This window comes from Hydractinia symbiolongicarpus, chromosome 15 (genome assembly GCF_029227915.1).
Source record: "Hydractinia symbiolongicarpus strain clone_291-10 chromosome 15, HSymV2.1, whole genome shotgun sequence".
In the NCBI taxonomy this organism is placed as follows: Eukaryota; Metazoa; Cnidaria; class Hydrozoa; order Anthoathecata; family Hydractiniidae; genus Hydractinia; species Hydractinia symbiolongicarpus.
This window is the reverse complement of record NC_079889.1, coordinates 8,948,991-9,071,226: the sequence shown is the minus strand read 5'-3', so window position 1 is coordinate 9,071,226 and position 122,236 is coordinate 8,948,991. Positions and strand designations below refer to the sequence as shown.

The window sequence follows — 122,236 nt, the reverse complement described above, 5'->3', positions numbered from 1 at the left end:
AACTACTTTATTTTCGACAAAAATTGGCGCAGTTATTAAAAAAAGCAATGTGTGAAAATCAGTGTGTTATTCCCTCTAGCTTTCCCTATCGTACATTGAACAATCAAATTGGTTTAATTTCAGTTTGTTCGAGCGAACACGTTGTTGTAGTTTGCTCTGGTTATCTACCAATATATAAGTGTTGATATCGGCAATTTGTGTTTCATTCTTTTTTTTTTTAAAAAAAAAAAAAAAAAAAAAACTAACTGAGTAATGAGATAATCAGTTGTGTGTGTGTGTGTAAAAATCAGTGTGTTATGTGTGAAAATCAGTGTGTTATTCCCTCTGGCTTTCCCCATCATACATTGAACAATCAAATTGGTTAAGTCTAAGTTTGTTTAAGCGAACATGTTGTTGTAGTTTGCTCTGGTTATCTACCAATATATAACTGTTGATATTGGCAATTTGTGTTTCGTTCTTTTTTTAAAAAACTAACTGAATAATAAGATCATCAGTTGATTTCTACCGTCATTGGAGTTTTGGGCCCCGTCCTAGCACGGACTAATCAATAACTCCTCGTGATAGTGGGCCATACCTTTGTTTATGTATTCTCATCAGTTAGTAAGAACAATTTTCTTTTTTTAACTTACCGTTCTCATTGTCGTGCAACTGAAACAAATTCAAAGGATCGTTTTGATTCATGATGCGTATGTATATTTTGCGTATGTATGTCTTGCTACAACACCTACTCGAGTGAGAAGAGGTCAATTTTAAGACATGTGCAGCCATATATAGTTGAAGGGCCGTTTAAACGGGCCGTTGTCGACTGTTGTTCGTCTTTTTCAAAAAAGCGCAATGTGAGTATTAGTTGTTGCCATAGCGATATGGGTTATGATTAAGAGACCGGTTGCAGCTTTGTACTCAGGTCTCTTTTATAAGTAAAACACAATTTAAGATTTTAGTACGGCTAATTTCAGAGTTGGACACGGCTAAAGGTGTCCATGCGTTGCGTTTTGTTAAAAATTTGTGTCAACAGGCCGTTCTACAGTATATTTTTTGTTTGATATTTTAAGGCACAATGGTGGTACATAATGTTTATGCAGCTAAATGTTTATAATAACGTTATAACATAATATAAAGCTGGACGTTTTGTGTTTAACTCCATTTGCTTCACTTTAGAAGCCCAACAAACCCCCCATTATGGATTTTTTTCCCCACAAGCAAAACATTAGCGCCCATTCCTCCGGCCTATGAATTTGGCTAATGCTGAAAATGATGGTCTCATCAAAATTTTGATTTTTTGTCAACTAAATGCCGTTTAAGACCATAAACGTTTCAATCGCAAGACTTTCAACCATAAATGATAGGCTGTATTTTTTGTTAGCAATTTCTTTTAAAATGTGAGTTTATTATGACACGTTTCGTTTTTTTTGCGTTTGTTGTAAGATATAATGTCACTTGTGTGCTTTATCTTCAGAGCTTCATGCACCAAACCTCTTCGAATGTTTGGCATGATAACACAACAAATTAGCAGCTTGTCATCAAATATTTTAGTAGCGAGCGAAAATTCTTAGAGCCCCCAGGGTTTCTTGTTAGATTTATCACCACAGCATGCTTGTAAATTTTCAGTTCAACTTCGGTTCAGAAAGTGCTGATTTGGCGGCGTCATTCCGACAGTCCTTTGTTAGTTTTTTAACTCCCCAACGTGCATTTCGGCTTGAAGCAACGGTTTGATTAAACCTATCAGTTCAACATTGAATTTAGAGAAAACAAATAGTTTCCTTACTGCATTGAGTCATAGCCAACTCGACATCTTTAGTACCATAATTGAATTTGTTCGTAGCATTTAGACATGCACATCTAATTATGGGGTGGAACAGACAAAAAGTAATTGTATGGGTATAGTTTTAAACAGTCTGTTTCTCGAAAAACTATTTCGAAAGTAATTCTGGCCAAGCTCCCGAAAAATAACGTACTTTTTCACCAGTACAATTTGTGTTTGATGAGAAGAAGATGACAGAGTTATATCTTGTCTTGACAAAAAGGAAGTTACGTAGTCATTGAAGATTTAAGATTTAACCATATTAGGTCCATGTTATATAGCTATAATACTTACTGAGTTTCAATACTTATCTTAGACGAGGTGTCTAAGGTAAATGTTGACTACCCCAAAAAATCTCTATGAAATCCTTATAATAGGAAAAACGTAATAACTCTTGTTAGGATTATCCTGAAAACTTGAAACTGACAATACAACTTTGTTTCATCAAGTAGAAACCTTCTGCATGTCATGGACACTCAAACGGTCCAAAAAATTTGGTAAATTTATATTGCATTTGTTGTTTGTGGTTTTTCGTGCAAGTTTAGCATTTTTTTTGAGCGCAGAGACAAAAATTATTCTTTACTTTCTTTAACAGGAAATAGACAAAAACAAGATAACTTGTCGGGTTGTTCACGTAAACATTAAAAAACATAAATAAAATCATAAATATTACATCATATCTGAATCAACGCAGGGTCCCTAAGGACAAGAAGAAAACATTAGTCATTCTAACTTCTTCAACCCTTTACAAAATTCTGTCCTTTTTTAGCTAAACACTTCATCATTTTATGTCATCTTGTAAAAAACTCTGCTTTGAGCATTTTTTTGAGAAATACGCAACCGCTTTTTGCGGGTTGTTGAATGAATGTTCCTTGTTGACATTTGGTTTGCCGTGTTACACAAATATAAATGCTGTTTTTCCTATTTATACTGCGCTTTCTTGGTATATAGCGTTAAAAGAAATTGATTAGTAAGGAAAAGAGTTTGCGTTTGAAAACTGTTTTTGTCAGAAATATTATGAAGCTATTTTCTAGAATGCAATAGTGTCTTTCCTAAACAATTTGAAGAGTGCTAGCCCAAGTTTTTCTCCATTTCTTAAACTGGAATATATTAACAAAGGTTTCATTGTGACATGGCAATTACTCCACATCTCGCAAGCTCCCAGTTCAAACAGATTGCTTTGGCATTCTCAGAAAAAAGTCTTCCAAAGGGCTCTTAGCTTTGGTTAAGGGTCCTTTGAATTGATAGATAATGAATACCTCTGAAACAGATCTCCCGCAATATAAACAATATAAACAAGATGTTGACAATAAGACGAAAAAGCGTCGAAAACAAAGTTGACAAGGATAGTATCCATGCTTACAGGGTTCTAGGAATGTTGGTGACTCGTTGATCGCTATTATTTAGAAAATTTCCCCAAAACAGTTAAGGCGTGACCGCGAGGGCAATGTGCGGGATGTTCCGAATTGAAAAGCATTAATGACTTCTACTGGTACTGTCTATGTAGTAGGACTCGATCACCATGCCCTTCCAGATATCATACACCGCACGTGATGAAGATATTTCTTCTTGGTTGCTATCATATCTAGCATATAATAATATTTCTTCAAAAAAAAAAAACTTTTAACCAATTACAATATTCGGTGTTAATTCTCAGGAAATCTCATAACTTGAAAGAATTTAAAATAACTGTCTGGTTTTTAATACCTAAAAGAGTGTTTGAATTCAGTATTTTATATTCGCCACATGTTTTTCGTTTTACGTGAAAGATCAAAAATATATTTCGCAGCTAATTCCCGCCGAGTCCGCCTTTCACAATTCCCTCCTAAGAAAAAAAGATAGACTTTTGAAAAAAAATTTTAATTTGTCCATTAGTTAATTTTTTTCTTTTATTATTGTTTAGAACAGCCCCTATCATAACAACCATCCTCAAAATTTCCAAACAACATTGGAAGAGTAATATCGATTTACCTCTTCATGTACTATCGATGCTCAAAAACTGAATAAGTAAAAAAAAAAAACATCCAAAAATGCCTAACAATTGAAAAAAAAAACAACAACAGTATTTCCGTAAATATTGCAATCAGGTTTTTATGAATGAATAGTAGTTCTCGTTTGTATGTAAATGATCTAAACTATTAATCTTTCCAATATTTTTGATTACGCCTGCTGGTCTAAAAGGATATCATTACTACCTCTTGACCGATTTCGCAACAAGCCTACAGGTTCAATTTGAAGTTTAGGATGCGTTCAGCTTGCTTTTGGGCAAATTTTTTTAAAATCCCTATTTTATTGTAAAAACTGAAAGATATAGATAAGAAAACATTATCCTGAAAATTTTATTAAAAAGTGAAGATCAGATAGAAAACTCTAAACCTTAATTTTTCACCGGCTGTAGAGACGCCATTGCAATTACGGATAGTCATAACTCGTCCTGGACTTTGATATAAATCAAGACAATGTATATGTTAATTTTTATTGAAGATATTATTTCGGTTTGTCTGTTCAGTGTTCATGTTACTGTGGAAAGTTTATCATTTCTTGAACATAATAGTTTAGTAGGCCTACTAAACTATCATGTTCAAGAAATGATAAACTTTCCACAGTAACATGTTAATTTTTCTAGATAAGATTGATTACGCGCCTGTAAAAGAAATAATGTACATTGACATATGACTATGACAATTGACTGTACAGTGTAAATTTTATACAGTACTATACAAATTCTACAGTGGTCTATAGACATAGCCCATATAAAATCTTTTAATAAATTTCCTGGCAAAACTCACACAACAAGACCACAACAAAACGCAAGTTCACAAAATGCCCACTATTTGCATGGCTATGAAGAAAAGGCCTCATTTAATTGATGGCAAATTGATATGGTATGAAAAATAACTTGATCGCTAGACAATTGTGTAGTAGACACTGAGAGAAAAATAAAAATGTGCCGTATATAAAAGAATAACGCAAAATCGGATATGAATCATAGTACTAGGATTTGTGTACTTTACCAATAAAGTAAAATCTCCGTACAAAGAAATTTTAATTAATTCAAAGAGAAAAAGTATTATTGTACGGTTAGTACTTTTACAATATTAATATTCCGAACGGATCAAAGCATTTCTGTGATTATTACTCCATTTTATAGGTTATAACAAGACCAAAGAAGATACAATTTGTCGACGCAAGCATTGACCATGTTGAGTTGTCAGGTGATGTTGTATTGGATGCCTGTGTTGTTGGAGTAGATACAGGTTGTGTTGGGGGTGGGGTCTAGTGTCAACCCAGAATTGTCAACATCCATACTGGGGTCATAAGTAACAGATGATTCGATTTTCGCAAATCAAAATATTAAATTAGGTTTTTAAACTTCTTCAGGAATATTGGTCCATGTACCATTAGATAACTGTGTCATTAACTTTACTAAAAAAAAAATAAATATATAATATGAGCTTAAATTCAAGCCCTTGCTTCTTACTTTTCACTTTATTCCGACTAAAAAAATTGCAACCTTCAGTTAACCAAAAAAGAGTAGTTTATCTTTAATACATTACTAATTTGGAACATAAATGGCGAAAATATCGAAATGTTCACCATTATAAAAGTACAATAAATAACTGACTTACCCATCACCTGCATTAATCTTTTCAAACTCAAGTAATTCCAGTTTTCCCACCTCAGATCTGTATTCCCTCGCAAATAGAATAAATCTACTAACGTATTCAATCCATTTTTCATTTGATACGTTGTTGGTACTTTGACGTCCCTGCTTTATCACCTGAATTTATCCCCTTTTCTGCCGTTATTTTCGTCACAAGTGGCTGTGCCAGTGCCACAAAAAGCCAGTTTCTAAGAAGGTCAAAAAGCTATGACTTATTCATCAGTACAGGATGCACACATATTACAGGAAGTTAATTGGCATTGCAATGTTGCTAATTATTTAACTCTAGATTGTTTACAATATTGGATACATATTTTAAGATTTCTGCCTGCCTTTTTTGCTGCAAAAAACAGGAGAAAATGAGATAAATAGCAAGCCAGATTATTAAGAAGCCAGAAGGTAAACAAAAAACTCGGGTAGGTAGAAACTTCTTTGATATTCTATTAACCCTATTCGGTCCGGGTTTTTTTGAACATACTATGGCCGGGGGGGGGGGGGGGGGGCACTCAATAACATTTCATAGGATTGTTCAAATTGAATCAAACTTGGCACACTTATAGTACGTCATAAAAGGAACAAAATGGCGCCAATAAACTTTTGCTTGCGTCTGCACAATTTCCGTGACGTCATCAGAAGCTTGAAAATTGTTAAAAATGCCACTATCTGCTTAAAATATAATTACTTTTGTTCTGGAGCGATTTTTTACATTCTGTTTGAAGTTTCTGAAAGCTAAATAAAAGTTTTTTAACATATCTTTCGGTTTTTTCATGGATCGGATAAAAAATTGCCAAAAATTGCCCGAAAATCCGTTTTTTTCCGATTTTCGGGTGAAATCCGACAAAATCGGGAAATCGGATTAGTCACGTGTTCAAATTATTACAAATGATTCTTCTTGATGAAACAAAGTTGTGTTGCAAGTTTCAAGTTCTAAGGATAATCCTAACAGGAGTTATTATATTTTCCCCATTATAAGGATTTCATAGAGATTTTTAGGGGTAGTTTCGAGTAATGGCCAATATCAAAGCCTCTGAAAGGCATGGGACCTAAAAAATTACATGCAGGTGTCTAATAGATAAATGTTGAAACTCAGTAAGTATCATAGCCATATAGCAAAGCAATCAGGAGTTATTAAAAAAAAACCGTCAGGGGGGGGGCGGAATCCGCCCCCCCCCCCCCGGACCGAATAGGGTTAAAATTAAATGAAATCTTGTCAATCACGAAATTAACTGGTTTTGAAAAATCAAAATCGTTGCGAAAAGTTACTCAACATAATAAAATTGCGATAAGATTAACCAACGCAAAGGTGTAACTAGTAATTATTTTAATATTTGGAGATATTTGTAATTTCACAGATAATTCATTGTGGAAAACACACTATAAGTTGTCAAACGTGAAATAAAAGGCTGACTACGAAATAAAAATAATAAGTTCAAACTTCTTCCGCATTTGATAAAGCATTACATATTGAAAAAAGTGAAGTGAATGTTGTTAGGGAATTCTCTTAACACACAGGAAGATACACATCACTTACTTTATGTTCACATTCAACTTTACTAAATCTTGCTTTACTTCATATTCTTCACCAGAATTAACCGTGATAGATGAAAATATTCCATAAATAAATACATATCAAATGAGACTCCAGCATTGTTCATAGACGTAATGGTTGCGGTCAGCAATCCTGCATCACACGTGAAATATGAAAGTAATGAAAGTGCCTTACGAATATGTAAGAATATGTCTAGAAAGTTATAACTATCTGTAGTGAAATATAAATAATGTCAAAAATTTTACTTCAACTTACATGCCTTTGTTTTATAAAAAGGTTTCAACCCTATTTGGTCCTGGGTTTTCGAACATATTATGACCGAGGGTAGGGGGTGGCCAATAACTTTTCAGAGGCTTGTGTAGATTGAATTAAACTTGGCACACTTATAGTACTTCAAAAAAAGAACAAAATGGCAGCTATAAGTTTTTGCTAGCACTTTTTCTGTGACGTCATTGAAAGCTTGAAATTTGTCCAAAACACCGCTATCTACTTAAAATTCAATTACTTTAGTTTCAGAAATATAAAATATTTTCCAGTTTTTTACATATATTTTAGTTCTAGTGCGAGTTTTTATTACCCGAAAGTCCTGATTTTCAGGTAAAATCCGAAAAAATCGAGAAACAGGATTAATCACTTGTCCACAAAAGACAGAAGAATTCTTCTTGATCAAACAAAGCTATGTTGTAAGTTTCAAGTCCTAAGGATATTCTTAACAACAGTTATTATATTTTTCTCAACTATAAGGATTTTATAGAGATTTTTAGGGGTAGTTTTGAGTAATAGCCTTTTTCTAAGTCTGTGAGAAGTAGGGGACCAAAACATTTGGCTAGCATGCATCTAATAGATAAATGTTGCATCTCAGTATCATAGCCATGCGGCATAGATAAAGTTACAAAAGAAAAACCGTTAAGGGGGCGGGGCGGAATTCTCCCCCCCCCCCCCCTGGACCGAATGGGATTAATATACTAAACTTCCCACTGTTTTTTTCAATTGGACTTTTTGCTCATTTCTTGCATTTAATACGAAAATATGGTTACTCATAAGTTTACAATTGAGCGAATACTTCTTTTTTTATCCTCATAGGTTCCTCCAGCTTAGTTCAGTCGTGTAGGCCAGTGAGAAGTGTTTCGGGGTGCCTTTACCTTACTCTTTAACATTTCATAGTCGAGTGCTTATCTCTATGAGTGCATTCAATTGACTAGTTTTGTTCCCACGCGTCTTATCTCTGTTGTCTACACAGGTTAATGTTTATTTCAAATTTATACTGGACTGGCGTGTGTATTCAATATTCTAGTGCAGCCCAACGTTTGGTATTTTTTGTTCACAACTTTAACATTGACTCCTTAAACAGGGCGCAGTCGCTCTATTAACTAATTATTATCTGATTGTTGGAGGTGCTATTTATCTATCAATAACAATTTCCCTTATATTCACGCGATTTAGTTTTCTTTAGTTATGAAGAAATACGTTCTTCTCCTGGCCTCATTAACTTGGCTACATACCACAAAATCTGGTATAACATAATCAGTTTAGAATGGCGGACAAAATAAATCGAAAACAGATTTATTACGGGTAACCTAGTTGGCTATAATAACACCGACTGATAACCCTTGGCTCGGTAGATTTCATTCTATTGTGGGTGAATATCACTACTTGAGCAGAACGGGTTTTAGAAACAAGGCCTCTGCGTCTCACGAAACTCCTGTTTGATTGGTTACTCCACAGATACAACATTCTTTTTCCACTTATAAAAGTTAATTGGACAAGTATGTTGTTATTGCTGTTGTTATTATAGGAGAAAACAGAACTCTTATCTAATGCACAACTTAACTGGGTTGATGAGTTGATGAGTTTAAAATTTTTTGCTGGAATGGCATATTGTTGGTTTTCATAAGAAAAAAATTAGGCACCAAATTCAAAATACTAAATTCAAATACGCTTAACTACGGAATTAAAGAGGGAAACATCACTGATAATAGAAAAATTATTTTTTACATGCGACGGAGAAGAGCATCTTTAATTATATCGGTTTCAGATAGGGTACTTTTGTACGGTAAGGCCGTAGCAGTACTCATAACAACCGTTTTTTAGCATCTTATCAACTACTTTAACTGTGCCTATACCAGAGTTCTCAACTTTTTTTGTTCCATCCTTTTTCAAATCTCTTCCAACCTCTAACAACATGCAAAATACAAAAAAAGATATTTTAAACGTGTTTTTCTGTTATTAAAAGGCCATTTTGGTCCACTTGCGTAACTTGCAAGAAAGGCGACTTTTGGGAGATAAGAATCTACGAAACCCTTTCGGCCAGCGCCATCGTCTGAATTTTTAATTTTTCGAGTATCATGTCACCGTGGCAAAAAATCAAAATAAATAGACCTTTTTACCGATGCCCTACTTTAAAAATTACAAATTCGCAATGCACTATGGGAAACTCAGGCCATGTAAAATTAGCACAAACCTTAAACAAAGATAGTACAGGTTGCTTCTTTGTTGGTCGAAGGGGGTCGGTAAAACCACGCAAGAAATCTTTAAGCTGCAAATAACAAATACGATTTATTTTTATTAACTTTGTTGCGACCGGTGAATTCCCGTAGATTTTCTATGGACTAACTATACACATTTGATTGGAATTCAGGTATTATTCTTACCTGTCATAAAAGAAATTGAAAGAACATCGAGTAGGTTATCCGTAGCAGAGTGGAGAAATACAGCGGAGAAACAAAAACCTGTTTCTTTTTACAACATTTATTGTGTGATGGGCCAAGTAGACAGGGTATTATAACGTTCTAGTCTTTTTAGACTACCGAAATGCACGTTTCCATGTAACAACTGCACTTCAAACATGAAGGAATACGATTTTTTGTGCAAACATGCGCAGTGAAGTGAAATTAACGCTAGCTCAACCTCCCACAAAATTAAGCCAGACAACCAGTTTTTCCTTCACAAAATTAAGTGAGACAACCAGTTTTTCCTCTACAAACAACGAGTTTTTCCTCCACAAAATTAAGCGAGACAACCAGTTTTCCTCCACAAAATTAAGTGAGACAACCAACTTTTCCTCCACAAAATTAAGTGAGACAACCAGTTTTCCTCCACAAAAATTAAGTGAGACAACCAACTTTTCCTCCACAAAATTAAGTGAGACAACCAGTTTTTTCTCCACAAAATTAAGTGAGACAACCAACTTTTCCTCCACAAAATTAAGTGAGACAACCAGTTTTTCCTCCACAAAATTAAGTGAGACAACCAGTTTTTCCTCTACAAACAACCAGTTTTTCCTCTACAAAATTAAGTGAGACAACGAGTTTTTCTCCACAAAATTAAGTGAGACAACCAGTTTTTCCTCCACATAATTAAGTGAGACAACCAGTTTTTCCTCTACGAAATTGATTAAGTTATACAAAAGTCCCTCCTCCCTTCTTCAGTCAATGCTATAATACATAAGAACTTGTAAAACAGTCATGCCAAGGGCCTAGCTAGCCAAAACACTGAAGACGGGGGAGGGTGGTTTGTCTTACTAATTATGTGGAGGTTTGTAGATGCAAAAACCTGTTTCTGAACTACTTTGCAAAATTTTAGTTCGTTTGAACCGTTTCTCAGTGCATAGTTTCATTTTTAATCATATCGACCAACAAAAATTGAAATGAATGTGTATTTCTCATTTATTTCATGACCTCTCCCGGGTGTGATTTGCAGTCCTTATAACACCTACCATAATGCATCAGTTTGGTTTAATCCCCTTGTTATTAGTATTCTTATTAAACACCAACTAAAAAATACCTGTACGGAAGGAAACCTCAGGAAAACAAACATGGCTTTAAAAATTGTGGTGAAAAACGTAACAAGTATCAAAACAGACCTGACAAATCAGAGAATATTTCAAACACATCTGTTTCATCACCGATTCATGGTTGTTTATGCTTCACCAAGACTAATGTGTAGTAATTTTCAAATTAATTTACAACTAACATTAATTGCTGCCTTGGAGAATTATAATGAACTAAGCTGCCATTATAGCGGTTACTCAAAACATGTTTATCATGGAGATTTAAATTTAATTAAAAGCTATATGCAAGTGTCTGAACAAAATAAATTTAACATGTTGCATGTTCATTTTATTTTGCATGTTGATAAATGAAGAAGTGCAGTAATATTATGGTTCAATATTTTTTTTCCATACGCATTTACAAAAAGGTTACATCTTCATACAAAATACAATGAAGAAGACGTTTTAGATCTAAAAATTCTTAAAAAGTTCACAAAAAAGGAGATGAGTAAACCAAATATATTTATTTTTAATTTCTAGAATAACATGTTTCAAAACAGGGAAAAGCAATATTTTTGTATAATGAATTTATTTTGTATCACAGGTAAAAGACAATTCTTAAATTTTACCATATCATTAGATCCCCTAAAAATCGTGCAAAAAAACTGTAAAGGTTCGTTTGAAAATAACCATCCTCGGTCTAGCATTAAAATATAACTTTTTCATCAAAACAACAACAAAACACTGCTTATTGTTGATTCAAAATTTTTCAGTAAACATATTATCGTGCATGGAGGATTTCGTGCAGTGTAGTAACATATTGCAAAGTTTTCATTAAATTGTAAGATAGAATAAATATGCTGCTGCTGAAGCGAACAAGACGTGATATCTGGATGAAACTGGTGACCATGCTGAATTTACAGTGCCGTTTGTTTTCATCGTTGTTGTAGTTGTTGTTGTTGTTGTTGTTGTTGGTGTTGTTGGTGTTGTTGATGCTGTTGATGATTCCATTGTTGTCGATGATGTTGCTTGACCATCTATGCCGTCATTTAACGCCAAAATAATAACTAGTAGAGCTAGCACAATTGCTTTCATCTTGAATGAAGTTTGCTGTTGTTGTTGTTGTTGTCTAGAAATAACAAGTTAATGAATGATAATAATTTTTTCAGACGTCTTTTATTTTTAGAGTACTGTTTCTAAGCAAAGCATTGAAAGAAATAATATTCTTACCTTAAATTGAAAAACAAGTTAAAAGAAATCTTGACTTGATTTCGTCTAGCTGTAAACACGTCTAACCGTTTGTGTCGATTCCGTTCTGAACAACACTCCCTTCTCTGACACGTCTAACACTTTCATAGGCTGACACTAACTTTTTAATTTTCAATAGATTACTATTGAAATAACAACAAGGGCGGCAACCAAAGAATAGAATTCATCTATGTTATCTTTCACTGCATTTGAAGTATATAATGCTGATAACGTATGAATAAATTAGAGTGGTTCACAAGCTCCTTCTCAGACTCTTTTTAAAACTTCTGAAACATGGAGCAATCTTAAGAAATTACGTCTTAACAGCTTCTGTTGTCAATGGAATCACCATAGGCACTAGGTGGGGAAAATCTCAACTAATAACTATCGTGTCACTACCAAAAATAGTAATTCTAATCAAGTAACAGTCATTGAATGTTTAGCTTTAGAGAAACATATAAAAGGTGGCTTCTTCTGCAAAGAATAAGACAATGCCTCAAAGGTAATTTTATAATTTACAGGATTTTCTATGGTTTTTATGCTTCCCCTTTTAAACGTATAATTCTGTCATTGTTTGAAATATTGCAATGCAAAGGGAACGAAGCTTTTGTGTGTGAGCCTGGACTTATTAGTGGAAATTACCTGAAAGTTCTAAAGACTAATGTTCCCTACTCATCCCTTTCTTAAACCTTTGTGTCATAACGCAAACTTGTTACAGAAGGCAACAAGCGAATCTTAGAGTTTGTTAACTTGTCTTAAGTTGCAAAAATAGACTTTTTGCAACTTACCGTCGGTGGGGTGTATTGTTTAGTTGAGGCTAATTGGCAATTTTGAGAAGTGACGAAATATAATACCCGCTCTACCACTTACAATATACGCGCTCTTTTTATTCAGATGATGAAATGGCGACAGAATGTTCGCTTGGATGTACTCTAGTTGCTGCTACCGACCATATTTTTATAATTCTATATTCCAGTTCGGTTGAAATTCCTCGATAAGTTGTCATTGAATGAGCCATATCAGTTTCGATAAGATTGTATTTTACATAAAAGCCTCAGCTTTTGAGCTTATTTTCTTTTTGTTAGCATGCTTATCTTTGTGATGCGTCATTTGGAAAAAAAACTCGATAAAACGAAAAAGAGTTTAAATTACAAGGTCTTTCAACAACCTCGTCCCCAAATCTTATAATTGGAAGTAATGGTCCGCTCTTGGCAGTCACGTGGCGAATCTGATCGTGTTTAATCCGACGGGTGATTTTTTGGCGAGTTATATCGAGTAGAAAGTGAATATTTTGACGTGTTGTATTTTGTTTTGGTTTTTGTGTCAAAAGATTTTTAAAATGCAAGAAATCTAGACGTTTCCGCAGGATTTTCAATAAAAGGTAGCGACAAAACACAAACATAAAAAGTTTTCTGTTTGCAGCATAAATTCCATTGTGATTAAGCCAAGCCAATTAAAAGAGATTTAAGAAATAAGTGAATTAACGTTGTAATGTTTTCTACGTGACGCATAAAACATGACAACGTGCCAAAAATCTACAATGCATAAAACCATCAATTTTTAACTTTAACTGTACTATTTTTTTTTTCTTAGCAATTATGGAAATTTGCTGCAACTTGTTGAAATAATGCCGCCATTCAGCTATTGATATCAACATCAATAAAATCTTTTTTGACGTCGATATCAGGTCTTCCGATCAATTAAAGGTGGAGGTGCGATGTGTTTGCTTGGACGTGCTTCCCACTGTTCTTATTCAATGCGAACGTTGATCGTAGTTTCATTTGCTCTTTCCGACTTGTGAGTGCTTTTTAGACACACCTTCTATAATATTGCTTTCACACGAACTTATTTTGGTTTTATCACCGATTACACCGTTGCAGGTTGGTTATCATGTTCGGTTAACGCTGGGCACTCGTACATCATCTAACAATGATTTTTAGTATTGTGTTATTCGCGTTTTTGTATTTGCTCCAGCTTCACCAACATACTTCTTACACGACACCCGAAGTGTTGATTAAAAAGGTAGCATAGATTTTTTTCTTGGACAAGGAATATCAGCCAATTTGCCTGATTTGTAGGTAGTTTTAACAATGACTTTTCTGAACGCATTTCGTGTTTTTTACTTATCCCCGATATCCATGGTAGTGAAGCATTTGAATATTGTTCGCCATCATTATTTTCTTTAGCATGTTCAAAATTGTTGTTTGGAGGTGGTCCTAGTCGTAACAAGATATTCTTAAGGAACTTGAACACGGTGGATAAGTTTTGAGGCAAACATAACGAGTAAGCTTGAGAGATAAAACCTTTAAGCACTCCCTCTTTGATTTTAGGTTGAACACACGCATCAGGTTATTTGTACATTTCTGATAGATCTATTATAAATACTTTGCTTGTATGCTTCACCATCGTTTGTTATTGTCAGGTTAGGAAAGCTCAGTTCTTTCTTATCATAGTAATACTTAGAAATTAGTTGTATTCTCGACTTTTGTACATTCCAGGAACGCGTAAAAATTTGTTTCAACGTTAGCAAAATGAATTTTAGCATCATCAACATATTTTCTGAACGTAATCAGAACTACTAATGGATTTGTATGATGAATTGCAACTCGTTCGATGTACTGGAGAAGAGCTGCAGTTAACATCAATTATATGGCCCCAATTTCATGTGAAGTAGCAAATTTGAGACAGAGATTAATTAGTGCTGTAATATCAGAAAGCCATAACCTGATTCTTTTTTGCATGTGTAATCTGCTGTTAAGATCTTCGTGATTACAGCAATAGGCCTTTTGATTAAAACAGACAGATACAGATTGATAACATTGAAGGAAACTTAGATCTTGTTTAGATGAGGGTTCCAATTCTGGACATTGTCAAATGAGGAAGAATTTCTTACCCAAACCTCGTTCTTATTCAATGTCGATCGTATTGATGCTGACAAAAAACGTTTTGTGTTTCCGTATGATGGTAACGCTTTGTTTAAAACAACTATCTCATAGAAAAACCCTTTTGCGGTTTATTATTTTTCACTCTAGGTAAATAACATTAGTAAGGTATAAATTTCGACACATTTGATGGGTAAATTTTCCTTTTTTTATAACATTTTCAGATTATTGTCTGAAATTTTATCACTATGATTTTTTCGGATTACGATCGGTAACTTTCCTGTGTCCTATTTGTTCCTTGATTCATTTTAAGGTGGATTTCCACTTAAAAACCGATTGGAACGGGTTGGAACGGATTTCCACTTAAAAACGGATTGGAACGGGTGTTGAAACAGACAATTGTTATTTCTGGAATCTGATTGGTTAATAAGATTTTCTGTTTCGTTCCGTCCCGATCCAAACTCAAAGATAAATCATAGCATCACTTAAGTACGTTTCTTGTTCCGTTCCAATCCGTTTTGTTTTTAGGTGGAAATCCACCTTTAACACATCACAGCGTCTCAACTGTTTTTCAACAGTGTAAATAACAACATTTTCTTTTGATTCCAATTTTTATCGCGACAGCTTGTTCTGTTGTTAGGTTGTCTAAAATCATTTTGTAACAACTGTATCACACACAAAGCAACTTTGTGTAATTTTCGCCTAACATCGAGCAAACGATGCACGATATTGTCAAATCATTGTTTTAAACACATATTATCTACCGAAATGGGTATAATATTTACTGTTTAAAAATAATTTAAATATATTTGTAGCTAACTCCAGGGGTCTTGTAATAACAGTTATGAAAAATCATCGAAAATTCGAGGAAGAGTTTGGCTGTATATATAATAGTAGAGCGAATACCATGAAGAATACCAACTTGGTTATCATGGATAATTGCCGGACGTCCGTCCGTCCGTCCGTCCGTCCGTCCGGCAATTATCCATGATAACATTGGAATGTGCACATTTTCCTAGCACATAAAACTAGAATAAGAAATGATGCCCAAAACAATGAAACCGAAAATGATTTTTTTTTTCTAATCCAAATGCAGGTTTGAATACGACCACATGTTCAGTTATAGGACACAAGTTTAAGAATCTACAAAGAAGATAAGCACATAAATGAATTGTTTGTGTAAAAAAAATTTGACATAAGCCATTTTAAAATTATGTGCAGGACTACAAGTCATCTATTGGCTATTCAATTTATCTTTAACTACATTTTTTGTTTTTTAAGAAAAGCACTTTATAATAAATTGAGTAGTCGCCTTCCTAAAAATTAACAAACTTCTAAGTTGTAAAAATGAAAAATATTTTTTGTTAAAAACTTTTTTCACACATACCGTCCAGCAATCAATTGCATTCGAATTGCATTCAGGTATTATAACCTATCATAATAAAAAAATGGGCGAATATCGCGTAGGTCGCTGACAAATTCGAACTACTTTGAATGGAATAAAACTTGACATACTATACTATACTATACTATACTATACTATACTATACTATACTATACTATACTATACTATACTATACTATACTATACTATACTATACTATACTATACTATACTATACTATACTATACTATACTATACTATACTATACTATACTATACTATACTATACTATACTATACTATACTATACTATACTATACTATACTATACTATACTATACTATACTATACTATACTATACTATACTATACTATACTATACTATACTATACTATACTATACTATACTATACTATAATATACTATACTATACTATACTATGCTATACTATATTATACTATATTATACTATACTATACTATACTATACTACACTATACTATACTATACTATACTATACTATACTATACTATACTATACTATACTATAGTACGTTATCGATGAAATAAAGTGGAAACTATAATTTTTTTGTTTATATCAGCACGTTTCTGTGACAAATTTGAATCAGAAATTTGTCCAAAATACAACTATCTGCTTATAATTCAATTACTTAAGTTCTAGAACGTGTGTTGGCATTCTGTTTAAAGTTTCTGATAGAAACGTTATGTAATATATTTTCCGCTTTTCAACATAATCCGAGTGAAAAATAAAATCTGTAAACACCGGAAAATCGGGTTAATCACGTGCCTAAACTTTACGAAACCATTTGCCTTGATGAAATAAAGTTTTTTTATGACTTGCAAGTTTTAACGATAATCACAACGAAATTTATTATATTTTTCTGATTATAAGGATTTCGTAAATTTTAGGAATAGTTTCGAGTAATGGCCAATATTTTCACTAGGCGGTATGCGAATTTTATCAGCAACAACGGGACAGCTCGAAAGTCTGAAAGTTTGTTCTTGTTTTTTTATTTTTTTTACTACCAAGTACATCAATGATATTACGTTTGATAAGTGAGAATGAAATTTAACAGCCATAAATTTCTTCAATATCTCCGGACAAAAAAAGCGTTCCACCAAGTAGCGCACGAGGGTTTCTAGAATAACCATTCTCATATTCAGATCTCTTACCCCTTATCGAAACCAAAATTCAACTTCAAATTTACTAATTTATATGAAATTTTTAGCTTGACCTATTTAAAATATCGCTTGTATGGAATTTTGTTGATTTGTTAGAAATAAGAAAAGAACACTGCATCTCTTCGTTTTATTTCTAGATTAAAAAGAAGATCTCGAAATTATTTTCGTGTAATATGGTATTTTTTATTTAAAAATATTAGCTTTATATTTGGTTCTGTTCTAATTTAGTTACTTTAGTTGGCTTATATTAATTTTAATAGAATTTCTAATTAAACAAAGTTGTTGTTATGTGTTTTAAGCAGCACGAACCTTTGACCTTGAAAATTGTGACATTCTGTTATACAGGTTCACACCTAGCTGGACCAATTGGAATAATATGTCTTTCTTTAGACGATTGCCATGATTTCTACAAAAAAGCCACCTGTAAAAATTCAGAAAATTCCAGTAGTGAAATTTAATGTTTTTAACTAATATATATATTTAACTTTTGCCTTGTATGTAATTTTAAAAATCTAGTTAATTAAAAAAAGTATAAATTTTGAATTTTTATATATCAGGTACGATGGCTCTGAGGGGTCACACTTCTGTAAAGTATTTTTTTACTTCTGTTAACTTTTTTTTCACTTCTGCAATTTTTTTTTCATTTCTGCAATTTTTTTTTTCACTTCTGTAATTTTTTTTTCACTTCTGCAATTTTTTTTTTCACTTCTGTAATTTTTTTTCTCACTTCTGCAATTTTTTTTTTCACTTCTGCAAAAAATTTTTTCCCTTCTGCAATTTTTTTTTTTACTTCTGCAATTTTCTTTTTTCACTTTTGCATTTTTTTTAATTTTCTAACTCACTTTTGGCGTTATTAATCAGTTGTCTAGTATCTCCTTATTCACTACACCGTCATGGAAAGCGTGAAGGATGCTATTAAGGTTTATTTCAATCAAGGACTGACATACCTGGAGATACTAGAATTCCTTCGTATACATCATAACTATAAAATTAGTTTATCGACATTAAAAAGATGGTTTCGTCTTTATGGTATGAGAAAAAGGCCCTTGGCAAGTATTAGAAATCAACACACAGATGTGATGCAGGCTGTGAAGGAGCAACTGGATGGTAGTGGAGCTGAGCTGGGCTATCGTCGCATTCATAGATGTTTAACGTCAAAAGACATAATCTGCAGACGAGATGATGTTAGGCTAGCAATAAGGTATTTTGATCCACAGGGAGTAAATAGGAGAAAGAGACGGCGCCTTCGTCGAAGAGCATACCGAGCTCGAGGCCCAAATTATGTCTGGCACATTGATGGCCACGATAAGCTTAAGCCGTATGGTTTTAGCATTCATGGATGTATTGACGGCTTTTCACGCAAAATAATTTGGCTTAAAGTAGGGACCACTAATAAACTGCCTGAAGTTATCGCTGGATACTATTTAGATGCCGTTTTAAATTTGAAAGGACTTCCTTTGACAATTAAAGCAGATGATGGAACTGAACATGCACTCATCGAGCCCGTTCACGTTTACTTGAGATCACTCTCAGGCGCAAACGCTGAGGAATCTTTCAGTATAACAACATCGCCACAGAACCAGAGAATTGAGTCATTTTGGGCCATGTTACAACGGGATCGTATTGGGTGGTGGCGGCATTTTTTCCGGGATTTAGCTGACTCAGACACGCTTTTTACTTCCGATCCAGTTATATTGGACTGTATTCGATATTGTTTTATGCCAATGATTCGAAGTGATTTAAATTCAATTGTTGAGGAATGGAACTCACATTTAATCTCAAAAAGCAATAATGGTGGACCAAGTGGTCGTCCCGATTCTATGTTTTTCCTTCCTCATTTGTTTGACGCAGAGGATTGTTTACAAAACGTGCATCCCCAGGAAGTTAATGAATTCCAATCGGTCACTGAAAATGAGCATTGTGATTTCTCGTACGAGTTTCAGGAGTTTGCAGAGCATTTTATGAATCGCGATGGTATCGCTCAACCACAAAATCCAGAGGAGGCACTACATTTGTATTTTTATCTTATTGAAAAGATTGATGAATTCTCATAATACACTTGAACAAAATATAAACATTTGTTGTTTTCTTATTGCTTTTTTTCCTTAAAAAGTTCATACAATAAGTAATTTTTCTAGTAAACCAAAACAAATGTGAGTCATATATATACAACAAACACTGCAATCGTAAAAACAAATAGATCTTAACAAAATAACAAATCCTTTTTTGGCAACATAACTATACTCTCGTACCCATTTTTGTACTGATATTAGGACATAAAACAAATAGTAAACCGTAGTAAAGCTTAGTGAGTAATATATAAAGAAAAAAGGATGTCTACAGACCACAAAAAAAGTTAAAAATAAAACATAAGCATGTAAATAAACTGATTGGTATTTTCCTAATTACAAAAAATGTCACCATGGTCAGTTAAGCAGAAGTTTTAGTAAATGATCATATATTACCAAACATAACAAAGAAATATGAACTCAGTCATACAATGTCTATTTCCCATGTTGATTTTTTCAATATACTTGTAAATTCCTCTCTAAGCTCACAAAAATTGTTGTAAGTTGATGGTAATTCCAACATAGGCCCACATGTATGTGCTATTGGCCTTCTGGAGAATTCAGTTACATCTTTTTTAAACATTATGTGCAGTGAATTGACTATTATCAGTTCTGAACCAGTAAAAAATTGCAATAGTCGCTTTAACTCCATATTTTCCAGTCCCCGTACAAATCTTTTAAAATACTGAAGTGCATCTCTTTCACTCTCGTTAGCAGGGTTCGAAACAATTAATGCCAAAAGCATTTTTGCCGTTGGTTCTACCTTTTCATACAAGGCAACAAGAGATTCCGGAGTTGATAGGTGTGTTAGTAGAGGGGCGAAATTAGTTCTCCAGCATGTTGCCATTATATGAGGTTTCTGGTATAGTTCTTGTCTTGCAATCACCACTTCCTTAACATTACTAGAAGTTACCAATGTACGACACTTAAACTGATCAAGAATGTCCATAAATTCTTCTGAGGTAAAAATATCAGATTTTTTAGAAGCAAGTGCTTCTTGAACAACTGTTCGTTCCATTTGAGATAAATACCTTAAAAACCCATCTATTAGATCATCAGGATTATTCACTTCCCCATACAAGCAGTAATGCATAAATGAACGACTGATAACTATTGGAAAGTATCCAGTGTCAATAAAACCTTTGACAAGAATTTTACCAATAGCCTCCCATTCTGATACATAGAGGTCATGTCTAACAAAGGGAACACGCTCATCAGCACCAACTAAATAGCTATCTGCAACGTCTTTCCAAAACATTGAATATACATCTCTTGATACACCTGATCCTACACCATTTTCTGAGAGCCCATGGGAATCAATAACAGTGTAAGTGATCTTCTCATTCACCTTGATCTAGTAAATAATATAAATTTTACTTAATATCATTGGAAGTATACAAAACTTTTGGTGCCAAGAAAATTTGACGGTTTGGACCAAAATCTGTCACTTAAATTCCCGTCATAATTAATATACAAACAGTAAAATTACCTCATCTTGGAAAGCTTTAATCAAGTCTTTTCTTATATTGTGTCTGTTAACTTTTACTTCTTTTTCTGCAGTTAAACATTCAGGTACATCTGTGGTAAATAGATTTAATCTGATCTGCCTTAATTCGGCAACTGATGGCAAATCAGGAATAGGATTTCCTTCAAATGAACTATTTGGCATTTCGTTGTCAAAACAATCGTTTAGTTCTGTAGCTGTTGTCAAGTTCAGTTCTAATGCAGTCTTTTCCTTGTCCTTTTCAAGACTTTCCAAGTACTTTTGATTTTGTAAGCAGATGAAGCATTCACTTCCAGTGTAGGTACAGTGGCAGGTATGGCACAATTTTCGTTTGGGTGTACTTTCAACATTCATTGACTCATTAAATTCATTAAAATTGTTGAAAACTGCAGGTAAATTGTCCTCACTTAAATCTACATATGTTGACCTTAAGACAAAGAATGTTTTAGAAATAACAAGGCCTTTTCTCTTAAGGTATTCCCACATGTCTTCATCTTCATCAATATTTTGACCTGTGATTGCTACAAGATCAATTGTGCATTCAGCAACGTTTTCTGAAAAATTGTTACAGTTGTTATCATCAAAGTAAAAGTTTTTAGCTAGTTCCTTTATTTCTTGGAATGATATAGGAGTTTCTTGTTCCACGTCAACGAATCTTGGGCCTCCTCCATCTTTTAGCCTTACCACTTTGAATTCGTTAATTAGGTTATCATATCTCTCATACTTAAGTTGTAACTTTTTGTACTTTTTGGAGGGTCGACTAGAATATTGTGAACTTCCACTTTCAGATGACTTTGCTCGAATTTTGGATAACAGTTGTCCTAGTCTTTGTTCTGTTTTTCGTGGACCCTTGTCTTTTTTGTCTTCTTTTCTTTCATTATTTGTATTTTCTGAATCCATAAATGATTTGATTTCTGTTCTAATGGTATTCTTTAAAATATTGTCCATTGATTTACACTAAAAATAAAAAATAATACAGTTTGCCCAAGGCACCAATTTTAGTACAGTTAAACGTTGCTTATGTTCACATTTTTATAAAAAGCCATCCCATTAGGTCCACACAAATAGCTAGCTAGCGTCTATATAACCTTTAACCTACCAAAAAATAACAAGCAACAAAAGATATTATAAAAAAAAATATTTTGACCAAAACATTGAGCCAGTTAACACACAGCCAGTTAAAAAAAGTTGAGAACAAAACTATCAACTATATGGGTATTCCTTTGAAGAGGAGCGAAAAAGTTAAATATCTTGGGGTAACATTTGATCAAAAAATGCAATGGGAAAAGCACATTAATGACATAAATAGAAAAATACTAATTAAATATTCTAAAATTAGAACCATTGCATCCTGTTTAACACCTCACACAAAAAACCTTTTAATTAATGCACTTGTCATGCCATATTTCAACTACTGCTCCTCGGCATGGGCTTGTGCCACCCAAGGTAGATTGGGAAAACTAGAAAAACGATTAAAATGTGTCCGTACCTTTCTTGGGAAAGAGAGGGAATATTCAATGAATAATTTACTCATCAAAAACGATGCCATATTAGTTTTCAAAGCCATGAATCACATTGCTCCTGATTACATGCGCTCAAAATTCCTTTTGACAAAAAACTGTCATAATCATCAAACAAGAGGAGCTTCAAAAAACAGGTTCACACTTCCCTTGGTCAACACGGAATTTGGCAAAAAAGCCTTCCCATTTAGAGCTGCAAAAGTGTGGATTAATTGCTATGGTTCTGAAGCAACAACACGAAAGCAAACAACAACAATGACAGATAATGTTAGAAGTATATTTCTCTTGTTTCATGTCATAACTACACTTGAGTTTGGGGAAAGGGGGGGGATGTCAGGTTTGGTATCAGGGGGGCCCAAACCAGATGCGTGTGTTTCCATCCTTACCCTTAGTAAGACGTATCTCGTGGAAACGTCTGCGTATCTCGTGGAAACGCTAACTCAGCAACTCGCTTGGAAATTGCCTATATCTGAGCGACTCACTTGGAAATCGCCTACACCTCAGCAACTCGCTTGGAAATTGCCTACATCTGAGCGACTCACTTGGAAATCGCCTACACCTCAGCAACTCGCTTGGAAATTGCCTACCTCTCCGCGACTCACTTGGAAATCGCCTACACCTCAGCAACTCGCTTGGAAATTGCCTACATCTCCGCGACTCACTTGGAAATCGCCTACATCTCCGCGACTCACTTGGAAATCGCCTACACCTCAGCAACTCGCTTGGAAATTGCCTACTACCTGCTATGGCGTATCTCGTGGAAACGCACCTCATTTGTTAGGGAAACAAACGCATCTTCATCCCATTTGGCTGACGAAGGAAGCCCGACATCCCCACCAGCGCGGGTCAACAGTGCTTCTACCTCTGGACAAAAAACTTGGCAATCGCAAGTAGCCAAATTTGGATCACCAAGAAAACCTTGAGGCAAGAGCACTGGTGTAAGCGAGCGCGCGTCTTTGATGCCAATTGATCCCTCCATCTTGCGTTTTAGATCGTTGCGTGTTGTAGTTCGTAGTATCGTTGCGTGTTATAGTTCGTTGTAGAAGACCCTCTGGGGCTACATCAATTGGTATCGTATGCACTCGTCATGTGTCGGATGATGGTCCAGTTATCGAGTTAACATAAGGTTGTGGTTGATTATAGAATTAGTTAATATGGTGACGGTTGTGGACATTGATGCCAGTACATGAAGTGATTGATGTACATAAAAGAAAAAGAAAAAAAATATATAATAACAGGGTGGGTGGGTGGGCAAACCAAACTATTAGCAAAATGTGATGATGGAAACTAGTTGACTTTAGCTGTTCCCAATTTATAGGTAGGCAAGGCAATCTTAGGGGCCTGGATCTACAACAGTATTGGTTAGTTACCTTGAGGGCCCCTAATGTTCATGCCTTGTGACCACCCTTTTCACTAGTCTACCATTCTAGATTTGAAATAACATTGAGTTTCTAAAGTATATCCTTCAATGATGCTAGTAGCCATCTTTGTTGACACTTGAATACTGAATGCAATCAAAGCCAAGCCTCTCAACAAGGTATAAGTACTTACTTCAGGAACCGCAATTAACATGTGGTGAACTGTTGGTCCACCACCATTTAATTGCTATGGTTCTGAAGCAACAACACGAAAGCAAACAACAACAATGACAGATAATGTTAGAAGTATATTTCTCTTGTTTCATGTCATAACTACACTTGAGTTTGGGGAAAGGGGGGGGATGTCAGGTTTGGTATCAGGGGGGCCCAAACCAGATGCGTGTGTTTCCATCCTTACCCTTAGTAAGACGTATCTCGTGGAAACGTCTGCGTATCTCGTGGAAACGCTAACTCAGCAACTCGCTTGGAAATTGCCTATATCTGAGCGACTCACTTGGAAATCGCCTACACCTCAGCAACTCGCTTGGAAATTGCCTACATCTGAGCGACTCACTTGGAAATCGCCTACACCTCAGCAACTCGCTTGGAAATTGCCTACCTCTCCGCGACTCACTTGGAAATCGCCTACACCTCAGCAACTCGCTTGGAAATTGCCTACATCTCCGCGACTCACTTGGAAATCGCCTACATCTCCGCGACTCACTTGGAAATCGCCTACACCTCAGCAACTCGCTTGGAAATTGCCTACTACCTGCTATGGCGTATCTCGTGGAAACGCACCTCATTTGTTAGGGAAACAAACGCATCTTCATCCCATTTGGCTGACGAAGGAAGCCCGACATCCCCAATTTACCCCAAACTGGATTTTTTAAAGGAGACAATTTTGCAATCCATCATGTTATTAGCTAACTTTCAAAATCTGATAATACACAACTTTAAATTGACAAATAATAACTACAATTGCTGTCAATAATACAAAATCAATGAATAAGGATTGTACTTTAATTTAGAGTTATAGCAGTAATAGCACTATCAATTGTTAGTGGCAAGAATAAACTGAGGATAATTTGGCGGAATCGGGTGAGGATGCTAGGCTGAAGAGAAGATATTGTCTCAAGCTCACGTGCGCGTTCCCAATAAATTCGCTCTTCTCCACTACATCCGGAGCTATTCTCCTAGTAGTGTTCGCTCTTCTCCACTACATCCGGAGCTGTTTTCTGGCTTAACTAATCTCTCAATCACATCCGGAGCTCCTCTCCTGTGATTCCATTTCCTCTATCATACCTCACAAGAACCTACTCTTTATGAGCTCTAGCTTCTTTTGCATTTCACACCTGTTATTAACCTCTTGGTGCACCACCTCTGACTGTCAGCGCCGCATCCCTCTGCTGTTATTTCCCCAGTCATCTGTCCTGCTCGCGTGGTGCACCGTCGTTCATCTCCTCGCACCTGTACTTAATTCACCATACTCTTCCAGGGGTACACGCACATCTCTACACTTTGTGGCTGCCCAGGGCAGCCCAGCACTCCCAATTCCCCAAATGAAAATTCATTATCTATCAGGCAATATTTTTGACGAGAACTACGACGAGATAATTCAACATGCCATAACAGGCTTAACAAATAGACATGAAAAAAAAACTACATGCAAGTGCCTATAAATTAGCCTTTTACAATTCGGGTAATAAAATCCCCATTTGATAACACGAACAATGGGCCAGCCTTAGCCCTTTCCTAAATGGAGCTGTTTTGGATGCCTTGATGTTAAATGTAAATAGCAGTTCTGAAAATAGAAGCCTGACCTTATTTATTAATCACTCTAGGGCAAATGTATAATGGCTAATATGGAAGATTTCTTCATAAAACATCAGAAACTTTTTTCATGTGGATTACTTTTACATTAACAAAATTAAAAATTTGAAGATAAACTTTTGGGATTTTGTCATTCATTAGTTTTCAAATTTCTCCCTAGAAATTTTAAAAGTTTTAACGAATAGCGGCGATAGAAATGCTTTTTTAGATCGTGTTTTAAAGTTTAAAATCGAAAAGAGGCAATAGAATTTTTTAAACGAAAAGCAGCATTTAATAGTTGTGAACAATGCTTCTCGAATGTTTCTTAGATGAAACGCGCTTAAATCAACAATACATTCCCGCGCAATGTATTATAAAACTTCGCGAAAGATTTTTATTATTTGCTCCAATATTTCTTCACGAGCGCATTGTTTTTTAACACGCAAATATAAACTCGCAAAACGCGTAAGGGATTTAATTATAACAAAAGACAAACGACTGCCGTCCTCCACGCAAAGGTGTAATATTAGCGTGTACGCGGTAGATTACATTCAGACTGTACACAGTACTTAATCACTCTACAATGACACTTATTTAAATGCCTAATATAAAGGGAATACAATCGGAATCATAACCGTATTTATATGCCCAACCATTCTAAATTAAGGGCACTGACAATAAAAGCATTTCCAGATTTCCAAATTGCACAAAAGATATAGCCTGATCGAACAATTTTGAGTAGCATTCAAAATACAGCTATGTGAAATGTTTATAAAATTGATCCTAAAGACTGGACACATATTGCAAAAAAAAATATTAAAAAATCCAACTTAAAGTGAGGTAGGATCGCCTAAGTAGAAATTGCCAATACTCTCTGGTTTCACGGTAGTTTAACTACATTTTGCCGCTTTTTGCCGATTGTTGGCGCGATTCCTTGTTTTCTGCCGTAAAATAGTCGACTTCGGCGGCAGCCGAAGTGTGGCCTTTTGACCCTCTTAAACAAACAAATAATTTTGACAACAAGAAGAATCGCGCCGAAGTGTGGACTTTTGGACTCTTGTAAAACAAACAATATGTGACGTCAAGAAGAATCCCGCCGAAGTTGTCGAAATTTACAGTAAAGAAAGATTGAAATTAATTTACTCTACCTATTGTTATTGCCTCCCGGTAGCCGGTCGGTTGGATAGGGTAGGATTCAACATGTCTAAAGGCTAAGAAAGTTTGTATTGACTTGCAGCAAGTAAATGGAAGGCTTGAATATATGATTGCGGAATGAAATTGAGCAATGTTGCTAAGAAGAAACATGACTGGAAAACATTTATGCTCTGTGTTGCCTGGGATTGCAGAAGAAAGCAGTTTGGCAAAATAAACAGACTTTTTTGAGTTAACAAAATTATAGCAGGAACTTTATAATGAAAACGTTTTCAGGTACATCTGTTTACTTTTAATTCCATTGATTCTTGAGCTTTCTATTGCTGTGCTAGCAAGTTTGAGCATGAAACTGTTTATAGTTTCACTTTCAACAACTCTAAAAAGGCCTGTCTCAAACTCAGAGTTCTTGTGTTGTCTTGGGGTACCCACAAGTAACAAGACATTTGATAACAATACAATAAATCGAATAGCTGCATAACAACTTGTATGTTTGCTTTGTAGATTCAAAGCTCCTGGCAATAAACACTTTTTAAACGATTTCTTAAAATGCCACAAGGCCACAGACGAGAACACTAGTCGTGACTAGTTTTGGGAGAATGACTTCGACAAGACTTGATGATGATTGGTTTAAAAGCTCTAATCTTATATCGAGATAATTCCTGGGAACGATGTTAATTATAAAAATTAGGAAAAAAGCATGGTTTTAATTAATGGGTGAAATGACGAAAGTTTTTCACATTTCACTAAAGAAGTTATGCTGACAGGCATGGAAAATGTTTGTGGTTCTACCAACATAACGAAATGACTTAGCATATATACATATACAGCGCTATCCTGATTGACACAAAATGTGTAAATGTAGTTAACGATATCTGTTTTTAAATGATTTGTTTTGTTAAAATTTTTTAAGTAGTTAGTGTTTATCGCATAGCAGCTAGGTATTTCCAAGTTTGATTCAACATTTTAGAGTCTTAGCCAATAAGGGCTACATATTTTTGACTGAATGTTGTGCTAAATCAGTGGTCATTCACTTGTTGTGGTAGGTTGTGTTGTTTTTAATTAGCTATTGCTGCGTAAAAACCAAATTTTATATAGCGGCCTTTACTTGTGCAAAATCATGATATAATTTTGCTATTTTTATTTTATTTATCTGTTGTTGTTTATGGTGTACTATGATCTAATAATACAAATAAAGCCTATTTACAATGCAGTTTGTTTTGTTGTTGTTGCTTATTTCTCTATATTTCTCCTTTTCCATGTGACTAAATGTTTCAAATAGATTAAATATCAAAATTTTTATTAGTAATAGATACCGTTTAGCATGTCTTTTACAGAATATAGTTTCTCCAAATTTATAGCCTGAATATTGCCCCCAAAGCAATTATATTCACCAATAACTTACGAAAACAAGCCTGCAAATATTATTTTGGATGTGGAAAAAAGAAGTTTTTCTGGCTAGCTAAGTATAGTCTATTATAAGATTAAAAAGGGAAAACACGAGGCCAAATTTTCACGCAGATACAATTTACTATATACAGGTTGGAGCAGGATCGTATCATGATCGTCTATTGCGGTGAATGACCATAAACAACACTATGCATAACATAACGAGTTATCATAATGGCAACCTGGCTACAAGGTTGGCATTACTTGTATAAAAGCCATAATGGCTCTAGGGTGGTTAAAAAGTGACAGTTTCTGGGCTCCTAACCTGATATAATATATAAAATGAAACAAACCGACCTGGCTACATGCAATATCTGTCCTGAAGAAATATCTGAAGGTTTCTCCTGATACCAGAGGTACATGATCCAAAATTTGCTACAGTCATTGGTTGTCATTGGATGCACTACCATTATAGTAATTGAAGCCAAAAGATGGAGTTGATGATATTAGTAGGTTGCAGTGATAGATGCTTCCCGAAAACGTGGAGCTAGCTTAAAATTATTTCAGTTAAGCAAAATGTGATGATCAAACCAAACTATTAGCAAAATGTGATGATGGAAACTAGTTGACTTTAGCTGTTCCCAATTTATAGGTAGGCAAGGCAATCTTAGGGGCCTGGATCTACAACAGTATTGGTTAGTTACCTTGAGGGCCCCTAATGTTCATGCCTTGTGACCACCCTTTTCACTAGTCTACCATTCTAGATTTGAAATAACATTGAGTTTCTAAAGTATATCCTTCAATGATGCTAGTAGCCATCTTTGTTGACACTTGAATACTGAATGCAATCAAAGCCAAGCCTCTCAACAAGGTATAAGTACTTACTTCAGGAACCGCAATTAACATGTGGTGAACTGTTGGTCCACCACCATATAATCTCCCAGACCAAGTGACCTGTGATGGAAGTCTGCTTTCGTTTAAGACTTCAATCTCTAATGTATTTGGCAAATTCTAATGGAGATCACTTTTTAATTTTTTTAATTTTTGTTTTTTATTCTTTTTCTTTTCAATTTTCACAGATTATAAATGTTACTATGTTTGATTGAGCTGAGGCAGTCTAAGGTTTATCATTTTTTGTTTCTTTTTTGTTCTAGTGGCCCCCAGTGGAAACAATCCACTAACTATAGGTTTTTGTGATTTTCTGGGCTAGCCACTTTAAATATTTATTATTATTATTATTATTATTATTGAGGACTGAAGTAAACTTTATTTTAATAACTACAATTTCTTCGGGCTGGGGCCTAGCTAACATATTGCACCAAAATATTTGCATTTTACGATCTGTTTATATCCGCCATATTTAAATAAAGTTCCTTCCTAAAAGTTTTTTTAAAAAATGTGCAGAAGTAAAATTGCAGAAGTATTTTAAAAAAAGGTGCGCAGAAGTATTTTCAAAAAAAAGTGCAGAAGTATTTTCAAAAAAAAGTGCAGAAGTATTTTCAAAAAAAGTGCAGAAGTAAAAAAAAGTTATGACAGAAGTGTGACCCCTCAGAGCCATCGTAATCAGGTAATAAACATAAAAATACAATGCCAGCCAGCTAGCTCGTTTTTTATGGCACATATATGTAACTCGCCGTTTTTGATGATTAATGTATTCTCGATGTTTTGCGCACCGTTGAGTTGTGAGAGAGAAGATTAAGCAAGACGAATATGTAAATTGCGTCACAACGCAAAAAATCCTAGGGGGCCCTGTGAACTAAAAGAGTAGTATTGTATTTATCGTTTAACAAGGTTAAAACAATTAAAATCATATGTTTTTTTTTTGCCATTTGTTTTACCTGGCCTGATGTGTCATCACATTATTTGCGACCATATTTCACTCTGATATATTCTTTCTCAATTCCCCTTTTTAAGTAGAAAAGAAACAACTGATAAAGTTAAACACACTTTTCGTATTACACGCAGAATTCGTGTGGAGAAGTGAGACTGCGCGTATTTTTTGGACTGACTAAAAACTTGTTAAAAAACAAAACGATGCAGAAATCGACTTTGCAATCGTCACTTATTATTATACAACCCAACTATGTTAAAGGCTATTTTCCACTATAAAAAATTTTCCGAGGAACGAAACGGACAGAAACAAAACAGAACAGAAAATTTTCTTTAAGTATTTTCCACTTCAAAATATTGCGCACATTTCAACACAGAAAGTAAACACACTTTGCGCAATTCTCACGAAATAAAATAATCTGATTGGCTAAAAAATTTTCTACCTGTCGTTTCCGTACCCAACGGAAAGAAAAAGTTGAACTCGATTCTACATTGCTCGGAACGGAACGGACAAGAAAATTTTCCGTTCACGTGATGTAAACAATTTTAGTACGCATGCTCAGAAGCTTTTCTGTTCCTTTCCATTCTGTTCCGCGGAAAAATTTTCTTGAAGTGGAAAACAGCCTTAAGAATGAACAAACGCCATGTCAAACATGGACTCCTATCTACCTTGAAGGTATCTTTTTTATCGGATTGAAAAAAAATACATTTTGCGGATGATTGTTTGTAAAATTTTTCGCGGTTAATAAATTTCGGGAATTTATGTTAGGAAATATTTGTGAAAGAAAAGCCTTCACACAACAAGTAAACCTTTAATGACCCTTTGTTATGATTTCGTCGTCAGTGTTACATTTTCTTTGTGAGTACCGACACAAAATTGTACAATTATTAATTTTCGCGCATGAAATCTTGAATATTTCGCAGGAACCAAATTTCGCGTATTTGGTGAAAATAATCATACGGCCGGAAAGATTTGTGCAATTGAAAAACAAGTAACAATCTATGGGACACATATAAGAGCGTTATCCCGCTGCTAGTTTTTTTCCCCCACTTAAGATAAACTTCTTTTTTTTTTACTAAGAAATATAAGACTTTTGTATACATTTGCGTCAGTTATGTTTGTGTGCATTCCTTGCGTTTTCGTGGCGGGTATGTGTTTAGAGGCTAAATTTGATGTTGTAAATTTTTTGTGAAAACACTTGATTAATCGAGATCGCCTGAACCTTCTCTGCTATTACTAAATTGATAAATTGCTGCGAAGACTTATTTTCGCGAGATCCAAGAATATGCATTTCGCGAAGATTAATTTTTGCGAATCTGTCATTCTGAGATATTGCGAATCTGTCATGCCAAGATATTGCGAATCTGCCATGCCGAGAAATTTCGCAGAGTTCATTTTTTCGCGAGTGAACCATTTTAATAATTTTGCGGAGAATTATTTTCACGATTATAGTATTTCTCACAATTTTATTTCATTTTAGGCCTTATTGAGATAAAGGTAGCGTTTAACTGAGCTGAGAAGAAAATTTACCAAGAATATGGAAAAATTTAGAAAAATTAATCAATTTGTCCGTATTCACGCTGTTCAAAACGATGAGGGGTCACTTTTATTTCTTCGATCTTTCCGCTCCGTTTTTGACGCTCCTTATTATTCCAAGTAAAGCAAAGACAGAAAAAGCGAAGAGCTATAGTGAAAGAGCTATAGTGAAACTGTGAAAAGTTTATGAATTAGGTGATATAAAAATGGCCGTTATAGTATATTAACAAAACAACCTGGGGCCGAATCTTATTATTTGCATAATTTTCTGATTATAATAACGTCACAATCAATTGAAGTTCTGATACTTTGTTTAACAAGCATTCTAATATTAAAAGATGTCCGACTTGATAAGGAAAAGAAAAATAAGTCTTAAAACTAACCACTAGCTTTCTGTTTCTAATAATAAACAACCAAAACACACAAAAATGCAACGAAACAAAATATATATCTGACAAAAATAGTTCGCTATATAAACACAATTATAAATTACTCGACAGACTATGCAACTCTAAAGACGGGCGCAAATACCAGTTGTCTCATTAAAGAGGTTTAAACAAAACTTTTAAGCACTAGCATTTCTTCCCATCGCAACCAAACGGTTTTACTTCGTTGTATTGAACAAATAATTATAATTCTCCTGCTTCGAACTTTTCATTTGGTCTCGCATTTCAACTAAAGCCACAGCAGATAACAGTCGACGGTCATTTTCTTCAGAAATCGGGAATGATTTACTGGAACTCTTGTCTAGTGTTTTATTGTTTTCATGGTTTCCTATATTTTCGATAGGCTTCAAAACATTCTCAGATTTTACACTGTTGCTACACTGTTTTTGCAGCCACGCTTTTACCTGTTCGCTATGAGTGTTTTCAGAATCGGTCACACTTGATAAAACTCCGTTTAATGGCGACATGATTTTATTTAAAATCCTTTGCAATGGATACTCTGGATGATTTGGACACTTACGATTGGCATGTGTAAAGGAGATATTACACAATGGAAATGTACATTGAAAAGGTTTTTCACCAGTATGGAGTCTTACATGTGTTTTTAACTGCCCGCTTTGCTTGAACTTCCGTTTGCAGCCTGGGAAGTCGCATGCGTAAGGCTTGACATCGCTGTGGGTCAATCGATGCGTATCAAGCGACTTCTTGCGTGGAAAACTACGACTACATTCCGGACACTTGTAGCGGTATGGGTTTTCAATTGATTTCTGCTTTAGCATATGAATTGAGTCAGCACTTGGACGCCCTCTATTTTTGATCAGCGATGGAGGTTTTACTAAAAATAACAAGCGTTTATATAAGTACAGTACAAACATTCGGAAAAGTAGAGAGCTAAGAATATAAGTTAATGTATTAGATAGGGTGTTGCATTTAAATCATAGTAGCAATCTTCGACAAACTTTTGAATTTTTTCTCGATCTGCAACAATTTACTTAAAAGTCTAAAGTCTTAAGTTCAGCTTAATAGAATATTAATTACGCAGTTTTTATTTTATTTTTCTAACAATAATGGTAATAATAATTTTTTGGTCCAAGATAAATTCTTCGAAAAACTTAAACTTTTCGCTCGTGGAAAAGAAATCGAAGACTAGGTTTTCAAGTTCTATAGCTTTTATTGACTCTTAACGTAGCATAGATAGATACAAATATTGCCTGTCTAAAAAAATAATTTACAAGGGTCTTGGATGCACTTTCTACCGATTCCACCTTTCTTCAGCAACTGTTGCCTCAGCTCTTAAAAAATCACTAACTCGAACTATTATCTGATTTTTGACATAACAGGAGAGTTTTTTAACTGGAATCATTTTCCTTAGTCCCTTAATTTCGACTTACAGTGAATTGTAGAAATTTAGATTTGTTTTTATTTAACTTTATTTTTATTAAAAACATGTCAATTTTAAAAAAACAGGCGAAAGGTCAAGAGATTTTTAAGTTCTTGGGTATACAATGCATGTAAAAGTTTTAGTTATTATCACGGAAAAATATTGATTAAGCAACGTCGCCTCTGACTATCAACTTTATGATCATGCCATTAAAGTTAAAATCTAACATTTTCTTTCAGTTTTTTTCAGGTGGCACTACAATTTAAGATTTTCATATAGTTTAAAATGTCTAAAAGATCGATTTTTTTACTGCAGTTTTTTTACAGAAATGTTTCAAATCACACCCTGCTACTGTTTTTACACTAATGTCCACCATTTAAATTTTAATTTGCACCTATGGGTTGAAAGATAAACCTAACGAAATCTGGAGGTTTCATTTCAGAGGAATAAATGCTCTTGTGAATATTTCACAAAAATTCAGAAAAATTTATGACAAAAGGACAATATTGTTCTTAATGATAAATGTGCACCTAGATCCTTTTAATATAAACTGACAGACTAAACTTACACACACTACAAACAGCTATTTGTTATTATATATATACAGCAAAAAAAAATAAGTAAAAAACACAAATTGATAAAAATAAAACAACAACAAAGTTTTTATGAGAAAGCATTATGAGAAAGAAGAAACTATGTCAAAGTTTTTTAATTTTTTTATATTAAAACAGGATAGTAATAAAATGGTAAAAAAGACTTTTGTTACATTTTAATTGTGGAATGACCAGATGCTTGTTATTGCCTGAAAAAGTCTTCCCCTAAAGCGTGTAGGATTGTAAAACATTTGTAACAACACAGACAGAATTAAAAACAAAAGTCCCTTTTTGTGGTTTTTCAACCTGCAACATTGCAGCCTCATTTCCATAACTAGTATGACTGATTATCAGGAACTATAAGTATCTGTGGATCAGTTATTTTTGAAGAATACTTGATTTGCAAGGAGGCCTTATATTGATTATAGTCAAGAGCTGGATAAAAGTTAAAAAGCATATAATTATGCGTAGATTTGAAGTAGATTTACTTTGTTTAACGAAAGGCAAATATTAGTTTTTTGGAAAATAAAGCCACATTTAGCAAAAAAACAACTGCAAAATGCCAATATATGTTTTTTTATCACTAATTATAATAAAATTATTTTTAAGTGTCAGTAGCAGCTTTATAATGATATGTTTGCATAGAAACTTGTTTAAAAAGTAGCCAAAAAACTGGAAATATTCTATGAGAAAAAAACAAAATCAAAACTGTGTATTTTGTGTTCCAAATTTAGATGTTCCAAAAATTTTTTGTGTGTACTGTAATAATCTTTGCATATTAGTGCACAAAATACAATGCATAAATAACTGGCGAAACCTTTGAGCAAACATGGACAAAATACATTCCTGTTGCCACTGTGTGAATAAAGTATGTATATAAAGATTGCACTAATACACCTCTTCAAAGTTTTTAAGTTGTTCGCTTATTTTTTATATTAAGAAAGGCAGTAAACATTGAATTTATTAGACTATTAAGCATGGGTAGTTGAATTTATTGTTTTTTATATCTATACTAGTCGATAAAGCCCGTGGAGAAATCAACTAGTGCAGATTAAAAACGAAAAAGAACGTCATTTAAATTTTGATAACGTCAGCAACCAATCCATAAAAAAAATAATAGAGAACCTTGTTTTCACGTTGGCTCTATTATGTAGAGCTTAAACTGCTGTTCAAAAAAGTGTATATGATCATGTGCTTTTAATGAGCGGTTAATGATATATAAGGTTTAAAAGTTTTGCTGACGTCAGCGATTGCTGGCAAAACCCGCCTATTTTTAGAAATTTGTATACCTGTTGCCTTCATCGTATAGATCTTGAAATGCTGATCAAGAAAATGTATAGGATCATGTACTTTTGACAAACAGTTGCAGAGATATTGAGGTTAAAACTTTTTTGATGACGCCATCAACCCGTTCATTCCGAAACGGATATGGGGACCCAGGTTTGGGTAACTTACCCAAATTAGTTCTAGGTGGTCCCTAGTTACCCACGCGGTGAAAAATCATTGACGCCACCACCTCGTTTCCAAGTTATTTGTCCTCAAAACTTTAGGAGCACTGTAATGGCTTCATTAATTTAATATAGGATATTGACATTAGCGTAGTCTTATTGAAGTCGCGCCATAACGGCAGAAAAATTAAAATACATATTAGACATGCATGTTTCGGCAGCATCAAAGGTAAATAAACACACCCAATTTGCCTGTTATGGACAGACACAGTCTCTGTATTATTACAGAGATATGTAAAAATACTCTTTTACATGCAAAACACTTTATTAACACTGAAACAGCAAAAGAAATGCAGTCCAGAACCAAAAATTGATCAAACATGCAATTGCACTGACGGTTCTGAACTCACTCTAAATCACTACTACTACCAGTCATAAACTTCATATTGTGGTATCACTCACTAAACATGTGACAGATAGTTGGAGCATTCTCAGGAGTGGCATATTTGGATTTATCAGTAAAAATTATACATATTATGAAAATAGGAAATAGGAAATTTTGAAAATATACCAAACAGGACTTATTAGAGTTTGACCGTAATATTCAACTGCAGTGAAACATTTTCACTGTACTTGATTTGCGTGTTCATTTCTTCAAAAACATCAAATGTTTGGCTACTAATAAGGGCAGTTGTGTGTAGTGTATAAACTTGAAAATTTGCATGTTTCTATAAATTTCAATGCTGAATTTAAATAACACAGTCATTTTTGTTAAAAATGATAGGAAAATGTTAACCTAGATTTGAGAATAGAGATTCTTTACACTATTAATAAAGTAAGTACATGTGCATTAAAGGACAAGGCTTGCTCTTTGTGGTTTTATGTTTTTTATCAATTTCTGCCATGTCTCAACAGAGAGTCAAGAAAAGAAATTAGTAGCATCACCTTGACACTAATTTTGGAGAAAAATAAACAATGTGGTGATTCACATTGTTTACTTTCCTACACATTATATGCATAGAAATACTTACTATCCTTTGTCTTGATTTCTGCAAATTGTAGGTTATTTGAACAGCTCAGTGATGATATAGAGGAAGCAATTTTGTGGGGAGTAGAAGCTATATTCGAATCAACAGAGAAGTCTATTTTTGAACGAGAAAATGTCAATGGGTTTCCATTTCCAAACTTCAAATTCAGTCCAAACAAGGGAGGAAAAGCAAAAGGGGACGGGTGTATGAAATGTTCTTTTTTCGTCATTGAAAACGTTGGCAGCGGTGCAAAACTTAAAGGTGGTAAAACCAATGTTTTCGGAGCATTATGAAAAGTGGTAGAGCATGTCACGGTTCTTGTTTCACTCATCTTGGTATTTTCTTCTTTTTGTGAAACCCACAAAGCCAAAAAACCTTCATGTATTGAAAACGCGATGTCGCGCCGTTGCAAAATTTTCAAAATATTTAAAGGGACATAAAAACAAAGGCCCTTTAAACTTTGGCGCCCACTGACTAGTTAGCCTTGTATCACCTCATCACAATTTTATGGAGAGATGTTGTTTCTCCGAGATGTTTTCGTATGATTTGAAGGTCGATATTGCAGCGATTTCGTATTCTCCATTATCCTGCATACAATCCATTTTTTGCCAAGTTAAATTTCATCCGCGAGTTAGAGTGTTCAATATGCCAATGATGGTAGCTCAGAGCTGCGCGGCTCACGCTTACCGACAAGAGAAATTTGTTACTTTACTGTACTGTCTAACGCTGCAAGCTTGCACCGCAACACTCCCCTAACTTATTGTTGTTAGCTTTCTCGTTGATAAATAGCTAGCTAGCTAGCTATATTTACCATGCCCATTATCAGAAAGCTGCGAACAGCTTTAGCTATATATATGCTAAGGCAGCGTTTTTAGCAACATGAAATTAGCTACATTTCTAAAAGGTGAAATGAAAGTTTCATTTTTGTCTCTTGGCGGGTCTTATCTTATGTTTACATGATTTTGGATGAAATGACACTCTTATTGCTCATTTCAGTGTTGATTTCATTTTAGTCTAAAAGACTAAAATGTAATTTTGTATGCTTAGCTAACAGAAGGAAATCCTCTTAAGCTGTTTAGCTTAATTTGGAGATCTCCTAAATAAGCTGTATCATACAGCTTAATTGGTAACATGCATCTAAATTAAGAGGTAGAAAACGATTTCTCGAAAAATGTAAATTTTAGCAGAATCACTGCTCCAGCGCTTTCAATGTCAGTTTGACCACTATATTATAAAAGAAGAACAGTATTTCCAGCACCCATGGTTCATTGTTAGTGATAGTCTATTTAAGCTGTACTGCATCCTAGTTATAGGATACATCCTACTTAAGCGGATATTCAAACGCAAATTTAGCGGATCTCCGGGGTGCTACGAAAAAACTAATGTATTGGAGATGTTTATATGCACGCAAATAATGGATTTATCCAGTTAGATAGATGCTAAAGTTCAGTTAAATGTGTGTATTGACGATAAAAGTTTTGTACATCTTAACTAAGCTGTAAAATGCCTAATTAGACTGTATCATACATCCTGATTAAGCTGGTATCTAAATTAAACCGTACAGCTTAAAAGGATTTCACTGACTGGCTAAACAGTAGCTAAACACCAATGTATCAGAAATGAAGCATGCCTATAACTAAAGCTTTTGTGTATGTGCAGTTCACACAACTGTGTTAGGCCACCATTATAAAATGTTTGGACTTCACAAATATTTTCAGATCGTAATTTTAAACGAGGCACGCAAGCTCTTATTAAATATAAGTGTATGGACCCGTCGACAAACATTTTTCGTCTCCTGTAACGGGAAATTGGACGTTAAATAGAACTTTGGCCCCCTCTTGTCTCCGCTATTGTTTTGTTATATATACTTGGTCTCCAAATTCAATGGAAATAAGTATGTACATGTTCATCAATACCCAATATTGATTGCTCGAACTTTACGCAACAATCTTCGTGGAGAGTTATAAGAACACAAGATCCAATTTTACAACAACCAATTCTCGATTATGGTGGATTTTAACTGTGTAAACATTTTCTAATTTGTTGAATTTTTTTCATTCTCCTTAAAAGAATAAAGGTGAAAAAGTGAAATCAAATGACCTCAACTCTATCTGTGACACCAGCCTTCTGGCATTTGCATAGCAGAAAAAAAGATGCTAGGACTTTGTGAAAAGGCCTTTTCCCCTGTGGATTTCTTTTCATGCAAACATCAGTTCCGAAGTTTTAAATTTTTATTAAATATGGAGACGTTCTGATTTATTTTAATTCTTTTAAACTTTTAACAATGCCCTTTGTGACTAAATGGACTGACATTACATTTGGTGCATTTATATGCATGCATTGTTTTACAACTCCTTTGTTTTATGGTCAGGTTGCTTCTCAAAAAGGGCTAAAATCCCATAGCATATTTTTAACATTGCTGCGCTAATCTAAATAGTCTATTTCTTGCCTTAGGCCCATCCGAAGATGTTTAACGTATAATTTTTAGTCTCGCAAAGCAAGCTATATAAATTTGTGTAATAGATTGGTGAAATTGGAAAAGTGTGACTTTGTCTCACTTTTATGTGTTTATTTTAATGTGAGATCTACTAGAATTATTTCCAAAGCCTATTTTATGATTAAAATGGTTGAAGTATATGCTCACTTGCTTATTGTCTCACAGGATTTTTTCAGAAGTGCTTTGCGTTTCTTGTTTAAGCTTCTACGCAGTAAGGAGGATTAAACCAAATTATATACATTCTTTTTTTTTTTTTTCTGTTATAATTTTTTTTCATGTAGGTTACATAATTTTTTGGAGTAACCTAAGTTTGTGGCACTTGTTTGTAGTAAGGTGTAAATTGTAGATTGGTAAAATACTTAATATAAGAGGGTAGTGAAAGAAACACAAATACTTCTTTGTCAAAAGAAGTCTGGAGAACAAAGAACAATAATGAAACACTGAAAATTTGATAAAAAATAATGAAAAAATGTTTCCTGTGTAAACCAAATTTAGAAAACTGTAAGCTCTGCATAAACGAAAAATCAATCTTAACCAAAAAACATGTAGACATCAATTCCTGTGGGTTAATTTTGACACAAAAGACTGATGTGAAATAAAGTCATATTTGCAGGGTTTTTGAGATCATCTTAAAACAACTTGAAGGATAACTTTAATTTTTTTCTTAGTAATTCTCTCCCCGCCAGTGATAAGAGAAGATGTTTAAATGTTTCAACTATATGTTGCCTCAAATCCGGCATAGATATGTAAAACTCCCTCTTTTAGTTTAAATACAGTAGAAGATGGATGATGAAGCAGAGGTGTATAAAATGTGGCGCATTCGCAAAACTGTTATGCAGGTAAGCATTGTTGTTAAAGACTTTATATAATTTTAAACTTCTGTTTAAGTTGATTTCGTATTAAAGAGTTTAAAAAGTTGTCTATATGATCTTTTTATTTTTTTGTAAAATCTTTATTGGTTTCCGAGATATAAGCCTTAAAAGTTTAGGTAATTAGTCATTGCAAAACCAGATTTTTCAATGAAAAGACCTTTAGGGCATGTGCTTAACAGCCCAAATTTATATGATTGCTGGCATTCTATATTTAAAAAACAGGACGGTTTGTGTTGTGTTTTGTACAGGGAATTCCATGAGAAAAACTAGTACACATGTACTACCAATTACACATGTAAATTCATTTTTTAAAACTTGTGTGTGCAATTTCAAGGGCTACAAATTCTCCATGGTTTTGATTCTATTGTAACAGGCCTGTCAATAAGAAAAAAGTATCTGCGCGATAATCATGCAACTGAAGCTTAGATAATTTTGTTTGTGCAAGCGATCCCAAATTACAAAAATCAGAAAAAAAATTAAATTGATAAAATTTTGTTGCCCCTTCACGCCACACAAGGGTTGCTGTTTTGGTCATTAATTAAACTGTGTAATTACTTCTGGAAAAAACAAAATATGTAATTTTATTTTCAGAAAGTTGAACTTATATTGACAACGCTAACGCTAATCAAATCATGAAAAATCATTACTTAAAATAATATTCTATTATCGTCAAAAATTTAACCACCATACCAGCACTTCAAATAACCTGACAATTGTAAGATGGTTACTTTCATAAACCTGGCCATTAAACTTCCCTAAAAAAAGAAATGATCACAAATTTTAGAGAAAGTAATTATTTTTTGTTCAAATGTGAAAAAAAAATCAACAACCTGTACATCCTAGCTAATCCACAGACTCCTGACCCAGGTAAAGAATTAGGTGGACTAAGATGGCATAAACATAATCACTTCATAGTTGGTAACCTAGCCATGCGATTCTACACTGGTGCAGTTGTGAAGAATCGCATGGCTAGGTTACCATGGCTGGTGAGACACAAATAAAATAAGTCTGCATAATTGCACTTACAAACGGAACACCCAATAAACATATCTAAAATTATTTTTTGATCTCGAAACTAGAATATGTTCATGTTATTAGAAAAATAAATTCAGAGTATCAAGTTCGAAAACCAAAATTGTTCAGCCAAACTTTTTTTAAAAATAGGAAAGCATTTAATGGCTTAGATATTATCCCATTTCTTAGAATTGTGCATCCACAGGGGAAGAGGAAATTGTTTGTTCCATAGACCTTGAGAAAAAAGAATACAGCCTGTAACATTTTGCATGTAATTTTCTTTTCTAGATGTGTCATGATCGTGGATATCTTGTCACTCAAGATGAATTGGATCAAACTTTAGAACAATTTATTGAACAATTTGGTGATAGGCCAAGGTTAAAGGATAATTTTGTTGTTTTATTACGCACACTTGTGTTTTTATTCCCCTGTTATTTTTCTGACAGCCCAAACAATTATAATGTATGTAATATATATTATATATGTAAGGATCATCAATTTATCGGAAGACTTGTTATGTACTCTTACAGGATTGGTAAAAAAGTACTTGGTTATTTTTATGTGAGACGGCTGTTTTTTCCATACATTAAAAAAAATACCTACCCTTTTCACAAAACTCATTTATGTCAACGAATGCTAGCCTTTTTGTGTGTGTATAAAATGTATAATTTAATTTTTCAAGTGGCTAGAGTTAAAAATTCTTTCGCATATTTTTCAGATTTTTGTGAAAATACTAGAAAAGACCATTTTCTCTTGCTTTGCTCAACTCAAGAATCTAAGAAAATGTTGCCTGAAATACTAAGGCTAGGAGTTTTGAAAGTAGAAATCGTCAGCTTTATTAAAAAGGATCTGTATGTTATTGATTTTCTTTACACCCCTGAAATGGTATTTCGTCTCTAATAATTCATTTTTCTCAAAATGTCATCTGGACCTGATTAGATATAGCTACTGTTTTATTATCTTTTAATGTTAAGTTTTCTTTTTTATTCTAGTGATGGCAGACCAAGTCGTGGCGACATATCTGTTTTAGTTGCACATAATGATGATCCCACAGGTGAGGTTGTAAACTTTACAAGTAACTGAAGATATTATTTCCTTTTGTCTGTTCAGCATTTATATTGTTGTTTCCTTGTTGTTTTTGTTGAATCTTCTTTTTATTTTATCATCTATTAGTTGGATGACTTTCTGACTGTACCGATTTTGCGATTACTGCATCCTTCACATACCCAATTTCTTGTTTCCTGTCCTTCTTGTCACTGATCCATGATAATTACAGCAATTAACTATAATTAACAGCTTCCCCCGATTGGTTAATTCTATAAATATCGATCCTCTGCAATTATTTAAATAGATTTTCAACATCAGTTAACTTTGCTTGATGATGGGAGAATGATCTCCCGAAACGTCAGCTCCCAAAATATCATATTCCAGGAATAAAGTTTTAAGAATATTAATAGTATTAATATATTAATAGTAATTGAAATGATTTTACGTAACCAAAATTAATAGTGTGATACAGGCCATACCGACCTAGTCCCAGCCAGGGATCCTAGCTTGAACTTAGAGTCCCTTTAAACCTTAGAACTCGTCCCAAGCTCTAAGCTTTTCTTAATGCTGGAGACGAGTTTGCCGAACTTCCATCAGCGTGCATAATAGCGGATTTCAGCAGTAGGACAGGACTTGGTGACAGCCAGTGGTGCAACATTTGCGCAACGAAAGTCAGAAGATTGTCAGAATACGTATATATTTTTGCAGTGAAAAAAAATAAAATGGCTTTCGTTATCAGTTCAAACTGTTACCCTACTTATACATCGTCAACCAATCGTTATCCTAATGGCTAAATGGGGGCAACAGAAAATCGTCCTCCGTTAACCTAGGTAAATCCAGATTGTAACTAAAACTTACAGAAGAATTACTCTTATTTTCTCTCCCAATTTCATAGATTTATTTACTTTTGAAGCTCTTATTGCTACAAAGATAACTTGAAAGAGAATGGACGTCTTTTAAGCTGCCACAAAGACTAACTGCAGAAGACAAAAATTTTTGCGAAAACAAAATTCAAAAACATTGTTCGTTTGTGTATAAGTTGGTATTTTGCATGTTTAGCAGTTCATAGATTCCTAATTTGTTTGAAATTCAATTTTTTTTTATTTAATCAGCTGTCTGTTGTTTTGTTTTAGAATTTTTTTTAAGTGGATAGAGCTGTGGTCATTATAACAGGACTGTGGTTGTCTGTTAATGTGACATTTCAAATAATACTGTTTTTATTTTTTATTTTAGACCAAATGTTTATTTTTTTCCCAGAAGAAGAAAAAGTAGGAATCAAAACCATAAAACAGTAAGATAGTGTATTTTTTTGCTATGTACAGCAGAAGCTTTATTAGGTATTGTACTCACCTATATTTTTTTGATTAGGTATTGTCTTCACCTTTTAACTTATATCTTTCTGGTTAGGTATTGTACTCACGCTTCACCATATATCTTTCTGATTAGGTATTGTACTCGTATGCAAGAAGAAAGCATCAATCGTGCAATCATAGTTGTGCAACAAGGAATGACACCTTCAGCCAAACAGGTATCTGTTCAAAGTTATTGTTATCGCTTTACTCAACACCTTTTCTTCCAAATTTTTGGACCTGTCTAATTCTGCGATGAAAGAGTGTCAATTGACTTTTTAATATTTTTAGTTTTTCTTTTGTCCTTCCTACGCATAATGGGCTCAATACTATGATCTGGATCTAAAATGTTTAACTTCGCGAGAGAGGAAAGAAAAAATAATTCCATGTCTCATTTTAGGCTTTAGTTGACATGGCTCCAAAATATATTTTGGAACAGTTTCTTGAAAATGAATTGTTGGTCAATGTGACGGAGCATGAGGTAAGCGAGACATTATTTAAACGAGGCATCACGAGAACAAGTCCTGCTTAAAAAGTGTGCTGACACTTTCTCTCGGTTCGACTCAATCTAGCTTAGGGATTCATAAATTTTTTTTGACATTTGCTGAACGGAAGTAGTTATAAAGTTAATTCGTTCGTTTAGTTAGTACCAGAACACGTCGTGTTGACACCCGAAGAGAAGGCCGAGCTTTTGGACAGATACAAACTGAAAGATCATCAACTTCCCCGAATACAACAAGGAGACACCATAGCACGATACTATGGTTTAAAACGAGGACAGGTGCGTATCTTCGTAAGGGTTTTGATATTTGATCGTAGATGCAGGATGATCACTCGACATGTGAAACTCATAAGGAGTTAATTACATGCTTGTTTTATAAGCAAGTGGAAATTTTAAATCAAGCGGGAATATGCGTATGCGAAAAACGGAAATAGTGAAGGTAATTAAGTCTCACCTAAGAAAAAAAACTATCAGAATTGGTCCCTAAGGGTTAGCCGGAATATGCTCATAAGTGTTGTGCTTACAAAAGGATATGTAGTAGAAGAAGATAAAAAAAATCTACAATTTAGTTGCGATATTTTTTTATCGAATGAACAAAAAGTATTTTTGTTCGATAATCGAAGTAATCGATATCAGGAGGATCGTAAATATTCGTTTTCGATAGTACTTTTTTACAATGTGGTAAATTAGTGACCTGTGTTTAAAAGCCTTATCTTGTAATGACTGGTTATTTTAGGCAGAACCTGCAAAAGTTTTAATTGACCTCAGCCATTCATAAACCGTGGGATTCGAGTTCGTATCTGAACATAGCCTAAATATGGAAACTGCTTCGGTTCAATTCCTCCCTTCATGGTCAAAAGTAAAATCTGCCTATATTTTGGAATCCTGTCCTCTCTGCGATCAATTTTCGGTGCCCTTAACATCCCAAGTATTAACATCCCAACATGACGCACTTTTTTTTTTGTCTTAGGTTATCAAAATTATTCGACCCAGTGTGACTGCAGGCCGTTACGTGACATATCGGATTGTTCAATAAACTTATCGTGCAACGCATTGAATGTATCGTATCATAGTTGTGTCGTTTTCTGAAAGAATTGTGACAATAGGAAGGTAAAATATGTATAAATGGACGTATTATAACGAAGCTGAGAGCTATAAAAGACATTCGTAGAACGGTTAATAAACTAGCACATTGTATAAAGTATATTTTTATCCAGAGTAAACAACATACAACAGACATATTTTTATACAATATAGCTGAAGTAGGCTTGTACACCGCAGTTATGATCTTTTGACAGAAAAGTGTCTTGTTTAATGCCTACAATCATGGACTAAACGTGTTGAGACACTAATTGTCTACTTATGGCAGATGTAACTCCCAAAAACCCAGCATTTTTACTGTCTAAAAGATTCCTAACAACTATGCCCTCATTTCACCCATTCTCTCCCTCCTGGGAGCTTCTTCTCGGCTCTTCCACGTTAAGATACACGGAGAGGGGAGTTTGCTACGTGGTTACTTGTGTGGAGAAGCTGTGGCGTGTGTTAAATTGCAAGATTTAAAAATTGTCTCGATAACTTTGTTTAGGATTGTACAAAAGGGGGGATTTAACAGAGATCCAACTTTCATGTAAAAATACCTTATTTTTCTACTGGATAAATTTTTTCGTATAAACGAATAAATTAAACGTCGTACGGCATGTAGCCTAAATAACACTTTAAAGACGTCATTTTGTTAAAACGTCGAACAACTTACCGCGAATGGTGAATAAAAAAACAAGATTGTTAATTAAAAATGTTACATTCGCAGACTTCCGTTCTTTCTGTTAATTTTCAATATGTATATTTTTTATTGGGGCACAATTTTCGTTGTTCCAAAAAACTTAGTGGAAATTTTAATTTTGCGCTGATATATAAATATACGACTAAGTTGCAACTCAGAGTTCGTACCGCAAAAACAAAGTTAAAAAGTATGTTGTGTGTAATATAACCACATCAGTAACACAACCACAGGCGACAAAGCTATCACACATTTAAAAAATTCCAGGAAGTTACGAAATACATTTTACAAAAAGAAAACAAGAATTATTGATATTTAAAAGTACACGAGTTTTAAGATTGAAATGGCTTATCAAGGATAGCCTCTTCAATTTCTATTGGTACTACACTATTAACAACCCCTTCGAAGGGAGTATTGTATTTAAAGTAAGCTACGAATTTTGTGCAAGAACAGCGATTGCTCAACTAGACAGCCACCTAAGATATCAATCATATGCTAGACGCTAAGGAGAAAGGATAGATTCACACTTTTTATAGTCTCTGATATGACTAGGTCGAGGATTGAACCCAAGACCTTCCCAACTAGAAGCTGTACGCTCTACCAAAAGGCCACCAGCCGGGTCATGGTTTCTTCTTACTTAAATTTACGTTTCTTAGATGCTTGAAATTTATGTCGACAATTTCGCCAAGCCCGATATCAAGATAATTGACGGGGAAACTATAGTTTTTGAAGTAAAACCCTGAACAGGATTACATAGTCTAGCTCCGCTTAAATAGTGACTAGTGGAAAATTTTGCATTTTGTACAACCTCGCTCCGACGGCATTTTGCCTTCTTGATGAATTGGGAGACTTTAATTTTATCAATTTGTGAGACTCGCAAATTTTATCAATTTAGAAGTCTTTGAATGACTGATTAACATTTTACTTAACCTCTCATATCAAGAGAACATATGCTAGTTGGGGACTAAATTCATTCTCATCAGAATTCTTTGTTTGCAACAATTTACAGCACAGTTGTGGCAAATAATGTTTTTTTATAAGCATAACGCCTATATAAGACTTAGAAGCATATTTAGGCCCAGTTAGGGGAATTTTTTTGGGGTATGCCAAGTATTTTTTCTAGCTTGTATTGTGAATCCTTGTGCGTGTTTTCTTCTATGGATTTAAATTAACACATCTACACTACATAATATAAACTTTGGCCTTGTGTAATATTAGAAGTTTTTATCCAATTGCGCATGCGCAAACGAAAAAACCCGTAAGCTTTTTTAGCGCTAAAGCGGGAATGCAGTTGAATGGAAACGAACCTTATGTTCTGATACAACATCTTGACGGGAATGAAAAAACAAAACGGATGTATTTTTTTTTCAGTTTTACCCAAATTTGTAACTTTAATATAACTAAGTATTAATTGCAAAACATAAATCTAGAAATAAAAAAACCCAAGCTGAAACACGAGTTAGCTATTACTTGCATCGGCGTACAGTAAATATTTAGTTTCCTTATTAAGAAGGTTTTGTCAAATAATTCTTCACCACAAAACAAAACCTCTACTACACTCCTCCCATTTCACCAACCACTCGAGGACTAATTTTAACCCAAAGTAATAACACACCACCTTAGATGATTTGTCTGATTTTTTTAAAGTGAAATTACGAATAAATTTAACGTAAACCCGATCAACGTAAGGTTCACTGTCGTTCATACAACAAATCTTAAACCCAAGGTATTTTAGGCTTTTGATATTGCGACAAACTTAAATAGCCCAGGGTACGAGGTTGAGGAGGTTTAAAACTGTTGTGCTAATAGAATCTCTGTAAAGCCCGAAAGCTGGAAAACATTTTGGAACAATTATACCAACCCTAATTCAGGATTATACCTTTTTTTTGTTCTCTAACAACCTGGATGGTTTGCAAGACAGATAAGCTTGTAGCAAAAATAACGAGCTTGTGGGCAACACTGCATTTTCACCTCTGACACCTCTGATTAACATACAGGTTTCACTACACCGACCAAATTCTAGTCAAATATTTTCCAAACTTTTTTACTTGAAACTTTCTAAAACTTTCTAAAAAATGTACAAGACAAGCGTAAAAGTATTGTTGTTTCTTGTTAGCGTGCACAAAAAGAAAATAATGCTCCTTAAATTGTTTTTGGAGGAAAAAGAACAAAAAATATTGTTTTGACTACAACTCTGTTGTTGCTATTTTAAACAAATTATATAATATAAATTATATTATATAATTTAGTGTTTTTTTTTCTGTTTATTTTCTTGTTTGTTTTTGTTATTTCTTTTTGTCTAGGGCAATCGCATATTTCGAACATGATTTAAAGTATATATCAAACTTCCAGAAGGCGGACAGTTTTTGCACCAATGGTATCCAATAATTAGAGAAATTGTACAAGAAAAATCAAGAACTAACCAAATGCGTGTCTGACCACACAACAATCGTTGCTTATTTAGAAAAATTCCGAGGTTGACAAGGGGAAAGAATTTTTTTCAAAATTCCCCTTTAGAATGTTCAGTTAATTAATATCCTGAATGACTTAAAAGAAGAACTAGAAGGCAAAACAACATGGCACTCTCTAAGAACACCTGAACAAAACTAAGTCAAAACATTTCAAAGCGGTTCATAAAAATTCAGGAACAGTCAAGCGTGTTTTCACCGGATATTCTCGACTCAAAGCGTATAATCTTTTAAAGAATATTTGTTAAGGTTATGTTTAAAAAAGTCATTATCCAAATTGATCTACTTTGTCCTCATTCTGCATTATACGCATATAATGGCGTTAAAACCTTAGACTGAGCTCATTCCAGCACGATGGTACAACGTTTCGACCGCCACACAACTTTATCATTGTTTAAAAAGACTAAGTTATTATGCCAAAACAATTGCAACCTACACACGTTAAGGACCTGCTTCACTACTGTATTACTTTTACCGATACTTGCATGGCAAACGAACAAAATAATGTAAAGGACCCCCCGCACACGCCCTTGAAGGTATTCGGTGCTCTAAAACATACGTGTTTACAATTTCTGGTTTTTAATACTCATTTATTCACACATTTGGGATAGATCTTTTCGCATCAACAACTTCCCCATATTATAACTTTTATCTTCAATTTACGTATATGTGACATGTTTAATCTAGACAACCTTTTTTCCCGACGCTAATGTTAATAATGACATTGTAAGGAACACTCGATATATATGAAGAATTTACAGCGCATAAATCTAGGAAAAGTTTATCGCTTAAAAGTAGAAACTTTAGAAATGACAAAATCGTAATATCGTTATAGTTTAGTAAGAAAACCTTGACTCGTTGTTTTCCTTTCAATTACCAAACCTCCGCGGGGGAGATTACCTATATACCTATACCGGGGGAGATAAGCAAAGAAATGTTTCTAAAAACGTAAATATAAACAAAGTTAGGCAAACATTTCAAAATACAACTTCAATCTTTGCCTAAACATGTCTTCATCTATTTAGAACAATCACCAATCTTGAATTGGTTTATTTATTTAAGCGGTTTCGTGAAATGTTTACACAACACATTGTGTGCATATCTCAAATTATACTTGCTCAGATGAAAAGTCCCTGTATCAAGTTTCTTTTTATTCACATCTTTTAGCTGTCCTAATTAAAATTCTATCCCAAGTTTCTTTTTATCAAAAAGTTGAGTCATCTGAACAATATCCTAGCATTAAATAAAATACCGTTACCCCGATTAAGTAAATACTGTTATCCCGATTAAACATAAAGCAACCGCCTTCCAAGTCAGTTAGTTCGGCCTTGGGATTATTTTTAAGTAACATTTGACGTTAAATATGCTTATTGTTGTTGTTGAGAATATGTATTGAATATATATCCAAGAAATTATCCTCAAGCACGCCTTTCTCACACCTTTTTCCATAAGGAATAATAATCCTAGAATATAAGACTTTAATAAGTAATAATAAATAACGCAATGGTATTTAAAGTAAGAGATGCTTTAAATTCGACATGCTTTTTACTTATTAATACTGTTGCCAGGAGACTCTACGGCGGATACTCGATATAGCGCTATGTAGCGTGTATTGCTTTCATTACCAGACAAATCCTGCTCCAGAAAACACACGACCTTCTCGATCAAAACACAGGCGCAATTTTGACTTCATAATGGAAATAACATGAATAAATGCAAATCTTCTACCGGGGCTACCGTTTTGTACTTGCATAAACAAGAGTATATAATTCCCACGTTCCAAGTCATACGTGTTTAATAAGGAAGTGAAAACACGTGATAAGTTAGACAACAATACTGGACATATAAATGGAAACCAGAAAAACCAACTAAAATATAAACAGAATTATTTACGTAATCTCGACCGCCTTTCTTTGACTGTAATTTTTAAGAATTTTACGTCGCCTTACCGTCTTTAATTTTTCATAATAACAAAATTTAATTTAAAAGGCTGTCAGAAAACGTCGTGTTTTTGGCCAATCAACATCTTCTATTATGCGTGCTTCTCATTGACTCCCTTATAAAGGATTCTGAATTAATTTGTCAGATGAACCACGGTATAACAAAATAACCAGGGTTTGAAAAAAAATCCAAGGTAGCAATGCACATAGCTATAAACCAATCTGAGGCTGAGAAAGCAGCCTGATTGTGACTGAACAACCTTGATATGACAGAACATTCTAAGTTTGAGAAAAAAAACTTTAATATGACAATATTTCGATGGTGAAACAGCCTGGGTATGACTAGATACTGCTGTTAGATCAATCTAAACAAAATGTTACGTCACTTAACTATGCTCGTCGCGAAATGGAAAATCAAATATCAACTTGTGCAAATAAGAAACTTGATTTATAATTGTAACTGTGAGGGTGAGACTGTGCGGAGAGAACTGCCTGCATTCAATTTAGAATAAAAGTGAAGCTATTTGGAATAAAAGCGAGAAGAAAAATATGTTCTCTTTGATTGATTTGAAATAAAAGTAAAGTTATTTGAAATAAGGCTTTCAGTTTGTAAAAATTATTAATTGCAGATTTTATAGAACAAAATTAGGGATCATTTTACTTTTTCGATTCTCCAACGAAAGCGCTAATGGCATTTAATCCTTTTGAAGCACAAAGTTTGATTAACAATATAAACAATAAAACTAAGGATATTTGTCCTCCAAGACCGCATGAAGCGGAAAGCTTGCGCATGCACAGTACATATGTGTTACACGTGTTTTTAAAAACATTTGTAGCATAAAAGGGCGGGAAACTTTTGTTGTTCTTCGGAATTTCATAGAAACAAACTGCGATGACCGGACCAGCTATCTGTGGAAAAATCTACAGAATTTGGAACAGCAATTTTCGCTTCTGGCAGAGATTCGCATTGTAAGTAAGGCGTGATTGTGTGAAGACTTCAGATACACGTCATTCAGAGTGTACCACCTTGCAAAGTGCTACGGTGGATTGCGGTACAGCCAAGAACATTTCCTTTCTTCTTTGGCCGCTGCGGATTCACTCGCCAGCCGTGTTACAGCTAGTAAATGACTTAATATGGTCTAAAAACACTGTATTTAAATTTTGATTGTGCACAATTGACAGCTTGAAAATACCTTATTGACTTTTTATATCAATTTTTTTCAACAATTTTTTATTTTTACATGTGAATCAGAAATCATGTTGGTGCAAGACTTTTAAGTACTTTTCACCTTAAGCCTCCCTGTCATTAACGCGGTCACGAGCTACAAAAATCACAACAACACACGTTGCATAAATTGAAACATTATCTTTTCAAAACAAACCCAACATCCTCCCTCCTGGGTGTTTTTAAGAGGTATTTTATTAGACTTTTCGCACGAAGCGTGAGAAATCATCTACGGTGTTTGGTGAAATAATCCATTGGTGAAATATATTCCTGTACACGTTCGGTTTAATGATGCTGTTTTATCTCATGCGCATTGTTTTAATTGGTTGCTCAGAACAAAAGAAAACTGTAAATACACGGATCTGATTGGCTAGTGTTATTTAGATACGGCTTAACAATTGTTAATGCATTAAAAAGCATTTTTTTTAATATATTTTTTGCGCCAGCCATGTGACATTGGTTTCAAATTCCACGCTTTTCTTCATTCTTCTTGCAGCAACTCTCGAGGGCTACACACCTTTTTTTGTTAAAGCCTCGAATCGTTTGCAAAAGCTGCAAATTAAGCACACAACTGGCGCGAGATTTGCATCCTTTCTTTTGTTCAGGTATGCTTTTTATTTACTTGTGGGCTGCATGATTTAATTCCGTGGCGAATGAAAGGTTATTAAAGATAAGCTGATAAATTGTGTAGCGCGTTAAATGGGATAGATACAGAGAACAAGAATATCTGGCTATTTACTGTCTTGTGGTGAAAGTGACTACCTTGTTTAACCCGGATAAACAAACAAGTAAATAAAAATAGACATACAAATTTATTTTCCTAAACAATCTTGTCGGCTGATTTATAGAAACATCTATTTTATTTAATTATTTATTTTTCTCTTTATTTAAACCAATCCTCAAACCTTTTCTGTAATAAGTTTTTACATTTTTGGTGACAGATGACTCAGCAAAAACAACTGCAATTATTATGATAAGAGTAAATTTTTAAAATGACTCAGCAAAAAATTTCTAAAAAATTGGGACAAAAATATTCAAGGCTTTTATATGTTAGACAAAATCTACTGCAATAATGTATGCGTGTTAAACTGTTCAAAATGTACTATAAAATTAGTAATCATAGAAGACCATCAAGAAGAATTAGTTACATAAAGGACTCCCTTTATGTAACCAATTCTTTAAAAAAAGTTTAACAAGGTTTCCGTGATTTGTGTGACATTACATAATTTATATTCATTAACATTAATTAACATAATTAGCATTAATTTGACATCGGTAAAAGGTACACAGAATCGAAGAGGTGGATGTTTCAATGAATTCTCAACTCTTCTATCTGTAAACATTCCTGCAGCCTCAATCAAATTTCTTTGTAAGAGGTTTACTCTTTTTACTTTAAAAAAAACTTTTTCTATGAAGGAGAGTGGATTTAATATAAGATCTTCTCCATTATGTCAACATGTCTGTTTATATTCTAAACAGGCGAAATAAAGATTGTGGTTGACGCCAGCTCAATAGCTTAGTCTCAAAACTTCTACAGTTTTGGCATGGTGCACCATTTTTACAGGCATAATCAGGTATGATCAGACAAGAAAAAAGTTTTTGGCATCGATTTGGGGATAACAAGCTTGATTTTGCCAACATTTTCTTTCCTCTTTAATAGTTTTTATAAAACACATCCCAGTTGAAATATAAAAAAACATTCTTAATCAAAGTTTTATCTTTTTGGCATTCCAATTTAAGGCTAAACAATACACTGTCCTTCTTTTCATAACAGTTTAGTTTTATTCTCTAATTCAGAAAAACAGATTTGTCGTGTAAGAAAAGTAAAAGGCGCCCTTGGTTCAACACGTGCCGCTCTCAAGACATTATTGTAGCCACCAATAGATGTTTATACTTGAGTTTCAAGATATCTGTGATGATTCTTCAATATTATTACATTCATGTTAAGTGCGCGTCGATACATTGTGAGGAGCGCACAACCTGTAAATAGTCTTAGGCGAAACTTATACTCCATTCATTAAATTCATCCTTAAATATTTGTGCTCAATACAACCTAATGTAAATTCTATTAAATCTTATTCGGCTAAGCAGTAAACAGTGATAATAAATATTGCACTCAATGCAGTCTTTCTTACGAAATTTACGCTCATTTGGGGGGCCTCCAAGTATAACTGGATTGGAAAGCAAAATGAATTATAGGGTTACAGTAAAAGAAAAATCTCATTATGTAAATGAGGAAACGAAGCAAGAAAACCAGTGCAAGTAATCTACCATTTTTAAAAATTTCGCGCCTAAAATTCCTTTTTTTATTTATACAGCGCCCTACATGACACCCGCTGTCGTGTGTGTGCAAATTTAAAAGCAGGGGGTTTTGTAATCGAAAACGTCATTATAATCGTACCTTACATTGTAGTAATAACACCCGTCCAAGCAAATTGCATTACTTCATGTAAACAGGCGGCAAGGATGCACGAAATGTCGGTGCGAGGAATTCTCAACAGGCTAAGGACTAGTAATCTCAATTAGTAGTCTCTTGGGACGAATTTTAAAGAAAAAATGTTTGTTGATTTCATTCACCAAAAAAGTAAACATACTTCGGACGCCAGACCTAGAAAAATAAATTAATAAACAATGCATCAAGCTTACTCTTCTCGTCACACTGAAAGATAAACATAGGCCAGCTTAACGTTAGAATAAAAAGTACAAAAGCTAAACCAATATAACAAAAACAACAACAACATAGACTGAACAATAATTTAATTGTTTTGAAAAAGTTGCAAAAAAGGGGGATATAAAACTGGAAGTCCGGTTAGGTCACTAACTTTCACCTAAATTGTTTCAGTCAAAAAAAGTCTATAAGGGGTAACAGTAACTCAGTGTTCCCGCCACAAAGTTTTATTCCATGCATACAGAGAAAAGTCAATTATCTCAAATTGAAATAAAAGAAAATAAAACAGTCTCAATTTTCAGTTCATTCATTAGAAAATATTGCAAAACTTCACACATTGCGAAATCTAACTTTTACTTTTTTTTTTCAACTAAGAGCAGACATTTTTACCAACTTTGTTCCCAGGAAATGACTAACTTACCCACTGGTAATCTTTCTACCGTTAAAAAGGGAAAGACTGGTAAATACATTGCTTTGCGTCTTGTGTGGGAACAAATATTGCATCACAAATATGTTGTTGCTGATGGAAGTATCTTTGCGTTGTCAGACAGATAGACAGTGTAGAAGCTGTGGATGAAGTGCTCACAGTTACCGATGAATCAAGGATAAGAAAAATAAAGTAAAGTAGCTAAAAGAAACTTTATTTGATTAAAATATATTAGATTTAAAAAATTCTTTTCTGAAGTTAAAATTAAACACGGGAAAGAATTTTACTTTTCGGGCGTCCCAATTAAAACATTTTTTCATTTCATAGAGCAACATTCCACTGAAGCATTATAACGTACAGTTCAGTATTTCTATTATTTCTTTCGCTTCAGTTGACTTTGGTATGTAAGTCATTTAAATCTCTTATTGACAATCGATTTCGCAAACTTATTATGCAAGTCATCCACCAATTTTGTTTTTATTTATTTCCATGACAACCATCTCAGAAGTCGAAAAAGAGATTTGAAACAACACGGACTTTGGAATTGTCCATCATCTTGACAGCTCTTTAATTTTTTTATTTGTTTTGTTTTTGAAGATATTGAATTTCATGTGCGATCTTCAAGGTGCGATGTATAGTTTACAGTTATAACCTTTGCAAACAAAGTGAAAATCGTTTCGCAAAATTTAACAAAAAATAAATTTAGCAATATGCTTTCCCAACACAACAAATATTGCGTAATTAATAAAAATTAGGTTTTACATTATATTATATCAAATTATAGCTTCCAGTTTCGAATTTTATACTGGCTATTCGTAGAACCAACAACAGCACAATTAACGCTGGGTATTTTGTTTTAAAAGATAACAGTTTGTTTATAGCTCATTTTAATATCGTATGAATCATTTTATTTGTTCTTTTCACTCTGTTTGCTCCTCTCTCAACTAATTTTTCAACCCTTCTTCGCGCTCAGTCTCAACACCGCACCGCAATACAAAATGGTAGCCCAATGCTTCGGATTGGTGTATTTTATACAACCGCACCAATTTGATCCTTTTTTAGCTTTTATGCATGGCTTTCCCAGTGTTGAAAGCCTTATAAAACCTAGGGACGAGATTGGGACCACATCATTTTTTTTAATTGTAACAAATTTTATTTCATCCTTGATGTCGTGACAATGACACTTCCACAAGTCTTTTTTATTTCGTCACCAGGTAGGCGACGATCTAACATAAACTGAATGAGACAGTTCATTCAACACAAAACTTGAATCCTCTTACGAAAGGATGCTTATGTGTTTTACGTAAATAAACCTTATTTATAAAAAATATAATACAATAATTTGAATGCGTCAAGTATGGTTAAGTATTTTGAAATGATCCATTAGTTTTTTCTGTTATGTGATTTTCTGTCCTCAGGCTTGTAATACCCAAGTGCTTCTTAGCAGTGCTTGTTTTTTTCATTTCAATTATTTCTTTCATAACATCACCAAGTATTGGTTTCATTACGAGTTTTTCTCTCTAAATTTACAGAAAAAAAGGAATTGATAAATAAAACCAAATATGCCGTTAAAAATTAATTTCGTGCTTGATTTTCTTTGCATTCTACAGCTTTTTCCATAAGAATCTATTTTATAAGAACTTTCAGGCTAAAATTTAATTGAAAATAAAGAACAACATGTGCACCAAGTCTAAATCCTTTCATAGATTGTGAAAGTCTAGAATTATTACAATACCATTTAGCGCGCGCATGGAGTGTAAATAGTAATCTCGCGAGTAGAATTCGCCTTAGACTTCAAGAAGACGTCCAAGGCATAGAAAGCCAACTGCAACATGTTCGTTGTCCACTTTGTTTTAGAGCGAATTACTCACAACAAGTTTATTATGTTTTGTTACGTCAGTATTTTTCCTTTTGTTTTTAGACAAAAAAGGATTGAAATCAACCAGCAGTTTGTTGATGAAATAATCGAATTGATGATCGAAATTTGGTTATAAACAAAGAAAGAATAAGAGACACACCCTGAATTAAAGTAGGGGCGGTGTTTCGCAACATGGTACACCCAAAATTGGGCCATTGTAAATTATGTATATATTTAGTTTTAGTTTTCTTAGTAGGTAAGTTTTTTTTCATTTTAATTCTTTAAATACGTCAATACAAAACTTGATTTCATAAACTAGGTATCAGAAGAATTGTTCAAGTTTGTTACAAAAGAAACACACAAAAACTGTGCATTTCTGTAGTTATTTGCTTGTGCTATTATCTTTGTAAGGCGGAGCTTATGAATATCTCATCTCCACGCGTCTTGTGTCTTTCATAATTCAAGGATATGATACGAATCACGAATGGCAGAAAAAATTATGGCTTTTGCATAAAGAGAAATTAGTAGTATATAAGCCTATCTTTTTTCTTCTCTCAGTGTGATTTTTTTCAGTTCTTGGACAAACAGAACTTTTAAGTTTCACATTACGAAAAATGTGTGGACCTTGCCCTGGCTCAAGGGCCCTAAAAGAACTTGCCTGCCATCGTTGATAATTTTTTTCCTTTCTAATTATTTTTTGAGAGAAACGAATAACTAAATTCTAAGTCGTTAAATTTTGACACTACTTGTAACTACACAAAATATGTTTTGCGGGCATAGATTTTGCAAAACAGTTGACTTTACTTTATTTAACTTGCTAAGTTGTTGGTTTTGCATGTTTACATTGCGGTTTGCCTAAACAACCTATTTCTTATAAGGCGAACACTGATTCGAATATTTCTGGCCGTAACAAAGAGTCATTTTATTTTTCAAAAAACTTAGAAAGGGGTATGTGGACGAAGTTGTTAGTCCCTTTTGGCCTCATGTAAAAGCATCCTTAATTTTGAAAACAAATACACGCGGTTTTGCCGCTCAAGCAGAAATTGTATCAAGATTTAAAATAACAAGTTTCTAAATTAAAAAAACCTGAAGTTAAACAGTTTTTGTGGGAAAGTTAATCCGCGAATCTCAGCTGATTGAAATCGGCACTTGTCCGTCTTGACTCAAAGGTTCAGGGATTTAGCTAAAAAGACTGTTCGATTATGTATCAATAGCTAACTAGCTATAAATAGCTAGCTAGCTAACTAGCTATAAATTATGAAATAGCGTAAAATAAAACCAAGAAATATTTTTTTCTAGGAAATTTATTATCTCAAGATTGTGATTTTGAGAAAGACACTTGTAAATGGACGCAAAGTAAAACAGATAAATTTGATTGGAGTAGACAAACTGGTAGTACTGGTAGCTCTGGCACTGGTCCAAAAAGAGACCACACTTCAACTGTTAAAACTTTACCAGGTATATACATTATAGGTTATGATATTGATTTTTTTTATGTTTGTGCAATCATTGCCTCTATCCGCCAAGGGAAACAATCACATTATATTGACATGAGTAATCAAAAACAGGGTTTTTAGTGTTGATGCTTTATATTGTTGGACAATGAGTTTGTTTTGGTTTTGTATAATACTATAATATTGCACGCAGCTATATTCATACAAAGTAGGAAATTTGCCATAAATTACATTTCTTTGCCAAGAAATTTATTTCCTGTTTTTTTTTATCAAAAAACCCAAAAGATTTGAGAATATTTTTTTAGTTTATTTTTAAAAGTACTCAAAGGAATGATGCATTGAAAAGTAACAGAAATGCTAAAATTAATGTGTTTTCCATTGTGTACCACTAACAGGGTGCCATTATGACAAATACTGTGTTTGCAGAATCCTGCAATCTACTATTTCAGTAAAACTAGGTAGCACTAAAGCACTCTTGGACGATCGCCCCTAAGTGTAAAATGTTTAATCATACGGTCATATCTTGCGCTACCTCGAACATCATCAATTGAAAAATAGAAAGTATACCCAACTGGCACAAGACGTCTTTAAGACTTCTTAAGATGTCTTTTTTAAAACTTCTGTTAGAAAACGCTATTAAAATGTCTTTAATGCATCTTCTTAAGAACGTCTTACAGAAGACATCTTTTAAACGTCTCTTGAAAGTAAATAAATTCGAATCTTGTAGTATACGCATTTTAGATGTCTTTTAAAAGATCTTTAAAAGACGCTTTTTAAAAGACATCTAAAAGTTATCTAAAACATATCTTTTAAAAGACGTCTTTCTCTTTTTGCTTTAATGCATCTAAAATGCGTCTTTGAAAAGACGTCTTCTCCTATTTCTTAAAGTGGTCTAAAATGCGTCTTTCAAAAGACGTTCGTTTTTTATATGAAAAATTCGATTTAAAAAGATGGGGTTGTTCGCAAACTTAGTTAGCATGTTAATTTTTTTCGGAAATCAATTTTTCACGAAGTTAAAAGTAGTAACCGTCACTTTTAATTATTTTTAAATACTAATGTATTTTGGCGAGCCTTCATAATACGTTTTCATTTCAATATGTCGTAATTTTGTTTTCCTGCACCCCCTGGTGAATATTTTTTGACAATTGATTATTGGAACATTCACAAATCTTTTGAAATGCATCTTTAAAAACACCTCTTTTAGACTCTTAAAAAGATGCATTATAGACGGACAAGTCAGCACCAAAAAAGACGTCCTTTAGAAATGTGGAAGATGTTTGAAGGACATCTTTTAGAGCTCTTTGTGCTGACTGGGTAGTAGATAGCTAAACAGAAAGTAAAAAAAGTCAGGTGACTAAAAGAACTTGAATGACAGACAAATTATACATAAAAATTATATTTTGCTGCATCTTAAAACCTACTTTTGTAATAATAATCAGGTTGTCATATCGTCAAGTGGTTTTAGAGATGTTTAAACAGGTTGACTGTTAGGCATACATTTTTTAAAATTTAATTTTATTTTTTGTGCTTATTGTTACTGTATGCATCATAAAAAAGCTATAATGAAGAGGTTAACTGATGAACGTTTGATCTTCTCTTTTAGTACCAACTACAGGCGGCTCTGCGAAAGGTGCACCATGTTATTTTCCATTCTTATACAATAAAAAGAATTATACAAGGTGCATTCCTTATGGACTTCAATCATGGTGTTCCACCACAAAGGATTATGCAAAGGATAGAAAATGGGGTTACTGTACTTCAGTTGGTATGTATTATAGTGTTTAAATATTCTTAATTCGTCATTAAAGTTGATTTTTTACTTTAAGTTTAGTTGTGTGTAAACTCAGCTATGTCAGACAGGAAAAAAAATTATCTTATTAAAAGAATTTTTATTTAAAAATATCTTCTCTTCTTTTAATGCACAAAAATAAAATCATAATTTCTTTGTAACTGGGGACAATGCTGTTGTTTTTCTTTCTTCTGACTCGTTTATTGGATATTTTTTTTCTGCTTGATTTTAAAAATAAATAAAAATTGCATAAACCATGATTTGCCTTTAGGTTTTACAAACAAAAGACCAAAAAATTTATATTTTTTTATAAGAAACACAATGTTTCTTTACATCAGGCTGAGCTCTTAGATACTTTTAGCTGCTAACTCGCAAAATATTAAAAAAACTGAAAAAGTAAATTGATAAAGTTGACAGTAATCTCTGTGAAAGAAATTTTAAAGGTGTGTAACGTCAGTCTGACTCTATAAATTTTCAAAAAAATATCTTTTAAATTTAAGAAACTTTGAGGCTGAACCTTAAAATTACGTTTCTTGTAAAAAAATGTTTTTTAATTTATTTATGCATACCAGTAAATTTATCAAAACTAAAAAACAGACAGACAATAGCTTCAGGGAATAAATTTTTGTGGGGAATTTTTTTCGCAAGTTTTGGTCAATTCCGAAAACTAATTCTTGGGAGGAGTAATGCGCTCAAAGTTCTATGCTCACATAAATTTTTAGCCTAAAAGTATACTGAATTTTGAAATGAAACCCACAATCTTGGGAAGATAATATTACATATACCAATATATCTCACAGTTGTTTATAATAAAAATTAGTTAAATTGAGCAGAAACTGTTTATATATAAGTATGTGTATATACAAAAATTATTATCATATATATAGACTTTTGGCAAGCTTTGAGAGCGATTTCCTTATGGCAAAGCTTGCAAAAAAACTATATAGGTGATAATAATTTAATTAATAATAATCAGCTGAAATTTGAATTGCTAAAATAATTACAATATGATTAACAGTTTTTCACTATCACTATTTGTGCATATAAACATTCATAAATATATAATATGTTTCCCTACAATGTAGCCATTTTTAGCTCTGTTATCTGTCAATATGTGCTACCTCGAAAGTGTTAACTAAATTCTTTGGTAGAGTGAGATACAAATCCACGCACTTCAAACTTTCTTCTAGAAAAACTGTCACTTAGAACTGAAACTGTTAATTTGAAAGATAGCACATATGCGTAAATAATAGAAGTTCAACTCAGACCTTCAGCAATTTATCAACAACATTATTTCTATATATAATGCATAAATCTTTCCTTTTTAGGTTATTACATGTTCATTGAGGCAAGCTCACCACGTCGTCAAGGTGACAATGCTATGCTTATATCTCCAGCAATTTCCAACGGACCTAAATGTTTTCATTTCTGGTACCACATGTATGGACCTCATATTGATACATTAAACATCTACACTCTTTCCAACTCAAATATGAGTGCAGCTTTATGGCGAAAAAAAGGAACACAAGGAAACAAATGGTTTTTAAGCAATGTGACAGTTGGTGGCTCAGGAAGTTTTCAGGCAAGTTCTGTCTTTTGTCTTAAGAATAATTGTTCTAAGGAATTCTTTTATGTAAACATACATTTATATTGCAGAGGCCTTCCTGTCATACCCTTTTTGATATCTTAGTTTTTTGTAAAATCAAAATAAAATAATAAAATATAATTTTAATCAAATTTTTTCTTTAGATCGTAGTAGAAGCAATACGTGGGAAAGATTACAAAGGTGATATCTCTGTGGACGATTTCAAAGTTACAGATGGATCATGTGATAGCAGTACTGGAGGGGGTGGCAATTCAACAGGTATACTGAACTTGTTTTTTGGCAATGTTTTACTTATTACACTTGGTAATCTCATTGCTGGTGGGAACAAGACTAAATTTTAATAATTTTACTTCCACTCAATTTATTAAACCCCCATATTAAAAAAAATCATACTCCATCTAACCCTTTCATTAGATTCCCCCTATTAATCACGAATAAATTGAATTTTTAATGCATTTAGAGAACTAAAGAAATGTGTATTCTTTATTAAATTTTTCAAAAAATTGTATGAGACAAACATATACTAGAGATAAATAACAAAGGCTGTTCAATACTAAAGAGGAAACATTACAACAAAAAATTAACAGTTGAAAAATCTTTCTGACTAACAAACAAGTCAAAAACATTACGTATACATTAAAAGTTAAAACTGCCTGATTAAAAAGCTTTACCCTCCCCCATTTTAAATATTGCCACCTCTGAATGAAAAATCACCTACCTCAAAATATTAATACTCTCTCCAACTTTTGAATTGAAGGAAATTACCATCCCACCCCCTCAATAAACACCCCCCTACAAAGGTTACCAAGAGCACAAGTAGTATGTATGTACATGACATCCTAATAGCATGGTTAATGTTGAATGTCTTGTACAGCCAACTGTGTTCCAATTCTTATTTTAAAACTTATCTGCCCATATTAATATGATTATTCTAATTGTTACAGAATGTGTATTCAAAATTTCAGCATTTTAAAAGCCTTTTATAATTTCAAGAAAAATGCCTGTTTTTTTTATTATTATAAATTTTTATGGCTAAGACAAAAATTATGGAGCTTCATTGCTTTAAAACTTTTAAATTGTATCTGGAAGATGTCTGACATTCTTACTGTATTAAGTTACAGGGATGAAAATCAAACAAAATACAGTGCTATTTGTGATCATTTATAACTTTTAAAATGCAAAAGGATGCAAAGGTTTTCTAAATTTTCTTTATCAGGAAATTAGGCTTCCTAAAGTCTGTATTATTTTACACTTATTCTTTAAAGGAACATGTACATTTGAGAAAGATAAATGTGGATTTCAAGACGATACAAGTGGTCAATTCATGTGGAAAAGGCATCGTGGAAGAACATCTAGCTCTGGAACTGGTCCGTCAACTGATCATACTTTACAGACTAGTTTAGGTAAACTTTTTTTCTCACTTGATTGACAGTAAATAAATGTTCAGCCTAAAATAGTGCCATGAAGGTTTGCAATGAGTTGGCAATTTTTCTAAAAACGATTGCACTTCCACATTTTTTAATAGGAGAAACCTTATTTTTGAATTCAAGTGCTAGGTAAGGGTAAAGGACTTTTTTAGCCTTCAACTTTTTATTGTTGCAAAGCTGGCATGATAAACTTTACTCTGACCTTTAAGATCGTTTTTGTAAGTTCTAAACTTAATAACCCCTTTGTGGAAGACTGTTGCTAGTCCAACTAGGAAGTTTTCTAACTGAAGGAGAAGTGTCCAGGAGAGGGATATGAAGCCTGAAGGTTGATAAAGCTTGTGGCTTAAAATTTTTCCTAGTTTGAGGCCTAGATCTCTAGCAACTGGGTTACGCATAAAAATGTACCCTCTGATTGCATAGTTTAGCAGGGGTTTAAAAAAGAAACTAAAATTTTTTTTATATATTGTCAAAAATGTCAGCTTAAAGAAAAAATCACACAATGTCTTAATTTGTTTAATAAAGCTGACATTTTTGACAATAGATTTATATATATATATAAAAAAAAAATAATTTTAGAATTTTTTGGGGTGTTGAACTTATAAAAACATCTAAAACGTCAAATTCTTTACAAAGTTTTTTTTCTCAGTACAAGCTAGTACTGTCACACAAAAAGAATGATATTGATATAAATGTGGAAAGTAAATGCTTCTGTGTCAGAAATAAATCTTTTTTATATGTTAGCGAAAACTTCAAAATCAACAAATGAAACGATTAAACGGTCTTCGTAAAGAAAAATTTGATCTTTGAAACTATTTTTAATACATTGTCACTTTATTGTTTATGATTTTATTTTCCCAAACAGTTTAAAAAATATCGAATTATATCTATAATAAAGAGAGGAAATTCATTATTTTTTATGCTATATTGTCTTTTTATCTGAAATGAAAAACAAAATAATTTTTTTTACAGTAACCGAGGCAGTTGTGATAACGAAAGCAACAATTTCTAGTTTATCTCAGTCTTTATAGTTAAAGTTTAAGTCTTGCCTTTTTCATGAAGCAGTAAGATAAAGGTTTGTGCGATAGGAATCAATAGGGTATTACATAAATAATTGTAATGTTGAAAATTATTTGTTCTCACGTTAATCTTGATGTTTTTGCCTAAAATAGAAGACCAAAAGTGTTTTACCCTTCATTTAGGATATTATATGTATGTTGAAGCGTCAGGAAGACAGGTGGGAAACAAGGGGCGACTCTCAAAAACATATAATAATTTGCAAGCTGGTGGGAGCTGTTTGGAGTTTTATTACCACATGTTTGGTTTTCATCAAGGAACGTTAAATGTTTTCATAAATCCAAAGGTAGCTGCATCCTCTAAACCTTCATTTTCAAAAGCTGGACAACAAGGAAATTTATGGGTCAAGGGACAAGTCTCAATTAATACTACAACAGCGGTGGTAAGTTTCTAAGATTTGATTTCTAAGTCTTGTATAGACTATTTTAGTGTATTTTAGCATACAGGTTATAGACAAGAAAAAAAATGGAAATGAAAATACCAATTAATTAATTGAGTCATGACAATGATTAAGTTCAAAAAATCATTTAATAGTTAAGACAATTTGTTTATAAAAAATGATTAAAAACCGAAATTTTTTATAGATTTAAATAAATTTCTTCTTCTTTAAAGAAAAAAGATAACATTTTCTAAAAGCATCATATATCTCCAGTCACTTTGTGCCTAGTGGAATAATTCACACCATTCTAAAAACTTTTAATGTTTTAGTTGATCCCTAATTTGAAGGTTTTTACTTGTACTAATGGCAAACTTTTTGTTTGTGATTGTGTCTTAGTTAACAAGGCTGTAGTTAACAATTTGTCATCTTACACCTATACGTTTGAGCCTGTGGGATCCTGTGTTGTTAAGTCTGTCTTCTTTAGGTTGTGTTTGAAGGCATTACTTCATACGGTTATCAAGGAGATATGGCTATTGACGATATTACAATTCTACCTGGAATTTGTGCTAGTCCAGGTACAATTTATCAAACTGAACTATACGCTGCCCAAATACAATCAGAATTTTTGCAAATTTCGAATATTTTGTTATATTTATACGTTTTAGGACATTACAGAACGAGTTTTGTTTAAATCATATTTGAGTAATTATTTATCTTCTTATAGGTCAATGTAACTTTGAGAAAGGTTTGTGCACATGGTATAACTTGCCTATATCCTCTAATAAAGACAACTTCGATTGGATTCTGGGTTCAGGCAGTACATCCAGTAGCTTTACAGGACCAACCACTGACAGTACAGGAAATGCTAAAGGTAATTGTTATTTGGCTTATGAATTAATAGCTGCAGAATATAAATATAACAGTAAAATTATCTACTCCACTTGATATTGCTAAAAGTTTTTCATTGTTGTCTTTGTGTGCATTGCAGCCATGATGTTATTTGCTCTGTTCTCTACTATTTATAAATTGACATGTTTTTTTTTTTGATGATTACATGTTAACCTACCATACAATGAAAACATCAATTTCAATTTAGGCCAATACTTGTTTTTGGAGGCATCCAGTCCAAGAAAAACTGGAGATAAAACACGTTTGGTTAGCGAACTTTTCAATCAAACCTCAAGCAATGGTCAATGTTTCATTTTCTTCTATCACATGTATGGTAGCTCAATTGGTTCATTAAACATTTATGTTAATGCTAGTGGAGGTGAAAAGCTTGTTTGGACATTAAAAGGAGAAAAAGGAAATAGATGGCTTAATGGGCAAGTGAATGTTGGTTTAGTCAGAGGTTCATACAAGGTTGGTTACTGGCAATGTGCATAGTATTTTGTTTAAATAATTTTTGACTTAGAACACAAACACAGAATAAGTTTTACCCAAATTAAGATTTCAAACCACAATAAAAGTGCATCATATTTACATAGGATATTTTTATACGGTGTTGTGCAAACTGCACATGCGCAATAGCTTTTTTGCGACAATAGTTCATTTTTGTGTAAATCATAATTAACATCAACATTAACAGTAAAATGGAATTTATTTTGACCAAAATAAAATCAAAAATTAATTTCATTTTTTCAGAAACCATGTTACCATTTCAAAAAACTGCATTAGCGAGCAAAATAAAATTTTATTTGTCTCAGAAACTCTCATGTAGATTTTGTCCATGTGATATTTTGTTATGGCTTATTGTTTGTCTTAAAAAAGTAGACCTTTTTATTATTTCTTCGACTCATATACCATTGATAAAATTGTAGCCATTTATTTTTTCTCTTTATGCTAGGTCATAGTTGAAGGTGTAAGAGGGAATGGGTACACCGGTGATATTGCTCTTGATACATTCTCCTTCAAACCTGGAAGTTGCGTCATCGTACCATCTGATGCATCACCAAATTCTGTCCAAACAACTGCACTTCCTGCAACATCAGCTAGACCTACAAAACCAGTAACTCGTAAGTATACTGTATTAAATAACTAACATGCAAAATTTTATTCTGCAAATCAAAATTGTATTTCCTTGCTTTCTGAATGACATGCATATAACCTGAAAACTTCTTGTGATACGCTAGGAGTCAAAAAATTAACTGCTGCAAGAGAATGTAACAAAAGTCACATTGGCACCTATAATTTTGATTTTAAATTTGATTTTGCTTTATTTATTCAATCATTAATTTACAAATGTGTTCATTTACTTATTCACTTACTCATTGATTCATTGATTTATTGATTCATTCATTGATTGATTGATTCATTCATTCATTCATTCTTTTTTTCATTCATTTTGTTTGTCTATTCGTTAATTTCACCAGTTCTTTATTTTTATTTCCTTTCTATGTAGCTGTATTTGATTGTAACTTTGAAGCTGGATTGTGTAATGGTTGGTTACAGGATGTCAAAACAGACCAACTGAATTGGACCCTGGCTAAGGGTGCTACAGCATCCTCTGGTACTGGGCCAGCAATTGACCACACACTAGGAACAAGTATGGTTATTTTTTTTTTATAAAAAGTCATTTTTTGTTTCTGTGTTTTTTCATTTACAAGTTAAGTATTGACAGGTAAATGTTAGTGTATGCACCTGAAACATTAGGAATATTTTTTCATAATGTCATAACCTTGACTTATATGTATCCCAAGTGCATTTCCACCTTGGTCTTCCTGGAAAGCTTTTTCTCCATGGTAATATTTCCTCTCTGAAGCTAAAGATATAAATCTTCACCCCCTTAGATGCCAATCCTTGGATACTCAAAAAATTTTCGTTGTGTAGTCTAATGTACCTTTTTTCTTAAAAAAAAGAAATTGTCCATAATGGGTTTACATGTAAGCAAAATGTGTTATATAATAAAAATCATCTCAAACGATTATTTTGAAAGAAAGTACAGTATATTTATTTAATTTACTCAGCAATGGGAATGTTCACTCACTAAATTAATTTTGCTCCTTGTGAGAACATTATGATATCTGCCTAAAAATTTCCAAACATCCTTAAAAAAAGTAAAATTTGAAAGATCTTTTAAAAATTTTATATATTTTGTTTTACATTGCAGCATTTGTATATATCCTGTGTACTTTTTTATCAATGTCTATAAGTACTATAGAATTGCTACATATATCTCGCAGTTTCAACTACAATCATTTTTTTTGCAGAATATGGACAATATGTCTACCTAGAAGTTTCTTATAAACGACCAAATCAAGTTGCCCGATTAATTAGTGCCATAATACCAGCTACAGGAGATACTGGTGGCAAATGTTTAACATTTTGGTATCACATGTATGGGCCAGATGTCAACACTTTGAATGTTTATGTCTTACTTGGAGGTCATACAGGGAAACCACTGTGGTCGCGTTCAGGCACACAAGGAAATAAATGGATAAAAGGACAAGTAACATTAATCGGACGACAACGATTTCAGGTAGAAAATGCATTTGTTTTGTTTATTGTTCTTTTTTTGTATTGTATTGATGTTTAATTTTTGTAAACTGGCTGTGTGTGGTATTGATAAGATTTTTGGATGGATATCTAAAGAAGGTTAGAAGGGAATGAATCTTTACAAGTCAAGAATTATTTTATTATTCTCACTTAGTTAGTACATAATTTTTTATGAAGCATGTTTTACATTGCATTTAACATTTAGTTGCTTGAAATTGTGATGCAAACAAAACAAAACTAAATTTAAAGCAACAGCAACATATTGTGAAAACTATATTTATCTCTTGAATTATCTAAGTTATAGTTGTGATAAATAATATATTAGACTAGCTGAATTCCCGTGGAAGAATCCACTGAATCTCTCATTAAACCGATGTAATGGATCCCAAACAAAGACATACAACACAGTAATTTGAATTTTCAAAACTTACATTTCAACCTAGACCCCGGGCTCTTTGTCTCTTTTATAACGGGATGGCAAAAAGAGAAGAAAGCCCTGGGATCGAGGCTGCTCACAATCTGCATTATTCTATCTTCATAACCTGCTGAAACAAAACTTCCAATAATATAAGCATGTGAAACAACAACAACGAAAAAATTATGAAATATAAAGGGAAAATGTCCAAAAAAATCAAAGGTGTCTAATAACCGTTACATAAAAAGCGAAATACACTTAAACTATATACTTGCTTTGCCATTTTATAAGCACCCGAGGAAAAAAAGTATACCAAACATTAAAAGAAATCCAACACGTAACTCATACAAAATCAGTTATTCAGTCTATTGCATACTGCAACCTTTCCAAGTTATACTCAAAATATAAGAAATTAATAGTTGAAAACACATAAAAGAGAATATAAAAACTTGAATCATTTTGTATGAAGAAAAAAGAACAGTTTGTTTTAACAGACCCAAAGTTATAATCAAAAAAATCACGCATAAAATCAAAGAAGATAACAATGCAGCGTTTTCGAATTTAGAATCGAATATATTTCAAACGATTGTAATGTAACAGATGTAAAGATTTTTTTAAGTTTAGGTTTTAGGTTTATCACACGATAGTGTTAAGAACAGTAACAAAGGAAAATTTACTTTTTACAGTGTATGTAAAATTTTCTGTAAGATATACACGCTGTTTTTAAAAGAATAGCGTGTTTTAGTTTCAGCCTCGATGTTCTTAATTATTTGACAAATGCTATCCGCATTATTCCCAATATGTTCTTAGCATGACTATGGCCTGAAAATATATAATGCCTTAATAAAATAAAGCATACTATAAGTTACCATAGCTAGCTAATGGCAATTTCTACTACATCTAAGGGCCCATTGCTTGGACACAAAAAAGTTCTGTTCGTTTGACATACAATAAAAAAAGTAAACTTCTAATCAATTCATACAAATTTTTTCATATTTAAAACAAAGTATCAAGCTTAGACATATTCTTAGGAGATTCTAAACTTCTGACCCATTTTTCAGAGTATATTCTTACAAAGTAAGTGCTTAAAGAAAATATTTTCCGGCTTAAGACACAACAACAAACTTAATATTTAAGGAAAAATTTGGCTCTTAAAAGAAACTGCTAAAAAATCTAAAAATTCAATTCTCTCTCAAATAATTTAGACAACACACCTGTTTTTATTTCGCTTTCTCAGTAGGTCGCAAGCTAGCTAGGCTGAATAAAACTCCAATCAGTTTTTTACTTTGACTACTAAATTTCGCTTCATTCCAAAGAGAATGAATTGAAAATGTATAGCTACAATTACCTGATGCATTTCCAACCAGTCCTCTTTGTGACGTTTTATCATCGTACGTTTTTCTTTGTTTAAAAAAATATTTTTGCCAACAACATATTAAATTTAATCGACAAAAACAGTTTGTTTTTTTGCATTTTAGATTCGAATTACAGTCATATTCTAAAGGGATACAACCTCAGTCCCAGAACACAAAAATTCTGGGACTTGAAAACTTGAAAAACCTTCTTTGCTTCGGTTTTCTTTTTTTAGTTGATAAACAACTTGTTTCCATGAGATACGGCGCACACATGGTAAACCGGGGGGTAAAATTATATTATTTCAACCGTAACGACCGAGAACAGTTTTACTCACACAAGGGAATTAATATATAAAATAACAGCCTAGGCACATTCTGGCTACTATATTATAAAACAGTTATATTAAATAAGAATTACACTTACAAAATTGCAATTGAAATTACACATTGAGTATTTTGATTATTTTAGGCAGTGTTTGAAGCCACTGTAGGAAAATCTTATCAAGGTGATATTGCTCTTGATGATATTTCAGTGAGCACGAAAAAATGTTTACAACCTACTACAACATGTACATTTGAAAACAACCAGTGTGGTTACATTGATGATAGATCTTCGGATGTGCAATTCCAATGGACATGGCAATCTAGAGCAACTTCTTCATCTCGTATGATATTTGTTTTTACTTATTCATTTTATAGTAAATAATAGTCTTCTCTCCTTTGCTATTATCAAACGACTAACATTTTTTTGTATTGTAAATTCTTTTATTTCTGTGTCGGAACTCATGTTTACAATGTATTTACATTGTGGGTGCTGTTTCTGTTGATTTGAGCATGATTCTCAGTTGATATTACTGTATTTTAGCACAGTCCAACGACCCTGTATGACGAGTCAGACTATATCTGTTTTGTAGTTTTGCAGTCAAATCTCTTATTGCAGCTACTTTGTCCTTACAGCTCAACTATGCTTTCAGTAAAAACTTAATTTTTACCATTTCCACACTCTTAGCACATGTAGGGGCTTTTAAATTATGTCTTGCAAGGGGTTATAAAACAGAATAATCTTTTATATACAAATTCTGGTAGAATCTCTAAGGTTCAGCACCTAATTTTTAATGCAGTGTTTTTTTTAAAATTTTTTCTTCAAGTGTACATCATGAAAAACTCGTAACTTCGCCTTCCGTTTTTTTCAGGGCTACGTGATACAAGGTTAAGTAATGATAAAGTTTTGCCTTTAGCATGAACGTAATTTTTGTTCAATCATTTGTACCAAAAAACATAAAAAAATCAGTTGTTTAGATTCTCTAACCAAAACTTAAATGTAAATATTACTAATTATTAAATGAATAATTTTGTTAAAAAAATGTTGTCATTAATTTTGCTTAGAAACTGGTCCAACTAATGATCACACACTACAATCTGGTAATGGCTTTTACATGTTTACTGAAGCAAGTAACAAAAAAAATGGCGACAAAGCTCGTATTCTTAGCCCTGTCAATGCTGCAACCCAAGGCCAATGTTTACAATTTTGGTATCACATGTATGGTGCTGATATGGGTACTCTGTCAGTATTTTTAAAAGTGAGAAATGTGCTACAAAAAATACCTATTTGGTCTGAGTCTGGAGACAAAGGGAATGTGTGGAAAATAGCAACAAAGACAATTTCATCCACAGACACTTTTCAGGTAGAATTATTTACATGTAATTTAAATACCATTCTCATGCTTGTTTGAAACATTTTTTCCCAAAATAGGAGACAACTCTAATCAAACCAAACTTTCGTATTATTATATTTCCTTCCACACTATTTTTATAAAGTACATGATTTTCTATGGCTTTATACTGACTATTGGTAACAAAAAGTATTTTGCCACAAAACATTCCTCCTATATTTCTTTTCGTTAAAAAAGGTATGGTGTTAAAATCTATGTTTCTTTATTACTGGGAAAAATGCAATCTTTTTACTTTAGATTGCATTTGAAGGCAAAATTGGTTCAGGGTTTCGAAGTGACATAGCTATAGATGATATCAAACTATCAAATGGACCTTGTGCAGCACCAGGTATAGCAAATATATTTATTTGTGATAGCACTGTTTGTACAGGCTAGAGTTTGCATGGAGGTTAGTCTTAAATTCTGATGCTTACAAGTAATTAGTGAATATTTTTTCATTACCAACTGACAGATCTTAAAATAATAGGTTATTATAAAAACCTCTCACAAATGGTAGATGTTAAAATTTTCCCATGTTCATATAAAAGTGACTTGATGCGTATTAACGTAAACGTAACATTTGAATTTAGGAATGGCAAGTTACGATTTAGGAATGACAACTTGTGATACACCCTCTGTTCTGATAACGTTGTTAAAGCTCATAGATATAATCCCAAAATTGTGATTATATCTATGTCTATTTTCTAAAAATGCACCTATATTGGCTAATATCCCCCCCCGCACACAAAAAAGACTTACAAAAATAGAATTCACAAATGTGCCAACTATGACACCTTAACCTAGAACAACTTTTTCGGTGAAAAAAAATCCTTTTTAAAAAGTACGCTTTAATTACAATTTAAAATTTTTGCTTGTAATAGAACCAGTTGTCTTTATGATGTCATTGTCATTAAGTACATGATATTATAGAAATTATTAGATTACTTACTGTTAACGTTTTTGTAGCGTTTTCAACAGCTTTTCTAGTCCCGTTTACAATCTAAACATTGTGGTACAATCAAAGTAATAAGTCATTAATGTAATTATATTGTAAGAAAAACAAAGATAAAGAAATAAAAATATATAGAAAAATTGCTTTGCATTTATTGTTTTAATCACCAAACAAGCCAGGACGCTTTCTTGATATATTCATTTCCCCAACATGAAATTATTTTTTTAATTGTTATTGTATTTCTTACTTACTTATCGATTTACTTTTGCGGTTTATTTTTTTAGGATTTTGTGACTTTGAAAACGGTATGTGCTCCTACAGAAATGTTAAAAGTGACACATTTGATTGGATAGTTGGAAGTGCTGGTACGCCATCATCCTTTACTGGTCCAAAGTTTGATCATACTCTTGGCAACTCTAATGGTAAGTGAAAATTCAGCATGAATAGGTAATAATGAATAGGCCTGAAATTTAAAACTAACTTGCTATTAAGTAGTAAAAAAGTAAGTGGTATTAGGCAGAATTTTAATGAATCTTTAAAACCATTAAAAAGAGATTAGAATCAACACAGTACAAGACAAGATTGACCTATTAAAAGTGTTGTGAGTTAGTCATGAAAAGGCAAAGTAATGTTCCTGCTTTGAAACAAAACAAGAGGGAAAACCAAGTTGACTCCTGTTTCGTGTTTTTTCTTTTAGGTTCATATGTGTACTTAGAGGTATCTAGTCCAATCAAACAAGGTGATACAGCCATTTTAATGAGTCAACAATTTAATTCAGTTGGCGGAAAGCCACGATGCTTAAACTTTTGGTATCACATGTTTGGCGCTGACATCGGAACCCTACAAGTTGTTTACAAAGTATTTTCAGGGTCCCAACCAGAGACTTTAATCTGGAATTTGACTGGTCAACAACACAACTCTGAAACATCCCCATGGAAACCAGGTCGTGTTCCAATCAGCATGGATGCTGATCATGTGGTAAGCTAAGTTTTGTTGTCGAGAACTGTTTGGCATTTCCTTCAAAGCCAGTTACCTGTTAATTCCAACATAAGTCGACAGAAAGGAAAAGGCTGATTTATCCACATTCTTGTTTCATGTTTTCTAGCTCAGTGTGTGCTTGCTTCTTTTTTCTTTTTGATTTAATATCACTGCTATTAAGATTTTTTCTTGATTAACTGTTTGCATTAACCTTTTCTATGTACTTAGATTACTGTTGTGTTTTGTTGTGTTTAATACAACTTGATATATTTTATAGATAATGTTTAAAGGAATTGCCGGAAAAAGTTACAAGGGAGATATAGCCATTGATGATATTCAATATACAAACTTAGCCTGCTCAATTCAACCACCAGAGGCTGATCCGAATGGCAAGGGAACACCAAAACCAACTACTCCTTTGCCACAAACACGTCCAACAACTATTGGTATTTAATTAAATTTTACATTGACCCTAAAGTTAGTTGTGCATGATGTTTTTTGTATCCACCTTTTAGCCAGCTAAGTCTGAATTGACCTCAAAGAAAAGCTTTTTTGGAAAATAATGTGCTCTTTACTTTGATTGAACCTCATCTCTTCCTACCATATTTTCACACATTAAACACAGGAAATTTTATTAGATTTTAATCTTTGGTTAATGGAAAATTTGTGTTGCACGTTCCCCTCGCATATTGATTTATCAAGATCTGAAGTCTCACACTGTATTTGTTTTAGCACCCTCAACACTAGGCTGCAATTTTGAAAAAGATTGGTGCTCTCTTCAACAAGATTCAAGTGATGTATTTAACTGGACACGAAAGCAAGGTTTTACAGATTCTGTAGGAACAGGTCCTTCTGGAGATCACACATTTGGAAGAGGTATGCATAGTTTTATTTTTTATTGTTTCACACGACATTATGTAATCAATTTCTTTATAATTGTTTTATAGTGCAAGCATGTTTTTGTAACCAAGATTGAGTACCACTATTTTTTCTCTGCTTGTACTTGCAGCAGTTTCAAGATGCTATTGTCTTTAGAATCAGTAGGTAATTCTTTAAAAATTGACATGATCTAATGGGTATTTAGGAGCTGTCCAGAGACAAGGTCCTGGTTCGATTAAACATTCTGGTGGTAAATGCATTCATGTTTTAAATGGTGCCTTTAAAAAACCAAAAGAAATGCAACCTCTTGTTGTTTATAATGGATGTGGACAAGATCGCCTTGAGTTTGTTCTTCAACCTGATGGTTCATTTAAGATGACAATGTGGAAGATGTGCATTGCAGTCGTTGGTGGACAGTCAGCAACATCGGGTGCAAAGGTGACAAATTTATTTTTATTATTTATTCTTACTTTCAAGTGCTAAATTGTCGTATATTTTCACTGTGCTAACTGTGTTTTAACTTCAAATAATTTAAATCATAGAATTTTGTGTGATGTTCAAAAATAACGTAATCGAATTCTGACATAAAACCTTTTTGACTAAAAATACGCTTTTTCCTAAGATTGGTCTATCATCATCGTGCAACGAAAAGTGGACTATGCTAGCTAACGGTGCATTTCAGCATCAACCTACAAAAATGTGCATCTCACCTTATCTTGGTAGTTACAATCCACCGAATAATCAATATCTTGTTGTTTACAAAGAATGCTCAAAGAAATCTAAACAGTTTGTGTTTGTTCCAAGTATGTAACATTGACTTTAATGTTGTCATGTATTGAAGACATATATTTTGTATTGTTTATCTCATTTTAAGATGTATTTATAAGGCGTCGCTTAATCTCAAATTCGACTTTTTTTTATGATGTTACGTGTTGATGAGACAATTCATCATAGATAATTCAGTTTTTACAAAATTCATATTTCGTAAAAAGCTTTTCATTGAATTTCGTTTTTTAGTCAAATTGTTTTCTTTTAAAGGATAGAAACAAGACAGTACGTGTAATACACTGTATACAAATGCATTATGAAATTTACCTTACTCTCACAGACACAGTCTAAATGAAACTTGTGACAGGAAAACGACCATTAAAATTATCCAGACTAATTTGTTTAAGAACTATTTTCTTTTGACTTCATCCAAGTGGTGATATTTACATCCCTCAATCCATTCATCTAATATATTGAAACAAAGCTAAACGCTAATTAGTAATTTGTTGATTCGTTTCTTTCAGCAATGGGATGGTATGCTTTTATTGAAACATCAAAGCCACGAAAACAAAATGACACAGCACGCCTTTTATCTCCTCCCACTTCAACTGGTCAATGCTTGAATTTCTGGTATCACATGTATGGAGCCCACGTAAACAAATTAAATGTTTATGTCAAAAATCCAAATGGACCATTAGGTACTCCTATTTGGTCGAAGTATGGTTCACATGGAGACCAGTGGAGAGCAGCTCATGTTTATATGAATTACAAAGGCTCATATCAGGTATGGTTTGCCAATTGCATTTAGTTGGGTGAAGTAAAGTTCTTAATGCGAAGTTTTTACCAGAAAAGAATTTATGGAACTAAACATATAGGTTTTATTTTTACATTTTATGACAATCAGGTATGATGTTCATGTGAACTTTCCGAGTTTAAACAAGGCAACTATTTTAATTTCTCTACATATTGCTCTTTTGTGTTTGTATCATGGTTGTATTTCACCTTTTCTGTATTGCAGTACGTAATTGAAGCTATTCGAGGTAATGGATATCAAGGAGATATTTCTATTGATGATATTCAAGTCACAAAGGGAGCTTGCCAAGGACCATGTAAGTACAGTAAAGTTTTTGTTGCAATGGGGTGATTAGTAATTGTGCCATTGTTAGTGGAGTTGACTAATAGAGGCCTGTGATTATTAATATTTTGTTGAATAAATTGCTATGCATGCAAACACGTTTATTTATTTTAAAATTTTAAAATGCATACTGAGCTGACAAATTAATAAGCCAAAAAAATGTTTCGTTGATGTAACATTTCTTCATGCATCGACTTAACACCTACAGGCTAATTCTTGGTTTTTGTATGTGTTTTGTTTTTATATTTTTATTTTATATTATATATTTTTTTATATTTTTAGTGGAATGTTCATTCGAAGAAACAAACCCAATTATGTGCGGTTGGACGAACGCGAAAGATGATCAATTTGATTGGAGCATTGGTCAGGGTAAAACTTCATCTGTGAATACAGGTCCATCTACTGATCACACATACAATGATGATAAAGGTATGTTTACCTGACTGATACGAAGACTTTTTCAGTATAGAGATGCTGATGATTTGATTGGTTTTTTGCTTGTTTTACGAGTGCTGTGTAAGGCGGTATGCAAAGCCATTATCAAAAGGGTATCATAATGATGTTAATAAAGAAACAAAAGAAGTAGACAAAGAAACAAATAAGCAAACAAGCGAGTAAATATTTGTAACAAATAAAATTCAAAATTAGCTAACCCTAAAACAGCTTTTCTTTACAATTCACATAAGAGATACATTGAACCAATCATTTTTAAATTTTACTAGCATTTAATTAAATTATTACTAAGTATAACCATAGTGTCCACAGATGCCTAGAAATGCCTATGTCCTTCTAAGTGAGCAAATAGCATTAAAATTAATGCATTGATGTTCTATAGTGAACGAAGTTATCAATATTAAAACAGTGCTCTTAGTTTTGATTGTACTGTAGGAATTTTTTAGTAAAAAATGATTGAATCCTGTAAAGAACGAGTAAGATAAATTATATTTTCAGGAAAGTATGTCTTCATTGAGACCTCAGGAAGATTTAAACCTAAGTCCATTGCACGACTTGTATCACCCAACTACCCAGGAAATTCGAAATCAAATGGCCAATGCTTTCAGTTTTGGTACCATATGTATGGGTCTTCAATTGGTGAACTGAATCTTTACGTGCAAAAGGCTGGACAAACAAAAGGTAGACCAAGTTGGACAAGAAAGACAAATCAAGGTAACAAATGGACAATTGGTCAAATCGCTATCTCCAGTCAGTCCTCCTATAAGGTACGTGCATTTCATAATCAGACAAGTTTGATGTGAAACAAGAGATTCTGAATTACAACATTCAATCATTATTGTTGGAGGTTGTGTCAGTGTTAGCAGTATTTTATTGCTGAAACGGATGAACTCAATTCAAATACTTGAAATAACATAGTCTTTTTCTTTTAGTTAATATTTGAAGCAATGCGTGGAACCAGCTATACTGGTGATATAGCTTTAGATGATTTTAAAATGTTTGATGGGCCATGTAATAGAGCAGGTAATCCACTATTTTTTATTGTGCTTTAAAGCTCTATTTGCTTGTGTATAGGTGTGTCACATGCAATATCGTCCTATGTAAACACAAAATCTGTGGATTATGTAAGAAGGGATCACAATGTTATTATAAATCCTGTCTTAAGAATTTGGTTTCATTTCAATATATCATTTGCTTTTGCAGCTACTTGTGATTTTGAAAATGATAAATGCACATGGAAAAACACCTTAAATGAAGATACATTTGATTGGATAATCAGACAAGGCAACACACCATCAAGGGGAACTGGACCATTAACAGATCATTCAAAAGGAAATGGAGATGGTAATATTTTTGTTTTGTATATGCGTAGTTGTCGTAAGTGAGTACTGATTGTTTGTGATTACCAGTCCTTTTCCAGTAAATTTCAAAATATTTTTTGACGGACAATATTTTAGTGCTAATTTTCCTATGTATTTGTAACAAGGATATAAGTTCTTTTTTGCTGGTAATGCATGAATTCTATAATCTAAAAAGAAAGATTTAATAATTTTTTTTGATAATTATCAGTATATATCACGTACGTGTTACTAAATGTAATTTATAATCTTATTATTTATGAAATAACTTGAGATGTAAAGCAGAATTATTTGGTGCTTAAATATTTTTGCATGGAAAAAATCCAAAACATAAAACTATAAGAAACACTAATCTTGCAGTAATAACATCTTTAAACCTCATTGTAGATATTCAGTATCATTCACATATAGTTGTCCATGTAGCTGCTACTTAATTTATTACTATGCTAACATCCCATAGTTTTTTTGTAGGAAAATACATCTTTATAGAAGCATCTAGTCCTCGTAAAAAAGGCGATGTAGCTCGCTTGGTTTCTGAACAAATTGGAAAGCATTATGTCTCATTTATTCCCTACTGCTTGCGATTTTGGTATAACATGAAAGGTGCAAGCATTGGTACATTAAATCTTTACATCAAAACCGGTCCCGGAAAGGCGCAAGAGAATTTAGTATGGTCGTTATCCGGTAATCAAGGCAGTGGATGGCGTTTTGCATCTGCACCAATGTATAGCAAATTGGATTATCAGGTCAGTAAGTCTTTTAGGATTTAGGAGGCTTTGATTTAATGTAATGCAAATGTGCTAATTAAGTGATCATTACTTTGAAACTGTTTGTAATGAAATGTAAGCATTGGCTGAAGAAATATCTTAAAATTCTATTTAATGCATGTGAATAATATGAAAGTAATGTCAATAGAGAGGTTTTGGTAACATGAAGTAAAAACAAAAGAAGTTACTCTAGTTCTTTTTAATAACAGTGCTTAGGTAATCTTAGTAAAAAGATATAATTAATACCTATATTTTGTTCAAAATGGTAACCTTGTTACTGCTTTGTGCTGAGGATGCAAAAATAGCGATGTTTGGGATATGTACAACGATCGAAAACCTAAAAAAAACCATAAACCTTTTTTACAGACTAATGGTGATTTTTATGAAGCATTTTTAAGTTGTGTTTTGAATTTTGCTTGCTCACACCTTGGAGATTCTTTTTTCAATTTTTGTATAAATATGTTATCATCAATTAACAGATGGTGTTTGAAGCAATTCATGGTGGTGGAAGCACAGGCGATATTGCATTGGATGATATTGTCTATTCCATCCGTAGATGTCCAGTCCAACCAAAGAATGCTGACCCAAAATTTAAAACAACACCCAAGCCTACATTACCTCCTACAACAGCAGGTATATAAATCTGTTCTTATTTATTACTTGTTTTAATAAAATAGCATTTTAACTAACTTAAAAATCACTGGTTGTTGTAGATTAGGTTTGAGACGCACCAATGTATGTATCACTTTCAAATAACAAGGCCTAACAACTGGTTATTTGGCATCATATTTTTTCGTCTTCTAATTTTCTAATTGTTAAAATAGCATATATTCTGCGTGAGCGATAGGTGTTTTTTGTTAGTACTGTTTTCTTACTACTGTTAAGTAATATTGCATTGCAAGAGAAGTTTCCCACTTTGACATATATTGTTTTAATGGTTTTTAAATGCAGTTAAGAAATCAATTTTAGTTGTCACGTTAACGAATTTTACACTTCATCTTCTATGTGTCCACTCCAAGAATGTCAATGTGATATTATGGGCGAAACTATTTTCCTGTAATGACTGCATAAACGGTTTATAAGCTATTTTTTCAATGTACCAAATGTTTATCTTCGTTTTCATTATAGCACCAACAGTTTATTCATGCAACTATGAACAAAAAACGTTATGTCAGTGGGTACAAGACGGCACTGATAACTTCAATTGGACAGTACAACAAGGCCATACATCATCAAGTGGTACTGGACCAAGTGCAGATCATACAATTAAAAATAGTAAGTTTATCTTCGTAGTTTCATGTAGGTAAAGAATTTGGGATCAATTGAAACATTGAAACAACATATAACTAGACTTTTAGATCATATTGGCTAATTGATTTCAAATAATCACCCTCATAGTTTAACATACTTTGATTTTACCTATATCCATCTTTTATTTAACTTATTAAAAAAAATTTGGAATATGGAGAATCTTGCTCACAGACATTACATATGATGTAATTAAATTTATTACAGTACCAGTGCCCAATTATCACATCGACTTAAAATCACTAAATTGCATGGATGATGTACTTTCTTCAGGAATTAAATTTTTCTGTTGACTAGAAAATTAGAGGGCACTTTAAAGAAAGAAAGTATCAGATATTGCTAAAGAAAAAGATTTTATAAAACGTAAATAACAATAAAGAAATAAATAAATTAGTGTTTCAATCTTATTTGTCATTAAACTTATCTTGCATTGTCCTAATAACATGTCTCATGGTTCGTTAAAAGCACTGTCTGTGTGTCTGAATGGAAAAATATAAGACAAATAAATTTTCAGCATAACTGAATTTTTGCATCTAGAGTGGACTAAATTGTGTAAAACATGCAAAAACAGTAAAATCTGCAAAATTTATTCCTACAAAATCTAGTGGCTTTAAAGTAACATGAACAAAAAAGACACGCTTTTACATAAAAAACGTTCCAAGTAATCTAAAAGACGAATATAATGTCTTTTGCTTAAAAAGTGTCACAAATTTTATTATTTTTTAACATTGCAAAGCAATGAACAATTCTTTTTATGTTTCTATTTCTACTAAGCATTTCTCTTAAGTGTAAAAATAGCAGGAAAAGGATTTTTTATTTACAATTGGCTTATTTAAAAAATATTACAACATTCATACCATTAAATCAATTCAGGTACAGGATCATATTTGTTTATGGAAGCTTCCTACCCAAGAAAGAATGGAGATAAAGCGAGAATCTTGAGTCCGGTTATCCACTCCGACAGAAGTGCTGGTCATCCCCATTGTTTAAAATTTTGGTTCCACATGTATGGTCCTCACATCAAAGCACTGAATGTTTACACTAAAAGTGGGGGAACATTGACCAAAGTATGGACCAGAGTAGGGGACAATGGTAATTTCTGGAGATTTGCACAAGTTGACTTAACATCGAATCTTGATTACCAGGTAATAGTGTTACCGCTTTTGTTACCCCATTTTTCTTTTCCACATGTTTATTATTTTGTGAGGATGTGTAATCTGCTGTGACAAATCTAGATAATTGTTTTGTTTCTTAAAGGCTGTCATTGAAGGTGTTCGTGGTGTTGACTACAAGGGAGACATTTCAATCGACGATGTTGAAATTGTTGACGATGCTTGTCCTCTCTCAGGTATGTCGTTTTCGCAACAATTGATCTACAGTTTTAACATACAGTGAAGGATTTGCTGAGATAAAAATAATACTTAAGAGACTCAACCTAATTTTCAAGTTTGAATAATTTGACGAGGATTTTAGGCATAATCTGATCATAAAAGGCTTTTTTTTGCGATTTGAAGCATACCTCATTTACCAAAGGCACAAAAACTAGTATTTCATTTTTTTTCAATTTAAGAAACCATAGATTGTGAAATACTTCACAAACTATTTCATCTATTGGAGGAGGGGAGGGGGGGGGGGGGCAAAAAACATAATCAAAAAGTATTATATTTCAGTTCATCAATTTCATTATATTCTGTTTTAGCTTCATGTGATTTTGAACATGGCTTTTGTGGTTTTACCGCTGATCCCAACGCTGATTTTAATTGGTTAAGAAACAAAGGTTCAACTGCTAGTGTTGGTACAGGACCTCCATTTGATCACACGCTTCAAACAAATCAAGGTAAATATAACTAAAATGAAGATTTTATTTTATTTGAGAAGTTTAAAAAACACTAAGTAACACTCAGGGTGAGAAAGTAGTCTAAATCTGATATATTTTATTAAAGCGTGTGAAGTTCTGTTTTGCCTTAATCAGCCGTCACCATTTTTATAGGCTACTATGCTTATACTGAAGCTTCTGGACGGCGCAAAAATGGTGACAAGGCTCGCTTAGTTACCAAAGTCATTGCTGATTCTAATCCGAAATGTCTTGAGTTTTGGTATCATATGAAAGGTTGGCACATTGGTCAACTGAATGTCTATGTTAAGGTGAGTTATAAAAATAATGTTTCATTTGTATTTGCTTTGTACAATTCAAAAAGGTATACAAAAGTAGAAAAAACAAATAAATATGACAATTATCCATAAAAGAAAGGTAAACCTACTCGTTTATTGTTGGTATTCTTTCCAATTCAAACATCAGCTATATGATAAAATCTTAAGAGATTTAAAAAAGTGGCTGTCGAATCAAAGGATTACATTGCAGAGAGATTATGATTGTCACAAGTTATTTTTGTAAGAATTTGATGCGTGTGATTGTAAAATAATTTTTAGCCCTGATTACTAGACAAATTTTATAACAATATCTTCTAGACACCAACAAATGCAGGAAGCTTGGTCTGGATGAGAAAAGGGAACCATGGAAATCAATGGAAAATTGCACACACCAACATTCGTCCTCGGCCTGGACGTCAAATTGTCTTTGAAGGAGTACGAGGGTTAAGTTTTTCAGGTGACATTGCGATTGATGATATTGTGTTGTTGGAAGGATACTGTCCCCCACCAGGTATTTTAATTTAATCATATTATATAAATTATTTTGTTTCTTTACGTCCTTGTAAAGTTTATTTGTTTACTTTTTCCATTCATGTTTCCTTGCTTTATGATTAATCAAAATTCGATTTTCTTTTTAAAAGATTTAATACAATGGTTAACGTCTGTTCCACAATTTTCCATAAAAATGTACAAGTTATGTAGGAAAAACACGAAAAAAATTTTAACAAATAAATCAAGCATCTTTCCCAATTTGCAAATGTAGACAAAATAAAATATAATAACGTGATCCTTATACATGTATAGAGTGAAAGACATTGATATGGTAATACTATTTATTTTTAGGTGATTGTAGCTTTGAAGGTGGTATGTGTTCTTGGCGCAATGTGAAATCTTCATCACTGGATCAATTTGATTGGATCATGGGTAGTGGCAGTACACCAAGTATCTTTACTGGGCCGTCAAAAGATCACACCACTGGAACTAATGCAGGTAGAATAAGGAGTATTTTAATGTTAAGCTAATTAAATATTTTTCTTTGCAAATTTTTAAAGGATTATATGTTTCAGTCACGTGAGATTTACAAGGTTTAACAGGCCTGTTAAACAATGTCAAAATAGAGCAGGATATTTTAAGGTTTCTGTGTATCATAGGTGTGACGCAAAAATAATCGCATGATTATTTTAAATATTTACTGCGCTCACAACTGCATAGGGTTTAATTCATTATTAAAATTGTGTGCAGTTGACTCCTTTACACTGTTTCATCAATTCCATTTCCATTATAATTGTTGTCAAATTGCTCTTCCATGGTTATTATGTTTGAAAAAATAATGAACTTATTTGTAATAATTCCCATGAAATTTATGATTTTAGGTAAATATATGTATATCGAAGCTTCAACTCCTAATCAAGGCGACACTGCTTGGTTGGTTTCTGAAGACTTTTATCCTACCTTGGGTAGGTGTGTACAATTCTGGGCTCATATGTATGGTGGAGATATTGGAACATTGAATGTTTACATACTCGGACAAAATGGCACTACAACAAAAACGAAGATTTGGACTTTATCTGGAGCTCAGGGAAATACATGGTTAAATGGTCAAGCTCCCATCACATCAATTTCTAGTTACCAGGTAATTTTTTTATGAGGATTTCTTTATCACAAACTTGTAATGAAATGAAAAATTTAATCAAGATACAGAGAGAGAGAGAGCAAGATAGAGTAGGGATATACATATAAAAAATCTTTCCAGATCAGGAAATATTACCCATAGAGAATGTGTATTGTAGTAGTGTATTGTAAAGCCATTCTAGTCTCTGTTTTTGGAATGTTTGGTAATTTCTATTTATATGAATGAATTATGGATTTCATGATCTTCCCATGGTATATGTATATGTTGTGATCTTGTGTGTATATTATCAGAATAAATTGTGAATTATTTTAAGAAAATCATGTTTTCCATTTCCATTCGTCAGATTTACTTGAATTCAAATAGCTGTATTCCTGCCTAAGTTAAATTTAAATGCATTCAGTCACCACTGTATTTTTATATCTTGTTATTTTTTTTGTTAGATTGTGTTTGAAGCTGTACGTGGAGGTGGAAGTATTGGTGACATTGCTATTGATGATATAACTTTCACTAATTTCCTTTGTGCTAATCTTCCCACTGGTTCTGTACCCCCGCCCCAACCAACAACTCCATTACCAACGTTAGCACCTACCACAAAAGCACCAACACCAGGTTTGTTGTGTTTTTTATTTATTTATTTATTTATTTTGTGTACTTATATGTACAGAATGCATTTCTTGTAGAATGTAGTTTGGTAATAGCTATGTGAGTTGTATGATTTTACAATATCCCCAATAAAGAATAGTCCATGGGAACTATTAATCTATCTGTATATAATTTTTATATATATATAATTTACAAGAAAGGGAGAAATAAATAGAATAAAAGACATCCTGTTTTCATTTTCAGCAAGAGTTGAAAAAAAGGTTAACAGTTAGCGACTGTTGTGAATTATTTAAATTTGTTTGATCATATCTCCTTTTCTAATAATAATTGCATGCTTCCGCGACCTTTAATGCAAATTTAGGCGTTATACGATGTACTAAGTATAATATCTGGTTACTATGTCATTATTATTTTTCTCTCTCTTTTCATAGCACCAACTTACTATACCTGCAATTTCACTTATGATAAATGCACATGGCAGGATGACAAAACAGCAAATTTTACTTGGACTAGAAAGCAAGGTCACACTTCCTCTTCTGGTACAGGTCCTGGTGGCGATCACACAACAGGAACAAGTAAGTTCACAATATAATATTCTCTACTTTCTTAAGATTCTACATAGACTTTTAATGACAATAATTAATGACAATAAGAAGAACGTAAAGTGTACAACAAGTATTAGATGGAAGATATAGAAATATTCTTCACTTTTGTGAAAAGTGGGTCTGCCTCCAAATGTACTGAAAACATAATAACACCCTGTCTTTATTCGATAGATAGCAAATGTGGATTATATACCAGTTTTAGATATTATTTAAATGGAAGATGTAAAGTCCTTAGATTAGTAACATATGAACTGAGAAATATTAACAGAATATGGAGATTAGTGATGTTACACACCTTAAAGTTAAAATAGGATTTTGAGGATAGAATTAAGTTTGCAATAATGGACATCAAATGTGCTAGTCGGCAATGCTATCTGAAATATTGAGCTGTGTTTTTTATTGATGGCAGTTTTCGTCATTGTAATCCTAACGATATGACAATCAAGCTAAAATATTACCACATTCTTATGTACATATTTAATTTGATATTTTTATTAGGTGGTTGGTACATCTTTATTGAAACATCATATCCACGTAAACAAAACGAAACTGCTCGCCTTATCAGTGCCGATGTTCCGGCCACCGGTCAAGCATGCTTCCAGTTTTGGTATCATATGTATGGTGATCATATTGAAAACTTAACAATCTACCAAAAGATTGGCACCAAAATGACACCACTTTGGCGCAAGTCAGGAACTCAAGGTATCAGATGGCATCATGGAACTGTGGATATTTCATCCGCTTCAAAATTTCAGGTACAAACTATTCTATAGTGCAATACCAACATTCATGCAACTGCTGGTGCACGTTTTGAGTTATGTTACTACATTTGTCATTAGTTTAAGCTTCTTAACTGGAAATTGGAAAACTATTTTATTTGATCAATAATTTAACTCTATTTGTCAACAATGTTTAACCGCATAAAAACCTGTATTTTTTAATGTTTTTCTTTATAAGTTTTTTAAAAGGATATTAGTAAAATTATTGCTGAACCACATAAAAATATTTGTGGTTTTGAATGTTAGTTAAAAATTTTCACTCTCTTGTTCGTATATTTGGACAAGTATTTACTACTGAGTATTTACTAGATTTTACACCATCTTGAATTTGTCAACGAAAATAACACTCCCCGTTTAGAAAGTGTCCAAAAAATGAATTAATCAAGTAACCAAATAAGTAATTGAAAAAGAGCTAACAGTTTTTGGTTTTACTTCATTACCACTGCTCAAATTTTATTTCATTAAACTGTTTTATACTATAACCACGTTGGCCTTGCCATACCATGATCTAAATATATCACATTTGTGTCCACAGGTTGTCATTGAAGGTATTGCTGGAACAGGTTACCGTGGTGACATTGCTGTTGATGATTTGAACTTAAACAATGGCGCATGCCCCCCTTCAGGTATGTTTTTGTTAATAAAATGAAGATTGTAGTATGTTTTTTCAACTTCCCTTTTTTTAAACATAGTATGTTAATACAATTATTTTTGCATACAATGCTTGGAATCACTCAGGGGCTTTTCGTTTCTATTCAATTAGCAAATCTGGACAATTAAGATCTTTATATGTTTATAGGTTTTTGCAGTGTACCTGTTCCATCTGTGACATATCTAAGGAGAATTTCAGTATTCAGTATTTACTGTTTCAGACTTTCGGAATTTCACATTTTGATTGGAATATTGACATACATTTAAATTTAGATTTTAGTTGCTATGTTTCTTGTTGTTTCTTTACAGCCTCTTGCACCTTTGAAGATCCGAAACTTTGCGGTTGGTCTAACATGCCTGGAGATAATTTTGATTGGACGAGAGACAATGCAGGCACATCATCTTCAGGCACTGGACCACCATTTGACCATACATACCAAACTGCCGCTGGTATGATTGTGTAAAAATGAAAAGCTTTTATTACTTTTTGTGATCATATGTCAGTGTTTTTTAGAACTGCTATTTCTTATTATTGTCAGTCACAAATTTAAAGAGTGCGTTAAAGCCCTTTTAGACAGTGAACTATTCGATAAATTAGCAACTTGTACAGAATTATCATGCTGCAAAGTTTTACTTTTAAATAAAATGTACAAAAATAAATGAAGCTTTGATGTAACAAACTCAACAGATAAGGAATAATTTTTTGAATAACTTATAGTGTATTTGAACGAAAATTAAAGTATTACAATATTTTCTGTTACCATATTTAGTTACTTTGCGCGAATGATTTATCGACTTAAAGGAGCATCACAGTTAGCAAAATAATAACTCTTTCTTTAATCTGATGTTCTCAAAAAAATTTTGTCCAGGTTTCTACATGTATATTGAAGCGTCTAATCCTCGATCAAAGGGACATAAAGCATGGCTAAAATCAGCTGAATACACACCATCACTTGGTCGTTGCTTGTCGTTTTGGTATCATATGTACGGCACTCACATTCATACTTTAAATGTCTTGCTGTACCAAAATGGTTCTAGGTCCGCACCAATATGGAGTTTGTCTGGTAATCAAGGCTATTACTGGAGACCATCAAGAGTGACGTTTAGGAGTTCTGTTAGACACAGTGTTAGTATTTTAAATTTTGGCTTTAAACTTCCATTTAATTTTGATATTTTAAGATTAGTATTTCACCCATCTTGTATTCCAATTTGAAGTTGGGTGTAGCAATTACATTAACACCATAAATTTAAAATTTAGGATGTTGATGTGTTTTAGAATGTGTCAGTTCTTAAAAAAAATTGTCACCGATCATGTAAATCTATTTGATCGTGCAAATCTAATTTCCTAAAATTTATCGTCCATACCGAAGTGTTGTTAAAGAGAGTAATATGGTGATGAAAATGTGACATTAAAACAGAACTTCGATATTGACTGCATGTTGCAATGCATTTTACAAAATGCTGCCAAACTTAAATATTATTTAGTATTGATTTTACCAAGTCTCTTCTTGTCTGAATCGTTGTAGTTGTATTTCATTATATCATTTTTAGATCATCTTCGAAGGTAGAACTGGTGCTTCATACCGAGGGGACATTGCCATCGACGATGTTATGATAACCGAAGGACCATGTCCAGATGCAGGAAATTGTGACTTTGAGCGGGACGGTTGCGGTTACACAAACATTCCATATGGCGACCAATTTGATTGGCAGCTAGGTAGTGGAACTACATCCAGCGTAACGACCGGACCAACTACTGATCATTCACTTGGAACAAAATTTGGTATGTTTGTAATGAAAAATAAATCTATGGTTACATTTTAGGAATGTTTTTTTTTTGTGATAATAAATTACTGGAGCTACAAGTGATATCAATAAAAGCAAGGGAGGCGCTAAAATTTCAAGTCCACTCTGGCATGTTTTTTTTGTCTTTAAGTATGTTGGAAGAATATGCTGTCGGTTTATTCTGATAACCTCTTAATACAAACTTTTATAGGTCGTTATTTATTTATTGAATCATCTGCTCCACGATTAGCACACGAAACTGCAATTATCCGCAGTGAAACTATTCCATCTTCTGGTGATGGAAAGTGTGTGCAATTCTGGTATCATATGTATGGCGATCATATTGGCAGTCTTGAAGTAAATATGCGTGTAGGATTTGGGTTGTCAGAAACGATTGTGTGGAAGTTGTCAGGAAATCAAGGCAACAAATGGATACAAGCACAAGCGCCTTTGTTAAGTAGAGGACAAAACCTGGAGGTACAGATAAATTTTCATCATTTTCTATATGTGTGGTATATTTTATCTTGTTGATTTTGCAGCTGTGTTAAGTGATTCTTTTCTCCTTACAGATAAGATTTGAAGGTATACGTGGAACAGGCTACAAAGGCGATATCGCAATTGACGATATCATAGTTGTTGATTATACAAGATCGTGCCCAGTCAAGCCAGCTGTAGCTCAACCTTGGGGATGTAACTTTGAACTTGATTTCTGCAGATGGAGACAATCGAGGACAGATAACTTCGACTGGAAGAGAAATCGTGGACATACTGGCTCCACAGGAACTGGACCAGGTGTTGATCATACCACAAATACAAGTGAGTTTTGTAAATTTAAGTTTAATTCTGCATAGTTAGGAAAAGTATTATCAAATATTCTGGTTTAAAAAAGAGGTAATAGGGTGATTGCGTTCTCTGTTAGGGTAGGAAATGTGAACAAGCAGTTTTATTACTTGCATGAATTTGTTGTACTGCAACGTTGCCAATTGCGAGTAATATTGATACGTCGTGGCAGGATTTTGTGATTTAATAGTCTATGCAAATATTTGATGTAAAACTAATAGCAAAAAACTTTGTAGTATTTAAAAATTAAAATCTTCAGTAAAAACTAATCAAGAAGTTAAGAGGACCATGAACCAGTTAACGAGACCTATTTGAAAGGTGTTACCCCAGAGTTTTTTACCATCTGGTCCAAGATATCTCCAAGTTAAGCAGTATATACCAAATTCCTTCTTTGAATTATTTGTTTTGCTTTTTTTTATAGCTAAAGGTTACTATGCTTATATAGAAGCATCCTGGCCACGTAAAGTAAATGATACAGCTGCTATTTATAGTCCAGTTATTCCAGGAACTTCAGTAAAACAAACGTACTGTGTATGGTTTGCTTATCACATGTATGGACCTCATGTCGACACATTAAGAGTGTACACAGTAAGTCAGGGTCAAAAGAAACCAACTCTTTGGCAAAGGAAAGGTTCTACAGGTCCACAATGGAGACATGCAGAAGTACAAGTAACAGTTTTGGGTAACACACAGGTATAAATGTATATTTTGTTTTTCCTTGTTCTTAGTATTTATTTTGCAGATAGACTTTCGTTAACATTATGGCTACAAAAAATGTTTTGAACCCTGAATTTTATTTTAATTAGGTTGTTATTGAAGCTGTTCGTGGCACAGACTACAAAGGAGATATTGCTATAGATGATTTAGATATTTGGTATGGTGACTGCTTCTCATCAGGTAAGACTTATAAGAACATCATAATACTTTAAAGTTAAAGTATTTGATGGCTACATGTTTCTGATTTACTCAAGGTTATTTAGCTGTGACAGAACGAAACCAGTATAGCTATCATTTTTACGTGTAATAGGAGATATTGTCAATGATGTTGCATGGATTTAATGTTCATGTGTATAGTGAAAAACAGAACTGCAATTAAGAATACGTGTAACATGAATTCAATTTCTTTCTCGTTTTCAGGTGTGTGCACTTTTGAAGGTGCTGACATTTGCCGTTGGTATGTTGACACTTCGAAACAACTAAAATGGCAGCGTGGTAGTAGCTCAACACCTAGTACCAAAACTGGACCATCATCTGATCACACATATGGAACAGCTCAGGGTTTGTTCCATTGCTGTTTGCTACATTAAGTTAAAAAGGCACTACGACAAATATATTTATCTCCGTTTTGTTTAGGTCACTATATGTACATAGAGACATCAGTTGCTGCTCCAAACTCCAAAGCTTACATGTACAGTCCATGGTATTACAACACTGCTCAGAAATGTATTCAATTCTTCTACCATATGTATGGTAACCAGATCGGTAGCTTGGACATATACATGCAGTATTCAGGAAGTCGCTACTACTACAGAGTGTTTTCACGAAGCGGAAATCAAAACAACACATGGCATATGGGGCAACTAAGTGTTACGAGAAAGGGATACTTCAGGGTATGTTACTTTTGTATATATTTGCAGTTTAAGACAATTATCAGCTATTTAATGTATTTGCTTCTACCATTTTTCCATCTGCAAGAAAATAGATTTAGGTTCATTGATAGGGTTATAAAGAGTTTTTTAAATGTATTACGACCTAGAATTGAATTGTCCAATGTGTATGGCCTTATTAGTTATGGGGAAGTAGTATCTCCTTATAACATAGGAGCGTTGTTTTTGCATTCCCGTTTACTCTTCCAGATGGTTGTTAGAGGAACAAAAGGTCAAGGGTATCAGGGCGACATTGCAGTAGATGATTTCAGAATTCGGGAAGGTTCATGTCCTGCACTTGGTGACTGCGACTTTGAACACATTGATTTCTGCTCATGGACTCAGGAAAAATCGGACAAATTTGATTGGATTATTGGATCAGGTGCAACAACGAGTGTCTTCACTGGACCACAAGTTGATCACACAACTCAGACAAGTGGAGGTAAAAAAATGCTGTAATAAACTTATATACATTTGTAAATAAATCCATTCTTTTGTGAGGTATCCACTGGGTAAACTACTTCAGCTAAAATTAAAATGGTTACCTTGCAGTCACGATTTATCACAGACTATATATAACATCCTTTGCATATGTAAAGATTTGATTATTTGAATAAACATACTTTCAAACTTTGTTATTATTTTCTAGGTTACTATGGATTCATCGAAACATCATCTCCACGCCAACCTGGTGACAAAGCTGCTTTCAAAAGTGTCATATTCTCACCTACAACTGGAAGTGGCCGATGCATGAGTTTCTGGTATCACATGTATGGAGCGTCCATTGGAACACTGAATGTTTATTACAGGAGCTTGAAAGACGGAAAAACTACTAAAACAGAGCTCATTTGGCAGCTCAGTGGCAACCAGGCTAATAACTGGATACAGGGTCGTGTACCAATTGTCATGAAAACAGACTATCAGGTAGACAGTTTATCTTTATATGTGCCTCGTTGTTTAACAGTTTCCTCAAAAAGTTTTTAAGTCAAAACATTTTATTTCTTATGGTGTATGCCTTTGTGTATGAGTCCTCTCACAATTTTGGCTGGTTAGGATGTTTTAAAAACAAATAAACAAACAACACTAGTCCTGTTAAGCAACTTTTTAATAAAATTGAATTATCTTAAATTAGAACAACAGTTGTGGTTTCTCAGCGTTTGTATGATTCTTCCTGCTGCATAAATTGTCAATGTCCTTCTACCATTGCTTAGGTTGTGTTCGAAGCTGTTCGAGGTAGCAGTTATACTGGAGATATTGCTCTAGATGATATTGAATTCACCACAGGTAGCTGTAAATTTACACCAACTACGGCATGGCCAAAAGGCAAAACAACCATGGCACCAACTCAAGCTGTAACTACAATTGGGCCTACTGCAGGTATAGTTGATAATTTCACTTTAATTTGATTCTCTCGAAGCAAGATTTAGTTTAGGGGGAGGGGGATGGGGGAGTAATAGAGACACCCATGGTAGCAAAGAAAGTCAAAAAGACACTACTGATTATATGCCTCTTTGATAAGGCAATACGAAATGTTGTGGTAATAAGAAAAAAAACCCTGATGTATCTGTTTTTGTGGTTAATAAAGTTGCAGTTCTATTTAATTTTAACACACTTTTTTTTATCACGATGAAGGGTTGTAAAGTCGGAACTACTAGGCCAAGCCATAATATTTTCTAAAAATTGCATATTTATATACCCAGGTAATTTTCCTTCCTTTCAGCTATTATCACTTGCACCCTCTATGTGTAACAACTTTTTTGTTGCCACATTTGATAATAAGCCCCGACAATTTGTTTGCTTAAAACCAACCATTTTATTTTTTCAATGTGTTAACTTACAAGAAGGATCCTTTTTTCTATATTATGGAATAATTTGGTATATTTAGGCAACACTGGGCATGATTGTAATTTCGATGTGAATTTCTGTCCGACGTGGATTACAAATGCAACTGGTAAACACTTTGAATGGCGGCGACATCAGGGAAAGACCTCATCGATCGGTACTGGACCACGCTTTGATCACACAACAAAATCAGATCAAGGATATTACGTTTACATCGAATCTTCGTATCCTGCCCAAGAAAATGACACTGCGTGGTTGGTTGGACAAAATATCTTAAATCCACAAGGTTTCTGTTTAAGCTTCTGGTATCATATGTACGGTCCACATGCAGGCACGCTCAACGTCTATGTAAGTGGAGTAAGTGTTAATCATCAGTTTAGAAGATTTAGTTCTGATGTTCAACTCTTCTATTTTTCTCTTTTAGATCTTTCTTCTTTGCATGCAATTTTTTTTTTGCACAACGTTAGATTGCATGATGTAGTTTTTTTTACCAAAACTTGCATGGTTGGTAAAAATGCACGTAGATCATTCATTATGGTGATAGTAATTCACTGCAGTGTTTTTTATAATATTGCATGTTTCCGTATCAGAGTTAGTTAAGCTTTGGTTCCAACTATAATCATCTTTATTTTTAAATTAAAGTTGATGCAAAAGACCTTTGTAATTTATTTCAAACGAAAAATCCTTAAACATTGTCGTCTTTTGTAATGTTCACCAAAATTGTCATCCTGAGCCCAAAATTTTAAATACATTAAAAAAACAGTTAGGAATTGGAACTATGTTTTACAAACTCTTTTTCGGTTTATCACCTCCTGGCTATAGAAAAGAAATTATTAGAAAGCTTATGAGATATGACATGAATATCTGCATGTTTTAATACCCACCCAAACTTTTAGTAATTATATACTTTATTGTTTTATATATTAATTTAGGCTCGACTTGGCAATCTTAAATGGAGAAGAATTGGAACACAGGGTGATAAATGGAAGCATGGTCAATTTAATGTGTACACCAAAGATGGTGCACAAGTTACCATTATCTTCGAAGGCATCCGAGGCAAAGGTTATGCAGGAGATATAGCTCTAGATGATATCACAGTCAAAAGAGGATCATGCCCTGCTGAACGTACGTGTTATTTCTACTGTATTGTTGTTTTTTCGCTTCGGTTATTCACTTCACAACCATGGAAATTGATGTGGGCATTACACAATGTTTCTGTAAACTCCTTGTGATCGCTTTTTGCATTAAAACACAAAAATCAATGTTACAGACACATTTTTTAATATTTCTTTTTGTCTAGGCGACCTCTATAAATTAATTCTTCAGCTATTATATTAAAAACCGTTGATTGGTGCAATGCGTGCAAAAAACGTTTTTCGAGTTAAAATTGATTTGATTGATGAACTAGCCTAACGGCAGGAAAAGAAAACATTAATTCGGTCTTCACGTGTAAATAGTTGCCAAGCAACAAACAAGCAACAGTTGAGACTGTGAAATACAGTCTTGGCATATTTTTTTATATAAGTTATTTTTTATAGTTATTTTATCAATTTTCAAACATTTTCACGATCATTTTTTGTAATTAAAGCAAAGTCATCGAATTTCCTTGCTATTGCATTTCTCTTTTATATCTCCACAATTATGATTAGAAACAGATGTGGGATCTATTTTATTTTCTAGGTATCCAAAGATACATCGGACATTACTCTTTTCAGTAGATTTGATACTAGTCAGAAAGTCTCCCTCCATAATTAGCCTGACTATTAAAAAATGTTTTTTTTGGAAAGTTATTCGCCAATTTTATAAAAACAATTATAAAAGCGGCTTAATCATTGTTGATTTTTGGTATAAAATGTCAATGATTTTATATGACGCTTGAAAATTATCACACTCAATTGTAAAACAAGTAGCACGGAGTTTATGATAGAAGTTTGATTGCTAGGTTGAACTAGTTTTTATAATCGTTGCCCGGTGTGTATATTGAGATAGAAATATTTTTAAAAATAAATTACAATTTTAATTAACCTACAGGCGAATGTACGTTTGAAAACACCCAATGGTCTGATGGCACTGGCCTTCTCTGTGGTTGGACTCAAGATAAACAAAAGGATGATTTTGATTGGACAATTGGATCTGGCCAAACACCATCTACTAGAACTGGACCTACAACAGATCATACTCTAAAAACGAACTTAGGTATATTTTTATGCATCTCTATTGTCTATTAAGTTAGTAGTTTTCCCAATTTCTGGCGATTTTGTACAAAGAGAGAAATTTGTGTATGAGTAGGCTGCCCGTATGTATAAGTAGGCTCCCCAATTTGATGCACAAAAATTTTTGGCATATCTGGTGGTAATCATACCTACGTTTGTTTATTGTTTTCTAGTTGTAACACAAAAAATGTAGTCATTTGTTGTAAAAAAAGCATATTTGACCTTCTTTTTAGTGTTTTTTAGATAACTTTTCTCGACATGCCTTTAGGACATTACGTATACATTGAAACATCCTCACCCCGTCGATATGGACAAAAAGCTCGAATGATATCTCAGTCATATAGTAAGACTTCTGGACAGTGCTTTACCTTCTGGTACCACATTTATGGTTCGTCAATTGGTAATGTGACCCTGTTACAGCGTGTCGGTCAAACAGACTCACCATTATGGTCACGGGCTGCGTCTGAAGGAGACAAATGGTACCAAGCTTTGGTAACTGTAAGGTCACGAACTTCACCATTCCAGGTATGTATATTTAATTTTTTTGTAGGACTTATGATTGCTTGTTGTTGTTGTTGTTGTCGTATTGCTTGTTTCAGAGGCATTTTTAGCCTCCATGCACAGACTGAAAACTGGTAGTGCTAACATTTTATGTTTTGCTCGAAGTTAAAGTTATTGGCCGCATTTATGTGTCTTATGTAGCACTAATATTTTTTTTTCACAGCTCGTTTTCGAAGGTACGGTTGGTAAAAGCTACACTGGAGATATTGCCATTGATGACATCTTACTTGTAGACGAATCTTGCCCAGCACCAGGTACGTCTTGCAGTCTAATGAATAAGAATTAACAAATGTGATGTAAATGTCGTTGTGCATTAATTTTTTTAAATCAATTATTTTATTTTATTTTATATAGGGTATTCACTGTTCTTAACTTCCGTAAATTTTCAGAGTTTTTCCTTAATTTTTCCAAGGCAACCCAGGACGGATTTGCCTTGGGAAAATATGAATTTTCAATATGTACAAGGCGTTAAATTTAGTGGCGAAAAGTTAAATAGTGTGTTTACAATCCCTGTTTACGCATTCATTTTTTGTTCAATATCGTTTTTTCTTTTCTTTTCCTGTAAAAAGTTGCAAAAATAGTGTTTATTTTACAATCTTCTTATCTTGACAGGAAATTGTGATTTTGAAGATTTTAATTTGTGTACATATACGCAAGAACAAAAAGAGGATGACTTTGATTGGATTAGAGGGTCAGGGTCTACTGGCAGCTGGAGAACGGGACCCAAGGCTGACTATACGAAGAAAGATAGCACGGGTTTGTCGAATGTCTTGACGTTACTTTAAAAAAATTTTAAGTTGCAAGGTCGATTGATGAAGTGTTATTGACTCTTAACTATTTTAGATCTATGCTAATTGTATCATCTCCTTCATTTTTACCTAGCTATATTGCGCATTATTTTAATCCTACACGCCTAAATCTTTAGGCCAAGCCTATACATATTTTTCTTGTTTCTAAATGCATACGTCCATTTTTAGGTCATTACTACTTTATTGAAGCATCTGCACCAAGGCGTCTTGGAGACAAAGCCCGTTTAGTGAGTGAAGTTTTCCAACCAACTTCTAGAAATGGACGGTGCTTACAATTTTATAGACACATGTATGGCACAGCTGTTGGAAAGTTTAATGTTTATGTGAAGACTGGACCTGGAAACACATCCGACGTCGAGACATTGGTGTGGAGTGATTCTGGAAATCAAGGAGATTCATGGATTCAGTCCCAAGCCCCTGTGTACAGCGGCAAACCATTTAGGGTATGTTTTGTAAAAATTATCAAAAACGATCTCGATCTCCATACACATATAGATTCAGAATTGGCAGGGCGTCCACAGCAGCGTCTTGTGGCATCCGAGACTCTACCATTAGTATTATAAAAGGTGGTCTAGCGACTGTTACCGTAGATTTGTTCATTTTTTAAATAGCTGTATAGTTATATCCAGCTTGTCGTCCAATACTAGTATCCCAGTATATATTATTGGACTTCATCTATTGCAGATGCCATGGTATGGAGAGTAAGATGTTTACAAGAATTTTGTTACTGCTTAAAAAAATTAAGTTTGAAAATGCGTAAATTTTATTAAAATGTAGCACCATATTAAGTATTTTCTGTTAATGTTTAGCTGGTGTTCGAAGCTATCCGTGGTTCGTCATACAAAGGCGACATTGCTATTGACGACATCAACTTCAACAACAACTTCTACCCATGCAGCTATATTCCTTCTGGTGCAGCCCCACCTACTGTCCCACCCACTACCATTACCCCTGCAGATAGTAACTGTACTTTCGATAGTGGCATTTGTCGCTGGAAACAATCGAAGAAGGACGATTTTGACTGGACACTGAAAAAAGGAAAAACTGGATCCACTGGTACGGGTCCGCTAGGAGATCATACAAGTGGCAATGGTGAGATAATTTCCTTTGCCTGTTGTGCCAACTTCTAAGTATGATAATAAATAAAAGGAAAACAGAAACTGAAAATTGCGAGATGTATGTCTACTGTGATTAATCTTGTTTGCTGTTGTTGTTGTTGTTAAATTTTGTAAATAATAATATTGCTTGTAAATGTTTGTATAACGTATTTTGAAGATTTGAAACTTTATTGTTGTTAGGACAATACATTTACCTGGAAGCAAGTTTTCCACGTGTGGCAAATGATACTGCTGTTTTAAGGAGTCCGGCAATCCGACCTACAGTGGGTTTTGTATGCTTCTCATTTTACTACCACATGCATGGTGCACATGTCAACTCACTTTATATCTACAAAATCATCAATGGTAGACGAACAAGGTAGGATGAGTTAGATAAAATGTGCAATCTATATTTAAAGATTTCCACATTTGTTGTTTATAATACGTACAAAAAATGTTAATCGTTGTTTGGACTTTTTTTTGCCTCTTAATAAGCAATATGAAAATGTTTCAACTACCAGTAGTGTCAATGACGCTGTCACGACCTGAAAAAAAATAAAAGAAAAATTTCATAAAGTAGATATGCTCAAAGCATCACTGTCTTTCTAGAATATGGAAACGTATCGGTACCCAAGGCAATCAGTGGCGAAGAGGACAGGTTAATATTCGCGGACTGAAAGGTATCTTTTACATTGAAGTACAAGGTGTTCGTGGTTTAAGTTACCAGGGTGATATATCATTGGACGACTTTGTTGTCACCAGTGGCAAATGTCCTCCACCACCTTACTGCGACTTTGAGAATGGCCGATGTGGATTTAAAAACATAGGACAAGGAGACAAGTTTAACTGGAAGCGATCAAATGGTGGTACACCGTCTTATGGTACTGGGCCAAGCACAGATCATACAACTGGAACAAAATTAGGTGAAACACTTCACTTTTTATATGCGTATAGTAGAGTACAGTACAGTATAGTCTACATATATATATAATAACAGCCGTATTCTGTGTGTCCAAAATGGCTGCGCACAGCTTCAACACGCCCCCCCCTCAAGGTTAAAAATTTACTGACGGGTGAATCCGTGGACTTTCTACGGGATAACGACTACTCTATAGTTAACTATTGCTGCGCCAATGAGACAGTGATGTTGTCGCCAAAATCAAAGTTATTTTAACTATTCTCTAGTTAGATGTATCCATGTAAACAGCTTATGAAATTCATGAATATTATGCTCATATAAATCGTGTTAAAGAAAGAAATAGAAAATTAGTGATACTATGATAATATAATATGATGTTTTTAATATATTCACACAGGTTCCTACTTTTACATTGAGACATCATCCCCACGAAGGAAAGGTGATAACGCGGTTCTGTACACAAGAAAATATCCAGCCAGCAAAAATGGTAATTGTTTGAACTTCTGGTACCATATGTATGGTTCACACATTGGTGCATTGAACATCTACCTAAACTCGAGAAAATCATCACCAGTTTGGAACAAGACTGATAATCAAGGTAATGTGTGGAGACATGGACGTGTCACGATAAAGTCTAGAACAACTTTTAGGGTAAGTATCTTGTTTTTTTTTGTTCAGAATAGGCGCGTTAAAAATATTTCCTTCCTGATATGAATGATAACGTTTAAAAAAGTTGGCTGCAAAATGAAAGAGAAATTGATAGTGGTGAATCAGCTAACCAAAATTTTTTTTTTCAAACCTCACGAAAATACGTCTCTCAGACTTTCATGTTATTTATTATTTTTACATAATTATTGACGTCTTGTAATTATTATTTATCACTCAATATAATTATCATTCAACTGTAGACAGTACACATTTTAATAACAAAAATTAAAAATATTTTTCAGTTGTACTTTGAGGGAATTGTTGGCAGCAGTTATAGAGGCGATATTGCTATAGACGATGTTTGGATCGATGATTTTGCTTGCCCCGCCCCAGGTAACATGTTTTTGCCGCTGCTTCAAGTTTTTGTAATTTTATATAACTGCACAATTATGGTAATGTAATTGGTGAAAATGCAATTGGTGAAAACGTACTATTGTTTTTGTCAAATGGAAGAAAGTGCCCTTCTAAAAAGCATTCCTTTTGCTCTAAGAGAAATCCCAAGCCGTTTGAAAATGAATTTAAACCAATCTTTCCAACCTAGATAAAGGAGCTCAAAACTTCTGACTTTTCTTTGTTTAGGAGAATGCGACTTTGAGAGTAACAGCTTCTGCACGTGGAACCAAGTACCTAATGCTAAAAACAGAACAGGTTATGACAACTTTGATTGGGAATTGCGAAGCGGAGGTACACCATCATATGGAACTGGTCCCGTTGCGGATCATACCAAAGGAACATCTCTTGGTATGTGTTCAAAACTTAGTTTACGCCACATATTTAAGCGGAAATAGCATTTACTATATGTATATAAACAGGAGTAACAATAAATGTGCAATTTATTACTTATGTTGTTACAATCTTCATAGGAACGTACGCCTATATTGAAGTGTCCTCAGTTTCACCAGGACAAAAAGCTCAACTTATGAGTGAATCCTTCCCTGCAACCGATGGTAAATGTTTCTCGATATGGTATCACATGTACGGTAGTGGAACTGGATCATTGAATTTCTTGATGAAAGATGGTTATGGTACACACCTGATGAAATCAATTCCAGGTAATCAAGGAAACAAATGGATTCAAGGTGAAGTTGGATTGCATTCTCGCACGTCTTTCCAAGTCATTATTGAAGCTGTTCGAGGGTCATCGTACAATGGTGATATATCTATTGATGATATCAACATCAAAGATGGAAACTGTGTTGGCGTTTGTTCAAGTGTAAAACCAGGTGCACGTGTTGCTTGTGGTCCAGGATCCGTTACTGCCGCTTCCTGTGTAATGTCATATGGTTGTTGCTACGACGACACTGCTAGAGGTGCTCCAGCATGTTACAGACATCCTGGAGACTGTCTAAGTATTCCAGACTTTGCAAGAACATTATGTGGCTATAAGGGGATCTCACAATCTGCATGCACAAGTCGTGGTTGCTGCTATGACAACACTGCCGGTAGCCCTATCAAATGCTTCGTTGCTCCCGATACACCCACTCCCTTCCCATCAACAGTAGGTCCACCAACTCAACCACCAGCGACTATATTTGACTGTAACTTTGAAAAAGGGTTCTGTAATTATGTTAATGTAAAGGGCGATCAAATGAACTGGCAAAGACATAACGGATCTACTGCAAGTTGGGGAACAGGTCCTAAAGCTGATCATACACTCGGAAATGCAAATGGTAAGGTATTGTTAAAAAGGAATAACATAAGTTCCGTAGCAAGTTAAAATGTCATTTTAAGATAAAGTTACAATAACCAAAAACTCTTCAATTATGATATATGGGGTCAATCACTTGTTTTAATTTATATTCAAAACATCGTCTCTTCCTATATGGTAATCAACCTTTGCTTAATTCCTTTAATTTGCAATATGTGAAATGCATGCTAGAGTTAAATGTCGATTATGTCTGCTGATATTTTAGTTATACCCAGAAATTTGATATCCCCCAATTGAGAGTGACTTCTTAATGAATAACGTTTTTGTGTGTTATTATGTAGGTTATTACGCTTACATCGAGACTTCATACAAAAAAACGAACGACACTGCTGTTTTAATGTCACCTTTAATTAATTTTCCTGCTGGTACTGACAAAGTGTGTGTCCGTTTCTGGTATCATATGTATGGACAACACGTTGGAAGTTTCAAGGTTTATTATGTAGCTTCTGGCAACAAGTTGCCAAAGAATCCGCTATGGCAAAGAACAGGATCAATTGTAAATGAGTGGACGTATGCACAATTTACTGTCCCAAGAAGTCCAGCCTTCAAGGTTTGCCATTTATAACTTAATTCTGAGAAAATGTTTAATTTTGCAGAAGTATATGGAAAATCTTTGGTATAAACTGTTTAAATAGAAGAACCACGAATTTGTTTTGACATCGGTGGGGCCAATGCAGTGACTAAAGTAGTCCCACCATAGTTGAAGACGTCTTGAAAATTTTTTTGGGAATTTAAGACGCTAAATTTTACTGAAAATTAATAAGGGTCATGTGCTGTGTCTGAGATTGCGCAAATTTTTATGGACGCATCAGTGTTATTAGTATTATTTTTAACATGCATTTCTACCGCTTCAAACCATACTTGTCCTTTGTTTGCTAGTGAATAATCTTGAAACATTTATTTTAAGATTGCATTCCAAGGTGTACGTGGTCCTGGCTATCAAGGAGATATTGCTATTGATGATATCGGTTATGTGAATGGAGCCTGTCCACCAAACTGTGAGTTTAGATATTCTGTTTTGTTTTGCGAACAACAGATAAATATTACAAAATCGAAAAGAAGAGTAACTTCAGTCGTACAAATAGAAGCATTTCGAAGTTTATATTAAACACATGACAGGATAGCTAATTATAGGCTAATTAAGCTTCGTCACGTGATAAAATTTCTCTTGTTAACCCACGCAGTGCGATTTAACCCTCCGTCACCAGTGTAGATTCAGTTTTTTTCAAAAGAAATAGCTCACATGCCGGTTACAATGTTTTACCTAAACATCACATCTTGATGTCGCTTGTGAATGTTGTTGACATATTCTGTTTGTTTTTAATTTGCCTTAAATAATTATTTAGTTTCTATGTTGTTAAACTTTAGATTTCTGCGACTTTGAGACAAATGATTTCTGCGGATGGACTCAGGATGCTGATGATGATTTTGATTGGAGATTAGGATTTGGAAACACAACAAGTCATGCCACTGGTCCGCGGTGGGATCATACGTATGGAACAGGCTTTGGTAAGAAGGTTTTATTCGCTCATTCGTTCTGAGCCAGCACAAAACATAGAGGGATAAAATTTATCATTTTAATTCTATTCAAAGGGAACTACATGTACATTGAAGGCAGTTATCCTAGACAACCAGGGGATAAGGCAAGAATCGAGTCCTTTGATCATGGACCCACCAAAGGAACATGTGTTGAATTCTACTACCATATGAGAGGTAGCGGTATCGGCACTTTGAATGTTTATATCAGAAGAGGAAAGCAAGTTGATTCTAAACCAGCATGGCAATTAAGTCGAGAACAAGGAAACGAATGGGAAAGAGCCCTTATTACAGTGGTTGAAGATAGAGTGAACTGGAGGGTAAGTAACATTAGCGAATCTATTATAACTTTATTTTGCATTCTTCGAATTTGACATTTTCGGAAAAAGAGGATATGAGACTTAAAATGTTCTGAACTCCATTAAATACAGTTTAATGATTTACGTTTGACCTTACCGTTTGTTTGCTGTGCAAGCAGCATACGACTTATGAATGTAATGTTGCAAATCCGACTCCCCGCTTATGCGCACTGTAAATGTTTTATTGTCACCCAGTTTGGAGCAACTTCTTAACTGGCAGGCAACTAAGTCAGAGTTTATGGAACTTGGTTGCCTTTAGAGAGAAAAAAAAGCAGCCGTAAAAATAAAATCCGTAAACATGTCAAAACTTTTCCACCTGCCTACAAGTCACTTTTAAAAGGGTTTGGATGTGAAGGATATATTGGATAGTATTTTGACTATACCTCCTATCTTATAACCAGCTTTTTAGGTATTTTTCCTTCATGTTTAAACAACCGACTGCGTACATAACAACATCTACTGTGTTTTAACTCATTCTTGCTTGTATCTTTAGGTTATTCTTGAGGGCATTCGTGGTAGTGACTACAACTCAGATATCGCTATTGATGACATACATTTCCACAAAGGCGCATGCGTACCAAAAGGTGATTGTGATTTTGAAAGTCGACATGCATGTGGATATGAGAATCTGCCTGACAACAAAGTTGATTGGTTGGTTTACAGCGGTGCCACACCTAGTTTCAATACTGGACCAACTGTTGATCATACGACTGGTACTAAAAAGGGTGAGCCTTAATCTATTAAAGTAAAATTTCAGAGGTTAAAAGTATTTGCCAACGAGTGATTCCTTGTTAAAATTAAATCACTTGTATATGCGTGTATTAGTCTTTGCTTGAAATGTACGGAGTGTGTAAGAAGTTGTGTCAATCAACTGTTTTAAAAGAATTCGATACGTCCTAAGGACAACGCATTTTGATATGACAGCTCGTTACTTCAATCGCTGTTGTAGTTTGATGTGTTGCCATAACAGCTAAGATATGGTAAAGAAAACGTCTCTCTTTAACATTTAACTTCTTTTAAGCGGATTGGTATACCGTTTTATTCATTTATTTAGGATATTACATTTACATGGAGTCCTCAGCTCCAGCTAGGAAAGGAGATATTGCACGTTTGGCAAGTGAGAAATTCAAGATTGTACCGAACTACGATTGGTGTGTGCAGTTTTGGTATCAAATGTATGGTACACATGTTGGAGCTCTTCGTGTGCGAACAAGGTATGTAGTAAAATTCGTATTTGGTAATTAAAAATTTTGCGAATATACTTTGGATATACTTAAGTTGTGGGACTGATGAATTTTGACTCTGCCAGCAAAAAACATTTCTACTTCTACTACATGTAACGGTCATAATCAGGATATCGGATGCAGTAGCAGGCGAAGTTACAAGAACAATATTTACTTTTCTTAAACAACACAACTTGTACAGTTTAAACACGACTTTTACTTCTTATTTTACGAACATTGTTTATGTCAGAAGTTTACAATATTGTTTCTGAAAAACCTGATAACTAATGTGTGTGGTATTATTTGTAACATTCTCTACGAACGAGAGAACTGTGGAGTTATAGAACTCAATATCTTTTACAATGTGCATAAAGTATTGGTTTGTTAACTTCTACTTTTGCATTGAGTAAACTTGAGTGACATATATTTTAGGTATGTGAGCAAATACTCACAAGGACGATTCTTATATTCTCGACCTTTGTTTGAGCGGCAAGGAAACCACGATTACACTTGGCTGTTTGGACAAGCAAATATTACTAGCTCCTACGATTTCCAAGTACGTACGTTTTAAGTGTAATATTTTATCTTTCTCAATGGAGGATAGGGTATGTTTCTTTGCATTCCCTTTTCTTTTTTTTTTAGTCGTTTTAATTCTCAACCCGATCACTGTTCGTGATAAATGCATAATCTTTAATAAATGATATTTACTTTTGTTGATGTTTCAACATTGTTCGACCTCAATCGCATGTTTTGGATGTTTAGGTTATATTTGAAGGAGAAATTGGTACTGGAACTACTTACCAGGCTGATATTGCTCTTGATGACATTAGAATTACAGAGGGACTCTGCACAAATGGTAATTTCTTAGTACCTATGATCTTTATTATATTGTATTAATTGACTTTTGTATGGGGGACAACTTGGTTTGATAAAACTGATGAATCGGAACTCTGCCAGTGTGTGACGTCGACCAGATATAATAGATACATTAGAATACACTAGAATCTCTCTTTTTCGTAAAGCATTTCTTAAATCAATGAAATAGAAGCTTTTGTATCCGTTTGAATTTAAAATGTAAAATAATTTGAGTAAACTATTTAAATGTGTAATGTACACAGACTTTTTATAAGTAACAGATTAGGTTTAGCCTGTTTTTTATTTAACTTTGTAGAAGTTGTAATTATTTATAACCTAAGTCTGGTGTCTCCTAAGTTAAAAGAAGTGAGGAGACGTTCTAGCGCTTTCATTGACAAAAACATAGAGTTATTAAATTTTTGGACAACTTTTATTATACATCGTACTATACGTAAAATTAAAATTTCGTCTCTTTTTTTAGTTGTTTCACCGCAGCCAACACCAAACCCGTGTGCAGTGAAATGTATGGACAAGAAAACGTGCGTTCCTAGCAACAAAGTTTGCGACTTTGTCAATGATTGTGTGTCATCTGCTAACCCGAAAGATTATTCCGATGAAATCGGTTGTTCTAGTTGTGACTTTGAGAATGGTATGTCTCATGTTATATAAAGGGGTTTCTTTGATTTTTATTTTTGGTATCAATCTGTACACACAAAAACGTGTCGACCTCCCCTACCAGCTCTCTAATAGCTTGAACGCGTGCCTTCTTAATGTGAGCAGATGATCTTACAACGTCTCACGTTTGACATAATTCTTATAGTTGTAGTTATTGGAAGTCAATCTGTTTTGCAGATATATTTTTGTGAATCTGCTCATTAATTTCATCGTCTTGTTTTCCAGTAGCACAGTTAGTAATGTTGCTTTACCTTCAGGCTGGTGCAAATGGAAGGATAATAGCAAAGGTGTGTTCGATTGGAATCGACAACGTGGTAAAACTGGTTCTTACATGACCGGACCAACTACCGACCACACTAAAGGTAAGTGGAACATTGAATGTAGAAATTTGTTGGTTGTTAAAATTATTTTTACCCAGGATAGCCTTTTCAGTTTCTATTGCTAAAAAGCAGTGAAAGCACAGCAATTGCTCAATTAGACAACTGCGTAAGATATTAATCCTACTCTCGTGCTGAACGCTAAACAGAACAAATGATTCTGACTCAACCGGGATTATTTGAACCCAAGACCTGTCGCACTGGAAGCGATCGCTCTATCACAAGTCTATCAGTTAGTATCAATTAGACTTAAGCCACCACACTTATAAAGCAAAACATATTTCGAGTCTTACTTTTCGTGATAAAAAAGAATTAAATTTTGAATATTTATTACCCTGATATTTGGCAACGGTATGCAACGATTGGGTCTTTGCATTTAACATTGCAAATATTCATTTAGTTTTTACATGACACCTGTTTTTCTTTTAGGAAATTCTTTGGGTTATTATGTTTATGTCGAAGCCTCGCTGGGTACAAATTTCAACCTAGCCTCATTGGATGGACCTGTTCTCCAGCAAGCAGCAGCTACTTGCTACCTTACCTTCTGGTACCACATGTATGGCAGCAGCATTGGTGAATTGGTTGTATACATCAAAAGTGGACTCATCCTCACACCACTATGGAAACTGTCTGGCAATCAAGGTAAAGACATTTTAATAAAATTAGCAAGCATGAAGTTTATGATAGGGTTTGTAGCGTTTAAAAATTTACTTACGCTGTATTTTGTACTTCTGAAAACAGTGTAACGACTCGATTGCAAAATTCTCAAAAGTCAACTTATATAAGTATTTCATAGTTTTGCTATAACTACTGTTCTTATCTGCATTCATTCTGTTATTTTACTTTTCCAGGCAACAAATGGCAACAAGCCACTGTCTATACCTACCGACAACCTAGCTCATTCCAGATATTATTCAGAGCAGTGCGTGCAACAAGTTACAAGGGAGACATCGCTTTAGACGATATCCAAATGAACAACTGTGCATTGCCCACACCATCGAAATACTGTAACACACGATACAGCTGGCGTTGTACCAATACAAGGGCTTGTGTGTCAAGAAGTCGTTTATGTGATTTCACTGACGACTGTGGTGACAACTCTGATGAAGAGAACTGCTATTATGGACATTACCCTTACAGGTGTCTGTTCTGTTCGCATTCGATTTTAGTATATATCTACTCCGCAGTTCATATCCTTGCCAATGAAGCAACGTGGAATTAATTTTCTAAAAACATGCCTTGCCTACATAGAAGTGAACTTTTTGCGGACTTTCAGGCGACTCTATATATCATAAGTATTGTTTTGTGTTTGATAGCGTGGAATTAACACCGTCAGTGAATTAAGGGAGGGATACTTGGTCTTTTAAATTGTTTTATTTTTTACGTTTATTTTGTTTTCAGATGTAACTTTGAGTACAGTTTCTGTTACTGGAAGAACTTGAAAGACGATCAATTTGATTTTACAAGAACTAAAGGTTCCACTGATTCATTTGGTACTGGACCAATGTTTGATCACTCCACTGGCAAGACGTCAGGTATGGTGAAATAAGAGAAAAATAGAATAAGAGTCTCTTTCATTTTCAAGTAACAAAAAATATTTGAAATTTCGTCCTTTGGTCAACCTTTTTTCTATTGGAGACAAGAATATGAGAGGCCTAAAAATTAAGTGTCATATGCAATACAAAAGGAGGGATAATAGAAACACAGGTTAACCAAATATGACAACTTGTTCACAAAAGTTGTGAAGAGTTTGAAAATTTAATTGCCCAAAAGTCAGTTCCATAATTTAAATGTGTTTCCGTGTGTATACCAAAGACTTTTTAGGTATGGTAACAGTGGAGATTGAAAGTAAATCCATGATGACGATACCACGGTTTTATTTTATTTTAGGATATTACATCTACGCTGAATCGTCCTGGCAAAAGACTGGTGACAAAGCCCGTATTGCTTCTGGTATTGTGCAAGCCACAGCGCCCTACTCTTACTGTTACATACGTTTCTACTATCACATGTTTGGCGATCACATTGGAAAATTGAGTGTAAAAACTCGACAGTGTAAAACGTGTCCCGAAAAAGTTTGGTGGAGTCGTAGCGATTCTGCAGGTAACTTCTGGGTGCGACGAGCTGTTGCTATGAGAAGCGATAAACCATTCCAGGTTGGTGGACATTTTTCTATATTTATTTCTCAAATCTGTCGCTTCTCTTAGGTTCCATATTGCATTTAACAACCAAATAAGTATAATTAATGGTCCCGTGTGCTACAAGCTGAAAAAGTTATATTTTTCCTCATGTGCTTCAAGCTTAAGAACTTTTTTCGAAATATGAATAAAAACAAAATGTAGCTGAGTGCTTTACGAGCTCAACTTGCACTGCGAAGTTTTACAAGTTACAATTACTGTCCCGCTTCTAAAAAAAAAGTATTACACTTGAAATCTACATTCACACTTTAACATTGTGTGGTGCACTATCTCTTATGTTCTCTTGTATTGACGCATGTTAGCAAGTTTTTATAAACAGGCTAGGGTTGTGAAACTAAGTCACAAATTGTTTAATCCAAATCACCGCAACAACAACAATAACAACTCTTGCCATTTCTCTTTTCAAGGTTATTATTGAAACCGAACGCGGTACTGGCTACAAAGGTGACATCGCTCTTGACGATATTACATTCGGTGGTTGCTCAAGATATTACGGTTTGTTCCCTACTGCTATCCCTACCACGCCCACGATCCCAACTCAATCACCTTGTAAACAACCCAACAAGTTTTACTGCATCAAAGATAAGAAATGCATCGATCGAAGCTTGCAGTGTGATTATAGATTAGATTGTTCTGATGGCCAGGATGAAGACCATTGCGGTAGGGTGGTATTTACGTTTTGTTATTATGTTTTACTTGGTGTTTTTTTCTTAAAGTATATGAAAGTAAGCTGCATCAATCCTTTTGTTGGTTCTTTGTGCAACTCCGACCGTAAATTCGAGAAAAAGTTTCAAGTCATATGTACAACTTTGAGAACTTGTTAGTTTACTTGACGCAAGATCCTATTAGCGCTACGCCTTTGCTATTTCCTAGTGACTGTTTAGAACGCAATGTGATTCAACTTTGGCAGTTGCGTTGCTTCATCAGAACTGTACAGCCTGGCTAACGAACTCTCTTTTCTAGCTCTACCCCATAAATTGTATTCCTTGGTCTAATTATAACGTTTTTGATCGTTTTGCAGGCACTTGTGATTTCGAAAAAGACATGTGCGGATACACTGACATAAGCACGGGTAAATATGAGTTTAAACGAAGTGCACCGCTCACCGATGGCTCCGGAAATGGACCTTCGAAAGATCATACTACAGGATCGAAAAAAGGTTAGATTAGAAACGATGTTTGAAAAGAAATAATGTTATTGTAGTCCTCTAAAATAACGATCTGTGCTTTGCACCACCATCTAGAAATAAATACTGCTCCAAAGCTCAAACATTAGCAGTGACGGTGGTCTTCTAAACTTTATTTTGCAAGACAGTAAGAGAAAAAGCTTCTATGAGGTATCGTTGCGTCAATTCATGAATACGCATGCTCGCTATATAGAAGGCATTATTCTAGTGATATGGTTAGAATAAACCATCTAGAATATATACGCAAGAATATTAATTATATTGTTAAGTGTTCAATGGTTTAAATAGATTTTCGTTGAATGATAAAGTTTACTACATACTAATGCTGTGGCGAAGGAAATCATATTGATGCTCCTACTATATGAGAAACTTTTTTTTTCTTCAGGAAACTTTGCACTGACCATGGATGGTTCAGGAAGTTCTTACAAGCCCGCTGTCATCGAAAGTGCATCCTTATCTACTACTAGCCCTTCATGCAAGGTCCAATTCTATTACTATTCAAGTAACATCGGATATAACTATGTTCGAGTTTCACACGTGCAAGATGTAAACAAGAAATCTATTGAATCGATCTTATTTTACAAATCGTTGTCAAAGAACACAACTTGGCAAAAAGGAGTGATTGGTGTCGGCCAAAGGCCACAAGGTTGGTTGACATGTTTCTTCTGTTCGTGTCTTTATTGTTCGCTTGTTGTTACATTGTTGATGTGCATGTCGCAGCAGCCATCAATATACTCAGGAGCAAGCTAGAATACTAATTTCATACAATTTTATTTAAATGTTTGCTATTTCCAACAACCTTCTTGCTTTCTTGAGTTATAATGGAGTTGACTCTTCCTTACCTAACTCTTGTTTTACGCAGCAAAAATTAGTATATCCATTACTTGATCATCATTAACTATATGCTGTTTTCTTTTTAAGGTTGGATGTTGCGATTCCAAGGTTATAAGAACTACATAGCGTACGATGACATCAAATTTGTCGACTGTGCCTTACCAAAGAAAAATGGTGGCGTTTGCAATCGTAGACAAGTGTCTTGTGACAATGGCGCTTGTATTTATCCAGAACAGGTATAAAAAAGCTCGGACATAGTTTGTTTTACAATCAAATAAATGCTGCAATTAAAAAATGAAAGGAATATAAGCCCCATTTTCGCGAATCATTCATGCTGAGATATATGGCGAAGATTTATTTTCGCGACCTTTCGGCAATTTTCGCGCAGGCAAATTTTTGCGCTGACAAATTTTCACAGATAATAATAAATTTTTCGAAACTCGAGAAAATTAAGCTCAACTAAAATTAACCACATTTTCATTAGAATAGATTAGATGTTAAAATCAGCTAGTGATAAATACCTTTGGCTTTAATTGTAAATTCTCGCCTAGATGCACAGAATGTTTTTAAAGCTTAAATTTTATTTTCTACGAGTTTAAGTAGCCATCGAGGGTATTTTCTTGTTTCGGAAATAAAACATCCCATTAAATACTTTTATTGGGCGCAACGCCCTATTGACGCATAGTTGTGTTGATACTATCCAAAAAACTCTGGACTTTTGTTAACGAAACTTTTAAACTGAATTTTCATCAGACTTTCTTAATTCAGCGAAGGCTCATGTGCGACCTTTACCACTTATTTTCGCTTTTTTATCCTCAATTTTGTGTAGATGTGCGACTTCTCAAACGACTGTGGTGATAAGAGCGACGAGAAGCCAGCCATCTGTCAAAAGTTTGTAGAAAGATGCGACTTTGAGAAAGACACGTGCAACTGGTATCAAGACCAAAGCGACGACTTCGACTGGACAAGATCTGCTGGAAGTACTGGTTCCTCTGCTACTGGACCGGGTACTGATCACACCACCGGTAAGTGGTCTTTAGAATTACAATAAGCACTATGACATGGTAAAATTGTCATGTACGTTTCCGACAAATTTGTCTTAAAATATTACTGCACTGTACGTAGCTAGTTTTGATCTTCTGGATAACTTGCACACAATAATTTATTACTTTGCTTCCTCACCTAGGTCATCGCCTCGGTTACTACATGTACATTGAGACATCTGCACCTAGAAAAACCAACGACACTGCGCGTTTAAAGGGTCCTGTGTTTATCCCGCAAAAGGGTAAAACTTGCACGATGCGTTTCTTCTATCATATGTACGGCGAACACGTCGACACGCTGTTTATCAAGAAGCAATATTCCGCAGACGCTACGTCGCCTATGCCAACAGTGTGGAGTCAAACAGGTGCGTGGATGTAATAGATGCTTATTCCGGTCTGTGTAGTATACTCACAGTAGAATTCTTCAGGAATGGAGAAAATAATGAATGTTTTGAGTTAAGTCCATTGCCTGGTTTATGTATTCGACTTTCACACACGCAAAACCCGCAATAATGTGAACTTAGGCGTGTTTTTGTAGTAGGCGTGTCCATAGAAATTGTTTTTCGTATTACTAGTTTGGTTTAATTAAAAGGTAAAAGTTTTGTTTAAAACTTGCGAAAGCCATTGACAATATTTTTAAACAATAAAAACATGACCATGATTATGTTCCAAGGTTTAGTAACGAAGTTTTTTTATCCAAAACACCTACTTAATAGATCAGGTTTAAATCGAATATTTGTCTGAGCATGCGTGTTAGACACAAATAACTGATTCTTGCTCAGATTAATGGCGTGGGTACTTTTCTCAACGATTCCTGCTTACGTATCTTATTTCTTTTAGGCGACAAAGGAGACATCTGGAGATCTGCTTCAGTTAACATGAATGACGTCAAACCATTCAGAGTTGTGATTGAAGCTAAAAGAGGGGTTGGGTACAAGGGTGACATTTCAATTGACGACATCTCATTTACATCCGACTGTAAAGTAGATTTCAAAGCGACGCTGAACCCCAACCCGATAACACCGTCACCTCCGCCAGGCTGCAAAAGTGGTCAATATAGGTTAGTCCAGGTGTAAAAATCAAAAAAATGGTGTCCCTAAAAGTGTTTCACCAGGGAGTTTATTGTTGAGCAGTATCTAAAGAACTTGAAGTGATTAAAGGCAGAGTCCTGTTACTAGCAACAATTTTGTTTTGTATTTTACTAGTCTTATAACACAGATTCACTTGATTTTTTTTTCTAAACAAAAAATATCCATACCTAACATCCATCCAAAAACACAGTTTATCTAACAAATCGTAATCATCGAAATCTCTGGTGTAAACCCTTATTAAAAGGTTATGGTTGAGCAAGGCAACAATTACCTCGTTTATTTCAGCCAATTTTTATAAGGATTTTACCTTGCACATTTGGGATAATTTGTAAGAAGAACATGTTCACAACAAGATACTTTCGATACTCAGTTATACTAGAGTTTACTCGCTCAACACAAGCGAGTTTAAATTTGTATTCTCTTACATGTCGTCTCCCCCGAGTTAAACTTATTTTTAACAGAGCCAAACATCATAAATTTATTTTCCAATTATGTATAGCTGTGGCGACGGACAATGTATAGACGCGCACAAAGTTTGTAACTTCGTCGCCGACTGCAACAACAAAAAAGACGAATCTCGATGTCCGGCGTCGTGCGACTTTGAAGGGAACAACGCCTGCTCTTGGTTTAACACTTGGTATCTTGACGTCATGGACTGGAAAGTACATCAAGGCAAGACGCCATCGAACGATACTGGACCACCATTCGATCATACGAAAGGAACAAAAGAAGGTAAGGTTGGTGTCCAACAACAAAAGTCTCAAATGTTAGTAAACGAGTAAGGGTTAAAAAACGACACCAGAATATTTGCCTCGACTATCTCTAATTTAGTCCTACCGTCATCTTATTTAACACAGTCTTATCTTTCATCCCCAAATTTATAGCCATACGTTTCTAGACGCGTGTAAATAACAGAACAAGGATTACCATAGTATATTTTTTCCTCTCTCAGGCTTTAGCTGTGCGTTAGTAGCATAACAATCGTTTACTGAGCCCAACAAATACAAAGTATTTGAGTTTTAAGCTTACAATAAGTGCTATTCAAGATATGCAACAAGTAATTCTGACTTTTATGTCTTCTTCCCTGAACAGGTTACTACTTATACATGGAAGCTAATCAACGCAAGGGCGGTAATTTCCCTAACGCCCACTTTGTCAGCCCGATGTACTACATGGGTGCTTACGACTGCAAATTTACATTCTGGTATAACATGTACCATGCGAAGGTTTCCAGCAAGAACGACGCGAGATTGAATATCCTCTACCGAAAGAATGGCAGGGACACACAGCTGTGGACCACCTCACAATCGACAGGCGATAAATGGAAACAAGCCGTCGTGCAACTTCCGAGATGTCCACGTGACTTTAGGGTAGCTCTGCCTTGCTGTAATTTTTTAATTTCTTGACAATCACGGCGTCTTGATGACACATTCTCCGTATATAATTTTCGCCCATTTTCCGTAATCATTCTAGCATAATCTTCGATTTTATCCAATATATAAGAACATAAATTACCACAGACTTACATTATTACAGTTTTCGCTCGAAATCGCAATAATTTATGCCGCAAAATCATTAAATAATTGTCAAAACGGAATAATTTTTTTGCAAAAACAAATTTTGCACAAATGCGATATTCCACTTTTCTGTTAATGTTTATTTCTGCCACTCTATTTTTACGTTACTTTAACTCGTCCCAATGTCTAACTGACATTTGTACTTTCAATAATCACTCCATTGATTTCCATTTCAGATGATATTTGAGGGTCATCATTACTGGGGAACAAAAACTGACGCAGCTATTGATGATTGGAAATTCGACTGTGCGGAGAAGAAACCTGATCTAACTTGTAATTCACAATACTTTCAGTGTACGCTGACAAAACAATGTATATCAAAGGACGATATTTGTGACAACGATAGAAATTGTTGTGACGGCTCTGACGAAGATGATACATTATGTAAAGGATACACGAAGTACGTGCCGGTTTCAATGGTGTCTCGTTCTTGCTTTTTTAAGAGAATATGTTAATTTGTATAAACAAACCCCGGCACCCTCGGGAAAAATGTCGAAGTGTTTAAATACTTCTTAACTAATACCAGATTTTGCCTGAAATGTTTTGGTGTAACTTGACTTACAAAAGGGAGCGTATAGTCGCGAAACAAAATATAAATTTCAGATTTGAAATACATTGAATAAAAAAAAGGCTGGAACAACGCGCTTAATTAAAAAAGTCAATATGCTGGTTTTACTAGCCTTCTCTCTAGAAACGTGTTAATATATGACACGTGTGTTCTATGACGAGCATTTTTTTTAATTTTCAGGCTCGACTTTGAATCAGGCTTGCACGGTTGGGTACAACTTCAAGATCAGGATACGTTTGATTTTGATATACAAAGCGGAAAGACGACCTCAAGTGGAACCGGACCAGCCACTGATCATACCTTACAGGAGGAACATGGTACGGGTTTTTCTATATTTTAACAGAAGAGAAGATTGATGTTTGTTCCTTACGCTGTCTTTCCTCGTAATTGTTGTTACGAGCTTTCTTTCTCTATAACTGTTGTTACGAGTTCCTTTCTCCATAACTGTTGTTACGGACTTTCCTTCTCCAAGACTGTTACGAGCATGTCTTTCTCCATAAATGTTGTTACGAGCCTTCTTTCTCCATAAATGTTGTTACGAGCTTTCTTTCTCCATAACTGTTCTTACGAGCTTCCTTTCTTCATAACTGTTGTTACGGACCTTTCTTCTCCTTAACTGTTACGAGCTTTCTTTCTCCATAAAGGTTGTTACGAGCTTTCTTTCTTCAGAAATGTTGTTACGAGCTTTTTTTATGAATGTTGTTACGAGCTTTTTTTGCTCCATAACTGTTGTTACCAGCTTACTGATCTTCCGTTCAGGTAAATACATCTACATCGAAGCCTCGACTAAACAATCGAACGACACTGCGATGCTGGCAAGTCCAACCATAGCTGCAACCGGTAATACATACGCTAACGGTGCGTGCTTTGTGAGTTTCTGGTATCACATGTACGGTGCACACATCGGCTCACTGACTGTTTACACTGCAACGACGTACGGCGTGCCGGATAAATCTCCCTGGTCTTTAACTGGAGATCAAGGCGATAAGTGGTTGAAAGCGAAAGTGACGTTAACAAGCCCCAAAGACTTCCAGGTATTTGTGCAGGATATATTCTCTCTCTAAGTTTCTGGATTCTAGTTTATTAAACTATCGTAAATTACTGCTGAAAAAAACGTTTTGAATTGTTTAAGGAAATATCCTTTAACTACAGAGGTGCAGTTTAAACATTTTGGGTTTCCTTTTCACTTTATTGTCGCACAAACAAAATTTTGCAGCCACGTTAACGTTTTAGGGTATTTATGTTTTCGTGTGGAGAGGCAGCATACTTTTTTTTAAACCAAATTGTGTCAAGGGTATAAGCATTTTTGAATCCAAGTAGCCAATTTATTTCACTGGTATTTGATTTCGCCAACCTCGTCAAAAATTGCTAAGTCCGCGAATTTTTTTACCTGCGATATCCAATACATTAAAGGCATGCATTTGTTTTGTTTTTTATGTCCATGTTAAAGTTTGATTGACCATACGGGTTACATTAGTTTGCATTGACGTTTCTCTTTGTATTTTAGATAATTTTTGTTGCTCAAGTTGGCACATCATACAAGGGTGATATATCCTTGGATGACATCATTCTTTCTCCGGGCTGTGTATTAAACAAGAAATCCCTTCCAGGTAAAGAAATTGTCTTTCGTGGTTGAGACCGCGTATAGCTACTACAACGCTTCAGCATTTTCCAATATTTTTTTATAGGAATATCACATATTGTTTAGAAAATAGAAAAATGATCGGCATGGTTAAAATTCCGACATTCTTATAAGTTCCCTGATATTAGCGGAAAATAATTCAATATTTTCACACTACACATTTATTAGCAGCTTCGTATACTTTTTTTGTTTTTTTAACAGGAGGACCAACCCAACCGCCAATTGATTATTGCTTTCCCGACTTCACGTGCCGAAAAGACCGAAACTGCGTGCCTAGCTTCCTCGTTTGCGATTTTACGCCGGATTGTAAGGACGGAACGGACGAAGATAACGTAACATGCGGTTACCCGCAAGGTTTCGAGAATGGCTTCAAACCATGGACGAATGACGTCACAGATGATCTTGACTTCACTCTTCAACAAGGTGCCACGCCATCATCAGCAACTGGACCGACAGCCGATGCAAGAAATGACCCGAAAGGTTTTTTTTTTTTTTACTTTCAATTCACAAACTGCTAACAATTAGCTTTGTGTTGACTACATTTAAATGGGTTTCTTTCTGGTAAGCTCGAAAGGACGTAACATGCCGTAATGTCATGCAAAACGAAACTGTAAATCTTTTGAGTTGCATGTAGGGCGATACGCCAATGTCTTTCTGATCCTTTGGGTTTAATAAATCATCAATAATAATACCGGTTTCTTTCTACTCTTGTCGTTGAGTGCAATAAAAGTGTTGCTTTCCGTGCTTTGTCTTTTTTCCTTTTTATCTTTTTGTTGTATCTATCATATTTCTTCTTTTATCTAACATAAAGATTTATCAGGAATACTTTTCTAAACTTTGTTTTAAAATTAGTATGAATTAATAAATGCGTGAACAAAAAATATTCATAAATCAATCAACCAACCAATCAACCAATCAATCAATCAATCAATAAAGGAGTAAATGAATAAACTCACCTATTTTGTTTCTAGGATACTATGCTTATCTTGAAGTGAGCAGGAAAAAGAAAAACCACGACGCTATTCTTACAAGTCCAGTGTATGGCGGTTCATTTGCTTACTGCAAACTCAAGTTCTATTATCACATGTACGGAGCCAATGTCGGTATACTTCGTGTGCATCTATTGTTTCTGAATACACCAGAGGACGCCCCTAAACTCGATACGATTTTGTTTGAACGTAAAGGTGAGGCGCTGTTCTTGTTGATTTTTCGTTTTGTTTTATTGCTGCACAGTATAAACATTCCAAATTAAATCAAGAGGAAAATCCATAATAATATTTCCCAGTGTGAACGTAAAATTCTTGTTTAATCATATGCCAGCAATTAACTTGCTTTCTTTTCCTTTTTAGGTGATCAAGGCAATCGTTGGAGATTGGCCACTGTTTCAGTAGGTCGACGTGTGGACCCATTCTTTTTAAACTTCACTGCTAATGTGGGCGGTGGTGGCGTTAAAGGTGATATCGCTATTGATGAAATTTCATTTGTAGACTGTGCGCACCCTCCTCCGTGTACGGGAAATGATCCTGGTAAATTCATGTAAGTTCTTTATATGAAAGGTTTTGCGAAGAAAACTTGCGCCCCTAGCCTGGGGCGCTAAATTAGAAAAGCAATACGTACAATATGCAGGGTGGCCATGATTATGGAAAAGTTTAAATTTATGGAAAATTTTTAAAGAAGGCATGTATTTTTCTGCTTAAAGGTCGTTTTTAATTTTGGTGACTGACTCTTTACGTGGGCACAAATTATTTCAGCTCTTCCAGTTTTTTTCAAATCTGTTTCATGATATACCTACCATAGAAATTTGTGTTGACAAGAAATCAGTAGATTTTATAAAATAATCGCAACTTTCTAACATTTTCGTTTAAATTATTTTTTTTTTTTTTGTGACGCCGTTAAACATTACACTACAACTATCAAATTAACACATTTTGCATAATTAACTTCATCTTTGCATAATTTACTCTTCACATAATTACTGAAAATTGTGAAATTAGACAACGACCTTCTACACTTCTATTCATTATTATTCTCCCCCTGATGAGAAAATTTGTAAGGTATCTGTAAATAGAGGAAGAGAAAGCCTTTTCATTATTAATTTGGGAGGGAGTGTAAAAATTTACTCTCACCAGCTTTCGCCATTCATAGTTATACCATTATGAAACCGCCTATTTAGGCATGAAGTGTATTTTGCAGAACAACTTCAAAGCCTAGTAATGCGTAATATAAGTTACTTTTTCGTAACCTGAGACATATAATAAATTATTTTAATCCCATTTTTTCTTATCCAGCTGCCAGAACGCTAATTGCATTAACCCTAACGACATTTGCAACTTTATCGACGACTGCGGCGACTCGTCTGACGAAAATGTTGGTCACCAATGTAATGATTATCTTGGATGTAACTTCGAAGACGATTTGTTTGACCCTTGCAATTTCACTCAAGATTCAACTGGAGATGATTTTGATTGGACGAGGAATAAGGGATGGACTCCAAGTTATAATACAGGCCCTACTCGTGACCACACCTACGGAACAAAAGTTGGTATGTATGACTCGTTTGTGTTTGATATGTAGTATGCAAATGTTTTAATCAAACGTTCGAATAGTATTCCATTTGCACCAGTGTAAAGATATGAGACACATTAATAAAGTAGGTACGCAAGTATTGTTCCACTGTCCTAAAGTAAGAGAATAAGGATCGAGAAATAGACCTTTCCCGAATTTCCTAATTATGTCCAACTCAGTTAAAGAGGTCGATACTAAAAAAGATTCTTATTCCTAAGCTCCTTAGCAAAAGTTAAAACAAATTACCTAAGTTCGTAAATAATTCTGTTGGTTAACTGTCTCAATTCCGAGCGAAGAGTTACGGTCAATCCCCTTATATAACCGAGGTTTGTAACAATAGCCTCGTTTTAAGAATAATTATTTTTTTTAAATCTAAATAAAATCCAACCAGAATATTATATTGCTCTAAAAACTTCATTTTTGTTAAGATAATTTAATATTCTATCGAAATATCCTTATTTAAAGAGCACAGAACCATTATAAATTTTAGGATAATAATTATGACGTTCATAATTATTATAATTTAGGAAATTTGGGAAAGGTGTATTAACCTGACCGACCAACATATATTGGGTCACGTTTTCGGCAGTTAAAACTAATTGCTCATGGATACGGTCTAATTAAATCTAATTGGATTTATCTTAGGACACTACATGTACATCGAGTCAAGCGGCAGAAAGCAAGGCAAAAAAGCACGTCTGATAAGTTTACCGATGAAAGCGAAACCAAACGGTCAGTGCAAGGTGATCTTTTACTATCACATGGACGGTATGCATTCCGAAGCACTTAATGTTTACGTTCTCAGGGAAGCTCAAGGGGCATTGACAAAGAAGTTTTCTGTGACTGGTACTGCAGGTGATATGTGGGTGCAAGCAGTGCTTAATCTGGCTAACGAAACTGGTGTGTTTAGATTAATCTTCGAAGGTAGGTTGACCAAAATTTTTTAAATTGTTTTCATCTCAAGCATCAATCAAACAAGACTGTCTACTAGGTAATCTAGCTTGTATAATGGCAATAATTAAGAAAGTTAAGCTACCACTTTCAAAGCTATGCAACATTGATTCGTTTCGCGCGGTTTTCTCAATTTGATCGTGACTCAGTCTCGGTCGGCGGGTAGAACTTGTAAAGCTTATTCTAAAGCTGCCCATATAACAATTCATGCTATATTTAAAGCAGTATTTGAGAGCAAGTGTTAGTAGCAACCAAAGGGAAAACAAAACATACATCCATACATTTTTAACTACAATTTAGTCCCCAATCCTTGTAAAGAAAATAGTCTTGTAAGAAGAAATAGTAATTTCTTTTTGTTGTTGTTAACGAATAAAGTCGCAGCTGGTGAGTTTCCTCCTACTTTTTACGTATTTTGTGTAGGTATTGTCGGAAAGTCATACAAGAGTGATATTGCCATCGATGATGTCGTTTTGAACCCTGATTGTACAACAAACACCTCGCGGGTATTCCCCACTAACATTCCATGCCGAAGTGATCAATTTACATGCCGCTCGAACGGCCGGTGTCTTTCAAACACGACCCGTTGCAACGGTAAAAACGAATGTCGCGACGGTTCAGATGAATCAGGTTGCGGTGGTACCACGGGCAAAAGCATCGGTGATAACACAAACGGCACAAGCATAATTGCAGCCGGAGTTGTGGGTGGATTAGTTATCCTGCTTATAATAATTCTGATTGCATACATTGTCTCAAAACGAAGAAAGGAGAAGAAGTTGCACTTGTTTTCTGTGTTTTACGACCCAACCAAGCAACCGGAAGAAAACAAAAAGAAGGGGTGCGTTTTTTTAGTTATTCTCCTGTGAATTCAGTTTTTTGGCAGCATACTTTCTGAAAGGCATGCTTTTGAAAAAAATTTCTTCATTAGTTAGGTTTAAATTAGATTGTCCTTGTCGAAAAGTCACACTGTGGCACTGTGAGGGTTACTTCTCATGATATAGCAAATTTTATTGCGTTATGATCCTTTGCTTTCTGAGTTAGCAACGTTTCCAGGGATCTTTTCGCGATCATCGGGTTTCGAGAAATTACATTGTAACCATCGGAATTAATTGCGTATTATGTAAACCATGAATGTTGTAAGGTGACAAACAGACTCATAAAAACTCGAGCAACTACTTGAGGAACTAGTTGTCCTTTTTGAAAGATGGTCATTCTATTTTAGTGAACCAAAGGGAGTGTCTATAAAGAGTGAAGGTGTATCGAACCCAATCTATGATGATCAACCAATGGGCGAGTTCTCCATGGGTGAACTGGATACAGACATGTTTGCTGATGAAGAGTTTGCTGTGCCAGCAGAAACAAAAGGTGGGGCAACCTCCATGGCTAATCCGTTGTATCAGGATCCATATATGGAAGACGATGACTCCCCACTGTCAAACTTTTAAAGGATACGTCAAACATTACTGTGACGTAAAGTCGTGACGTCATTTGTTACGAAAACTCTTTAGGTGTATGTCAATTTTTAAAAGACAAAGATTTGACCCCCGTGATAGCGGTATATATTAGATGAAAATACTGTTAGTTTATGCGTAGAAACGGGAGCAATTCTTTTTATGTGACAACTTTAGTATTTTGTTTTTTAATAATTAGAATAAATAATATTGTTTAGAAAATTAATATTGAAATTAATTAATCAGTACTTAGTACCCAAACCTTTTGTTACACTCTTGTAAATTTTAGTAGGTGAAGAACGTATGTGCTTTTTCGTTATACACTCTCCGACGTACATGTTTTTATAATATCTCCATCGGAGATGATATAGTCTTTGAATTTTTGATTGTTTGACGAATTTCTTTGTGTTTTGAGCTCATCGATTTTGTAGGAGTTTTATAACATTCAGAGCAACTGAGCCGGACTCAGAAAAGAATCTTTTATGACGAAATCGCTCATATAAAAAAGATTTTCAACAAGAACTTAAAACATTTTGAACTAAATGGGCTTTTTAAAAAACGAATCTTTGTTATTTTATAAACGATTTTTTACAACTTTTTTAATCCTTTTTATTTGTCGTTATTGTTTTTATTGATTTTCTTGGTATTGTATATATTTTTTTTTCTACTGCATGTAAATTTTGTGACCAAAAATGTTTTTGTATAAAAATCAATGAAATAATTTGAAATATATGATAATTTTTATGAATAACAAAATGAATGTCTGATTGGACTGCTACCCTTGTCACTATTTAAATTGATTAGCGTAATTTTTTTCTTGCGCATGCGCAAAGTTGCTTAGTTTGGCGCAAAGTTAGCACGGTTTTTTTAAATCTGGAAAAAGACATTCTACCTCAGTGCAGTCTTGGCACTAGTAAAACGCTTGTAGGGACAGATTTTAACCTTGTTTTGTTTGACTTGATAGCTCAGTCCAGTTTCTTCGTCACTTCCTCATCAAGAATTATTATACAGAAAAAGGCAGAAATGTGTAACCTGCTGTTGTTTCTTTCCTAATTCATATCGGATGTATCAGCATATCCCAAATCAGTTTTATCTAGTCACATGTTACCACATTCTTTGATAAATAAAACTGTTTCAAATATTTCATCACTATAGAATATAGTTTCAGGGTAAACAAATAACAACTTGGTTTGAAATAAAACTTTCTAAATTCGAGCGTTAAAAAACATTAACGACTAAGACCGACTAAGATCTATTCTTTGCTTCTTATACTAGCGCTTAACGTGAGAACCAAACTTACCCACATAAAACCACGTTAAGCGGGTTTGAGATTAAAATTTTTGATTCCAAGCTCATGGATTATTGTGGGCAAAAATATACTTCAATGAGCACGTGTGGAAAACAATTAGTTAATTTTATTACACTTGTTGGGGGAAAAAGCCAACCCCTTCCTTACTTAGCTTACTTTGGTACTGTGAAAGAAAACTCATTGTACCACTTGAGAATTTAGTCCCTTTAGGACTTAATCTTTTAAAATCCCTTAAAAGGGAGATTTCACAGAAATGTTCGCGAAATGTTCTAATAACAGCTGTTTGAACATAAATGTTGTAGGGCAAATTTTGTCGAAAACAAATACCAATTTTGACCTGAAACGTACTTCCCAGTACTTAGGGAGCTTGGTTACGAAGGTTAAAACTGTGATATCGCAATTAACCATTTGGGACGGGTTAGTTAGTTGTCAGTTATACCAATACTATCCTGAACGTGAAATCCCAGGGTCGATTTTTTCTCAAAAAATGCTCCGAAAGAAAAAAACGACGGTTTTAAAGAATTCCCTACGCCTTCGGGCGCGGAAATTCAATTAGAGTAGGATATTTCTAATGCGTAGGTAGCAATAAATAACAAGATAACTCTGCAGCTAAGAAGCCGCGAACGCGATGTATGAAACGTCTTGCGAGCGAATGAAAAGCACAATTGTCGCTCTTCAAGCAGTTGCATTTGAATGTTAGTGCTTTACAAGCTAGAGGTGCCAGACACTGTTTTTTATCACTTAGTTTAC

General features: G+C 34.0%; 5 protein-coding genes and 1 long non-coding RNA gene across 9 annotated transcripts; 3 read left to right on the top strand and 3 right to left on the bottom strand.

Annotated features, from left to right (window-relative positions):
* Positions 1 to 5,207: 5,207 nt before the first annotated feature.
* Positions 5,208 to 12,266, bottom strand: LOC130628532 (uncharacterized). Of its 3 annotated transcripts, XR_008981841.1 has the most exons (5): positions 12,014 to 12,266; positions 10,877 to 11,912; positions 9,476 to 9,550; positions 5,431 to 5,653; positions 5,213 to 5,227 (listed from the first exon to the last, which is right to left on the bottom strand). It is a non-coding gene; the product is annotated as an uncharacterized LOC130628532 (long non-coding RNA). The 3 variants fall into 3 exon arrangements; XR_008981842.1 differs by lacking the exon at positions 9,476 to 9,550 and having other exon boundaries at positions 5,208 to 5,222; positions 12,014 to 12,261; XR_008981840.1 differs by lacking the exon at positions 9,476 to 9,550 and having other exon boundaries at positions 12,014 to 12,261.
* A 7,715-nt stretch (positions 12,267 to 19,981) lies between these two features.
* Positions 19,982 to 22,011, bottom strand: LOC130628530 (uncharacterized). The gene is made up of 2 exons (XM_057441469.1): positions 21,049 to 22,011; positions 19,982 to 20,913 (listed from the first exon to the last, which is right to left on the bottom strand). Exons 1-2 carry the CDS (start codon positions 22,009 to 22,011, stop codon positions 19,984 to 19,986), a joined length of 1,893 nt encoding a protein of 630 aa, XP_057297452.1. The 3' UTR covers positions 19,982 to 19,983.
* A 263-nt stretch (positions 22,012 to 22,274) lies between these two features.
* On the top strand, positions 22,275 to 28,115 carry LOC130628531 (uncharacterized). The gene is made up of 2 exons (XM_057441470.1): positions 22,275 to 27,181; positions 27,407 to 28,115. Exon 1 carries the CDS (start codon positions 22,275 to 22,277, stop codon positions 23,475 to 23,477), a length of 1,203 nt encoding a protein of 400 aa, XP_057297453.1. The 3' UTR covers positions 23,478 to 27,181; positions 27,407 to 28,115.
* Positions 28,116 to 32,037: 3,922 nt separating this feature from the next.
* On the bottom strand, positions 32,038 to 37,113 carry LOC130628817 (zinc finger protein 367-like). The gene is made up of 2 exons (XM_057441832.1): positions 36,558 to 37,113; positions 32,038 to 32,939 (listed from the first exon to the last, which is right to left on the bottom strand). The coding sequence occupies exons 1-2, from the start codon at positions 36,883 to 36,885 to the stop codon at positions 32,263 to 32,265; spliced, it is 1,005 nt and encodes a 334-aa protein (XP_057297815.1). The 5' UTR covers positions 36,886 to 37,113; the 3' UTR covers positions 32,038 to 32,262.
* Positions 37,114 to 39,634: 2,521 nt separating this feature from the next.
* On the top strand, positions 39,635 to 45,072 carry LOC130628818 (DNA-directed RNA polymerases I, II, and III subunit RPABC1-like). The gene is made up of 8 exons (XM_057441833.1): positions 39,635 to 39,890; positions 41,226 to 41,314; positions 41,930 to 41,991; positions 43,218 to 43,275; positions 43,431 to 43,512; positions 43,734 to 43,814; positions 43,977 to 44,114; positions 44,806 to 45,072. Exons 1-8 carry the CDS (start codon positions 39,834 to 39,836, stop codon positions 44,869 to 44,871), a joined length of 633 nt encoding a protein of 210 aa, XP_057297816.1. The 5' UTR covers positions 39,635 to 39,833; the 3' UTR covers positions 44,872 to 45,072.
* Positions 45,073 to 51,694: 6,622 nt separating this feature from the next.
* On the top strand, positions 51,695 to 120,933 carry LOC130629183 (MAM and LDL-receptor class A domain-containing protein 2-like). Of its 2 annotated transcripts, none has more exons than XM_057442310.1 (103): positions 51,695 to 51,850; positions 56,262 to 56,454; positions 57,498 to 57,656; positions 59,256 to 59,417; positions 60,770 to 61,023; positions 61,191 to 61,305; positions 62,313 to 62,450; positions 63,674 to 63,930; positions 64,412 to 64,502; positions 64,652 to 64,798; positions 65,024 to 65,286; positions 65,771 to 65,939; positions 66,326 to 66,469; positions 67,134 to 67,402; positions 69,659 to 69,854; positions 70,576 to 70,874; positions 71,160 to 71,250; positions 72,138 to 72,275; positions 72,551 to 72,831; positions 73,109 to 73,277; positions 73,564 to 73,707; positions 73,916 to 74,148; positions 74,333 to 74,513; positions 75,003 to 75,262; positions 75,497 to 75,587; positions 75,896 to 76,042; positions 76,565 to 76,833; positions 76,999 to 77,089; positions 77,270 to 77,410; positions 77,896 to 78,170; positions 78,671 to 78,824; positions 79,320 to 79,466; positions 80,373 to 80,644; positions 80,757 to 80,847; positions 81,199 to 81,336; positions 81,490 to 81,644; positions 81,969 to 82,161; positions 82,494 to 82,640; positions 83,024 to 83,283; positions 83,724 to 83,892; positions 84,318 to 84,461; positions 84,990 to 85,246; positions 85,806 to 85,896; positions 86,231 to 86,371; positions 86,791 to 87,047; positions 87,473 to 87,704; positions 87,918 to 88,183; positions 88,276 to 88,522; positions 88,968 to 89,239; positions 89,353 to 89,443; positions 89,684 to 89,824; positions 89,900 to 90,156; positions 90,403 to 90,634; positions 90,842 to 91,116; positions 91,404 to 91,569; positions 92,078 to 92,382; positions 92,967 to 93,159; positions 94,066 to 94,230; positions 94,516 to 94,772; positions 94,972 to 95,062; positions 95,421 to 95,564; positions 95,786 to 96,060; positions 96,427 to 96,709; positions 96,916 to 97,093; positions 97,324 to 97,637; positions 98,031 to 98,284; positions 98,584 to 98,674; positions 98,921 to 99,082; positions 99,205 to 100,011; positions 100,331 to 100,599; positions 100,957 to 101,047; positions 101,418 to 101,558; positions 101,643 to 101,905; positions 102,438 to 102,669; positions 102,999 to 103,158; positions 103,600 to 103,723; positions 103,930 to 104,023; positions 104,504 to 104,671; positions 104,955 to 105,059; positions 105,504 to 105,716; positions 105,926 to 106,214; positions 106,476 to 106,609; positions 106,965 to 107,230; positions 107,680 to 107,932; positions 108,294 to 108,431; positions 108,844 to 109,104; positions 109,380 to 109,528; positions 110,122 to 110,317; positions 110,479 to 110,700; positions 111,176 to 111,395; positions 111,926 to 112,158; positions 112,519 to 112,796; positions 113,180 to 113,403; positions 113,752 to 113,888; positions 114,331 to 114,605; positions 115,079 to 115,181; positions 115,415 to 115,693; positions 116,185 to 116,397; positions 116,563 to 116,749; positions 117,502 to 117,755; positions 118,424 to 118,702; positions 119,150 to 119,564; positions 119,949 to 120,933. In XM_057442310.1, exons 2-103 carry the CDS (start codon positions 56,391 to 56,393, stop codon positions 120,169 to 120,171), a joined length of 20,640 nt encoding a protein of 6,879 aa, XP_057298293.1. In that variant the 5' UTR covers positions 51,695 to 51,850; positions 56,262 to 56,390; the 3' UTR covers positions 120,172 to 120,933. The 2 variants fall into 2 exon arrangements, with proteins under 2 accessions (XP_057298293.1, XP_057298292.1); XM_057442309.1 differs by having other exon boundaries at positions 92,078 to 92,391.
* Positions 120,934 to 122,236: the final 1,303 nt, after the last annotated feature.

What these genes read in the sequence shown, in the direction of transcription:
- LOC130628530 (XM_057441469.1), bottom strand. Translation starts at nt 22,011, where the DNA reads ATGGACAATATTTTAAAGAATACCATTAGAACAGAAATCAAATCATTT. An exon ending in TTAAAGCTTTCCAAGATGAG is followed by an intron (nt 20,914 to 21,048) that starts GTAATTTTACTG and finishes ATTATTTACTAG; the next exon opens with ATCAAGGTGAATGAGAAGAT.
- LOC130628531 (XM_057441470.1), top strand. Translation starts at nt 22,275, where the DNA reads ATGGGTATTCCTTTGAAGAGGAGCGAAAAAGTTAAATATCTTGGGGTA.
- LOC130628817 (XM_057441832.1), bottom strand. Translation starts at nt 36,885, where the DNA reads ATGAGTGAAACAAGAACCGTGACATGCTCTACCACTTTTCATAATGCT. An exon ending in AGAAATCAAGACAAAGGATA is followed by an intron (nt 32,940 to 36,557) that starts GTAAGTATTTCT and finishes TGTTATTTTTAG; the next exon opens with TAAAACCTCCATCGCTGATC.
- LOC130628818 (XM_057441833.1), top strand. Translation starts at nt 39,834, where the DNA reads ATGGATGATGAAGCAGAGGTGTATAAAATGTGGCGCATTCGCAAAACT. An exon ending in ACATAATGATGATCCCACAG is followed by an intron (nt 41,992 to 43,217) that starts GTGAGGTTGTAA and finishes TTTTTATTTTAG; the next exon opens with ACCAAATGTTTATTTTTTTC. An exon ending in TGACACCTTCAGCCAAACAG is followed by an intron (nt 43,513 to 43,733) that starts GTATCTGTTCAA and finishes GTCTCATTTTAG; the next exon opens with GCTTTAGTTGACATGGCTCC.
- LOC130629183 (XM_057442309.1), top strand. Translation starts at nt 56,391, where the DNA reads ATGGTACACCCAAAATTGGGCCATTGTAAATTATGTATATATTTAGTT. An exon ending in TGGCGCATGCCCCCCTTCAG is followed by an intron (nt 85,897 to 86,230) that starts GTATGTTTTTGT and finishes GTTTCTTTACAG; the next exon opens with CCTCTTGCACCTTTGAAGAT. An exon ending in TATGGACATTACCCTTACAG is followed by an intron (nt 106,215 to 106,475) that starts GTGTCTGTTCTG and finishes TTTTGTTTTCAG; the next exon opens with ATGTAACTTTGAGTACAGTT.